This window comes from Amphiura filiformis, chromosome 13, assembly GCF_039555335.1.
Source record: "Amphiura filiformis chromosome 13, Afil_fr2py, whole genome shotgun sequence".
In the NCBI taxonomy this organism is placed as follows: Eukaryota; Metazoa; Echinodermata; class Ophiuroidea; order Amphilepidida; family Amphiuridae; genus Amphiura; species Amphiura filiformis.
The window spans coordinates 58,520,541-58,664,719 of NC_092640.1; the positions used below are offsets into that span (position 1 = coordinate 58,520,541).

The 144,179-nt window shown below is 36.8% G+C and overlaps 2 protein-coding genes and 1 long non-coding RNA gene across 3 annotated transcripts; 1 reads left to right on the top strand and 2 right to left on the bottom strand.

The window, feature by feature from the left end:
• Positions 1-7,888: 7,888 nt before the first annotated feature.
• LOC140168579 (ankyrin repeat and BTB/POZ domain-containing protein 2-like) lies at positions 7,889-78,137 on the top strand. The gene is given in 18 exon segments (XM_072191980.1): positions 7,889-8,027; positions 47,479-47,669; positions 50,591-50,637; positions 50,640-50,782; positions 52,293-52,345; positions 52,348-52,444; positions 54,255-54,420; positions 55,698-55,787; positions 59,790-59,907; positions 59,910-59,984; positions 64,446-64,575; positions 65,042-65,237; positions 67,247-67,489; positions 67,853-67,958; positions 68,431-68,618; positions 69,498-69,566; positions 70,189-70,302; positions 73,468-78,137. Coding segments are annotated over 17 exon segments (2,121 nt in total). The 5' UTR covers positions 7,889-8,027; positions 47,479-47,581; the 3' UTR covers positions 73,666-78,137.
• An 11,549-nt stretch (positions 78,138-89,686) lies between these two features.
• Positions 89,687-91,779, bottom strand: LOC140168580 (uncharacterized). The gene is made up of 2 exons (XR_011861238.1): positions 91,696-91,779; positions 89,687-90,221 (listed from the first exon to the last, which is right to left on the bottom strand). It is a non-coding gene; the product is annotated as an uncharacterized lncRNA (long non-coding RNA).
• Positions 91,780-95,579: 3,800 nt separating this feature from the next.
• LOC140168745 (RPA-interacting protein-like) lies at positions 95,580-116,582 on the bottom strand. The gene is made up of 6 exons (XM_072192154.1): positions 116,468-116,582; positions 101,635-101,826; positions 100,809-100,884; positions 97,486-97,597; positions 96,273-96,336; positions 95,580-95,732 (listed from the first exon to the last, which is right to left on the bottom strand). The coding sequence occupies exons 1-6, from the start codon at positions 116,567-116,569 to the stop codon at positions 95,580-95,582; spliced, it is 699 nt and encodes a 232-aa protein (XP_072048255.1). The 5' UTR covers positions 116,570-116,582.
• Positions 116,583-144,179: the final 27,597 nt, after the last annotated feature.

Genomic DNA, 144,179 nt, shown 5'->3' on the forward strand with positions numbered 1-144,179 from the left:
TACCCTGATCGGGACCCTGATTTTGTATTTTGGAAGAATTTAAAAAAAAAATTGCTGAAATGCATGTAAAATCAGCCATTTTAGGGGGCAAAATTGAAAATCAGAACTAATAAAATATGTTGGCAAAAATTCAATCATTGTAGCCTTCAGAAAAAACCTGACTAGCCGACACTGACCGTAAGTCTGTCCACCGCACCTGTAAAACAGGCTTTTTTGCATCCCCTTATCCTCACATTTTAAGGGAGTTTCCCTACATATTACACTCACTTGAAATGAAGCTTATTTTGTCATTTAGGTTCAGTAATTTACATAAATACCTGTACAAATTAATGATAAGCTCAATTTCCTTACCACTCTCAGCGATATCACAACATAATACCGGATTTATTGGGCTACCGAATTGACCAAAATGGGTTTCCTGTATGTTATAATTATGTCATTCTGGTATGTATGTTTGTCACCATAACATGGCTTTCTTTTTAAAATTTGATGATAAATTATCACACAATTTTAGATTTGTCTTTATATTTCATCTATTTATTTTAATTGCTTTGACTAGTTTTAAATCTCAAACAATGATTTTTTTCACATGCTGTACAAATAATTTGGTACGACAACTATAAAATTGGTGAAAATATGGAGCTCTCATAATTAAACGTAACCAAAAATATTTTCAGTAAAATTACTCTTAGAAATATATAGGCCTATGCGTTTGGAATTAGCCCTACTATAGGGCCTTTTTACCTTGAAAATTCATAAAAACCTGTATAACAGAACTGCTAACCCAGTGATCACTCCCCCAAACATTTTTTTGTGGGTGGGGGTGGTGGTGGGGAGCGATCACTGAGATTAGCAGTTCTATAGGATTGCCACAGTCAAAAGGCCCTATAGTAGGGAGCCACACATCCCTGTCAGAAAATAAACCCCTATGATACTATGCCACTGCAGAGGAGGCTCGGAGGAATAACTGTGGTGTGTCCAGGGGGCGCTTTGGAGGCTGAAGCCCTCCACACTTTGTCAAAAATAATGTAAAATCAGCCGGTTTTTTTTTGGCAATTTTAGCCATTAAGCTCCCGCATAACTCTGCAAGCCCCTCTGAGCCCCCCACAGGAACAGATCCTGGACACGCTAGTGAATAAAGGGGTACTGCAAGTATTATATTACCAACTGTATTGTCCGGGATCTAAAAGGCAGTTATAAGGATAATATCAACAATAATAGGAAATAGGGAATGCCCTGCACCAAGCCCAAATGCCATCATCAACTTCCTGGATTGGTCACGTTGGTTGTCATTATGATCATATCAACAGTTCATTGGTAAAACCTCAAAAGACAAAAGTCATGGTATGATGTAAACTTTAGATGCTGAATATCAACAAAAAAATATGTATGTTTACAAAGGCAAACAAATTTGTGTGTGCAATTGACCTTTCGGTAAATCCCATAACCCTTTGAGTACACCTAATAACTTCGTCATTTTAAATCACGCCGCTCTGCGCCGATCGCACATCGTTTATCGAACATTGTTACTGCGCATTGCAAGTCGGCGTGACGTCAAATGACGAGTTCTCAGGTGTACTCGCAAAGGGTTATGGGATTTACCGAATAGGTCAATTTGTTGTTGTTGAATACTATCTGTGAAGAAGTATGAGAGCTTTCACATCGTATTTGGCACAAATTCACAATTATATTACTGGTGTTAGAATCATTTGAAAAAACAAAAGGCCTTAAAAAAGGTAGATTTGTATTGCCCTTTTTGACCGATCCTAACATCAGAAAAAATAGGGTCACAGTTTTTTTATTTTTTTATTTTCATTATAAATTTATTTGAATTTTCATACCTTTTATAATACACAAAAATGTGAAAATGTTTTGCCTGATTGTAATTTGTACTGCACTGCACAACAACTCGCATTTCTTGAATTTGTATGTGGCCAAAAAAGTAAACAGACACTGAATTTGGACCTCTAAAGGGCAATACAATTTTTGTATAGGCATAAAGAAGTGAGTTATCATTTATGCGGGAGTCAAAAGGAATCTTGACCCTACCCTCCTCAAGACATCACCATTTGTTTTGGTAAAAATGCATCTAATCTTTAATAACCTTGCTGGACAAAACCATTGGGTGAATCTTGACCCAAATGATTTGTCAGATGCGGAGACTCTTCCAAACAAATAATCCCAAAATTGAATCTTTGAATAATCTTTGCCCTTATGTAGATTGTTATTTGATTTTACATAGAACCAGCACTCACAGATCAGGTGCATCTTGATCCAATAATGTTTTTATTGTGATGAATCTTGAACTAATATATTTGGACAGAAGGTGAATCTTTGCCTGAAAAGAATTTTTGAAGGGTGAATCAAGGTGAAGGGCTTGAGGAGGGTTCCAGACTCTCTTTGATGCCTGAATTAATAGTCTATCATACATTGAAAGAACATGTTATCATTCCTCTTGAATTGATGCTCGCATATACATCATCAAAATAAACACAACTGGCGAATAATTAATTAGCTATGGTAAGTTCTATCTGATGTCAGGTCAGACATTCCAAATAAGAACAAGCAATGTAAACATTGGATGTTTACAGAGTCAAGACAAATAAATGATGTACATATTGCTGTGTCACCTCTCACTTGGTGCAAATGTAAAGTATTTTGATTGAGAAAACTTATGTTTTTTTTCCACATTTGCAGACTGAGAATTACTTGACATTTCATGGCTCAGAAATGTGATTGATTTTCCGATCTTTGTATTTACTTCATGAACTTTCATGGTTTAAGTAGATAATAAAATAGACAATTTTTTGCAGTGAATAAAAATTTGTCTTTTTTTTTTCATGTGGCCACTCACCCACCACTGTGGTCTGAACTATTGAGAAAATAATTACAGTTGTCAAAAGAGTGAACGAAAATACAAGTAAATCTTCTTATAAAGTGCCTTTTTATAATTTATTAATATCAAGTTTTCTTTTGCTCATCATTTATTATTTTTTCCATAAAACCCTTTTCACAAATCACAATTTTCTTCATACTGCAATGTACATGAACTGTGTTTACATTCCTATCTTACTTCAAAAACACCCCTACACTAACAATGAGAATGACCCAAGCTATCACTGCTAATTCTAACCAATCACAAGCCACACAAGTACCTTGAGGTTCTGATTGAACAACTCTGATTGGCTTTATGCAAATGAGGAGGAAATCCCTGATAGGGTTTGTGTACATACACTACACATGCTTTCAGTAGAGAGGTGTGTTGGCTGAGTGCACATGTGTGGCTGTGAAGTTGTATACAGACTTTGGTAGTGGAAATAATTTGTGGATTTTAACTAAATTGGATTTGATCCGGACTTGATCACTGGAATACTTCATTTTCTATGTGGTGATTTTCAAGGTGGGTTAAAATAAGCTGATCAAAAACATTATTGTTATTTTGTATAGAAAATCTGCATATTTTAATAAGCTTATCCAAATGAGGAATGATCATGATGTACCATTTTATTTTTTATAATAAAACCATACCAATGTTGTCTACCAGACAGGTAGGTGAGACCAGTGGTATGCATACATATGAGTGTTTGTACATTGTCATACATTCTTGTGCATTGAGTATTGACTGAAGGTCTATGCATTATATTTAGGGACTGATGCCTCTTCAAATGAACAATAAATGGTGTTGTGACACATTATTTAGAAACCTCTTAGAAGAACGGTTATTTGAGTGTTTCAATGGGTGGAATTCCTGGTGTTTGATTCACTGATTTACCTATCCTTTGATTTATATATTTTAGTATTTGGATACAAATACTGGGTGGTAATTGGGCAAGCAAGGTTACATCTTCTGTTAAAACTGACATTTGTACTTGTAGATAAGTTTAAATTGCCTTTTAATAATCGCAATCAATAGCAAGAATCAATTGGCCATTTGGAAATTTGTGTAATTATATCAATTTAAGTAATTTCTTGTGTTTTAATACTTTCTTATGTAGGGGAGAGCGGGGAGTGTTCGCCCTATTTTTTTCTGACCAGCCTAGCGATGTCAATTTTAAGGTTAGGGATGACCTGATTAGCTCATGTGAAAGCCCTATGTCTTAGATATACACGCCCACAATCTCAAAACTATAGGCCTTACAATAGCAACAGGATAGAGCAAACAAAAAGTTTTGCAAAGTGGCGAACTTGCCCCATATTGGGGCAGGTTAGCCCATATGGTGGGGTAAGTTCACCCTAATCACAAAAAAAAAGATTTAAACATTGCATAACAATAACATATTCAATGCAGACATTTAGCAAGAGTATACAGGGCATTCATTCTCTTCTGGGAGTCACTAAATTTGTTGCAGAGGTCGGGTCATGGTAAAATGTAGGGGTCCAAAGTGAGCTTAAGCGTATCATGTTTACAACCGGGAGATTATGGATTAGGACATAAGCGGTGATATGAGTAATACTGATACCACATAACTTTAAAAAACATGCTTTTCTGTAGTTTTACCCTGTTTAATGGTATAATTTTCAATATTTTGCATAATACGCTGATGGGGTAGGTCCGCCCTCCAGTTTGGGGTAAGTCCGCCCGTGGAAGATATAGGGCGAACATGCCCCATCCTCAAAAAGCGAACATGCCCCTTGTACTATTTTGTATTTTCTTCAGGGTATGCAAAATACAAATCGAATAAGGAGTTTATAACTGCATTAAATCTTTGAGAAATCCCATATGTTCCCAACACAGATTTCCATTAAAACCATCTGTATTTATGTATCAATGATAATACAACATTATTAATGCAACAAAAAATTACGTTTTGGTGTAATTTTTTTGTTTTGGCTGCAGTTCGATGAACACGTCCCTATATGTCGCGTAGCTAATATGAGAAGTTTATTATGACCTATGTCACCTAATTTTGCCATCACCAAATCCCCGATAGCCGTAGTGCTGAGAAACAAGGGGTGGGCGAACCTGCCCCTAGGGCGAACACTCCCCGCTCTCCCCTACTTATCTATGTATTTGTTTATTTTAAATTACTTCCATGTAATGATGTATATACGTAATTAATGTATTCATAACTGTATCTAGAATTTACTAATTAGCAGGCTGATCTTACAACTCTAAATTTAGTCATAGTCCTTGTTAATAAGTTTCATTTCTGTATATTATTATGAACAGTTGTGGAATTTGCAATATTATAAAATTGATTTATTAAAATAACAACATTTTCAATTATATATAGGCTTACCATTGTACCAGCAGAAAAAATAAAATAAAACATCAAATTTCGTATACAACTTTCAAGCATTCAAGCTTGCGATCCCATCCAACCTCTTGAATTATAATAAATTTTTATGCTTATTTTCACCCTGTATTGTTATTTGTACCATGTCACAACCCCTTGAACCAAGGAGCTTTATTGAAAACATAGCCTATCATAGCATACATCACAGGGGCCCGTAATATGTTTATTACAGGAAGGTTTTCATGCCCTGCATAATGGGTCTAAAGATCTTCTCAAGCAGAAATTATTGAGATTTTATTTTGATAAAATTGGTCGTATTGATGGACTTCGCATGATGTACAGTTGGGGGTACAGTTGTGGTTTAATGTTGGTGGGAAGAGCTAGTCTTTTTCTTTGCATATCATTTATGGGACTGTTTTAGGTTAAATTAATATTCTTGGTGTTGCCCTGGTGCCCAAGTTGTAAATGTACTTTTTCGGTACAATTACCGAATATTGAATAGGGTGCAATTTGCTAGACTTGAGTCCAGTCCTCGTTTTCTGAGTTTAGAGTTAGGGATTAGGGTTGGGGTAGAGCAGTCTTGTAATAAGACTAGTAGAGTTGCACCCTATTCGGCAATCGCTCCACTTTATCTTATAGGCCTATATTTAAAAACCAATAAAATGCCAACATTGTGTTACTTAATTTCCATAAGAACACCAAATGTGTCGAAATCCTATATCACACATATGGATTTACCCTTTGAAAACTTCCTTTTTACCAAAACCTGAAACACAAGTGCATAGTATGCCAATGCAGGTGCTGCCCTATTTCTTAAAAGAAAAGGTGTTAACAAGCACTATGCTAAAAGTCAGGGGTTAGTGGTGACCTTTTCTGGTTGTTGGAGTTCCTCAATACTTTTTACAGGGCAGGCTCTTAAAATGTCGCACAAGGTGTTATATTCTGCACCAATTATAGTCGGTTTGTTTCTAGCTTTTAAATAATGGTGCTTTGCACTTTATTGGAATGCTCTTGGGGATTGATTTTATTGGATAAAGACAGTTGCCAAGTTTGGTGTTAAGTTCAAGGTTATTTGTTGTTTTGTTTTGGAAACAAAAAAAAACTCTCAATTTGTAGGCCATGTGACTGTTGCCACATTCATAACAGGATAGTACTTCAGGATTATCTATTAGTATTAGTTCTGACTTGCATCACGCATACAGTACGTGGTCTTTTTGTGCATATAGGCCTCTAGAACCTACAAACTAAACAAGCAAACGGCCAATTTTTGTCAGGGGGGTACATGTACATTTAGGCCCCCCCCCCCCGGTCACCCCCTGTCCATGGTAGTTATGCAATTGTGTGTGCGTTGCCAGTTTTGAACTCATGTAGCTATATTACCATACCCATGCTTTTTATAGACCCTAGAAAGGTAGATTAGATGCTTTTATAAAGGTAGGCCTACATAATGAATAACTAAAAGGTACTCATGAATTGTCACCCCGGGATTGTCACCTGTGTGATGATTGAACTCAAGGCTATCAATTAAAGTTGTTATAAACCTTGTAACTTAGATCATTAATGTTGTTTGGACAATAGGAAACCAAATTTGTCCCAAACATGAAATGAACTAATTAATTGGGTGACGAGTTTCTCTGTAATTGTTTATGCAGTAGGAAAGACACCAAAATTAATAGATGTAAAATTGCATAACACTTGCAACCTTGAAGAAGTAATAAACATGTTGTTTCAAATTATGAAAATGAATGACTTACTATCATTGTTAAAAAGTACTCATTATCTTATTTCCTTTGTTTATATCTTGTCTAGAATTAATTGGACGGAGGTTTGACGACTTAACTGAAGAAATCAATTTTAATGAGAACTGTATGGGAACAATGTCAAGCTTAACAATGGCTGAAGTAGTGGATGTCGATCTGAGTTTAGTTCCTGCTATAGAACAACTGAATACAACCGATACCTCAATTTCCATATCTATGGATAGTGGGGGCAGCACAAGCACTGACGCTCCAAGTATGATTAGTCACATATCGTCCAATTCGCGATCAACCTCCTCACTCTCTCGTGGTGGGAATAACATTTTTCAGAACGCCGTCACAGAATGGGATACAGTGAACCACCGAAGCAGTTTGGACACCATCAACACAAGTATTCCGGATGAGTTTGATCAAGCCGAGAGGCACTCACGATTGGTCGTCGTAGAACGTGTGCCATGGAGCGAAGTTCACGTCGCGAAGGTGCTTGAAAATAGCGAGAGAGTGAAACAGATTGTTAAAAACTTTCCACACGATGTGATACAGAGAGTGTCCTATCTGCTGCAGAGACCTCTGGTTCGCATCGCCAAAGAGGCCCAACGACTAAGCACCATGTACGGACAATGCACTAAGCATGAAATTCATGCAGCAATCAAGCTTATCCTAGCACAGCCCGTTGCAGAAACATGTCTCGCATCAGCCGTCCGTGCACTATCTCTCTTCCAAATGAGCAGCGAAAGATTCAAGCTCAGCAAACGTGTGCGCTCAGGACTCACATTTTCTGTTGGACAGTTTTACCGTTGGTTGGTGGACACCCATGTGTCACTAAGGATTCACGAGCATGCTGCGGTGTACCTTACGGCGTGCATGGAGACACTTTTAGAGGAGATAATTGTACGTGCTTGTTCAGGATACCATGGGAAAAGTGACGGAGAACTCTCTATGAGCATAGTGGAATATGGAATATCTAACGATGGGGACATATGGGGATTACTGCAACCGTTTGACTATCTGATTTGTGGCAGAACATCAACAGGTAAGTTGGTCATTACCCCACCCCCAAAACATGGGTACATCTTTCCCCAGACCCCCCCCCCACACACACAGTCACCCATTTCCCTTTCCCCCAGTAAAAGCAATATTTTCAGAGTCTAACGCAAATGAAAGGCGTAATGTTTTATAAGACAAAATGATTACTATTAATTAATTATTTAAATCTCATAAGATATTAACAGCATGATATTGGCTTCCTGGCCGGCTGACACAATTTTAACGCTTATTATTTACCATAGCAACATTTGTTACAAGAGATGTAATATGCCAATGTGTTGCCTAGCAACCATTAATATCTCATATCTGTACAGTTTTTATGACTGATTACTTGCCATTTTTGGCTCCTTTCAAGGGAAATTGATTTTATAAGAGTTCTATCAATAATAAATATTCAAATGATGAAGTCACCTGTAAAATTGAAAGAAAAATAATAAAAAAATTATTTGATGCAAAAGTGTTTTCAGTGTGTGATACATTGTACATTGTGAAAAAGATCATGTTTTTATAAAAGGTTCTCATCATTAGTTTTTACATAACATCTACACTTGGTCTGCATGTTCATGTAGGGCAATATTAATTGTCTGTGGTTTGAATAAGGAGAATCCACTGAATGATCTGAATCTGAACAATACCAACATTATACATAGAGATTCAGTGTTATAAAATTTTTTGTATTTTACACTAGCTCCGATTCAAACTCTTTAATTGCACTAAGTATGTCTCTAGGTGGCAGTATAACACATTAGTAAGCTACATGCAGATTGTAGATGGAACTTGGAGCTGTACCGGTACAGTATTTGTATCAAAATGAGTTGTGCATTTTTAAACTTCCCAGTTTCCCCCAGGAACCAAACTCTAAAAATATGCATCACCAAATTGAAATTACTAAAGTGGTGGTAAAAATAAGTTAAAACTGTAGGCCTTGATGCGTTGCCTAGATTCAAAGATATATCAAATGTTTCTTTGATCTTGCAAATTATTTCAGTGATCTTTACTTTGTCATTGCATTTGTCTCTCGTAATCACCTCAAGCTGATCGAAAGAAAAAAAAGTTTGGGACACAGGGCTATATTGTAACTAGACATGGGTCTCTAGAAATTAAATTTACCCAGATTTAAAAATCTAACAGGTTTTCCATTCAGGGTTCAAAATTATGGTGGATATTTCTAACAGATTTTCAATTAGGGCTTATAAAATAAATGTAGATGCAACAATGTCATAATCTGATTGGGTAATTTTCAACAAAATTGGCAAATTTAATATGTGAACTGGTACTAAAAATACAAGGCACATTGTTGTCTGCCCATAATAAGTACCCATGAACCTTGAGCCAAGCTAAAAACCACACTGAAAGCCACACTGATATGTGTTCAAGATGTTGGGTTTTAGGCTCATTGGAAAAGGATAAAAGGACCACTTGTTGGAGAAGGAGTTTGACATACTTATCACTCTCATAGTACAATACACAGTTCAGTATTGCTACCATTAGCTAGAGGATACACACAGGGGTAGTCCCCCCTAATAAAGAGAGAGAGAGCGAGAGAGAGAAAGCATTGAAACCTAGAGAACTAGGGACCCAAGTCCCAAAGGGGATGGAAAAGTGTCCGAAAACACCCCTGAGGATTCCCCAAAGAAGTGCACCGGTACCCCTGTTCTTGAGTTCTGAATACATGTAGGCCTATGTATCATATGATTTCTTTTTCCATTGTAGGCCTATTGCAGAGTTTCAAAATGACACCAATTCCAGGGCACCAGTTATAATTATAGTCGGTTTTTTTAGTACATTTAAGCCATTGTTTTGGGTAAACTGAACTTTGTCTATTCACAAGTGAGAAGAAGATTGAATTTTGGATTTGCATCTGGAAACCTTAGATGTTGCTAATTACCGTGACGAGAGTGACTGCAATTTGAATTTGAACTTGGCACCATCCATCACCTCACACATCCCGCAGGCTGTGCACATACAGCATACCATGATACCAACTATGGTTCAGGTATGAAAGAAAAGAATAAAATAAGATAAAAAGTAGGTGGTGATTTTTCCATTTGGCAAAGATATTATTGGGCTTGGTCCCCTCCTACGAAGTCCAAGTTCAATCTATGTTCAAATAGCTTGAAGGATGATGTATGGTAAATGGTCCACCCACATGGTAGTATTTAGACAAGCTGTCCATTTTATACTTTTTCATGTGCCTGGAGCGGTTATGGTGATGATGGGGATTGCGGAGTCGGTGGTGAGAGCAAAAGCTACGTGAGAAAATGTACGCATAGTAATAGAGTGTTGTCACGTCACTCAAACATGGTTACTGAGGACAAGTTACATTATAGACATGGTAGAAGGAATGTTAAAAGCACTTGTTTTAATTTGACAAAAGTTATGTATACCCCTGTCAAATGATTATGCTGATAATTGAAGTTTCTACCAAGGCTTCCTAGCCTTCCTACATGCACCAAATAGATTAGTCCACATGTAGTGCCTATGCCTAGCCATCATATCTTGAAGCTTACAAGTTGAACCACAAAATGAACTTTTTACATCAATTTCCCATAATCAGTAACCATGGTAACAGTGCCAACCACTTGCAGAATGACTATCCAGATAATCCCATCCCTAAACATACTTTGAGGAAGGGGGCAAGCTTTATGCATTACACTCTCAGTCCCAGTCGCTCTGGGCAAGTTTGGGACCACTAGCCAAGAACCAGTTTGAGGTCTTGTTTATGAAGTTTATATCCCCATCATCAATTTAGCCTACCCTTCACCAGCCTCCCTTCCCTGCTGTACCAACTAAATTCCTACTTTTCTTAAAGAACTATTTTACCCGAAAGCATGCAATCCAACTTCAATGTTCTTTGATGTGGTTGTTTGATGTAGTGTTTTGACCAATGGTTAAGGCTGTGGGCAGTTTTATAGATTGTCATGATCATTGGATGGTGGTCTGGACTCACAAAAAAAATCCCTCCAGGCTCTGGCAAACACTGGAAACCTCTTTGTAGCTTATAATTTCAAGTTGGCACACACAAAGGTTTTATTTTCTTGTCCATGCATTTGTATTTTATACTTCTGTATCCATTTGAACAAAAGATGTTTTCTGTTCTAGCCTCAAATTTTGCTTCTGGTCCTATGGCCTGACTTGCAGCAAACACTTGTTTTGAACTTATAGAAATTGGGCTAAGCTTTAGCAGGTACAAAATGTACACAGGATACAAAGGCTATCATAATGCTTGATACTAATTTTGAGGGGAGTCGGGTGCACCAAAGCAGATCTTTCAAAACTTCAGGGCAACCGTTATTTTTCAGGGTTGTAAATTTATAAGCAAAGGCTCTGCTCTCATATCTCTGATATGATTTAAGCACAGATATCTGAGATGCTCAAAAATATGGTGCTTACAGGTGCTCACTGGTTGCTTCATGATCATGGCAACTTGCTTCGCTCATACATGACTAGTCAAGGGGTGGCATGGTTTGCAAACAAGGCTAGAGGTAATCAGGGATGTGAGAGTAGTTGCAAGTGCAACACGGGCTACTTGTACATTCGTATCTCTGCTTTTGATAAGACATGCCTTTACGTACTTAAAAATTAAATGGTAAATTGTTATGCGTAACCTTATGAATAAGTTCTCGGTTACATGCACAAACTTCAATAGTTGACATAAATACAATCATGGCAACATGCACATCATATTACTATTCAGATTAGTTTTGTCAAAAATCATTAGTTACATCTGCAAAGTGACAGCTGATGGGCCATCAACATTTCAATATTTTTTTTAATCGCACATTGAGTCATTACAACATGGCAGTCTATGTAACATGTTTTGTGATAATGAAAGCAGGCAGTAGTTTCCTGCAACCAGATCTAGGGGTCAGTTCTTCCTCTTTGTGACATGAAATCATGTCCCGTGATACTGTCATGTTTGCTTCATAGGGTTATCATCATCATGACAATCATGTAGGCCCTAATCGCTAGTGATGAGCGTCGCCCTAATCGCTAGTGATGAGCGTCATTGTCATCATATATGAAATTGACACTATTTCAATGAAATTCTTGACATTATTTCAAGTGATAGATTATATTAGATTTAGAAATTGAATAGCATATTTACTTAAATGTGTTTGTGTGTTTGTTTGATTTACACTTTGTTTTACCAGAAAATGTGGTAAATAAGATCATGGGGCTTGCTTTTAGTTTCAAGTTAGTTTCAGTTCAGCATGTTCATGATGTAACTAAATTCTTGTGACTGGCTGAGGTTAATGAAATAAAAACAATATTACCAGTACATAAGAAAGGGAGAGCATGTAGGCATAACAAATAAACTTTAACATTTGGTGATTGAAAATTGTCAACATGGGACTGCCTTACAATTTACACAAGTACATGTACTTCCTTTTCAAATTACAGAAATTGGTCAGGGTATGTCCCAATTATCTGTAGGCCTACACTGAGGCACATACAATGTACAAATATGGGCATACATTTCAATCAATTAATTCAGGACCAGCACCCACAAACCCGGAATATGTTACTTCTGAGAGGAAAGTAGATTGTACATGCACATGCAGTCATGCAAATGTGCATTATACATAATAAGTTAGTAAGTCTCAGAGATCCGCAATCACACAATAGGTATGTGAAATTGGCTTTTCTGCATAAAGAAATGCATAGCATCTAGCTTCCTAACCAATTGTTTCTGAGACCAGGAAAGTTCTTTTGTGCATCTAAATGTGATCATTTTGGGCACTGAAATTGAGTTCTCGATCAGTTATAGGGTGTGGTTTGCCCATATGCACTTGACATAGCACAAAATTATGAAAAGGATGATTATTATAATCCATATCTGCCTCTTCTTAATCCTAATATCATTGCCATAAAATGACTCATTGCTTGATTTCTCAGAATTTTAGAGAACACTTGACAATTGTAATGTTACTTTCTTCTGAATAATGTGGTAAAAAAAATCAATTTTTGTGTCATTTTCTAGTCTTCACAAGTTCACAGTCATAATTATGAAAATCTCAAAATATAAAATTTTGATATAGGGGCCTATGTTCTTGGTTTTATAGCAGGAATAATTCACAAAAGAAAAAGGCCAACAAAATGTGCAACTCCTCAAAATATGTATTTCATCAAAGTTAAACTAAACTTCATATATTTCACGGTTTGCATCTGAACAGTTCATTTCAATTGTTGGCTTTATAATAATACTTATTTTAATATCTTCAAATAGTTGGCTCACAGAAGAGAACTTGAACAAGAACTTGAACTTATGATAGTTTCTTGTTTCAGTGTATCTTCTCCGTTATGACAATTTCTTTTTCACTCCATTTTCTTTGTTGCTTTCTTCCTTAAAAATCCAATCAATAAGTCAAATAAATAACAATTTAGATTGTTGTTTGAGTCATACCAGAGAGTCATACCTTGTTATTTTTCGATTTGTTGAACTTAAAAACTATTCAAGTGTTTTTTCTTTCATAAGTATTTGCCCCATCAATCACGCCTTGGATTTAACACTTAAGGAAAAGGAATTATAGAGGATTATTGTCTAATCTCATAACCTCCCAACCTTACGACTGGCTTATGGATTACAGATCTCAAGGATTCCCTATGCCATATTGGGACCTTATGATATGTTTTGTCTCCCGATGTTTATTTTAGCTATTGTGAACCAAACAAGTGTGAAGTTCAAGATGGTTATGACCCGTCGAACGCACCCTCAGAAGTGCGGTTGTAATTGTCCAGCTTTCATGGTTTGAAATGGATGTAATTTCTGTACCACAAAGCGATCAGGAGTTTGATCAATTCTACTCGAATGAGTTACTTGAATGAGTTCTAAACACAAAAAGAGAAACTGCAGGACTGACTGATGAACTTGAAAATTGGGTTTTGTTTAATTAAATAGCAGAAACTAAAACCCTATTGTTTCTTGAATATCAGACCAGTAACATGGACTTCACACTTCAAAGTATTTGAGTGACAAAAACTTTGTTGAGGACAACATGCGGAAGATGAGATCATGGCATGTTGCTAAAATTATGATTCCAATCTTGTATTGTCAAAGTTTGCAATATGCCGAGAAATACATTGTGTACCCCTGATGTTGTGTAATCAGTCAGTCATCATGGTCATTCATAAGTACTATACTGTAGGCCCAGGATGCGTTGGTTATGATTCCATCAAATTTGAATTGTCAAATTTTGAAAATTGCAAGAAATATCTGTCACAACCAGCTACGGCTACATACATACATGTGTTGACACTAGCCAGAACCATCATCTCCTTGAAACCATGATGCATCAGCCATGTATCAAGCCCAAAGTACCTATTATCATCGGAAACATTTGAGCACAAGGGAGAGATACAGGAGAGAGATCCTGCCTGCCCAGGGAAGGAAAGGATTAAGAAATAGAAGCATCATAACATTGGCAGGAACCATATTGTTATGATCCAGATATCAAGGTGAATCCAGAGTCAGCCCTTCTGTCAAGTGAATCCTTCCTCTGATATTGCAAAGAAGATTTTGCAGAACAAAAAGGGTGTGTCTTTATTGATATCATGCTATCACCCTTCACTTAAGGTTTCAAGGGTGATGACATTTTGAAGCAGACCTGTAACAAATTGGGAGTTGAATGATATCTGATAAGGTAATAGTAACATGGTCACCAGGTCTTGTGTAATAAGCACATGCACAAGGTTCAGAGGAAATCACTACCTCACCACAAAGCAGGGACTTTTTATGCAAAAAACAAGGCCCGTACGCAGGATTTTTTTGGGGGGTGCTTTTTTTGGACTTTTTTCCAGGGGGGGGGGCGATTTTGTGAAAAGTGGACTTTCTTCCAGAAATGTGGACCTTTTTTGACCCAAAAAGCATAAAAAACCTGATTTTTTTTCCTCCTACGCTCGCAAGTTCTGAAATTTTGGGACTTATTGTATACTTTTGCCAATTTGGGGAGGTGCAGTCGCACTCCCTGCACCCCCCACCCCCCCTGCGTACGGGCCTGGCAGAAATCAACAAAATACCCTGTCAGATTTCTGTTTGAAATCAAGGAAATGTCACTTTGATACTTGGAATTGATAGAGACTCAATTTTTGCCAATATTGTCACTTCTGAAGAGAAAAACATGTAGGATGAAGACGGTTAAATAAGATCTTTCATCATCGGGAGGAAGGGAGGAGGTTCTTAGTGCCATCTGCATTAAAATTGCATGCAATTGAATACAAAGATATTCAACCCTGACATGTCCAAACTCCAGTTTGTGACACATGCATACATTACATAAATCCTGCATCAGTCAGGAGGCAGTGAGTGCTTCTGATGGTATAAAGTCATAAGGAAATAATGTGACATATGCTACTTCACATAATGTTTATCCACCTTTTTTATGGAAAATCCTAATGAAGAAATTGGTCACTGTGATCCATGCGTACGGCTTAGACTATGTTTCCACAGCTTCCTGTCAGTTGAGTTAAAGGAACAGATGTATTGATGCGCGTGGATATACGCTCATGGAGATGTGCCAGACATTACAGCTGGTCTTCATCTTTTACATTTTCCCTTGTATTTCCACTGATTTTGAACTGGACTCAAAAGTTCAGTAACTTTCAGGACATTTAAATTTTCTTCTTTTTAATTTCTTGATTGGACTGTTAAAGTTAAAATAACTGTTGTTGTCTGGTTGCTATGGATCTTGCTAAAAGTGAAATAACAGCGATGGTCAATCTAAACACAGTCCATCACCTTTATTTTGCTTAGGACGCAATTTGCCTTGAAGTCTATTTTCACATTCAACTTCCAGGAAATAAATGAGTATTTTAGGTGATTTTTTGATCCCATGGGGGTAAAATGTGATGTAGGGAGTTCTTTACCCACATGACTAAGCAAAACTCATTTTTATTAAAAAAGCTCAAGATGTTCATTATGTCCTTTTTTATATTTAGAAATTTTAGAATCGCCATCTCATCGAAATTAATTTTTATGGCTCCGAGTATTAAAGCCATAATGTACGATCTTTTAAATCAAGTTTGGTGATTTTTTTTCAAACCTGATTTAGACCTGGCATACATTACAAGTTTCTAAGTTTGGAAGGGGACATGAAAACTTCTTCTGCTGCTGCTGCTTCTGCTCAACGCTACAATTATATATAACCAGGCGAGGAGGAAGTAGTGTGTGATGCGACGAGAAGAAAACTTAACTGTGTTCATAATGAAATAAGTAGCATCTGCATTTACATGTCTATAGCTTTCTCCTCAAAAACACCATGCACCCTAGCCAATGCACCCAGCTTCTCAAAAAAATTGTGAAACATATTTATTATTACTACCTATTAGTTTACCGTGATTTAATATTAATAGTCAAGGAATTGTAAAAGGAAGTCATCTCAATAAATAAAATCAACGGTAAGCTTGTCTTGCTCATGATTGCATCTGATCATTTATATACCTTCCTGATCTGATTAGACTTAAATCCACCTAAACTGATTCAAATATTGGTTTTACCAGCTTCAAGGCACCAGTCATATTCTTTACAACTTACAAATATTATTCAAATCCTAATAGAGGAGACAGTGTGATGATAATCACCATAGAAGATTGGTAATGCATGAAATCAGATTCCACTTATATGAAGAGATCAAAGATGTAATCTGACAGAATCATGATAGATACTTATGGCAATAATGTTTGTAGGATAGCGAGAGCAATCACTCTCTACAGCTCTCCTTAAATGTGATATAGGAGAGTGATTTTTAGCTCCTTTATAAATGCTCTAAACAGCTCTCCTTGAAGACTCCAGAAGAGCTATCTAATGCTCTCCTGCAAATTCCAAAAGACTGTTCCTGTAGTGTTTTGTTTGGCCAAAAATCTCTTTTGCTGCTGCTGAGCCCCCAGAACTGAGCTCAGGAGTCAAATATGGATGAATCAAAATAAACATCATAAATTGCTATAATATTTGCCATCATTCTGTACACAAAGATAAGAAAACCCATACAGGTTTCATCCTGCCACCAAAATCCAAAATAATCACAAGTTGATCCTTATTAATTACCCATTATAACAATCCAACCACAATCATATGTGCTCATTTGTTAATTGGCGCCCTGTGTTAATCATCCCCAATTAACACCCGTTCAGCAAGTAGTGAATCTCATCTCTGGCTCCAAACAAACTACCACATAGCAGACACATTAGAAGTTAACAACAAATTATGCAAAGACAGTCTCCTACCTGTAATCAGGGTTGCCAAACCTGCAGTGTGGTAGCCCAAATGGGTGAATTTGGAAAATCTTGTGACTTGATTATTTTCTGTCCCGTATGATGTCGAACCTTGATAGAAGGCCTATGATCATGATGATAGAACCTAATGCTCTTTGCGATGTTTGCCCCTCCTCCCACATTTGCTAGTAGTTTCCTCTCCCATAAAAAACGATGGTTTCGGGAAAAATTGGGTGACTTTTCGATGATATGACCTGCAAATTGGGCTGAAATTTTTTGGCAACCCTGCCTGAGTGCCTGTAATCATGTCTTGCCTTTGCTCAAAGTCTTTATTAGTAATGATTCATTTGGTCAATATAATAATGTGGCCAAATCAAAACAGATAATTATGTTGTTTGTAGATAAGAAATACAGTTTTATTTTGTGCTTTAGTAGGTAACAAGGTAATGTGAACGAGATGAAACAGACAAAATGACTCCTTGGTTGAAAATCACTCTCGTTATGAGTTTTTCAACAATAAGGTTTACAATAGATTTGTATGAAGATGTTTGGGAAGCATTGAAATGGTGTGAATGCTTTGTTGGGCAGGAAAATCACAGATTTTCTTGCAATATGGTAGTGTCCTGGCTTGACTAAGGCCTGTTGTAATAGGGTAGGGTCCCATCCCGTCCCTGTTATTTGTCAACATTGGTAACATTTTGGTGTAGGCAGTAGGCCTGTTATACTGTGTGGGGGTACACTATAGCTGCCCCCATCATCATATCACACCAAAAGTGAGTTGACCCTCATCGCCATTCTGCAATGAAATATGGAGTGGGAAAGTTCTTGCCCCTTGAATCGTTGCCCTTGGCATATAAGGCGCTTTTTATTTCATTCTTTCCAATGTGACTATATCAATCGCTAGTGTTCATTGTAGTGTGAGTCAAACTTTAAAACTGCAGCCTCTTAGAAAGTGTATTACACTTTTTTTCGTCACAATAATTTGCATTTTATGCAACACTTTCATCCTTCAGTGCTTCACTGCCAGCCCTGCTTTTCTGGCCTTAGGGCCTACTTTCCTCCGGCTATTTCGTATGCTGGGCCAGACGGTTCGCACTTTGAATAACTTTCTCTTTGTATTACAGTTTTTGTTTGTTTTATCGTACATAGAATTTAATTCATTATAGGTAAACAAACAAGGTTGGAATTATTTTTAGCTGATTTGTGTAAAAAAGTAGTATTTTTGACCACCTGTATGCATAATGTAGCTTTATAAAACCAAAACATATTGTGGTCAAGATAAAGGGCAGTAAGTCACTTGCTTCAAGATAGAAACCGGGATAACAGTCAATTCAGTGAGCCATGAAGGGTTAGGTTTTTTGACAGGTTCAAAATATGTTTGTATGCAAATCCCATGTATGCTGCAAGTGCTACAAGGCGTTTCCTGTTTTGAAAACGTTGGCTTATTATGAAATTATTTTGGCAAACTTAATTATTAAATGGTGTAGATTTGACTTGAATATGGAATTTGGTAATTTGGTGGTTAGTGAAAATGATTTTTTTTTAATTAACAGGGCACTACTGCACTATATGTAGTAATACTGGGCCTCAAAAAAGTTCATACACCATTTTAGGGTTTTTTTTTAAGCATCATCAGTCGGGGAAAATTTCTGTGGCAAACAGTACCATTATCAGCCTGCTTCTAGAATGACCACCGCAGCCAGTGTCAGCTCCCTGAGTGTTTGTACAGAAAAACTGGGGCAAGCCATAGACCCTATGGGCAAGCAGTAGTATTTTGTCTTGAGAATTTCAACCACTCACCAAAGTAGCCAGAGAGTGGAGTACCAAAGTTATACCAGAGATCATGTGAAGAACTCTTCTCTGTACACACACACAAAGTGACAAACACATATATGATGGCTAATGGCTCATATGATTGACAGAAGAAAGAACTTGACAAAAAGAGAACCTTAGTCAAATGCTAAGGTAAAAATACAAAGTTAACTTGACTGCTATGAAAAAATAGTTATAGAGAGAGAATGAGGAACTGGATGAATAATATAGATATTGGAAGTCATTGAAATATTTGAACACTTGAAACAAAGCTTGAAATAATGTGTGCATTTTGCAAATAGCTAGATCCTGGTCATGCAACTTTGAATAAGTGCTGTGTCCTGTATTGAATCACAACAAACACAAACTTTGGTGCTAAATAAAAGCTACATATTCGGACCAGTTCCAACATTTTTGAGCAGGAAGCAGCTGGTCAAGATATACCTTGAAGAGAATCAACACTTGAAGAGATTTCAATATTGTAACACAATAACCAGCACACAACAGGTATATAGGGCTTAATCATGTAATCCCAATCAAAGCTCTCCACATCATGTTATTCCATAAAATCAGATTATCCTTAAAACTGATTTACACAATGTCTTGAAACATGGAACAATAGGATTGGGAGATTGGGACAATGTAAGGCTATTGTACTAATAGAGAATTACAGGGCAATCCATATAAATGAGGACATTGCAATAAATGATTACATCAATGGGGCCACCTGGAGATAGGTACTTACAAAGTTTGTTTTATTTGAAGTGGTTTTATTATAAATATAATAAATATAAATGAGAAGATCATGATATCATTACTGGATTTTTTGAACAAAGAAATGTCACCTTGGGTACCAAAAAAAAGGAAAAAAAGAAAAGCAAGGTTGGTCATTAGACTTAAAAGGCAATTTTCAAATATAAATGATGAGAATTATGATGATTACTTGGTATGCATTTATTCAATTTACATACTGTTTAAGTCTTTATGTACAGTCTATTTTAGATAAATGAATAATTGAATCAGAATGGGTTACAACAATATTATTAATAATATTTTTATGGCTGTACACAGATAAAACGCCCTTGGAATGTGTTCCCGGATCTGTGACATATGTTGTACAGTTTTAAAAATCATTTAGTCAGAAATAATATGAAAATAGTGTTTTCAGGCAATTATTTCTAAAATGACTAAATATATTGATTAACTTCTACTATTAAACCATTTGTGCAACATATGCTACACACAATTATCTTTTGTAAATTTGATTATTTTCAATATAAATAGAGAACAAATTGGTCACTTTTTTCAAAAGTATATTATTGGTAAGTTCAACTTTAAATTTTAGCATAAAAAAACCAGCAAAATAAAATTATCAATTCTGTAACCCCTCCATATGACAAATAGATAGTCCTTTGACCAAATATGGAAGTGATAAAATAACAACTAGAAATACTGGAATGGTGTTGTTTACAACAGGAAAAGAATTGGACTTGGCGTGATTGATAGATAAGCTTACTTGCAGGATATGAACAATTCTTATATAGGAGTCAATCTTATTGTGGATGCTTGCATAATTATTTGTGTCAGGGATTTATTTTGTGAGTAAATTTGTCATGGTTGGCTAAAAGTGTTGAAAAGTCAAAATTGCTGACAAACTTGGTTAGGGTGCTATATTTTCATTTCTAATTTCATTTATACACATCAGAAAAGGCACAGATCAATGATCGATGAGCTTGTCTTCCCTCTCCTCCACCTTGAACAATGTGTTCTCAGCATAATTTTGTATGTACTGTAACATGTTTTAAGCTGGTACATGTAAATTGATACAGTTGCATTTCCTTCTCATTTGTGCAAATCCTTGTATTCGTCTCTAGGTTTAATAATATCACATTATTTCTTTTATAAATACTTTATTGATATACCCACAGAGGGCCGCAATTATGATGTCACACTGACAATCAGCATGCGCGCCTTGTACAATTCCTAGTACATATTTCTGAGGAAGCACCTACATTAGGGCCCCTACATGTAGGCTATACCAAAAATCTTCAGTAGGCCCAGGGATATGAGACAGCAGGCCTAACTTGCACCCAGAGGATGATTTAAGCACTTCCCAACATTCCACTATCAGCGTGTTTATACTGAGCGTACGGCTTTTTGACCCGCTATTTTCCGGGCACAAAATACCGATCATAATCCGGCCACCGTTACCCAGCTTGTTTCTACTGAGACCAGAAAGCCGTGTCTCGCATACGATGCACGGCATTTTTTTCCTGTAAACCGAAGTACGGAAAACAGATTTGACGGTTAATTATATCCTAAATTTAAATGTCTCACGGATGGCAGCTCATGGCATATGACCTACAATCACAATTTAGTATTTTCGTAAAATCCAAATTGCATTAATTTACCAGTGGATCTAGTAATTGGCTATTATGATAATTAATTTACAGCTCATATATAACCAACTCATTAATTATAAAGATATAACCAACTCATTAACTAGGGGGCCTATAAAGAAGTAGGCCTAGACTAAGTAAAGTCATATCCATTTTACTTCATCAAGTTCATGCGAGTCACACATGTGTCCAGTGTATATAATATCGGAAAGAAGGAACCTACTACATCATAGGCCTAAGCTAGACTATACAAGTAGAATATAAATCGCGTTATTTTTGCAACACGCATGACCTCGACCCGGCAACCGATGACACGGCTCGTTTCTACTGCGCAGATTACACGCTTTGACCGCATGATCCACCTCAAGAGGTGGATCACGAAAAAGGCGAGCACATGACCCGGCATGACACGGCAACCGATTACCCCAAGTCGTTTCTACTGGGCTCGTTACCCGGCACGGCACGGCACGGCACGGCATGGCCCGGAATTTTACCCTCAGTAGAAACACGCAGATAGTTACTTGCGGTTAGCATAGCTGTGTGAGCGAACATGACACCACTACTCGCCCACTGCATATAGACGTACTGCACTTACATGGTTTAATTTGAATTTGTACAGTTATATTTACATAAAAAAACGCTGTGAAGATGCTGGTCAATTTCACATTTTATGTTATCTACAGAAGGTGTGAATTATCCTTTAAACACACATCACTTTTGTTCTGAAATCGACCAAGTACAATTCTAAAACAACATCTTTTGCACAGAGTTCAATGGGATTTGAAAAGTAAAGTGGCAGTTGAAACTCTAGTGATAACACTTTTGCAGTGCATGATGGGGCTTCCTTAAATCATCCTCTGACTTGCACCTTAATGACCAGACCAACAGGTAATTTGGTTGTTAATTGTAGAAGTTGCTTGGTAGTTGAAGAACCTGGAATTGAACTTGCAGGAACCAAAGGGTCTATGCAGGAAGTCCTGTGCAACATTTAGCACATAATCAGATGAGGATCAGATGGTCACTTGAGGTCATAGACATGCCCCTCCCCATGTGTCCAGCCCCATAGACCCTCACAATTAAGGAACAGGTAGCTGCTAGGGCAGGGATGCCGGAGGGGTCACATTAATCAGTAATCACCTGTTTATCGCATGAACCCTGTGGTGTATCATGAATGGGTCATTAGCAAATTTAAAACAATCTGCGAGTTCAATATGCGTCATTTCCTTCTGACTTGTTTGTTGGCTACTGGGGTTGGCTGCACGCACACCTATAGGCCCTGTAGGCCTAGGTCTATATTGCGATCCCACCTGTATGAAATCAAAAGGAGTCATTCAAATTAAAATGAATTATATTTGATGGCGTATCCCATTTGTTGCCCATTTATCATGTTTAGAGGGCGTGCAAGATGCATTTATTTAGAGGTTGCCCAAAATAATCAATTACTAGACCTTATTCAGTTTCAGCCTTGAAACTCTATTTGAGGAACATGTATTTGATTGTACATGTCCAGATGGTGGTTGCTACACATAGCTTTCTTGAGAGGTTAGTCCAGTGATCCAAGAATGCCAATTATGAACTTGTAATTGAGCGTCTTGGTTTAGTGGTGAATATGGTCAAAAGTGCAATTTTCGCTCATTCATGTAATCCCTTTGCAGTGTTTTAACAGACCTGAAATAATTCAATTTTCATACCATATGGGTTGAATAGAACCTTTGCTTGGGTAACCCCCCAATGAAACCACAAACTCATTCCCTTTAAAATTCCTTGTCTGATGAACTTTTAACAACATTCCATCAGCAACAAAATTGCTCCCCCAAATTCAATATGGGAGTTGTGTCACCTTTGTGATCCATGTAGTTGTGAGGATGTTATTGGGAGGAAGGGCTAACAAGCTTTGGGACATGGGTTTATGAATTAGTCCCCTGTAACAGGTGGGAAAACAAGATCAAGCAATTGCATTGGAATGGGTGGCATATGAAGTGATTGGAACTGCACTGAAAAGTAGGATTATTGGCAATGCAGTCATTTATATTGAGGGCAAGGAGGGGGAGGTGTAAAAATGTGAACAAGTCAAAACCAAAAGATCATTACAATATTTTTTTATAAGAACTTGAAAAAGGATTTGTGCTAAAATTACAAACTTTATGAAGCCCAAATTTTAAGTAGTAATATTGCAGTATATTTTTGGAGTGCAAACTAAATACAATGCAGCTTCCCTTGAGTGATAGCTTCTGCCATAAATTTATCATTTTAAATGCTGAACTTGCACCATAAAAAGAAAAAAAAAGAAAACAAGAACTGTCTTTAAAAATGACATTGCCATAATATGAAGATCATAATATTTATCAGCTCAATAGGGTATGTTGGTCAATAGCCTCAATAGGCTTCAATACTATGCATGTATAAATTATGGCCATATATCATAGGCCCTGCACACTTGGAACGTTCACTATAAAAAAAAGGCAAAAAAGACACATCATCATCAATTGAATTGAATCCATAATAACCCAAGTTTGAACCAAATTAAATCTAATGTCATTATTTGACTTCAGTAGCAAAATTTGAATGATAATAATTGAATCGATAATGATTTGTTTATGTTTGTGTACTATATGTTTGGAGACAAATATACATTCTTTTGTGCTCTGCCTTTAAGGCATACACTTAAGGCAGCTCAGAGAACTCATTAACATGTAGTTATGAGACAAATAAAGCTGACACACAAGAGCCTGAGGAATGAAATGGGTTCTCTATAAAGGAGATCCCAAGGCTTTGATATAAGGGGCATCATTTCCACCCCATGTGCATGATTTTTCTCTGGAGGGAGAAAATACTGAAAACTTTGATGTTATTGGCTTTCACTCAAGAACTGCAAGACATGTGGATAATAGAATTATATGATTATTGCCTTCCTTGACAATTTTCCTGTGATATCAATGTATTACTATCAATATTATGAAATACACTGCACTGTTTTTAGTTAAATGATGAAAACTGGAAAACCCCACTGCCATCCTACCCGTCTTAAGTCTAATTGGCTCAAAAGACTGGCATGTTCATGTTTACAGTACCATATGATTATTGTTGTCTAGTTCATGAATGAATCCAAGGTTTAGTCAGTAAATAGCGTCAGATAAATGGAACTCTCTTCTGGTTGATTAAACTATGTGAATTGCTGAAATCATGCAGCAATGATTGCTTGGCTTGCTCATAATGAATTAGTAGTTGTCATTTGAATCAGCGAAACATGAATTGCAATTGACATGATGGTGATAAACGAACAAAAAATTATTCAATATCGGGCAAATTGGTTATATTTGAAATATTTGATGTATCATTTTGTTACTTTTTGCAGACATGTCTTGGCAAGTTACGGGTGAACATCATGTAAACCAAAGATACCAACATTGCTAGAAAATAAAATGAACATGTAGGCCTATATCAAATAAATGAAGAAACCAGCAACTATATATGGTAGGCCCTACAGTCAGAAGCTATGAATCAAATCAACTTCACAAGACAAATTATTGTGTGTGTGATAAACCCTCCATTATTGGCTTAACCAAAATTTTTGGGGAAAAATATAGGCCTATGTCTTCAATACGAAAGGCCAATGATATATGATGGTTGGCTTTTATCCCAGCTACATATCGTTAGATTGATAAAGTTTGCTTCGAAGACTGCCAAATATCAAAAATAAAAATAATTTTTAAAAATAATTTGGCATAAAATCTGTATTATATGGCGAATTAAAAAAATCAAAATTATTTGATATCTTCAGGCCACTCTTCATATTCAGAATGCAATTCGAAATATGTCTGATGTGGTCTCATGTCCCAAAAAAAAACTGCAAATGTTGTTAGGCCTATCCGTTTTCTTAAAACAGTTTGTTAAAATACCTGTGTTTGTTTAATTAATTTTGTGTGAAAATATCAAAAATAGTAACAGAATTATTACAAGTGCCTTGGTCATGCATCAGGAACATAATGTGACAAATAAGGAAGACATGTGGACGATATGGTGATTAATTATGAATACATTTTGATTCATGTCATTAAATTGGAATGTACAAATTCCAATTATAATGTTCAAGTACAAGGTACAGTGAATTCAGAGTCCGATTCAAGGCATGATCACACGGGAGCTTACAACCGTGTTACCGTAATTCGGAGGTAGTGCAAGGTCATGACTTAACACGGATACTTGTCCACACGGTCCTTCCTCGTGGTCTTTAACTCTAAGCACTCCGTGTTAGCTGCACGGCTCGGTCTTTACTTCGTGGTAAATATAGGAATTTCCTGGAAGTTTTAGGGCCGTTTGCTATACTGCAAGTACACTGTGGAAGCCGATGTCTCTTAGTTTCAGGGCAATTATGTCCTACACGTGTTTTTTAGCTGTTATTTTCTTCTCCACTCAATTTCTTTGTCTTTCAAGACACTAATATCAGCTCTTCCGTTTCTTCTTTTGACCAGTTTAATGTTTTGTTTTGTTAGGTTTTTGGTTTTTTGGTTTGTTTTTTGTTTACGTTTTTGTGGTGCTTCTTTCATCATGTTCATTCTCGGTGAGAAACAGAGATAAATTATTGTGAATTTATGCTAAAGAAATTTAAAATACTGCGAAATTGTAAGTGTTGTATCCATAAGGTCAAGCTTACCCCAGAATCTTGTTCATACGGGCACTAACACGGAGCGATCGCTTCGTGTTAGCGGCGCTACCACAGAGATTTCTCTGTGGTAAATCTTCCGTGTTAAGCTTCGAGGTAGTTAACACGATACTTGTTCAGACGGTCGCTAACACGAAGCTATGAATCAAATCAACTTCACAAGACAAATTATTGTGTGTGTGATAAACCCTCCATTATTGGCTTAACCAAAATTTTTGGGGAAAAATATAGGCCTATGTCTTCAATACGAAAGGCCAATGATATATGATGGTTGGCTTTTATCCCAGCTACATATCGTTAGATTGATAAAGTTTGCTTCGAAGACTGCCAAATATCAAAAATAAAAATAATTTTAAAATAATTTGGCATAAAATCTGTATTATATGGCGAATTAAAAAATCAAAATTATTTGATATCTTCAGGCCACTCTTCATATTCAGAATGCAATTCGAAATATGTCTGATGTGGTCTCATGTCCCACAAAAAAAAAAAACTGCAAATGTTGTTAGGCCTATCCGTTTTCTTAAAACAGTTTGTTAAAATACCTGTGTTTGTTTAATTAATTTTGTGTGAAAATATCAAAATAGTAACAGAATTATTACAAGTGCCTTGGTCATGCATCAGGAACATAATGTGACAAATAAGGAAGACATGTGGACGATATGGTGATTAATTATGAATACATTTTGATTCATGTCATTAAATTGGAATGTACAAATTCCAATTATAATGTTCAAGTACAAGGTACAGTGAATTCAGAGTCCGATTCAAGGCATGATCACACGGAGCTTACAACCGTGTTACCGTAATTCGGAGGTAGTGCAAGGTCATGACTTAACACGGACACTTGTCCACACGGTCCTTCCTCGTGGTCTTTAACTCTAAGCACTCCGTGTTAGCTGCACGGCTCGGTCTTTACTTCGTGGTAAATATAGGAATTTCCTGGAAGTTTTATTTTAGGGCCGTTTGCTATACTGCAAGTACACTGTGGAAGCCGATGTCTCTTAGTTTCAGGGCAATTATGTCCTACACGTGTTTTTTAGCTGTTATTTTCTTCTCCACTCAATTTCTTTGTCTTTCAAGACACTAATATCAGCTCTTCCGTTTCTTCTTTTGACCAGTTTAATGTTTTGTTTTGTTAGGTTTTTTGGTTTTTTTGGTTTGTTTTTTGTTTACGTTTTTGTGGTGCTTCTTTCATCATGTTCATTCTCGGTGAGAAACAGAGATAAATTATTGTGAATTTATGCTAAAGAAATTTAAAATACTGCGAAATTGTAAGTGTTGTATCCATAAGGTCAAGCTTACCCCAGAATCTTGTTCATACGGGCACTAACACGGAACGATCGCTTCGTGTTAGCGCGCTACCACAGAGATTTCTCTGTGGTAAATCTTCCGTGTTAAGCTTCGAGGTAGTTAACACGATACTTGTTCAGACGGTCGCTAACACGAAGCTACCTCAGAGGTAGCTTCGTGTTAGCTTAACACAAACTTACCCCTAAGCCCGTCTGAACACGGCTTCAGAGTAAAAAGCATGGTAAACAAAATGCTTACAATAAAAGGGCCAACTAACTTGGGACAGGAATTTTAAGGTCATTGGCAAGTCATTGAATGGCTGTATACCTGGATAGCTAAGTCAGCGTGGTGCTGGTAAAAGAGAAGGAAATCTTTTAATCCATTTGAAGAAATAAATGATTGACCCAGGTCTAAATGGTATCTGAAATAATGACAAGTCTACATCTGTGTTTGTTTAACCCAAGTTAGTCAAATGGTCATTTTCAAAGGCTCCTACAAAGTCCCTTTAAATTCTTATTTTGAGATAATAGGCTTGTTTTTGAGTCATATTTTGTTCAAATACCTATTGATGATGATGAATGGTGACAGAATTGAGGAATGTCTGCTAAGTAGGACCTAAGAAGTGATCTTTGGTGGTTATAAAATCAAATTTACAAAATCACATGTCATTTTCTTACCTTTTCACCCCATATTTAATAACTAGGTCTTTGAAAGTAAAATGATGTCTATGAACCGTGGGAAGTTTTGACAAGTTTACATAAAGCTTTTGCATGGATAGCACATTTGTTCTGTTTGGATGTACTTGTATTTATATATCCTAGGATTTTCGTGCCCGCATGATGTGAAATACATTGTTTGGCACTGTCCAAATTTTCATGATGATATTTTAAAGACTTGAACACATGTGCACAAAAACATGCATATTCAGGAAATGCATATCATTTTGGATGTGAATATTTTTTAAATGTTTTCAACTTTCAGCAGAATTAGACCGAGCAGAGTAGACCTACTCTATGCAACCTATGTTTTAGGGTGTGAAGGATACAAGTCTAGTATCAGTGGCGTGTCCAGGGGGGGGAGCTTTGGGTGGTGAAGCCCCCCGCACTTTGTTAAAAATCATGTAAAATCAGCCGTTTTTTGGCGATTTTAGCCATCAAGCCCCCCACATAAATCTGAAAGAGGGGCTGAGCCCCCCGCAGGAAAAGATCCTGGACACACCGGTGAGTATTTATCATATTAAGCTTTCTGATAATAACTGTACTGATCAAAAAGTTACTTACAATCAGTCCAAGTTTGGTAGCATGATCATTTGAAATGGGTTTGTGGAATGTAAATGTGTGTGTTGATTGATATTTTATGAGTTTCGATGATTTGTGTGTATTTGTTCCAGTATTTTCGAATTGTGTGTTTGTGGTGTGATTTTTTAAATAAAAGCCCAATGACAAAAAAAGTTTGTGAAGGGGCTGAAAGGTTTGATTGAATTCCCTTTAAACCAAGTGGGCCTCAAGTTTATCAAAGTTCTGCTAATAATTTACAGTGTTTGTGTTTGAAACAATGAAGCATACACAATGATATAGGGGTGAGTAATTATTGCTGGCCTGTTTCCTTCAGTTGATCATCTTATCTTGACATTGACTGACAGCCGGTCATCCCACTGGACATCCAACAAGAAGTGACCATACACCATTGGTTGTCTTGACCATTTAACATTTCCAGCCATTTTGGATCAGCAGGGACACATCATATTGTGTTGTCATTGTTGCCTGGAATTGGATTGTCACCACCAAGATAGGGATGTTGTCAAGAATCTGCTGTCACCATAGACCCCAGGGTCTATTTTACACAGTTACCATTTCCTGGGTACACTTCCACTTTTAAACCCAGGAAAAATAATGATCAGTGGTGATAATTACTTGAATGACACAATTAAAACATTATGGACAATAAAATAAATAAGAGATTCACAGTGGATTCAGGAAGCGCATGGTGAGAAGGGAAGTGGTGTGTATTACTATGGATCATCTGGTATAACCTAAGGGAGACCATGAAGAACATTTGCATGAAAATGTTATACATTATGTTCTATGCCATTTGCCTCATCAACAACAATTCCTTTTAAAATGGAAAGCATGGGCAACAGAAACTTGCTATGTATTGTGATTGAATTAAAAGAAGCCATACATGACTTTTCTCTGATGATTGGAAAATGATCAGATCAGATATGGCAAATGCATTATAAAGAAGCATAAACACCAATTATTTTTGGTCACTTATTCTTGTAATAAATATTAGCTCAATATTTTTGTTACTTTTAAAATGGTTTTTATTTTATAACAGTCATATTATACAAAGCAAAGAAACCACCAGCAGAAAATAAATATTAAAACGCATTTATTTAAACTAAAAAAAGCGGAAAGGGAAATCTGCAAAGTAATATTAATCCTAATTTTGAGGGATTGTAGATATTGCCGTATTTGAGCTTCAGTTTCCCCAAGATGACAAAGATTGGATTTGTACAGACTATTATTAGAAGTTAAATTGTGTTGTCATTTGCTTTTAAAATGTCTTTGTGGGGACACAATCAGAATGTGGCATTGTAGGCTTATTATAAAAAACTAGTACATTCAAAATTGTACGGTATTTTTTTTAAATAAATTCGGAATACATAAACTAATGGTAAGTGGGCAGTGACACTTTCAAGTACTACTTGGAACCAACAGAAATATACCACATGTCTGTGATTTTCAAGTAATATACGCACTTAGTGTATGCACTGGGCAATTCTGAGTTGGTACTCTTTGGGCCTAATCTCTATGGATTAGACTGAAAATTGATGAACAACCATCAACGAAACTGAATTAATTGCCACATTGAAGTTGTTTACTTGCAAACTTCAATTGGGAAATTACAGCAGGTTAGGCTTTTGTTGTTAATTTTTGTGATGAAAATGTTGTTATTCTATTTTTTGTTTGTGAGGAAAGATTCAATTTGTACAAATCTTAATTAAAATCAAAACTGAGCTAGCCCTTGGTTTCCGCTGCCCATTGAACCCTAACAATCTAAGAAGGGGGATTTAAGCTTTCCTTCCTGTATTATGTACAGGTTACCCCTTTAGGGACTGGTCGGTCAGGCAAGGTGATAAGTGGCTAGTCCCTGATGACATCAGTTAGGTGGATATAATTAATCTGTCTACTAATTAAGAACATGTAGTGATATCAACTGATAGAAATATTAATTTTTTAAGATTATTCTTAATTAAAGGAATTTTAAATTAAAATAAACCCTGCATTGCCGGGAAATTTTGTTGGTGTTCACTTGGCATTACTTAGGGACACTCCATTTGACTTCTGGGAGGGGGATGGAAGTTGAGGTTGGGGAAAGTTTTTTTACACTTTTTATTGGTACTGACAATATGAACCACTTTTCATGGGAAAACAGTTGATACTTGGCAGAAGAAACAAATGATAAATTTGACCAATTTTGACTTTGGCTGTTCAACCATAGATCCTGGAGAGTTTGGTTAGATTATCGAGGACTTTTACAACAACGCAGCAAGCATGCTGTTGTTTTATGAAATTACGATATATATAAATATGCATTAAATACATTCATAGAGTGTGAAAACTTTGGATGTGGTGTATACATAGCCCATTTGGCCTTCTGTGGTGGTCCTACAACACCAGGAATCATGCCTTACATAAAGACATCATTTTTATTTGAAAAAGATGTTTTTCTAGGAAAATTTTGAAATAACTTGAATAAGTGGAAAACATTTTGAAGAAAGATACCATGAAGGAACTAGAAGAGCTTAGAAGGTTGGTATATTATTGTGTATCGCCAACCCCACATCCCCATCATTACAATTGTACCCCACATTAAATTAAAAACATACACATCACATGTAATGTCACACAGGTGCTTTGACTCCTGGCGCCCTCATTGTGTCGCACAAATTCAACATGACAGAAACAGATGATTTAGCAGCAATTAATGAGGTGTTCAGGTGCGTCGTTATTTGATTTAGCCGTAAGACAAAAGATGACGGTGTACACAGTTAGTGTCGTATTACAGTAATGACCATTAACCCGCTGTTGTGATGCAATTTAGGATGCACGCTTTGGGTGATATATTTTGTGTCATGGAGAGATCTTTTAGTCCTTTGGTGTCTATGTTTTGAGGCATTTTTGTTTAGGATCGCAGTAGGGAAGGGACCAACTTGTCTTATGGCCATGGTTGTGGTGAAAAGAATCGCACAAGCATTAATATTTCTCAGGATTGAAACATATTTTGAAGCATATACATGCTTTCATGAAGTCTAGCTTAAAAATATTTGTAAATCTCAGTATATTAAAGTTAACCGCAATTGCAATATAATGATGCTAGGAAATTATGTAGTTAAGCCCCTGAAAATAGCCTCAAACCCATGACTTGTTCTCAGTGTCCTAGAACCATCTTCAAGTTCAAAAGAGATCTGCTAGAACTATGCAAAGAAGTATTGATGTCAGGCTGACAAATTAAAGAAACAAAATTGTCAATTTTTGGTAGTTTTTGTTTTTAAAGTAAATAAGAAGTTTATATCTCACACACTCCTGATGAGAGATCCCCTCAGCTGACAGTGGAATATATAGCAATTGTGTAAATAAGAGGCTTGTGTCATAGCGCTCTGATGAGTGAACAATTGCCTTCTTTGCGCTTGTCCAACCATATTTTCATGAATATAAAGCTTCAACATATGAATCTGATGATAGCTTACATAAGACGAAGATTATATTAACCCCTTCTGAAAATGTAGGGGTGATGGACTTGAAAATTGCACAAATTTTAACCCTTTGATGACCAAAAATTATTTCAAATCGCTATCAAATGGATTAGATCGCTATCAAATGGATTAGACAACAAAAATGAGGAGAAACATGTCTGGTATTGCTTCAGTGGCTCTTGAGAGCTAGATGACTGGTATTTTGGGTACAGTTTTCTTGAACTAACTGATTTTCTCGAAAGTTACAGAACATTAAGAATCAGGAAGCGAACTTGTTGAAAATAGGATCAAACATTAAAACCCTGACAGTTGGCATAATATGGCCAAGGGCACTTTTGACCGAAAGTAACACAATCTTGATATTTTTGCGTTTTGTTCTATAGTCGGAAATAGCAACTTCAGTCCCCAAAGGGTGTCTGATTTCTATGTGTTTTTGGTGTTGATAGCTTCCCTCGATCATTACCAGGTTTTTAAAAAGAGAAATTCAATAGATAGTTTTTGTGAGAGTTTGTGCAGATTAGAATTCAACTTGAATTTCATGAGGCAGGGTGTCATGTTGCATCGATGCCATATACACTGATATAGAAATGATGTGTGAAATTGAAGAAATCTTTTTGTAAGCTTCACAGATGGAGAAGAAATCATGGAATGAGGCCCATACACCAATGATAATAAATAACACAGATAACAGATTATCATGAATATAACCTGATGTGACTCGGACTATAAGTCAAATGGTGTTATTTGCAGTCCCATTTATATTGAATAATAATGTTCATTTAAAAAGCATAGCATAAAATAGCATAAATAAGTTTGTACTTTTTTCAGAGGTCATTTTGATGAACTATTGGGATAAACAAAATGGTGTCCGAACAGATGAGCATCTGAGATCCCAGTTTTCTGAGAGCAAAAAATGAAGATACTTAAGCCTAATTCAGACTCCACATTGTGGCCGTGATGACATCTGAGCTAAGTTTTTACGATCTCCGCAGTGAAAATATTCATCGCGCAGTGGAATTTACTTCATCGATGAGAGTTTGGTTAACTTTTTTGCTCTCTCTTGCAATATCTTATCTGTGTATGCTTGTGATTGGCTGATGGAAAATCACGGTTGGCGGAATGACCTAAAAGGCGATGCAGACTCCACATCGCCGCCGCAATATCGTGATATATCTTTTTTGCAGTACATCATTTACATTTCATCACATTGCATCTTCTCCCTCTGTGTGGTGTGTGGGCTGTGAATGTGATAGGTCAAGTCATGGAATACTATCTATTTCTGTATTACATCTCCAATATACCCTGGTCCAATACTGGCAACAATCCATCTTTGTAAATTGGATCAGGGAATTGGATGAAAACTCATCTTTTAAGTGGATAATAATGTCACGTATGTGAAACATGGAATATTTGTTACTTCCAAGAGCTACCCTTTTATGTGTTAGCTTTATGATTGAATAGAATTTCATTTACCCATATAATGTACCACCCTACACAAAACATCAGTTTTTTCCCATGAGAATTTCAACATACCCACGCTTCATTTTGTATCACTCCCACTCTTTGGGGTTCACTGATATAGTATTATAGGTGCACAACATAGGGGCCCAGTCCCTTTTGAATAGGACACACACAGAATCTATTGGATCTGTTGAGCTTGGCGTGGCTTTTGATTGAACAAATTCAATAGGAGTACAGTGTCTCACACCACCATGCATGCTTCAAGAAACATTTTGTATTCCAGTTGTCTCCCTTCCCCCTTCTCAAAGTTCAGTGACACAAAAAGTGGACGGCACGGCTCTTTTGAATAAAGCCGACACGGAGCTAGTTGATCAAACATGAAAAGGCATGCCACAACACCATCTCCTTGTATACATGGTAAACGGTAAGCTTTTGATGGCTTATACCCCACTACATCTAACCATTCTTTATCTTAGACAATAAAACAAATAGTGATTGTACTTGTTTTCAATTTCGCTCTTTAAGAAAACAAACATAAGTAGGAGACAATAGGCATGGAGGCAATGGCAGAGTTATTGTAGAAAGATGATCTTGGACCCGGGTCTTGGCAAGGCATGGATCAGTTTGTACTACCTCCCAAGCCCGAGGCTGATAGATGAAAAGTACACCTTCTTGGGATGTCTCAAGGACCGACGCAGACGCCTTCTTACTCGCCTTTTATGGAAACTAATTGTATGCTTTTGCACACCTCAACTGCTATGCTGTTTTATCATCCCTGGTATACCAGTGCATCTTGCATATTTACCTGCTGTCATACACACACAAAAGTCAGCGAGACTAATTTTCAGTAAATTTCTGAAATTTTTCTTGTCTATCTTGTGCAAAAGGAAAGGAAAAGGTAAATTTCATGATTTTTTTCAGGCATTTTCAGATAGTTTGACACTAGTAGCATCTCTGTGAATTGTGATACAGTTTTGACTTATGGTTTCTCATATATACTGTTTCACTCCTAATTATTCCCCAAGATCAAAGTTGCTTGAATTCTAGGATTGCAAATTCATGTCACAAGTCAAAATAATTTTCATTGGTCAAAACTTGAGTTCATTAAGGACATTATGCTGAATGTATGGTGACATTTTCACTTTACATGAATGACCATACAATTTGTGAAAGTTGACATTTCAAGTATGACATTCAAACCTATTTCAAATTTATCATGATATTTTGACTGCTTTTCAATGCACCTTTTATTGAGGTGGAATAGAGCACAACTTGCCTTCACAATAAATTAGAAAATAAAAATAGACCAAAAACCTGAAAACACACAAACAAACAAAGAAACAAACAAACCCACACATTCAGTGTAATAAAAATATAATTGATGTTACAATATAATTTTGTAACCCCATCAGCCCACTTGAGCCCAATTGAGTGTGGTATTATGAAAAATGGAATTAAAAGAGCCAAATAAATAAAGTTATAAAATGTCATTTAATGCAGGTGCGGGCTGCTGCGTTTCAATTTTATTTATGATCAAAAGTGTTTTGGTCATGCCTGAACCGTGCTTCACCTCCTCCCTGCCCACCAAATATGAAAAGTAAACACAAATACAAGCTCAACACCCACAAATGATTTCAATTTGTTGAAAAGAATGAAACAAAAATAGTCCAAAATTCTCCACGCTCCATTTCAAGTCTCCATGGAAACAGACATTTCTTTGGTGCTTTATTTACAAACTGACAACAATAGGTACTTAGTTTTGACATTGGCAAAACACACACAAAAAGACCACAATAATACAGAAGTTGAGTTAGATTATATAGAGGCGATTTGACAGGTTTTGATCGGTGTAGAAGGACTGGTTTTGTAGCAGAGGGTATAAACTTTTAATCAACTTCAGAACAGGTTGTTTATTTTCTTACAGAGCTCCTGATTGGTTAATGACATGATATAATCATCTGGCACCTCTGTGTTTCTTACAGAGCTCCTGATTGGTTAAATGATATGATATAATCATCTGGCACCTCTGTGTTTCTTACAGAGCTCCTGATTGGTTAAATGATATGATATAATCATCTGGCACCTCTGTGTTTCTTACAGAGCTCCTGATTGGTTAAATGACATAACAATTAAAATGAAGCTTTTAGATCTCTCATTTTAATCCCTTTTCAGCCCTATACTGACTAGCCATACCATTATTTTTTTTTAATTCTTAAGCCCGATTCATACTATAGATTACAGACCAGATTTTTTCACAGTAGCATTCGTCATGATATATTACTTATTACTTGGCGTACTTGAGTGTGTAATTGCCATTTTCACACCAAATGCTGCCCGTCAAAATAGCATCTGCAAATTTAAGTACTAGTATAAATTGGGCTTGAGACTTGGTTTGAGGTGTGAGCTGATTATCTTCATACATTGCATCTATATGTCATTAAACTTTGAGGTACATTTCAACATTTTGTGAAAAGCAAGTTGAAACCCGGGGTTGAAAGAGTTTGAATTTTTTCATGTATGTGTTCCTGGCTTGGAGATGAAGCTTTCTCTCAATGCAGAATCTGTGCTTACACACATGGTCCATTCACTGTTACCTTTGACCCGCATCGAAAGAGAACATTATAACTTTGACAGAATTTAAACAGAGGCTTACCTGGGGATATTAAATGTTATTTAAACAAGCTAATGCCATTACAATAATACAATAATGCCATTAATTTGAGATTGTATAAAAACCTTTCAAGTGTCCACACTAATAGAAGAGAGTGTGTAAACATGGAAATCAATGTTGAATGCTGGAGTCAGCAGGTCGTTCTTATTGTACTTATGTTCTTATTAATGTTATTATATGTAAGACCGAAGTCTGGCGGTAGCATTTTGCATTAAACTGACAATTGCTTATAGACAGATAATGGGACAAAGAGACACAAAGTTTGATACAAGGCATTCACCTGCCACACCGAAAGTGCTTTTATTGCCATTACTCACTTCCAATATATAATAATCTTAGCTCAAGAATGTATATATAACTAAGCATCAACAAATATCAGATTTAAATTCTTACTATCAAAAAAAGTTATTCAGCATTATACTTTTATAAACCAAACAAAGCTATTAAGCATTACTAACAAAGACTTGTTATCAATTCCAATTTAAATTTTTGTTAATGATTCAATCAAATGGTGGAAAAATGATCAAAATAATCAAACCATCCTACCCAGATCCTTACTCTTCCTTGCTGCCACTAATGTTTTTGTTTTATAATAATTACAACAAAATGTACCAATCTTACTACTACCTCATAACAATTATCTCATTAATCATCATTATCAATATCAGTATCTTCCTTTTATACTATACTCCACAATTTCAAATAAACTATTTGCTAAAATAAAAAGGTTATGCAAACAAATTTTTCATCACGGGTAGAAAAGGGGACCTCAATTCTACCAAAGAGTTCCCTCAGGATAAAAAGGAACTCTGCTTATAAACTAAATATACACCACGGGTAGAAAAGGGGACCTCAATTCTACCAAAGAGTTCCCTCAGGATATAAAAGAACTCTGCTTTCAAACCAAACATATACACCACCGGGTAGAAAAGGGGACCTCAATTCTACCAAAGAGCTCCCTCAGGATATAAAGGAACTCTGCTTATAAACTAAATATACACCACAGGTAGAAAAGGGGACCTCAATTCTACCAAAGAGTTCCCTCAGGATATAAAAGAGCTCTGCTTTCAAACCAAACATATACACCACCGGGTAGAAAAGGGGACCTCAATTCTACCAAAGAGCTCCCTCAGGATATAAAGGAACTCTGCTTATAAACTAAATATACACACCACAGGTAGAAAAGGGGACCTCAATTCTACCAAAGAGTTCCCTCAGGATATAAAGGAACTCTGCTTTCAAACCAAACATATACACCACCGGGTAGAAAAGGGGACCTCAATTCTACCAAAGAGTTCCCTCAGGATATAAAGGAACTCTGCTTTCAAACCAAACATATACACCACCGGGTAGAAAAGGGGACCTCAATTCTACCGAAAGAGCTCCCTCAGGATATAAAGGAACTCATGTTTTAAACTAAATATACACCACCGGGTAGAAAAGGGGACCTCAATTCTACCAAAGAGCTCCCTCAGGATATAAAGGAACTCAGCATTTTACTAACCCTTTTTTACTTCACTTGCAGCATAGACCCATTGAAATATATTCCCAAAAGGAAGATTATTTCATGATACAACTAAATATACAATTAACAAATAATTCCAAACAAATTACCATCAAATTAAAATCAACATAATATTATTTTGTTCACCTGACAACAAAATTTATATTTTCCCATTACTTCACCCCCTATTTGGGTGGGTGGGTGGGACAAAAAACCATCCTTCCGGTGTGACAGACAAAAACCAAATGATACCATGCAAATACTAAATAAAGAGAGCATAGCCAATGAAGATGCTGGAAAGCTGATAAAATGCTGTTTCTAAGCAACCAGCACCCATGAAGCATTATGAATGACAAGGAACTTTGCTAGGAAGATTTGGCTGCTCTTAAGGACCCTTAACCATGCATGCATGGCTAACCAAACCCTTAACCCATTATCTACTTAAGCAATTGGAAGTTTTTAAAAGATTCATAAATTCACTTTTTCAAACCTTATTGCTTATAGACAGATAATGGGACAAAGAGACACAAAGTTTGATACAAGGCATTCACCTGCCACACCGAAAGTGCTTTTATTGCCATTACTCACTTCCAATATATAATAATCTTAGCTCAAGAATGTATATATAACTAAGCATCAACAAATATCAGATTTAAATTCTTACTATCAAAAAAAGTTATTCAGCATTATACTTTTTATAAACCAAACAAAGCTATTAAGCATTACTAACAAAGACTTGTTATCAATTCCAATTTAAATTTTTGTTAATGATTCAATCAAATGGTGGAAAAATGATCAAAATAATCAAATCATCCACCCAAGCACATCGCTCTCGATGAGCTTGCTATAACCCCTCCCCTCCCTCCCTCCCTCCCTCCCCAGGTTAGTGAACATCATATTTAACTTGTATTCATGATGTGAGCATGGTTGCTAGGTGTTTTGTTTTTGTTTTTCACTCAACAAAGGATCCATGCTCTAGGCAAAATTATTTTATATAATATGCGGGCACAGTCTCAAGGGTCTGTGGTACAGGCCCTAAGTTGTGAATTGTTTAGACTTCACTCACTACTTGCACCAAACAAAACTGATAAACTGATCACTTGCACAGTAATAATTCACGCAATACTTTGGAGAAACCCCGGGAAAAAACAATCACGGTAGCAGCGGGCTACAAAAACTTGGAAAAAACAACAACTGCTGAACAATATTTTTGGAGAAAAATTGAGAATGTACGAATCTGATGACCCCATGCTTTCTACCCCATGTCAACCTGGTGATTGAATGCCGCACTGTATCAGAGCACAGTTGCAACTCTGGGTATCTGACAGCTTTTAAGCTGTCAGCAGCAATTGTTTAGGTTATTTTTTTTAAAAACAATTCCAACAAAACAAAGAGTATTCAAAATTTTTTTACTTTACTGTGTGTGCTCTGTAGTGCGACCGGACCTGGATTGATCACAACCACACAACGCCCGATCGCCATAGGACCTATTTGTTATGGTGTAACATGAAAAATTCAAATATGGTAATTCGCCAAGGTCGCTCAATGCCTATATTTTCATGTTGCTTTAGAGACTATGGATAATATGCATGCAGCAACCAACAACTCAGTGAATGTATAAAATACAGTATTCTTGAATTACTTTTCCCCCTCATTTTGAAAAATAATACTAGTAATACTAATTCATTTTGATTACCGCGAATACCGTCATTACAAAATGTAGATCAGTGAGCTTAAATATTTTGCACTCAGACCTTCGATAACTTACTGCATCAAATTAACTCTTACTAATTAATACTTTGAATTTAACACAGTTGTTTGTCATTCTTGCTTGAATGGAAATCCATTCCATTGATTTGAATAAATTCTGAAATCATTGGGACATATAATTACTTTACCAAGTGCTATTTACCCAAACACCCTAAGAAAATAGAATGACTCCCAACCCAATTTGACTGAGAATCATTGAACCAATCTGCATTGAACACTATGATTTTTGTTGCCTTTTAGTATATTGGTGATTGAGACTATTCTACTCTTTGTTCACTAAAAAGGCTAACAATTTAAAGCTGTTCTTAACTTTGAAAGAATCTCAAAATCTAAAATGCATTTTCCTTCCAATTGGATTCACATTTCTTACTGGAGAATCAAACAACTTCTCTGGATAACTATAAACACCTACAGGAATATTGAAACAGGCTATCAGCACTTTTAAATGAGAAAGATATTTTCGGGGATATATTAAATTGTTATCTTCTCCCAGACACAACGGCAATATGACAAGAACATTTTATTACTAGTAAATTAATGAAATAAAAGGTATGATTAAACAAACAGAACCATGGATCAGGTAATACAAACTTAACCAAATTTAAATTAAAAGCATGCAGAGATTAAAGAGTTACAATACATGTAGTCATAACAAGGTGGGTGACTGACAAAAATAAATAAACAATTTGAGAAGATAGTGATTCTTGTCAAGATCTAGTGCATGTAACAGGAATAACGCTAACATATAAACATCCAGTCATAAAGCAGTATGCAATTTTTAACCAATTTAAATATATGTCATATTGTTATATAATACTAATGACCATTTGTTACATTAACCTAATTTAAGTAACTATGATTTGTATGTGTATTACACAAAGTATATCTAGACTAATTGTAGCTGCACTTATATCCAGATAATTAAACAAAATTTAAAAAATACATTACAGTACATGCAATACCTTCATTTAAATCATATAGACATTTTGTTTGAATTCTGATACCTATTATATTTTCTTGATGATTAAATCCAAGTCACTTTACTGATGGTCCACTTCCGATTTATGCAATTTATTTCAGCAATTTTGTGTCATTGTCTGTAATAGTCTCCATCCCCATATTTTGTTTCATTTTCGATTCCTATAGAATTTCCTCCAATTTAAGGAACAGCTTGGACAAGTAGCTTTTGCGCTGTTAATATCAACATAAAGTTTATGATCCCAATGTCAATCACAGCATTCCCCCTCCACACCATTATTGTATGGACACCTTCAAAGAGTAGTTTTTGCTCTGTTAACATCAACATCCGAGTTTATATGATCGCAAATGTCAATCATGATGTTCCACCTCCACACACATATAAGCATGTTCCCATCACATTGGTACCAAAGTTCAGTTACATTTACACATGATGATAACACTTGATGTCTGTAATACTGTATGGCCATGTATCTAATTTGTTTGCTATTGATAATTCAATATATTCGCATGATCATTTTTTGCCCAATCATCATCCTCATGCATATTTGCAATTTGCAACCGGTATGTGCAATTTGTCTATTTAATGTTCTCACAGTCACACAGAAGTGGGCTGCAGGAGTCTCTCCCCACAGCTGATCAACTTTGTAGGGTAGTCTAGCTGATGCATATAAATGTTTGTCACTTCAGAACTGATGGTTTTAATTCAACACTCTCGATGTCCCCAAAAGTCAACATCAAAATCAATGTTAGTATACATCCCATCCAGCATTCCAGCTCATACCGGCTCTGAAACAAAACACAAAAAACAGACAGCAAAGAGCAACAACACCAGTGGGATATATCCACTAGACTATATAGGCCTAGTTGTTTTGTTGTTTTTTACTTCTACAATGACAAATGACCTGTTGAATGTAACTTGTCCAGGGTGATTGTTACCAGTTCCAACAAACAGATCAGGGCCTACAATTGTATTTATAAACATACCAGCCATGTTTTTCCATGCTCAATTCAAACAAGTTCAAAAACAACATACTTAATTGCTTATTAATTTTTTTTATTTATTCCAAGTTCCAAATAAAAGATATAACAGGGTCTACAATTGTATGCATTAACATATCAGCCATATTTTTTCCATAATCATACTTTTTACATTCATTCCAAGTTCGACTGATGATAGAACAGGGCCTACAATTGCGTTTATAAGCATATCACCCATATTTTTCCGAGTATAGAAGCAATTTACCCAACTCTCAAAATACTTCCCTATCGGATACTGGAGAATTATAATGCTCAAGATAACCGAGCACTTTTTCCATCTACACTCGACAATAAGAGATCTTAGGCTTACTCCTCTGAAAAACTAGACAATTTACTTCATTTATAATCAGTATTGAATCAAATTGAATCTACTCATAACTAAATTAGTTGAATTAAAAAGTACTTGCCCATTCAGAAACATCTTCCACTATGCAAAGTCCAGCTATCGATGATACGCTGTAGATCTGCATGTTGTGCTGTGTCTGCTTTTACTCTAAACAATTACTAAAGCAGAGCCAATAGTCATCACCATTGAAGCAATCTATAGTAGACCCACAACAGTACTACTTAGTTTGTAAAGTAAAACCCTGATCATATCATTGTGTGAAAATACACCAGAGAACACAAAACAAAAAACCATCCTTCCGGTGTGACAGACAAAAACCAAATGATACCATGCAAATACTAAATAAAGAGAGCATAGCCAATGAAGATGCTGGAAAGCTGATAAAAATGCTGTTTCTAAGCAACCAGCACCCATGAAGCATTATGAATGACAAGGAACTTTGCTAGGAAGATTTGGCTGCTCTTAAGGACCCTTAAAGATGCATGCATGGCTAACCAAACCCTTGACCCATTATCTACTTAAGCAATTGGAAGTTTTTAAAAGATTCATAAATTCACTTTTTCAAACCTTATTGGAGAAAGCAGCAGCAGTGGCATGTTGTGTATGAACTAAAGGCAGAAAGTTTTCAGATCAGTGCTTGCACTTAACTTTTACCAGCATTTACAGCTTACCCAAGGCATGCAGATATTTAGGAATGGGGGGGGGGGACTTGGCTTAAGTTCAGCAAATGACATGAAAATATCTCAATTATTGATAGGTATATAGTGGTATGGGAGGTAATCATCTGTAATTATGAAGGCAAACCAAAAGAAAGAAACAAACAAACAAAATAAAACCAAACAAAGCACTTTCTAAATTCACTTTGAAATGCATATATAAACTGAACATCGTTTTTGTTTTCTTTTTACTATTCAGAATACAATGTATCATTTTTAGCTGAGATTTTAAGAACTACAGCTGTACATACCCCGGTATTTCATGGATTGTTGAAGTTTAATTTAATAAATGTTGGACTGGCCTTGTCCTCAATAAATCTCTGATTACATCCAATTGAATTTGTATGCAATATGTGACACAATTTGATCCAATCAGGCTCACCAGCAAACTGATTAAATCGATTGACACACACCGCAATAAGATAGTGAAAGCAACAGAAAGCACAGGAAAAGATATACATTTATATCTAATACAGGAAAATATACCAGAAGATGTACCAAATTGTTATCTTTGGTAGCACAAGGGTAAACCAATTCAGGATGGCCAGAAAAAAAATGCATTTTTATATAATCACAAAATGCATCTGTTGACAGCTAGCTCGCTGTTATAAGAGTTGAGCAAAAAAATAGGTTATTAAATGTTTGTTTACAGACAAACTGGCAACTTGCATTTATTTATATCTGCAAATTGTTTCAGAAAAAAGCAAGAAAAAACCTTTTATTAAAATAACCAAAGCAATCAGAAGATCGTTTCTTTCAGAAATCTAGCAATGTTCAGCATTTTTCCAGGAAAGGAATGGTAGGTGGAGACAGAATATTATTAGGAATAGGTAACGAAAAATGATTTGCTAAATAAACGGACACTAAAAACACATTTTGCCATGTTGTGAATGTTTATAAATTTTGCTGTTATGTTGATTGTTGACATCACAAACAGCCAGGATAACATGTGTTCAAAAGCCATTCAAAATGTTGTCATACTTTTAAACTATTGATTGAATCATCTGATCATAGACCCTGAATTAATTGACACTGGGTGTATCTATAACATTCAATTTGAGGACATGGAAGACATTGCCAAATGATTAAAAACAGGTCTATTAAACAGTTGTTTAAACCTTTGATGTGAAGTTCAAGTTTCCAACAATTGTTTTTTGGGTGACAAACTGGAACAGAAGGTGACAAGTGGTGTAGTGGGATGAGACAGGATTTGTGTTGATCCATCCCGGATTACTGAACTGTTTATTGGGATATAGAAACAAGGTGACACAATAAAAGGACTCATGGCACCATAAGAAACAAGATGGATAGGGACTGGGTTTGGCGTAATGTCAATGGCCTCATTTTGAGACCAAACTGAGATCGAGATTTGTGGGTACCCATGGTAACCTCAAAATACACATAAAGATTTAGATATAATAATTAATGAGATATTTATAAAAAGCGCACGCATGTTCACAAAGGGGCCTCTAGGTGCCAAATGCATAATAAAAGAGTAATATAAAACGACAAAAATACAATATGTACATGAGATAATAGACTAAAATAGAAGCTATAATTTTTTCTGGCGCTTCATGCACATTTATGCAATAAACTTAATATTTGGTCGCCAAAAGGTGCTGGATTCACTATACTTAAAGAATTTTTTCCAGCCCACCCCCCTATGTCAAAAAGAAATCTATGCCACTGCAACTTAAAAGTAATATTGGGCACTATAGCAAAATTATTATGTCAATTTTGTAATTCACATCACAACAGGGCTGTTGTAGACCATGAAATGGCTTTAAATTGTCAACGTAGTGTCAGGAAGTATATTTCTATGCAATAGCTATAGCTGCCCTGATAGACATTTGACAGTTTCTGTATTCTATATTGTATACATGTGGCTCCTGGCAGCTATTACAGATAGGACAGATGCACTATACCCAAAAATTAGGTATGGACAAAACGATGTAAGGGTAAAAATCAAAATGGTTTGAAAATCTCAATTTTTATGCATGTATAAATAACAGAGACTGAAACATATGGGTCATATTTGAGAAAAATAATGTTCTATAAATAATCAAAATGCAACAAAAAGGGTCAGTGCACAAAGTCTTCATCATTGCTTAAGTTTTTAAGCAAGCACTTCCTATCTCCTACATCCGAGGGGTTGTAATTAAAATGGACAGAATTGAGAAAGTCAGCATAGACTCTGTGGCTGCTGTAGTGAACGACACCTCTCATCTCACATCGAGTCGGTACGGTTTGGAGAAGGGGGAACAGATGGTTTATGGCAGTGGTGGTGGAGGGGAAAAGAGATTGAAAGATTGGTTGGGGTGACGTTATTATTACCAGACTAAGATTAAGATATTGACACAAAGTTGACGTCAGGAATGTGCGACATGATCAATTTATAAGCATATCTACAGTTGATGTTGAGATAGCAATTTTTTTAATTATTTTAAATGTTTTCTGCATCGGGAAACTATTTGAAAAATCTATCAAGTCCAATTCAGCATGTTTTAGTAGAATTTTCAGGAACATTGGCCTGAAGGGTCCAAAAAGGGTTAAATTAAGGTTTAGGCATAGGTTAGGCACTGGGTTAGGGCACCCATCTTGTTCAAAGGGCTATGATTCTTTAAATGCGGAAGTTGTAAACACATTGAGATTTTTAAGACAAAGAGTCCTGGTTCATCCATGAGCATGTTTGAGATTCTATAGTCAGCTAGTGACAAAAATGTGAAATAAAGAAATGCAACTGGATTTTGTTGCACAAATGAATCATTTACCTTGATCTTATTTTGCACTTTAACGCTACTAAGTATTATGCAATGATAGCTGTGCTACAGCTTGTTAAAATTTTTTCAAGGTTTAAGTTTCAAAATTGTGGAAAATTTGATGTAGAAAATTTAGTATTTGTTGAAGTGAAAGTTGTTCCTGCAGACCGCATGTTTCCGCTTATACCTTTTTCCAATTCCTGCCACCAGCCTTACCTCCCAAAGTCACTCAAATGAAATAATTAAATATGAAGCAAAAGGAAAAGTTTAAGTTGACTTGCGTGTTAAATATGCCACCTTACCAGGGTGAGATACGAGTAAAGACTAAAGCAAATGACATTGCAAGTTGCAAAATCTGTCAGCTTTAGAGACATTTAGAGGTTGAGACATTTCATGTAGCTTGTTCAAATAGAATTAGGGTACTTTGATTGAGAAACGGACATGAACGGGCAATACATTCCAGGGTAGACCGTCTGTAGCTCATTATGTTTGACATGGTTGAGACAGAAGATTATTTGCCTTTCCAAATATGCAAACTTTGAGCAAATTTCAATGGACAGAAAAACTACAAATACGAACAAACATCCAATTCAGACATCGATTCATTTTGCACGTTTTGACCTCGATAAGCCAACATTGGTCACTTGTACATTGGATATAACAGCAGGGACACATTGGAACTATTTTGGGATTGGAAAAGCCAATTTTTGGATAAAAGTCAAGGGCTGAATTGATTGTTTAACAGGTTGACATGAACTTGATGGATGCAACAATAATTGCTTATGATCGGTGATTAACGAAGGGATTAATTGTGGGGTCAGAGCTAATTACAGAGTGGGGGTATTGGCTAGATAGATTATAATGATAGATGCTTATTTATATGACCACAGATATGATAGAGAGGAAGTTGAAGCTTAATAATGTGCTAACAACTTCCCATCATTGATATTATCTGCAGATACTCAGATGTCATTGAATTGACTTTATCCAAACTAATTCTTAAATTAAATAGATTTGTTTGTGGTTATTATTTTGATCATGTTTTGATAAGATAGGCGTTGTAAGTTGTATAAATAGACGAAAAGATTGTTTATGCAACATGTGAATATGTTTAATAATTGCTTATCATGTGATGTGAGTAGACAGACACATGGGATTATGTTGGATTGTACAGAACATGGCAAAGGTCAACAATTTCACATGACTTCAATTTTGGCATTATAGAAGCATAAATGTTCAGACCTGAATTGTTACTGGAGTTTAAAAAATTTAACGATACGTGATAAAATACATAAAATATTTTCGCTAACTCGACTGATTATCTGACCATTTACCCCGACCATTACCACAACCAGCAACACATGAATTTACCACGACCCTAATGCACCTAGGGATAACTTCTAAGCTGTCATGGTCGTAGATTTAAAAAGAAAGCACACAACTACTGAACCAATCTCAATTTTTCTTGGGAGGATAACGGCACCAAAAACAATGTTTATTCTACAGAATTATCCAGAATAATCAAACATTTAAAAAAAAACCATTCTGTTCTGCAAAGTGCAATATGTTTGCATTTGAAATTTTCACAGGTAGATCAAAGCACAGAAGTACACAATTTTAACAGCTACTGTAAAAGTGGATTTCACACAATTAAAATTGTTTGCACATTGTGAATTATATGCCTAATTATAAATATTTATATTATATTTTCTCGTAGGGACGAACTAGCAAATGCCATAGTACTATAAACTGTCTCTTTGTATTGTATGGACATTGTGAGGGCAGCATTGTTATAATGGGAAGCCATTGCTGCACTAAGTCGCCCCTGGTTCACCAACTTTTTTGCCAAAGTGGCCCCTGGTTCAAGCTCTCTTATTTTCACCCTTGTTAAATGCTGCATATTCCGCACTCAGAGGACTCACAGAAGGGACATCACAAGTTGCATGATATCCTTTTGAAACAACAAAATGCAATAACATGTTAAACAATCTTCGGTTTCAAATGCTTGAATAGTCATCTAAAAATTGTTTCCATTTCATTTCTCTTTCTTTTTAGGAGCAGTATCTTTACCGTCATCACCCACACCGTCATCATGTAGCAGAGGCAATGAGCACAACAGGATGAAGAACGCAAGAGGCAACTCAAACCATATCAAAAAATGAAAACCAACGGTACATTAAACGATATCACAAAAACAATGGAACAGAGTATGCTGGCAACTTGTGTGGGTAGTCTTGCCGAATTAGGTAGGTTACATCAATTGAATGTTTGTTTGTTCATTTGTTTAGTCACTTATTTGCATTGTTTGTTTATGTGTGTATGTATATGTTGTATGTCTGTTTAGGGTCTGGTACAAAATGGGGTAGATCCTTCATGTAAATTTGCATAAGCTAATCCTAACCATAAGCCTATTGCTAATCATAATCCTAATCCTAACCCTAATCCCATAGGAAAATTGCAAAAAATGGCTTGTGCCCCCCCAATCAGACCCGGTGCTCCCCCAATTATGGTCGGTGCCCCCCCCCAATCGGATGACCCACACTACGCCACTGTCTTGGGTTATCCAGCAAATCAAGCAAATCAAATCAAAAGCCCTTAATGATAGCACTAAAACAAAAACCTGAAAATTAAAACTGTAAATGGTATAAATGTGTATCCATATATTTATCAGGTAAGCTTGTATGTCTTTTTGTGTTCATGTGTTCATGTTTGTCTTGTTGTTTGTCTGTTTGTTTGTATGTATATAAGAGGTTTCTACACATGAGGAATCTCCTCCGCCATCTCCTCATAAAAAGAAGATGAAGACCAATGGCACACTATTCAACATGACAAAACTGTCGCAACAACGCTTGGTAGCAACTAATACTCGTAATCACAAAGAATTAGGTAGGTCATTGACTGGATGTTCAGAAGATGCGTCAACTTTGATAAATTAATGAAAATGAATTTGGATCTGAATCTGATGCACTAAATGGTGCTGCGATGCCGAATCTTCAAAGTTCGTAATATTGATTTAGATTTTCATTTTGTCTTGATGTTATTTGTTTTGTTTGTTTGTTTGTTTGCTCTGTTTATTTGTCTCTTCTCCTTTACACAGCTAGAACATTGAACCCCATAAATCAAAGCAAATTAATGACTTTGTTCTTTTGCAGGGTTCATAGCCATCACCAATTAATCAATATATTGATAGAAATCAATTGATACGATGAAAATGTAATCATTTGGTATTCTTGCATAAGTGATTGATTCTGTGTTTGGTGTTTGTGATACCGACATGACAATACACTATTGTCCTGTTTACATGATTTTGTGGGGGCTAACAAGTCGTCTAATTATTACATGTCAAAAGCGTGCTTCAGTGAATAGTCATATCAAGAAATATATGTGCTTTCTGGGGCATAGCTAAAGGGGGCCCGCCCAGGGGTTATTTGAACTATTCTCAAAAAACTTGTTGGCGTTATAATATAGGTCATATGGTGCAATTTGCAATATTGTGACCCTATCTTCATCCAAACTTGGATACAAATTTGCAAGCTTGATATATCCTTTCTTAAAATAAGCTTTACTGGCAATGAAAGGTTGTTTGTTTCACATCACATAATTGGCTAACTTTCCAGCCCATTTGTAGTCAGTGGACATAAAATATGTTACTAAAATTTCAAGAACCAGACTGCTGCAGGACATACCCAGCATAAATGCGCATGTATCGTGTGTATATGCGTATATCACATCCATTATTCTGAATTCATCGTATATCATCCCCTATTATTGGTAGTCTATCAGTCGCAAGTATTTTATGGTGCCTGTGGCATAAAATCCTTTTATCGTAACTTGATGATTGTTTTTGGGACTAGCCAATAAAACAACTGCATTGCTAGTTGGTGTGCAGTCATCTGTATAATGGACATATTTGTAGTATTGGTGATAGATTTACTAAAGTTACACAAGATTTTTAGAAAAAGTAAATGCAACAGTGATGTAGCTTTAGCCATTTGATTGACCTGAGCCTCATTGAGGGGGCACTTTGTTTTCAGGATTTTCACTTTGAAGGGCATGTGCCCCTATAGCTTCCCTATGACTTTACGCCACTGGTCATCCCATCCCACCCAGACCTGTTGGAAGGTAAAACATAGTGGTGAGGTGGCTGCTGGGGGTTTGACCCCCATCGGAGTTTGAAGTAGCAGAGCCCCTCACGAGGGTCAGGGGGCAAATCCCATTGAAGCTGTTGCATTTTTGTGATTCTATAAGCTTTAGGAGCCATTCTATGCATCATTATTTGTGTTTTCTGACTTGCTACACCATGCAGTTCCAACAGCACTGTCTCGTCCCAGTAGATGATGCCATGTTTATATCCTGTATCTATAAATTCCACAGGGTTGTATCCCTATTTGGAACAGAATAATAATTGGTACAGAAGCATTTTAGCATGTCTTTGTCACATACCAGAAAGTGCAGTTCACACTGGAGATGATATCAATTTAATGACCATCATAAAGCTTACAAATGAGGGTATCAAAGGACAGTTGTGTGGAAGAGACAGATGGAGACAAGGGGATGATGAGCTATGGGAGATGAAACCATTATCAGTGGAATATTAGGCTTATTAAGTGGATCACATGGGTGACTTTACATTGTATATTGCACAGATAACATCTATTTCAAGAATGGTATGCACCATTAAACCTGTTGATAGTCTATCGTTGTACCCATTTGAATTCATTTGTCATACAGTTGCAGCACTAGGAATATTTTTATCGGGGAAGTGAATTTCAGAGGGGCAAAATCAACAATTTTGTGCAAAATTGCTGCAAAAAGTGGACCTTTTCGTAATTTTGGGCTTTACAGGAGGGAGGTGGGAAAAGTGGGGGAAAGAGTTCTGCCTCTGTGGCACCGCCACTGTTGTCATAAATTTTACTAAGACTAATGAAGGTAAACAAAAAACAGCACCTAAGAAGAATAGGTTTGATCACCTCAATGGTTTCAAAAAATTAACTTAACCCCCTGTATCCATATGAAATTGGTTGTGATGTTTTAAACGGTTTTAAACGTTTTTTTTGGATTCGTACAAATAGTGGTTATGTCAGATCCCGGTGTGAGATAGGATGATTTGTAAAGTTTCAAATGTGCTTAACTTATACTTACAATTTGTACATTTCTTCCATTTTAGGTGATTTGGTATGCCGAGCTATGCACTATCAACAAAGCAGACAACAACCCCTAGCAACATGAACCATAAGCCCTGTGTAACATGGAGTCCAAGTGCCCTTCACTCATTATTCTACTATATGAAGTGCCCTCAGCTTCAGTACAGTGATAACCCTAATGTAGACCCACCAGCTATGGAACTCAATCCAGAGAGGTAAGACTGATGGGGAGGGAGGGTGGGAGGGGAAAGGGGGATTTTGATTCAGATTGGTAATATCAGAGAAGATGTAATAAAGAGGAGGGTCAACGGAATTATATCCTTGAGATAATCCCGTAGGTAATCCTGTCGCATCTATTCATAGTCCTTTATTCTCAAGTAGTTAGACATCCACTTGAAATATCCTATGATGTTATGTGTGTGACCGCCCATGGTTGACCAATTTTCACTTCAGAATTGAAAATATTTCCCATGTTTCTATAAAGAATTTGTTAAAAAGTATGAAACGTGTGTGTTAAGGACCTGCTGCTTGGATGGGATACCACATGTGGGTAATACAAGAAAGAAATCGAGTGCTGTAAAATTTCCCCCCAAATCCACCGTTTTTTGTAAATATATAAATTTCTAAAGAAGAAATTTTTAGGATTTTTTAGAGAGGTGATGATTGTTGATCATTTCTATTTTATTATTTTATATATTTTCCTGTCATTTCCTGCCAACCTAATAAAGATATTCTGATAATTGATAACATTCTTTATCTTAAATAATAGAGTCTGAAAGTGGCAACAAGTAGCAAAAATTATAATTTGCCATGGAACTTCAGTCATATTTTATCTGAAATATGACTAGATGACAGGGTCTGCATGCATGCTGTGTATAGCATGATGACATGCACACACTGACCTATCCCTAAAAGCAGTTAGCTGCAACTTGTGTATCACACCCATCCTGGGTTCAAACCCTATTGTGGTATTCTATTGTTAAGCAGCTAAATAGGGTGATTCATCATTTACTTTGAGTGTAACGGTCTCACACATATTTTGTTTGAGGATAGCTTGATCAACCTCCTCTTTATTACATCTTCTCTGGTAATATATACAGTTGTATGAAAAAGTGCAATCCCCCATCTGTCACTTGTCAGTATGGGTATAGGGGTATCAATTGCTAAGGGCTTTCAGATAGAGAGGTGCAGGCCATAGTGATCTGCACAATACAACATGAACATGATGATTGATGAACAAAGGTTTACATATCAGTCATAGAAATGATAAGATTGATTTGAAAATCAGTGTACAAAAATTGGATGAGAACAAAGAAGTATCGGAAGTTGAGGGAGGTATTTATTATGGGAGGGCTAGGAAGAGGAAGGTGATATTTAGTTGGGTAGGGGGAGGGGGGGGGGGGGAGAAAACCCAAAGATAAAAGCACAGTACAGGATTTGAAGTTGTGCTCATTTAGTTGCATCCATCTCATAGAAAGTTGGCTATCGTTAATAACGAGCCCAGAACATACATCGTTGTTGGAGCATATCTGATTGGATGAAGTCTTCAGCAGGTGTGGTGAAGATGATGATGTTATTATAATCCAGATGAAAATCACTAAAACATCTTATCTAATAATATCTCTTTCTCTGAAAACATACACGCCTACGATTACCATAAAGTTTTATCATCCTTGACAAGAATTCAACATCTGTGTGACAAATGTTTTCATCTCATTTTTGCAGACCGTTTGTTGTGTTACCGCCTCTGATGGAGTGGATTCGAGTAGCGACAGCACACTCGAGTATCGCTTCAGTAATGTTGTAGACAGCGATGACGTCAAACAAGCAGCTAGGCTCCTCCTACCTGGTGTAGATTGTCCAATCAGATCATTAGGGTAAGATTTAAAAGTAAATGAATCATGTTTTAAAATGTACTTTGTGAGCCTACAGGTTATTGTTTAATTTCAAAACATGTTGAAAATAAATTTGTCTACCAAAATTTCAGTTTATTCAAAGTAGACAAAATTTGGTTAAGTATGATGAGTCAGTGTCAGCCTTGACCCATGTCTTCAAATACTCTCATTTATAATTTTAGCTCAATTCATTTAGCGATATATGTACAATATAATTAGCTGATTACCTTTGTGTAGGAGGAATTGCTATTTAGCAATTGCTACATTTAACCTGTGACCAGTGACCAGCAATTATCATCAATTAACAAGTTTACATTTGTCAGGTGGTTTTACAAGTATAAACACAATCGTTGGTTGGTTCTTCAATTATTAATTAGTTAATTAATATTAATTAAAATAAATTGTGTCAACCATGTACAGCTTTGGCAATTACAGTATTTCATCGAAGCTATTTGTTTAAATAAATAATCTAATTGCAACAATTTTTGTTTCAATGTGGTGAAAGTCAAACTGATTTTATCAGCAAGTCTCAGTCACAAAAGCTATTCAGCAGTAATTGGCACCACCAATTATTATTTCAATCTCTTCTCAAGCATTAAGGTTTTATTAGCACTAGAGCATAAATACAGTCAATGGTTGCCTGTACTTAAAATAATTAAATAAACAACCATTGACAACTTAACTAATTACAATATCTCAACAAAGCTATAAATAAAGTCTTAATTGCTACAATTTACATTTAGACGTGGTGAAAGTCAAATGATATTATCCAGAGGACCCTATTCAGCAATAATTGGCATGGTCAATTTTATTGATATTTTTCATGCAAAACCACTCTTGATAAAGTCAAGTGTTTTAATTTTGATTTTCAAATAACTTTACCTGTAGTGCTCATTACTGATATGCAGTAATAATTGGCATGGTCAATTATATTGATATTTGTCATGCAAAAACCACTCTTAATAAAGTCAAGTACTTTATTGCAGAATTTTGATGAGGTGAATATCCAATTATTTAACTAACCTGCACTAGTGTTCAATACTGAAATTCCACATTTATTGGGCCAATCAATGATTATATTGATCTTTTTTCACACAAAAGCAACTTTACAGCAAGATTTGCCCAAAAGGAGGCTCAATTATTCAAAAATTCTGATTTTTACGCATTTGTAATGTACATTGATGAACTCAAATTTATGCAAAAAAAAAAAAATAGTAGGCTTCAGGGTGCTGTATTTGTGACAGCATCTGAGATTTGAATAACTCACAGGCATTCCCGGATTTAATCAGTCAAACTGATTCGCTGATGATAGACACATGAAGATCTAGACGCTGTAATGAAATAGTTCCATATATTCCTCTAAACGAGGGTTTTTTGTGACCAAGCAATGATTTTATTGATCTCCTTTTACACATAAGCATATAACGAGGGTGTTTGTGATGAAAGAGACGAAAGGCACTTGAGGTAGACACCCTCCACAAAACATTACAATAGGTTGCTCTTATAATATGTTCATATTACAGATGGCTATATCATATAGCAGTCTGTAATATAGGCCTACCGCCTAGTTGCTCAAACTCCAAATAATGTTTTTGTGAAGGGTGTCTACCTTTGGTCACAGGCATATACTGAGTGTATGCTTGCAAATGGAATTAATTGTACGCCATATTGATAGTAAAAACTGTAATTCTATTTTGTGAAGAAAAAAAACAATCAAAATTTGTTTGAAATCTTACACTTTTACTTCAAGTCAAGTGTTTTATCACATATTGTTAATTTTTGTACAATTTAGGTCAGATGATTCAATCTCATCATCCAGACATCTCGATGCCCAGCAATCGGCGCTTAACTTCCAGCAGGACCTTGGCTTCCGTATGTTAGCTTGTGGGAGAACAGACTTAGTGGTGCAAGCCATCCAGATGTTTGGTGAGAAAGGAGTCAACACAATTAATGAACAGGTATGGGGTACAGAAGAGACACTGGTCTTTGTGGTCCAATTTCTCAAAGCTTGGCTAGTGCTCAGGCTTCCTAAGCCATGAGGCTAGCCCTACCAAATGGATCCATTTTATTGGTTATCTTTCTAGGTGATGTACGATGTGAAATTTTAAGCGCTGGTATATAGGACTAATTTGTGTTAAGCCTGATGGCTTAGGAGGCCTGACCACTAGCCATGCTTTGAGAAACTGGCCCAACTTGAAGTTGTGGGGAGGGCGAGTCCTTCAAGTTCAACTCCTTCACATGATCTAAAAATTCCTTCAACCTCCTTCACAAAGACCCCTTCATTAAAGAACAAGTAATTTGTCCTCAATAACTTGTTACTATGGAATGTTCAGCTCTCACAGATTAACATTTTGGACCCATACACAAAATATGACAAATACTCGAGGAAGGAAGACCAATGTGTTATTGTGTCACATGAGTAGGTTCTTGAATTTGAATAACAGATTTATAATAATTATTACTCATTGCAAAAGTGCAATTGCTTTTAGTCAAGAATTCTGTAAAAAAACAAACACTCCTATCCTTGAATTATTATCCTATTAGGAATAGAGTAATACGATTACGTACAACGTTTGTTGGTTTTTGAAGCAAAACTGTGGATAATCTTTTGAAAACTTTCTCTTTAATTTATTAGTGGCAATAATAACATGATATATGTATCTAAGCTGTTTGCCTGGAATCTTTGCTACACAAAGTAACAGAAGATTGCTGTGATTGCCATAGCTGGTGGTGCCTAACAAATTGTATTTTTTGATAGATTTAGGGAATTAGCATTAGTTCTATTATGTTATTGTGAAGGATATATCTCCATGTATTACATGATGTCAGTGATAATCTGCTTTTGAAATCCAAATTGGTGTTAGATAAGAATATATTTTGTGAAGGACTTCATGTCCTGTGTAATGAAGTGTGAGCTAAAGAGAAGGGTAAGTTTCTAAAGGATATGATATATTTGAGTCACATATCATAACTGCTTGGTTTAATGTGGCACTGTAAAAGACAAATTTATCATATTTATTGGAAATTTGACAGAAGGATATTCATGACAAATGTGTCAGTTTTGATAGCGATTTTAGATCAAAATTTATGTTTTTCATTCTTTGTTAATATACTGATCGACTTTTATATGTGAATTGAAATATGAAAATTGTAAAAGTAAATATGATTTCACAGATATTCTGTGACTTTGAAAATTGATGTTTTGTTTGTTTGTTTGTTTGTTTGTATATAATAGGGTTTAACTCCACTGATGTTTGCCTGTGCAAGAGGAGATGAAGCTATGGTTCAGATACTCCTTGACAACAATGCTGAATTAGATATCTCTGTAAGTATGCTTGCAAGGCGTAGGCTAAGATTTATATAAGGTGAACGGGAATACACCCTGAACTAGCAAAAATAGTTCATTACATCATGTAAACGCGAGAACGTCTTACGTGTGTTACAAACATTTTGGGTAATACACAAATGGGGCAGATACCTTAACGGTTTGTAACACATGCAGTACAGGCAAGCAATAGCTATATAATGCTTTCTCAAGACAGTAAAGTCCGCATGTGATACACGTGCGACCAAAGGCAGTGTACCTATAGCACAATGCAGCACGAAGTAACTATGCCCTACAAATACACCACTGATTGCGCGTGTATCACATTCAAATACTACTGTTTCGGAAGCCAAATGGATTTTACCATTTGTATTCTTACAAAGAAGCAATTTATATTAATCAGTGAAATACAAGTCATAAGTTCCATTTATCTCTGAATTGAGGATTCGCTAAGCAACTTTTAGAAGGGGAAAATATAGAAAAACTGCTGTTAATCAGGATTTCATTGCATATGCTTGTGCCCAGGGGATCACATGGCCATTTCCTAGCTAAGTAATGATACTTAAGTAAAAGAATGATGATTGGACTTCCTACAACACCAAAGGGAGTTTGAGATTAGGATTATGGGATTGCAACACACCCAGCAGTTGGTGGTCCCAATGATTGAGAAGTTTATATTGAAATGCAATTGTATTGATAATCTGATAGAAACCATTTCAATATGCACGATATAATGAGAAATAAGAAGTAAAAGCAGGCCCACCTGCAGATTTAAGCTGATTCAACAAAATCTGTAATTCATATTTGCATTATCGGAAACAAACAGATTGAGTGTACTGTTTTAAATCCATTGCTTCAGAGTAGAGGCTACACCATAGCAATTGAGCCTTCATATGTTCATCTCAAAACAAGGTACCACTTGCAAAGGGCGTATTGCTTACGCTGTTCACATGCATGCTTGGCCATTCATACACATGCTTTAGATACTTTATGATTTGCAAAAACATTCTGTCACAAAACCCCACAAAAATGCACTTTTGCACATGCGGTTAGACAGAAGAAAGCAAGATGGTGGATCCATGCAAAGGGCCAATACCATGATACAATGTGGCTCTGTAAAGAGTTAACACCATGATGGATGCATGGAGCTTCCAAATATTCACATGCAATATGGCAGGGGTTGTCGGTTATATTTGCGTTAGCCACAGAGGCCAAAACTTATTACAAAGATCTGTGTTTGCGGGCCTAATACACCTTTTTTTTGAGAGTATAGTTACTGTACATATCTGAGTTGTTTAAGGGCTGGATCTGGTCAGCAGGCCACCTATTGCAAACCCCTGCATTATGGGGTCATTTGCATTTTTCAAGCTCAATGGAGTTATAAGGTTATGTACATATTTCCCTCCGAAACCAAAATCACAGAAAATACTAACCCATACAGCATTAAGGCGTTTGGATATAATCAGATTATGATTTCAAATTTGTTGTTGTGACAATATTCAACTTGTAAATGTAGCTACAGAAAAATTAATATACACCCTAAAGCATTAAGGTTGTTTTTCATCCCGTTTTTTAATTCAAAATCTCCATAACAATCACTTAGTATATTTGGTTACTTATTGTAGCCATGTAAGAACACATCATGTCATACTTATTCTGATCTTGGCCCAAAGCACAGGAAACTCATTTACATAAGTATCTTATATTGGAGGAAAATATAATGAGAAAAGGAACAAATTTCTTAACTTTTTTGGATTTCTTAGAGTGGCATCATGCATGCCTCAGGAAAGTGTGAATAATAAGATTAAACTTTGGCCAATATTGGCCATAAGCTTCAACATAAAAAGTCAAAGTTTTGAGATATTTTCTCAAAATATCAAGAGCTATCTCAAGAGTTTCTGAACCAATACTAGGCTTGATTGTACTCATTGTAATGCATTTATCATGCTGATTCCAAATATGGTTATGAAAATTATGAAATTTTTGAATTACAAACAAATTGAAACTTGTGATCTGCAAGCGACACCCGCATGGAGAGAGTTAAGTAGACTTATAACATTGTGAATTAATACATGCAGTAGGGCAGTATTTATGCTGTATTGTCCAACCAGCACCAGTATCAATATATTTGAATTATGTACATTCAAAATAGGCAAATGAAAAGAAAGCAAATGAAATATACTGCCTATAAGATTTCATAAATTGGATCATTTCTGACGTAAGGAACATACGTACTGAATGCGTCTTACTTTTGGTCACTTAATGAAAACCAGAAGTCCAGCAAAGCAGGCAGTATTAAAAAACGCAGGAAATCATTAAAAATCGGCCTAAGCTGTTAAAGCCAATTTACTGTTGACTGTAATTTCAGCCTGAAATGAACTGATTTTATTTTATCAAATCACTAAAGTTTACTTGACTTTGCGTGCTTATGTTTTTCCCTATTGGATTATGAAACCAGTTTTATAGTGAGGTGTGCTCAAAATCAAATTTCCTGCAAATTGTGTTTCTAACATTATGATGTTTTTTTCGGGGAACTTGCCTCAGTTTCATGATTTGGATGTGCACGATTAAACTTCACATTAGTTTATATCGTTTTGAAGTATGTGTCAAAACCACTGTAACTTTTTCTATAATGAACTTCTTGGCTTCTTACGGAAAATAATTGTAAACATATGCTAAGTACAAATAAATACAGAATTATATACATACATGGAGTTAATAAGCAACTTTCTCATCAAATGAATACATACACTGTTTTTCCTTTGCGTAAAACCCCAGGTATGACAAAGCGGTCCCTATAGATTGGCAACATGCTAAAAATGGACTTATCTAAACCAACCCCAGGCGATGACACATGCATGCCGTGCAAAATCAAAACCTGCGCTGCTAAAACTCTAATAACATTATTACAATGTATTTAAAGCTTAGCCTTTGTTTCCTTTTGTGGAAGTTTTGGCCAAACTTTGAATGTAATACTGAACCCTCTGGGAACACAATAAGTAAAGTATGTGTTAAGTAGCCTGACCTAGAGGCATGAAAGTAGCAAAGATAAGAATGCGAAAAAGTACATCTGTGTCGCCTGTAATTTAATTATGAATACGGTATGATTATGTACGGATGTAGAAAGTTTACATAAAGCTCTCGTTATTACATGATACGCAATAGCTACAATTTACATTATTAGTTCAACATATTCACTAAAGAGACAGTTGAGTTTGAATGCCAGGATAGGCCTACATGAGTACATGAACATGGCAGCTTGTTAGGATAATGAATTAATGTCTGAAAGTACATTAACCATGTGCTAAGAGTACAGTGTGTTACGAAGTGAAAAGTCATGGTATTCCCCGATTTAATTTGTAATAGTAGATCAAACATTTATTTCTTTAACCCCATGAGAACTACCTGCTGATTTGCCAAAAAGAAGTTTTCATTGTCGATTGGACCAATCAGCAACATTGTTAGAATAATTTTACCACACATAAAAATGCGGGTGAATTATTTGCGAAGCTCCATTCTGATTGGTGATTAAAGTAAAGATATAATGTAATTGACCAATCAGAGGCAATGTTAGATCGGCAGGTAGTGCTCAGGGGGTTAAGTAGTTGGCTACTTAAAAACAGACAGGCAATAATCAATATACATGGATCGTTTACAGGCTTAATTGTTTACGTGTCGGTTAAGTGGATTTTTGGATTGTGTTAATGACAGTGTAACGATGAAGGCCGTCAGACTATTGTGTTGGACAAAGAATGTGTCATACATGACATGCATGGCTCTCAAAGGAAGAAAAAATAGATACATAATAATGCATGAAATCTCAATAATGAACTCTTCTTTGAAACTGTAGAACAACAACAACACAGGTTGTCTGTCCATTTCAGGATGAGAGGCGTAGTCAATATGTCGCCAATAAATCAACCCGCATCTGATAGTAGCGCTTGTTAATAAATATTTTCATAATATTTTTATAATATTTCAATGTTTTGGTTCACTCAACAGGTTCCCAGCAATCATCAGAAGCATCCGTGCGTTCACCCGGCCATCAGGCACTGGACAGCTCTGTCGTTTGCTGTCATTCACGGACACGTATCAGTCGTAGGCTTGTTGCTGGAGGCGGGATTAACGTTGAAGGATCGGTTGGGACCAGTGGTGATAACTACACACAAACTCCACTACAATTGGCGTCTGCTGCAGGTAATGGACATGGGTGGTTTGGGTGGGGAAGTGCGAGGTGGGTGTGTGCAATTGCATGCACGCAAACACAAACTTGCATTTGCTGCCTATACTACTACTACTACTAGAAGACAGAATTTTTTGAACTGGGCGAAGTGTGGGTTGGTTACATGCAAGATATCACAGACAGGTGGGTTTGATGGTAACTACACACAAAATCATCAGTAATATGTATATGCTGCAGGTAATTGGGGGGGGGGGCAAGTTGTTGGTAGGTGCATACAAGATATTCCAAGACATACATGGGTGGGTTGGTGATAACTACACAAAAATAATGTATACATGTTACTGGTAATTGAGGGGGTTGTTTTGGGAGGAGCAAGTTGTGGGTGAGTGCATACAAGACATCCCAAGACACAGGTGGTTTTCTACTCCTCTACAACATACCTCTTGCTGGTGTACTTAACAAAGGGTATTTTCGGAAGGCGGTGAGAGTTGTCAGGTGGGCTATCCTGTGCATACAAGTTATCCCAAGATGTGTGGGTTTGTTGATACTTCTCTACAACTTTCCTGTTGCTGGTACTGTACTTGACAAATGAGGTTTTTCTGGAAGGGGGTGAATTGTGAGGCGATTGCATGTCAGATATTCTGAGATGTGGGTGGGTTTTGCTTGTTAATAGAACTAGTGAGTGACAGTATCTGCATGAAGATCAGATGGATGACATGATGGATGGCATGCGTGGTTGCATGCCAGATGTTTGGGTTCAAGCCAACTGAAAACAATACAACAGGATACAACCCTGGGCAACCTCAATGTGGAAGTTTAAATGTACGTTGACTCCACATTTTGCTCTTGATGATATGTTCCTGTAGGCTCTTTCCAGATTCTAGAAGAACAAACTCCAAGCCAATACTAAGTATTTTTGTACTCATTCAAAGGGGCTTTTATTTCATGGTTGAATCCAGTTTGGTCATGAAACTCTGAAGTGAGGCCAGTGCAGGACTTTTTCACATTGTGGACTCTTAGGGGACATCATCTTGCTTGTATATAAAAGTCAGAGAAGTACTTGTTGTCACTATCAACCCATGTTGCATTAGATAGCAAATTGGTATAGAAAATGGAAGAAATGCATTGTGGGAAGTGTAAGATATCATATTATTATCACAGCCCATGTATTTATGTTTATAGTAAATGCCACAGATAGAGATATTGAATCTTAGAAGTTGGAAGTGATTCGCACCATACAAATTTATTCCCCATCGCATATTTTGATGATTTTGTCATGTGTCAACTTCAGGTACATCCTGACAAAAATGATTTCATTTAAATCTACAATATTGGATATTGCCAACATTTGACATGCTCATCACCAGAGATAAGAGTTCATAAACCTGTGAGTCTCCATGAACTTGTGCATCAACATAGTGTGCTTTTGGTATCAAAACTCATTCCCCAAAACAAGAAAAGGTCAATATCAGAACTGTATAGGGACTAGGGGTGATTCAACTTTGTAATAGAATATGAGGCTATGTTTTGGAGTGGATGCATCAAAGTCCCTCGTGCGATTCCCAAGTGCAGGTTATCTCTGACACATTCCTGACTTAATAATGAGTTTCCGATTTTAGGGGAAATATTTCATCAAAATAATATACCCAATACAGCAGTGATGCGTGCCGTTTGCTTGGAATTGACGTAGATTTTTATCACTCTTATTGTAACTTGACATGAAGGTTGTATCGTTCTTTGAAAAAATCTTATGCCAAAATGTTATGCTAAAATTGTTTTTAGGGGTACATGATTAATTCTTTTGGCAAGAATTCTGTGCACATACATTATGATTTAATGTATAGCCAAGTGAATGTCAGACAAAGTTATGTATATCATATGACACCAGTTGTAAGACATGCAATATGACAGGGGTAATATCCTAAAAGTGACATGAATGTTTGCAGAAGTTTATTTTAAACAAGAATTTGGCTCACAAAGAAGTCAACATGAAAAAGATGCAATTTTCAAGTGGGGTAAATTATGTACCCCGGTATGATATCCTGACATACAACTGCAGCTATATATATAATGTTACCTGCATACACACACAGGGGTGCACACCACACCCCCCCCATCTCACACATACACACACACACCCCTCACACAACACACAACTACATGTAAAGACCTACAAACAAGGAACCTTTTCCTATCAAACTGAGAATCTTGCATCCACAAAGTCATCAGACCTTTTATTATCGGACTAAGACATGACCCGTCATCAATCAGCAAGCAAGTCATAGTCTTGTACATGCATTTTTATGTTGTTTGCAACACACATGTAGATATAGAGGCAACCATATACATTTTTCGGCTGTTTGCAGTCAATTACACATTTAAGCTAAATGGGGACGGTCCCCGGTTGCTGTAATGTCCACTCCACGGTTGAAATATCAAGTTACACAAAAACATCCGCGTTTGACAGCAAAAAACACATATACACATGCATTACATTTTGTTCTTCCACATCTTTCTGTGAGCTATATTAAAATTAGAAAAGTTTTTCAAGAAAAATATGAAAAACACCATAATTTGCATCCTTTGGACTGAAATTTCATGCCGAAGGTCCTATAAGTATTTCAAAAGGAAGTCATATAAGCATTGATGAATTAATATGACCTCTAACAAAAAGGAAATTTTAAATTGGGCACTTTGATGTTTATATTTTATTTTCAGGTCAAAAGCATTGGACACTTTACTTCATTGTATAGAATACTTCTCAATCTGTCAAAGTCTGACCTTTTCTGTTTATACTAGGGTTTTGTGCAAGCAAACTTTACAAGGAAAAAATGATACACCCATTATTGTAACAAGAAAGGATTATGATTTTTTTGTATAATACTATACAAGTCTGAGTTATGTAAACTATCAAGGGTGGGAAAATTGCAAAATGATTGGTCAGATACTGTAGTTTGATTATTTTCTTTGTGGGTCAGCGTAATTACCCTATATTGAAGATAAATATATAGATACTGGCACTGTATCTTTGGTCAAATTGAAGAAGGATGATCGGTCACTTTGGCTCCATCATAATTGGAAAGCCCTCGGTTTTTCTCACTGACCCTGCAATTAGGGCTGAAAGTTGTTTGGATTTTGTAAACCAAAATCTGTCTAAAGTAGATGTACTCATCATTAATCGCATTTATCATCTATACATTGACCCTATAGAACATTCATGTTGGCGCTCATCTCAAAATGGACAGTGGGGCAGCGTCATAGGGGCATGATGGCTAATGCCTTCCCAATCAAAATGACAATTTTGAAAAATCTCACTGAAAATTTCCAAAAAAATTCTGCATGGTGTCCCTTCAATCAGGCTTTAATAGTGCCCCTCCATTGAATGGCTTGTGCTACGCCCCTAAAAATGGATTGAAATATCAGCATGAAACACCATGGCAAATTTAACTATTTGGTGGCACTAGCATATGAAATCTGACCAGCCTCCTTTGACAGTTACATCAAAGATTATTATGTTCATACGTATATAATTTACACAAATTCTTGTTGAAAGCGGACTATACAAGCTTGACATTTAATATACGCACCTCTGGACATAAACCATTTTAAAGGATTAGGCTTGGGATTTGTTGTTTTGTTTTGGTTTTTTGCCACATCATAGGCAAATAAATTGGCAGATATGCATAGAATTTTTCATAATGTAACAATATAAATTCACAATGAACATCAATTGGGTGTTGGAACTTCTTGATTTCAAAAATGAAAGGAAAAAAAGTTTTAAATTGACTGTGACCCATCTCCATGGAAAATGGATATTATTTTGACAACTAATATTAAATGAAGTGAATCATGAAATGAGGTTGACAGCTTTGTCATCTACCGATTAGAATAGGCCTTTGAAGAAAGACAATTAACTTACACTGTACATGGAGTTGACAACACAATAAACAGGAATTGGATCGGAAACATAACAAGTTCAACCAAAGGGGAAGTGTGAGGAATATAATCAGATTGAACAATGACTCGTCCAAATCAGTGACTTTTCATAAAAAATGGCACCTTTTCATTACATATTTCTTTGTCATTAGGAGATATTAAATAACACCTTTTCTGATTATGTTAAAGTGATTGGTGATGATTGTGAACTGATTCATCTGTCAAGGCAAGTGCATGCCCAGGGGCAGTGGCTTTGGGGCGACTCAGGGTTTACACCAATGTCATGAAATATTTGCCTATTTTGGGCAGATTTCATCCACTCAGGTGCTCCCTCTCAGTTAAAGGTTTCTGGGCATGCTCCTGATCAGAATCCTACTCAAGCCATCACCCCAAGATGTTTGTATTAAGTGTAAGAAATGTATAAAATGCTACAGGAACTAAAATGACAAGGAGAAAACAGTGCTCTAAATTGAGCGATTTTGTAAAGAATAGAAGGAAAGTACAGCATTTAGTTACCGATTTCTTGCATATCATTTCAGGTCACTATGAGTTGGTAGCCCTGCTGTTAGCCAAAGGTGCAGATCCCTACTTAACCACTGTACAGAAGAATGGCTTCTCAAGTAAAGGACATGGCAACTCATTCGCTTTGGCTGCATCACATGGACACAGGTAAGAAATAAAGACTGTAAGGGGGGGGGGGTCTCAAGAGGCCCATGGACCAAATCCAGCCCAACAACTGCTACTTGGTCCTTGACCCATTCTAAAATGTGAGGAAAAGGCAAGAAACTGGTGAATTTGGCCCTCAAGCATAGATATGCTTGAAATATGTTTGGCCATTAATGGCCCTCGAACAAATAACGTTGAGTACTCTTGTTCTAACAAAACTGAACGAAGAATATTGTTACTAACTAGTTTCACAGTTTTGTTTTCCTGTTGGAGAAACTGGGTAGAGATACAACAACAGAATATATATTGACAATTCCTAACTGCAGAGGATGTAGTAGTATTGTCCGATCTAAAAGATCATAGGTATGACCTCAAAATTGTTAAAACTACATGTATTGAGGAAAAATATAGGTTTTTCTTTAAGAATTTGAATATGTGATACAATCCGATATACCTCATTCAATTACAGAAATGTTCTGAGGAAGCTCCTAGAGCAGCCAAGATGTGTGAAGCAGTCAGATATTCTTTCTTTGGAAGAGATCCTGGCAGAGGGCGCCGATGACACACAATCCACCACCGACACTATGTCAATCAAGAGCAATAGTAGCGGCAAGAGTAACAGCAGCAGAAAGAGTACAAAGAATAAGATGGCACAAGCTTTAGAGGTAGGAATTTGTGTTTTTACTTGGTCTGGGATCTTGATGCACCAAACAGAGGATTTTTGTTCATAAAAATGTAGAATAATTCATTAAGAAATTCCCTTTTGCCCCAAACCTCGTTATTTATTACTGCTCCAAAATCACTTTGGTGAAATTTTCTTTATGATAAGGACCTTTTAGTTATTGTTGTCTGCATTGTATAGCTTGATTGAATTTAAATTTGGTTTAATTTGAAAAGTTGCAAATTTATACTATTTACTGTGTGTAAAATTTCATAGCCTAATATGTTCCACTCATTTGAAGTGAGTGGTGGTCAGTGTGTATGTGTTTTATTGATAAATAATAACCAGCACTAAACATAGGCACCCAGGCTATATAGTACTTGAAAACATAAGAATATCATTAATTGTATACCACACTGAGTGAAGCTGAATTAAGAAAAAGATAGCACATTAATGGGACATTTCATTTGCACACCAAGGAACTGAAGCACCCTGGCCCTGTCAAAGTACTTGCTAGCAATTCTACTTTTGAAGCTCTCATTTCCGTTATTAAATGAATTACCCATATTTTTGACCTAAAAATGACAGAATTTTAAAGTGAAGTTGAATTTCAAACTCTTTCATTGTACCACAAAAAAGCATGTAAGTTTCTGTGTTTAAAATAGTTTGAACTGAAATAGTAACACAATTGCAGTAACAACAACTACTATTTTGATACAGCCCCAAACAAAATACAAGAAATTGGATAAATTCTACGATTTAAAACCTACTTTTTAGCATTCATGAACTTCTTGCATCCTTCTGTCGATTTGTGGCAGGTAAATTTCCACATGCTATTTTTCTTTCATTTTAGTCTTACCTATTCACTCAAAAGGATTATTAGTTAATTGCAAAAAGGTGACTTTTATTCAAAATGTTCTCGTCTTTCAGCAGTGCATGTAAATGTGGATGATTCAGGGGCCATTTTGAAAGACATGGATATTTATTGCAGCTGGCTTTGGTTTCATAGTTCTGTGGCTGTCAAGGTCAATTATATCATATCTATATGAAAAATGACTATACAGGTTTGGGTCCTAATTTATCTGGTTCACCTCAATTCTGACAGTCAGGAAATGCTACTGAGGACTCTTACCTTTACCAAAGTAATGGGTAATGTTCTTTACTACTGAAATAAACGAAAAATGTTATACAGTCCAACCTGTCTTATTCGGACCTCTTTTATATGGATCTCTCTGTTATCCAGACATGTGATCTTCATCAAAAAACACGTTTTCATGTTTTGAGAACTTGATTTTGTGCACTGAAGCATTTAGAAGAACATAGCTATGTGGCATGCATAACTCAAATACCATATTTCAGTGTTATTAATCCCATTTTGAGTAACCTTTTGCTATTTCGCACGTCAGATATTCAATGCAGAATTTCATATAATTCACTTATCCTGATTTTTCACTTATCCAGCCAATGCTTGGTCCCATCATGGCCCGATAAGAGAGGTTGGACTGTATGTGGTTTTGAACTGGGCCTGAAAAAGTTGGCCACCCATCAATTTCAGTACAACCAAATTTTACTCCCAGCTACCCAAAACACTGATGTCACAAGGCCAGTAGATTTTTGACACCAATGCTTTAATGGTTCATGCAACATTGACATGGAAGAGATATGGGCTATGAGGGGCTGAACCCCACCCTACACCACTCCACCCCAAAGGACATGAACTTTGAGTAATGAATGATGTGTTCTGCCAAACAAATAATGGTGTGAATTCCAGATAGCATTGAATTTGGTCCGGATGAAGGGGAGAAGAAAGGGAATGGAACCAGCTGTAGAAGGAACTAAAGGGTAAATGATGCAAGTGTGTGTGGGAGTGGGAAGCAATCAACCAAAATTTGGGCAAGTGATAGAGACTCAGGATTTTCCAAAATCAAATTAGGATGTAGATGTAGAAACTTGATTTCTTGTAATTCATATCAAACATTGATCTATTTTATATTGATTTTTGTAATTTTGCAGGAGGCAATGTACCACAGCTGTGAACACAACTACATGGACATCTCCATGGAGCTCCGTAGCCTAGGTGTCTGCTGGACCCTCCATTGCTGGACAATGACACTGAACACCGCCACACAGTTACATAGGAAGCCTGTTGTACAGTGTCTGCTCAGAGACTTCGGTTCTATCAAGATTGATGAGTACGATGAAGAGTTTGTTGATGAAGGGATGCCACTGATGTTTGATGTGTTTAGGCGCAGCAAGGTCAGTGTATATCAAGTTGGTGTTTGTGTTAGTGGTTGAAACACTCACATTAGCCCTTTAGATAGATCCCTTTTATTGTGGCCTTCGAAACCAATATCACTTGAGAACTGCAAGTTTTTGACCGTTAAAAAATATGTCATACTGCCCTCTGAATACAGAATAAAACAATTAATACAGACAATTTTTATTTGAATTCTATTTGACAATATGATAGCAACGATATGCTTTTGCTAATGTTTTGTACTGCATTGCGAAACAGGGCAGTGGCGGTAATCCTTTGTGGTACATTTAATGGTTTTTACAGACAATTTAAAACTGATCAATATTTCAGTTTATTAATTGATATTTTGTATATTATTTCAGAATGAGTTAGAAGCCCAGCAGCTAGCCAACATTTTCTCTTCCTTATATGGAGAAGAACCAATACCACCAATCAAAGTAGACAGTGCACCACCAGCAGCAAGGATAGGTGAGTTCATAACCAGTGGCAATGCTGGGGGATGCTCTTCCCCCACCCTACCATTCATGGGCTTTACCACCCCCTCCCACATGCAAAGTAACAAATCAGAAGGGGGTTTCACTTTGGGAACAAAAAATTCCATATTTTAAACAAATTTTGGATCTCATCCTGTGCCCCTTTTGCAGCTTTAGACCTGAATTCAGGTTTTCTGTTATCAAAATGTCTGTATTATTTTTCATTTTCAGTCCATATTGTTTTTGTTCAATTTCTCATACTTTTTTCATCTTTTCATTTTTTTTCCATGACGGTCCTTACCCATTCATTCTTTTCTACAATAAGTCATTTGAATTCAATTATTACAGCTGATGATTTACCCCACTTGAGACTGCAACATACCCTTTGACATTATATGCTCTCCCAAAACCATAATGTTTTCAACAATGTTTTCAACATAGTTTTTTATGTAACTTGTTATCCACAGATCCTCAATATGTGAATAACCCTGAGATGTCGGACGTCACCTTTGTAGTAGAGGGCCGGCCATTCTATGCACATAAGATAGTATTAGTGACAGCATCCAAGAGATTCAAGGCTATGCTATCCGACAGATTCACAGAAGGCAAATTACCATGTGTGGATATCAATGACTTCAGATATCACATATTTAAGGTGAGTTTCTAAAAAAAACAGTATCTGGAGGGAACCAAACCTGCCTGGTTATCAAATTAATCAGTGACAATGTTATCTCTGGATTTGACAGGTGCTAATTGATGTTTTTTATGTTATTGCATCAATTTGCACCTGTCAAATTCATAGATAACTTTGTCACTAATTAATTTGATAACCAGGCAGGTTTGGTTCACCCAGAAGAACTGCTCTGGTGGGGCTTCCTCTTTAAGATGACAAAAAAGACCTTGTTCTATGGGCCTGACCGATCCCGATTTTGCATTTTGGGGATTTTGTTTATGCTGTATATGTGTAAAATCTGCTATTTTTTAGCCAAACAAATTGATTGATTTTGCATGACAGAAAAAGGTAGGCCAGTGACTTTACAAAAAGTTACACATTTTTTTACAGATTTGAGTAATTTGTAAGTTTTTTAGGGTCATTTGCAAATTTAAAAGATAAAACCCTGCCTGACCGACCTACTCTACAGGGTTTTTTGGGGGGGTTCTTATATTTTGAGAATACAATCAAACGAGGCAAAAGCATTCAAATGCGGTGACCAACTCATAAATTGATAAGGAAGGAAACTTAATAGCAACAAATTAAGATAACAGACCGCTATATATCCTGTCTTTCATTTCATATGCACCACAATCAAATGAGATTAGATTTGACATTGGAATTTAGGGGAATAAAATTGTATTGCCCTTTAATGATTGACCCAAAAGTTGGAAGCAAAAAGTTCTTTCCTGTTTGTAATTCACAAGAAATGTCTGATATATTCCAAAAACAAGCCTGACAAAATGTATAAAATCAATCTTTACTATCATATTTTACAGGGAACTTTTTTAATATCATCTGTGTTAATGATTTGTTTTCTAGCTCATCATGCAATTCCTCTACTACGGCAGTACAGATGTTTTGAAGGTTGAATCAACAGATGTATTGGAGGTAAGTAGCTGAAATGTGATTATTATTTGGTAGCTAGTAATGACAGGGGGGTACTACCAATGAGGTAGAACCAAAGAGTACCAACTCGGCCATGTTTGCATGTCACTCATGGAGGGCAAGTAGTAAATCTCTGGATAATTTCGTTATTCGCCTGGCAAACTTGACCGGTTCAAAGTGCGTTGTTGTGTGCGAAGTGATGAGTGTGCAAACCTGTAATGCTCAAGCTTAAAGATGCACATTATCATTCGATTCCAGGCATTTGCCGAAAAATGCTGGAGTTGCAATATTTGCTCTCCATGAGTGACAAAACAAAGGTGGATTTTCCATACACAGAGCAAATGGAGTCTGTACTCTAGGGTAGGACTGTAATCTCTAAGGGTACAACACAACAGTTCAGAGGGGGAAGCGGGAAATTTTAATTGCAGCTGCCATCCCGCCGGCTGACCTATCCCCAAATGAACGTTACTGAAACAAATATGTGTGCATGCCAAAATTGGGAATTTTGCAATATTTTACTCGAAAATAGTCAAAGTGAGGTTAGGTCTAAAATAATGCATATTGCAATCTTTTTCGTCTCTTTTATTCAACATCGTTGACATTTTTGTGACTATTTTCATTTCAGCTCCTGGCAGCCTCTAATTTCTTCATGTTGGACGGTCTTCAGTGCTATTGCGAGATGATGTGTACAAAACTAATGAATATAGACTCAGTGGCCAGTATATACAGACATGCAAGGGTAAGTCTCTTGTGTATTTGTTTGTTTGGTTTGTTTGTTTGTTTAGCTTGGTTTCTGTGTCATCAAACTGAAAACCATTTTCTCAGCTACTGTCAGAAAAAATTATCCAAAGAACAGGTGAACTGAGCGTGACTTAAAATAAGATATCAGAAATGCGGAAAGTTTTCATCTTATGTTTTGCAATATTGGCAATTTGATTGATAGCAGACCCTAATCCAGGGTTCCTTGATAAGATGAATGGCATTGACATACTTTGGCTATAAGAAAGAAAAAAACCGGACAAAATGGTTTAAGTAGATGTTTCCGAAGACAGTTGTCAAAGAGACACATGGCAGGAAGCCAGTGATGAATCCCAATTGACTTGCTGTGATTAGATGAGTGTCTTCATCTAACTAAGGCCCAAGTTCAATAGCTGCTTTATGTTGCATTTCCTTTGCAATAATATGAGAGTATAGCTTGATGGTAACTTTTAAACTGTTCATGATAAGGTGACTTGATAGATTCAAGTTAACATGTCAAGATCCACTACCCTGAGGGTTGATTTTGGGAGGGATTGCCTCAATAATTTTTTGATCCATGAACATTTTGTGAATCGTATGCCCCTAAGGTTATACAAAAAAGTTAGATTTTGGGATTTGTACAGCCCTTTATGTACAATTCTTTCCTATTTTGAGCAATTTTGTCAACACATATATTGTTTTCATGTTGCCTGAGCAATAATTTGACTCAAATTTTAAGAAATGTCACTATTTTCACACATGGATAAACAAAATATGGGATTGCAAAAGGAGTTATTGATGAACCCAGAGACCACAATTGCTACTCATTTCAAAGACACTATCATCCGTACCCCCACCCCCAGAGTAAAATGGCAGCACACCTATCAAAATATAATTCAAGGCAGCTAAACTAAAGGCAGCTATTATAGATGCTCCTTCCTTACATCAGTTTGTCAATAGGTGCATAGTTAAGAATATGGGCTTAAATCAGATCTAGTGGGTCTTTCAACATGCATATCATATCACAAATGGTTAATAAGTATTTATGTATGTAATGCTGTGTGCGTGCACAAGTTAATAGAAAGTGCAGGGTATGAATCAAGGTCATATGTGACATGGTCTCATGAAATCAGATAAAACAAACTTTTTGTTATGTTTAAATTGAAATAAAGGCAAAAATAGGAGACAAAACAAAATAGAAAAGATAATGAGAATGAACACACAATCAAGTTGCAAAGTTCATCTCGCTCTTGTTTTATGATGTATGATAAAGGGTTGTGGCCAGCCCACCCCCATGTTTACAGAAAGGTGTACTTTTCAGAGGAACATATCAAATGTACCAAGGAAGGACAAAATTATGAAGAAATTTCACCAAATGGATCACATTTCTTGTTGAACTGTTCAAATTAGCCCATTTTTTCGGGGGGGGGGAGGGATTGTCTACTTTTTGCATATAAGCAAGTTAGAAAAAGTCCACATTTTGGAAATTCCACACCCCGCAAAAAATCCTGCAAATGCCCCTGGTGTTCACGAAATGATAGGGATGTATATGCAGCAACACACCATTCATCTTTCAGCTACAATGAGTTAAGAGTAGGATGGTATGTATGAAATATGAAGGGATCAAACTTTTTTGTAAAGGAATATACAGAACGGTCTTCATTTTGGGATCATAGGCCTGCCATACAAAATTTTCCTCTCATATTATGGTTATAGTATTAAATAATTGAGGTCATAGTGGCCCTACTGTGTGGTATTTTGAGCCAGTGGTTCCTCCTGATCACTTGGAACACCCTTGGAATAAAAGTACTACCCTGAGTGTGATTCATACATTAATCCAATCATTGAAGTGTATTGATGTACACCATAACTGTTACAGGAACTATGACCGTTATCATGTGCCTGCTAAATTTGGCCTGTTTCTCATTGACGAGGATGAAATGCAATTATCTGATTTAGATTTGCCTGTCATCCTTTCCTTGCAAAATGTTCAGCTAGGTGACAGGAACATCAGGTTATCTGTCCTAGAGCCAGCTGAATAAGGAGCATGTCGGAGGGGAAATCTGATTTTGAGATAAAGACAAAAAAATCAGTGCATATATACTTCTGTTTCCTACTATACAAAACAACATCTGTTGTAACCCTTAGGGAGGTTCTCAAATCTTGATTGGGTTCAAGGTGGGGGGGGGGGGGAAGTGACCCAAATGGAACTGGAAATTGTGAATTTGACCATAGGGATCAAAAGTTGATTAAAGAGAACACAATTCCTACCCTTGGACTTTAAAGAAAGTGCTGCAAAGTACCGCTTGCTCGACCGCATGCTCACCAACTGGATTTCGTGTGTTTTTGCTTAGCTATATAGTAACATTATTTTATCCACATGAGGTAAAAATTAAAGAAAAAAATCCTGACTTAAGAATGTAAGAAGAAACTCATTGTTTGATACTTTCTGGACATCCATGATAATTTGTAGGAATACAGAAATTTTACCTTTGTGGTAGGATGGAAAGTTGTGATCTAAGACCTTATTCTGCAGACCCCTTGTAACTGATTTTACAAAAACTCTAAATAGATGAAATCAAGAGATAAAATTAGGATTTAAACACCCTTCACTTGATATCATCACATATTCTGACAGCAATTACGTGTCTTCCTCATACAATAAAAGATGCCAAGTCATAGGAATGTGACAGGAAAGAGAGATTTGACCATTTTGATGACACTCTCTACTTGATAAAACACAACTTTTTAAACAAATTGATACAGGTGGTGTGGTGTTTGCTGTGTCAGGTTTGCTGTGTTTGTGAAATCTGTTAATATAAAGTGATATGTTTCATGTATTACCTAATATGGAATAAGACAATACTTTATACTAGTTTTGTCAACTACATGTAACTCACTTTTTCCATCAAAATCCTAAACCAAGGGTGTAGCAAAAAGTTAATTGAAAGTCAAAAAGTTGCAGAAAACTTACAAACATGTTATATTTTATATTGACCCTTCTAATATCAGTAGAATTGACCATGTCAGCAATAGTTAATTAACAGGTTGACTCACATCAGATGTGTTTTTGTACATTTCCTCGTCTGTTTTCCTTGTTTGAAAGGGTAATTCTATATATCTTCATGTCTTATTGATATACTTTTATTTCTTTCATCTGTTACAGTTGTACAACTCAGAAGTGCTAATAGAATACTGTCATGCCTACTTCCTCAAGAATCTGCCCGAACTCGTCGAGAAGAGCGACGCTTTCAAGAAACTGGTGTTCCAACAAAAAGTGCAATCTTTTGACGTGCTCAACTCGCTCCAAGAGGCCATTGGTGATAAACTGTATGCACGCTTCCAGAAGCAGACAACGGTTTGAAAAAGCAGACAACGGTATGAAGATGTGGAATGTCTGCTTGTTTGTTGGGACAATGATGGCCACTTTAATTTGAGGTCAGATGAAGTCCTGGATGAACTCTGTAGTACCTTAAAAACTTCCAGCAGAAGTATCCAGGTGAAGAAAGAACTTCCAGACCTTGACTCATACAACGAAAGTGATCGTGAGAATGATTACGAGTTGCATTTGGCTCCCAAGATGTATTGCTGAGGAGTCAAAGTTAGTTTTGATTGAAAAAGTGTGCTATGGACTCAATCAATACGACATAATGATGCACATAATTGTTTTGTAATAATGTACAAATTGTATAGTAAATTGGTTTGTCAAAATCAAAAGGAGTTGGCCTATTCCAATTGATGTCTATCCACACTCTATGATAGACATGACTTTAATGTCCCACACAGGGGGTGTAGATTTCAAATGGAGTCATCCATTCAGGTAACCCATTTTGAAATTCAGACTCCCTTTGTGGGAGAATAAGGTCATGTCTTTCATAGGGGGTGTATGGATTTCAACTGGAATAGCCTCTTGTAAATTGAGAAAAGGAAAATGTTACCAAAATACTTTGTATGATGAGACATTTAATGTAAACTGTGTGCTTTCCTATGAGATTATTATATTGATAGTTGGACTGAAGTTATGCAAGCTTAATTTGCTATCATCTATGTTTCCATGTGGCATAACTAGGTGGGGGTGTTCCACAGGGTGCAGAATTTGGCCCAGTGTGTGCATGAATATATGTCTAATATATGATTGTTGTAAAAGATTTTTGAAATTACATGAGGTTGTTGTCGAGTTCCTTCGGGAGAATCATTTACTATAAACAAATCTTTTGCACTAGTACCATTAATCTTGAGACAGGAATTTTAGTTTCAAAAATCCTAACCTGAGCCTCTTATATAACTATATTGCTTGGCTTACTGTACACAGTCTGTATCTTTGTAAACTAGTGTCAAATCTAGCAGTCTAAATTGTATATCTTGTATATGATGTTAACCGACAATGTTGCTGAAGCAGTGTGATGTCTGCTCTTTAAACTAAAATTACTTGGTTAAAAGGGGACGCTAAACATTGTTCTTAAGCTTTAAACAAATACAAACAACTCAGCAATAAAATAACTATTTTCTGCAAATGAAGCTTTATCTGAATAGCCAAATTACACTAGTGCATTTAGAAGACCACATTTCATGTTTGGCAGTATTACACCAGATGCAAAAATGCATATTTTTAATAGGATTATCACAGCTCTGATGTCCCCAAGTGAAAACTCAGTATCTGCTTTGTAAATTCATAGAAGATGCTGTCTTTTACCTTGGGAGTATGACTGATGTGAAATATTCAACGACGTAGAACCAGAGAGTACCAACTCCGCCACGTTGGGTGTTGGTCATGGAGGGATAATAGTGTATCTCTGATTATTTCACCATGCACACTTTGGATGCTTGTTTGGATTGTGCCAATACTTTAGTGAGACATTTATAATCCTGAAGAGTAAAGATTGATGCAAATTGTCGTTCCATTTCGGGCAAGAACTGATATATGACAGTGGTACACTAAGTAATTGCAACCTACTTTGTACAATATATGTAGCTATTAGTTAATTAATGACAAATCACAATTATTCTTAATTGTGATTCTAACCCCATGGTCAATGCTGGCCAAATTATCTGCCTCTAACTTAGAACCATTTTGATTGGTTACAACGAGGGCTATATCATGTATTTAGCTAATCAGAGATGTGGTAAGAATAGTGAGACCACTGAAATGGATTAAGCTTGCTAAAAGTTTATGATTGGTTACTTCAATGATTATATCATGTTATTAACCAATCAGAAGTAATGTAGGAAACTCAGTCAGAAGTAATGTAGGAAACTAATAGGGTTAAGCTCATTTGTGAAAAGACCACCAAAAAACAATTGGACAATTCTAAATAGGTTTATTGTCAATAAGTTGCTTAAAAAAAAGGACTTAATTTTTGTAACATTAAGTTGTTGTAGATATTTTCCAAGTTAAACAAAAACATTGGCTATTAAAAAATAAATCAGTAAAAATGTTTGTAAATTTGTAAAAATTATGTAAATAAGGTTGTTTGCATTTTGGCAGACTGTTTTATAAATCATTAATCAACAATGGTGCAATTTTAATAGTTAATGGCATTTTTTTCGAATTGTTATAAAAAAAAATTGCCAGAAATCCCTACCAAGGGTAAAAATATCTGACAATTTGTCATTATCGTTTTATATCACTGCTCAAAATGAACAATATGGAATCACAGTTTCATTGTGGTCTCATTAAATATGCAGCTGTGCTGGCCTTAATATAAACAAACTTCACAAGATTTAGATAGCTGAGGCGGAGTACTAATTTTGATAAAACTAGATATTCACAGTAATTTGGGACCTGCATCTATGAATGCATTAGTGGCAGCACTGGAAAGGATGGCTTCACTTCCCCCCACCCCTGGAAAAAGTTCTTGGTGCAAAATGTGGGTGCTGCCATTGGATGGCCTATGCTGCTCTTTCCAAGTATAAAGGAAGCACCAGCATTGGTAAGATACTTTGTTGTATTTTGAGAGCAGTAGAAAAAGGGCAGTGTCTAATGTTTTTAATGATATTTACCTTTGTGGTAACATTTTAAAAATTGATACAAATTTGAGCTATCATAATATTGAAGTTGATCAATAAAGGTATTGGACATTATCAATATAAATAAACAACAAAAATACTCAGAATATTATAAAATATTCCACACTTTGTATCTTGCCAAGTATTTATAATAATAACAATTGATAGTTTAATATATTTTAACAGCTCGTATAATTTTGTATTTTATAAGAAATGGTGAATGTTAATTTTTTTTTAATAATCATGTGATATTGTTTTAGTAATTATATGATATTGTTTTATTGTATTGTACTTCTAAGTTTTGTGGACTGATCTTCAAAAAACAAAATTAGGAGAAACAAACTCAAACATTCATTACTATGAAAAATATCACTTTATTTGTTTCTTATTTTTTGTTCTTCCATTTTTCAGGTTACTGATGTTAATTATTTATGTACAGTAGTATGTATGAAGCATTGAACAAAATGTACATCATTTATTTTGTAACAGGACCGTAGCAAGTCAATTTTGACACAAACCCCATTTTTGGTGCCCCAATTCTTGATGGCAACACCCAATATTGTCAACCTTACTGCGGCCCTGTTTTGTCATATGTATGTATTGAAGTAACATGTTATGTTGTATCTTACAGATACCTTGTAGGTAGATACCAAATTTGACCTCCAACCTTTGACCTTTAGTGACTCGTCAGAATTGCAAGACATTAAATGACAGTGCTGTATATGTGTATTCATAAATTCATCTAGATCGAAAACTCAAAGCAAATGGTGCTTTTGTAGTTTAGAAAATAGAAATTTTAGCATGTCTTGAAAACTTCCATCTGGACCTGTTTTAAGCTGATGTGTATTCAGATTTGTGGATGCATTTTTACCTGAAAATATTCATTAAGGTTTTACTGTGTGGTATCATAAATAATTTAAATCATACTTGAGCAACAGACATTAATGTTGATTTTTCCATGGCCAAATGGAGGGAAGACTGAAGATGGACAATTTCATAGGGGTGTTTAACCCGGAGATCTTTAAATTCTAGCTCATACACTTTTTTAAAAAGTGTGAAAAGGTTTGCATCCAAAAATCCTGACTATATATTGAGTCTTACCTATAGCAAAATGATAGAATGCTTGAAAGCAACCCAAAAGTTTGATGACCCCCTATTAACGAAAGTTATTTTGTTAGGAGGCTGATCCTTACCCTCCCACAATCTAACGTAAGTCTAATCTCTATTTCCTGGTAAGCGATCAACTTTGATAGATATTTTATTTAGTTTTTTTAGAAATGTAATCAGACTTTTTGACCCCTCCCCCAATGAAAGGACTTCAGTCCGTAGGACGTCATTAAACTTATGGTTTGTTCCCTTAGGTAGGTAAATTTAGCCAAATATCAGATTTGTTAAATGTGTAGTAAAGTAAAAAACATTGACCAAAAACAGAACATAATTTAGAAAGCATAGGCTGATCCCCTTCAATGCACCACACCATAACTCCAGCACACATTTATGGGACAGAGTGTTCACTGTTATACATTATGAAGACTAAAAAAGGGTTGTGTCAGATATCATGAAAATAACAGATGAGAAAACAGTACCTTGTTGTGATAGATTGGATACTCAGAGAGCCTGCCAAGCAGTTATTTAAAAACAAAAATCTATCTATTGAAAATAAGATGTATATTGTGAGCACTTTATATTGAATTATGTTTGGAATTGAGTTCCGAATCTGGAATTTTGTCAATTAAACATGATAAAGAACATCAATTTATGCTTAATTATTTCTAGATGGTCATTAGTGTATGAACAAGTATTACAAACATAAGAAAAACTTGAGACATAGGACATTGATTGGTGCAAACTGACACAGCTCCTTTAAACAATTAGATAGTATCATGATTTTTAAAAATGATACTGTGAAAGGAAAATCAGAATCAGAAAATAAATGTGTGCTGTTCAGATTTTATTATCGTAGTCTGCAGAAGTTTGCATGAAATTCTGACTAAATATTTAGTGATTGTTGTTCCAAATTGCTAAATATCAAAAAAATGCTTGTTAGATTAAGCCCCCCCCCCCACACCATCCATCATGCACTTGCACTTGACAGTGTGGTTTAGTTACCATAGTATTTAGTTTCTATGGCAAATTAAATGCCGTGGTAACTTTAATCATATTACTAGTAATTCTAGATTTATAGTTGTTCCCACCATATTGTTTTCTCCTTATTGGAGCTAATTCAGTTGAAACCACCTAATATGTTGAGGAGGTAATAAAAGAAAGCCCATCTGCAATAGCTGCCAGGTGTCATATCTGTAAATGTCTATGATACTGAATGCAAAAATTGACAAATATTTTATAGGGCAGCTATTGCATATGCTTTCCTTACCTTCTGATATAGTTGTGTATCATTTATATTTGTTCTTTCATTGTAAATCATGTATACTTGTTTCCATATTACATGTCATTATGTTGTATGTTATGTTAATTATTATTACAGATTATATTATCACAGAAAAAAGAAAATAAAACTGTTGAATTATTAAATAATATATTTGTGTTAAAATTGTGCTTTTAATTATGAGAGAATGAGTAATAAGGCATGGATAGTGCACTAGTTAGAGAATAAAGGTATTGTTTTTAGCCCCTGGAATGCATCTATCGTCTCATATTTTCGCCGAGTTGTTTTACGCCAAAAATAATGATGTCGCCCGTGTTATATAAGACAATAGATGCACGACAGCGGCTAAAAACAATACCTTTATTCTCATTCTTAAACACTTCAATTCAAATAAAAATATCATACAAATTTTAATCAAATTAAATCTACATTTTGCAAGGAATTACCTAGGGCTTAAAATCGATCAGTCTCGTTGTTGCTGTGCCCCTCCGATTGGTCCAAATAGCGAGTACGCATATCGCGTTGACGCACACGTGCTGACCCGTGTGATATCGTGTCATATCACACGGGTAAAGCTGGGTAAGAACCAATAAGATTGCAGGAACGTTCTCAAGTGTTTAAGAATGCTTCCTCTTTGATCCATCATGTGTGCACCTGAATAAATAATAGCCTACCATTATCATGAGGCCCAACTGCACAAAGGATCATAAGTACCACAGCTAAAATATATTGATATTAATCCGCAATGTTATAAGGCCCGCCGATTAAGAGCTGATCAAACTATAGCGGCCTATAAAAACGGCTGCCAAACATAATGCATAAATATGTCTAAGCTATCCTACGCACCAAGATTCAAGTGGGACGTTACGGGGACGTTAATTTGTCGGAAAACTAATAGAATTTTAGACAACTGTTCCTTTTTGGTGTTGATGAAGTACCTATCTACTGCTGATATTGGTGTCGATGAAGTAACTATCTGCTGTAGATATTGGTGTTGATGAAGTAACTATCTGCTACTGATAATGATGTTGATGAAGTAACTATTTGATGCTGATATTGGTGTTGATGAAGTACCGATCTACTGCTGATATTGGTGTTGATGAAGTAACTATCTGATATTGGTGTTGATGAAGTAACTATCTGATATTGGTGTTGATGAAGTAACTATCTACTGCTGATATTGGTGTTGATGAAGTAACTATTTGATGCTGATATTGGTATTGATGAAGTACCTATCTACTGCTGATATTGGTGTTGATGAAGTAACTATCTGCTGCTGATATTGGTGTTGATGAAGTAACTATTTGATGCTGATATTGGTATTGATGAAGTACCTATCTACTGCTGATATTGGTGTTGATGAAGTACCTATCTACTGCTGATATTGGTGTTGATGAAGTAACTATCTGCTGCTGATATTGGTGTTAATGAAGTAACTATTTGATGCTGATATTGGTATTGATGAAGTACCTATCTACTGCTGATATTGGTGTTGATGAAGTAACTATTTGATGCTGATATTGGTGTTGATGAATTACCTATCTACTGCTGATATTGGTGTTGATGAAGTAACTATTTGATGCTGATTGGTGTTGATGAAGTACCTATCTACTGCTGGTATTGGTGTTGATGAAGTAACTATTTGCTGCTGATATTGGTGTTGATGAAGTAACTATTTGATGCTGATATTGGTGTTGATGAAGTAGCTATCTGCTGCTGATATTGGTGTTGATGAAGTAACTATCTGCTGTAGATATTGGTGTTGATGAAGTAACTATTTGATGCTGATATTGGTATTGATGAAGTACCTATCTACTGCTGATATTGGTGTTGATGAAGTAACTATCTGCTGCTGATATTGGTGTTGATGAAGTAACTATTTGATGCTGATATTGGTATTGATGAAGTACCTATCTACTGCTGATATTGGTGTTGATGAAGTAACTATCTGCTGCTGATATTGGTGTTGATGAAGTAACTATTTGATGCTGATATTGGTGTTGATGAATTACCTATCTACTGCTGATATTGGTGTTGATGAAGTAACAATTTGATGCTGATTGGTGTTGATGAAGTACCTATCTACTGCTGGTATTGGTGTTGATGAAGTAACTATCTGCTGCTGATATTGGTGTTGATGAAGTAACTATTTGATGCTGATATTGGTGTTGATGAAGTAGCTATCTGCTGCTGATATTGGTGTTGATGAAGTAACTATCTGCTGTAGATATTGGTGTTGATGAAGTAACTATTTGATGCTGATATTGGTATTGATGAAGTACCTATCTACTGCTGATATTGGTGTTGATGAAGTAACTATCTGCTGCTGATATTGGTGTTGATGAAGTACCTATCTACTGCTGATATTGGTGTTGATGAAGTAGCTATCTGCTGCTGATATTGGTGTTGATGAAGTAACTATCTGCTGTAGATATTGGTGTTGATGAAGTAACTATCTGCTGTAGATATTGGTGTTGATGAGGTAACCATCTCCTTGAAAGACAGAAACAAATGAAGTAGGAAATAAATAAATTAATACCAAGAAAGAAGGAAAGAAAGAAAAAACAGAAAGAAACTAGAAAATAAACAAAGGAACTTCAAGATGAAAGACAGACTAATAAGGAAAGCTAGAAAAAGGAAAGAATCACCAAACCCCGCTGGGACTCGAACCTGTACATAATTCTTTGCTGTATGTACCCCTTGTGTATAAACTTTCACAGTCAGGAAAACTATTGATGAGGCCACGTAAGGCATGTTAAGATAAATTGGGAATTCAAACCTATTTATTGCACGTGATAAAGTGACAATCACGCCTTTAACTCATTGGTAACAGGACAGAGAACCGAACGGGAAATATGAAAGCAACTATTTTCTATTTATATTGGTGTTGATGATATTAAAACATACAAAAAGTCAGTCTGGAATTGAAGCAAGAGGGAATGCACATATGCCAAGTAAAAATGCTATTAAAAGAAAAGTATATAGCGGCTACTAAATATAATGCATAAGCTAAACTACGCACCAAGATTCTAGTTTATCATGGGGATGTTAATTTGCTGAAAAACTAATAGAATTTTAGACAACTTCCTTTTTCATAATTGGGCTAAAATATATGACTTAATATTGAATATGACGTATAATTATTATATAAAATCATTACATTGCATACTGAGATCATACTGAGATACTGAGAGCGATGAGCAAGTTTGCAGAACACGTATCGCGAGAACACGTACCTATCATCAATGTTTTTAGCCTTTCACATACGACAATGACGTATGTTTAGGCGTACAATGAAAGTATTGCTACATGCCAAAAAACACGGCCGTGAAAATTTTCTAAAATTTTCAGTCAACCTCGATCAACCAACGTATGCCAATGCTCTCTCATACGTCAATGACATTAAATGGCGTATGTTTGGCGTATAATCGTATATAGGATGCACCATGCTAAATAATCGCCCCCATTGAAATACACGTAAAAATATCTGTTTTCTTCGCTCACTTTGAGGCCGTTGGGCCAATATTTGAAATATTGCAGAACAATGAAAAATTAACATAAATTATGTTTCAATGTACTATGTATGGGTGGTTCTTCACCTCGTTTTCTCAGCGAGCTCTAAAATAGCGCCCTCAAATTATATTTCAATGTATGCAAGTTTTATATTATAAAAACATTAAATGTACAACTTTTGTTTGTAGACCCCCTACGAATTTTATTTAAATTGATTTACTGGAGGGTTCAATAGGTTCTGTGCTGAAAGTAACATTGATGAGTACATATCTACTGCTGATATTGGTGTTGATGAAGTACCTATCTACTGCTAATATTGGTGTTGAGGAAGTAACTATCTACTGCTGATATTGGTATTGATGAAGTAACTATCTACTGCTGATATTGGTGTTGATGAAGTACCTATCTACTGCTAATATTGGTGTTGAGGAAGTAACTATCTACTGCTGATATTGGTGTTGATGAAGTAACTATTTGATGCTGATATTGGTATTGATGAAGTACCTATCTACTGCTGATATTGGTGTTGATGAAGTACTTATCTAATGCTGATATTGGTGTTGATGAAGTACCTATCTACTGCTGATATTGGTGTTGATGAGGTAACTATCTGCTGCTGATATCGGTGTTGATGAGGTAACTATCTGCTGCTGATATTGGTGTTGATGAAGTACCTATCTACTACTGATATTGGTGTTGATGAAGTAACTATCTACTGCTGATATTGGTGTTGATGAAGTACTTATCTAATGCTGATATTGGTGTTGATGAAGTACCTATCTACTACTGATATTGGTGTTGATGAAGTAACTATCTACTGCTGATATTAGTGTTGATGAGGTAACTATCTGCTGCTGATATTGGTGTTGATGAAGTACCTATCTACTGCTGATATTGGTGTTGATGAGGTAACTATCTGCTGCTGATATTGGTGTTGATGAAGTACCTATCTACTGCTGATATTGGTGTTGATGAAGTAACTACCTGCTGCTGATATTGGTGTTGATGAAGTAACTATCTACTGCTGATATTGGTGTTGATGAAGTACCTATCTACTGCTAATATTGGTGTTGATGAAGTACCTATCTAATGCTGATATTGGTGTTGATGAAGTACCTATCTACTACTGACATTGGTGTTGATGAAGTAACTATCTACTGCTGATATTAGTGTTGATGAGGTAACTATCTGCTGCTGATATTGGTGTTGATGAAGTAACTATCTACTGCTGATATTGGTGTTGATGAAGTAACTATCTACCGGTACTGCTGATATTGGTGTTGATGAAGTAACTATCTACTGCTAATATTGGCATTGAGGAAGTAACTATCTACTGCTGATATTGGTGTTGATGAAGTAACTATCTACTGCTAATATTGGCATTGAGGAAGTAACTATCTGCTGCTGATATTGGTGTTGATGAAGTAACTATCTACTGCTAATATTGGCAGTAAGGAAGTAACTATCTGCTGCTGATATTGGTGTTGATGAAGTAACTATCTGTGCTGATATTGGTGTTGATGAAGTAACTATCTGTGCTGATATTGGTGTTGATGAAGTAACTATCTACTGCTAATATTGGCATTGAGGAAGTAACTATCTACTGCTGATATTGGTGTTGATGAAGTAACTATATACTGCTGATATTGGTATTGATGAAGTAACTATCTATTGCTAATATTGGCACAGAGGAAGTAACTATCTACTGCTGATATTGGTGTTGATGAAGTAGCTATCTACTGCTGATATTGGTATTGATGAAGTAACTATCTACTGCTAATATTGGCATTGAGGAAGTAACTATCTACTGCTGATATTGGTGTTGATGAAGTAACTATCTACTGCTGATATTGGTGTTGATGAAGAACCTATCTACTGCTGATATTGGTGTTGATGAAGTAACTATCTACTGCTAATATTGGCATTGAGGAAGTAACTATATACTGCTGATATTGGTGTTGATGAAGTAACTATCTACTGCTGATATTGGTGTTGATGAAGAACCTATCTACTGCTGATATTGGTGTTGATGAAGTACCTGTCTACTGCTGATATTGGTATTGATGAAGTAATTATATGTGCTGATATTGGTGAAGTAACTATATATCTAATGCTGATATTGGTGTTGATGAAGTACGTATCTACTGCTGATATTGGTGTTGATGAAGTACCTATCTACTGCTGATATTGGTGTTGATGAGGTAACTATCTGCTGCAGTGATGAAGTAACTATCTGCTGTAGATATTGGTGTTGATGAAGTAACTATCTGCTGCTGATATTGGTGTTGATGAAGTAACTATCTGCTGCTGATATCGATGTTGATGAAGTACCTATCTACTCAGTGGCGTAGCCAGTGGGGGGGGGGGCATGGCCGTCGGTTCATGTAAGGCCGTCGGTACACGGAAGGCGTTGGTGAAAAAGAAATTGGGTTAACAATAGACTATTTTTGACCCAGGGTGGCAGAAAAAAGGGGAGAATTATAAAAAAAATTATGAAAAATTGTGAATGAAATCGAAATTTTGTGTTTTTATGTTGGTACCGCCTATAATCCTTTTTCTTTTAAGTAACTATCTGCTGTAAATATTGGTGTTGATGAAGTACCTATATACTGCTGATATTGATGTTGATGAAGCAACTATCTGCTGCTGATATTGGTGTTGATGAAGTACCTTCTACTGCTGATATTGGTGTTGATGAAGTACCTATCTACTGCTGATATTGGTGTTAATGAAGTAACTAATTATTAGTAGAAGACCAGCCTGTAGAGTCCGTGACTAAATCATAGAACAAAAGTTTGAGAGTCATTTTGGGATCTGACGAAAAATGTTCAAAGGTCAACAACCTTTTTGAATTCTGACCATAGTTAACAACGTCCGATTTTGGTGTCTAATTATATGTTTTCTTGCATGAGAAATACAATTACACAACTTAAAAAACTTAAGGAACCGATGACCTACTAATTACAATATGGATGCTTTTGGCAGCCATGTTTCAAAAGAGGGTCATCGGTTCCTTGTATAGTTTCTTAATTTGCTTAGTTGTATTTATCATGCTAGAAAACATATAATTAGACACCAAAATCAGACGTTATAACTATGGTCAGAATTCAAAAAGGTTGTTGACCTTTGAACATTTTTTGTCATAGCGCCCTCTTGAAAGGTCTGACACATAACAAGAGGTGAGCCCAAGCTAAATTTATTCAGAATCGATCAAAGATCCCAAAACTTTTGTTCTATGATTTAGTCACGGACTCTACAGGCTGGTCTTCTACTATATCTGCTGTAGATATTGGTGATTACAAATAATTAAATTCAAGGCCACTGAATAATATTGTTTTTTTTTAGATAATTCTGGCTTCTAATGAGCTAGTCTGCTCTGCAGCCAGTTTGGTTACGCTCCCTAACCCTCCACACAAACATGTGGAGGGAGCGTAACCAAACTGGCTGCAGAGGAGACAACTCACAAGCCTTCAAACTGTATAGATGATTAGTTGTTGGCGGCTATAATAAATTAATGGAAAGAAAATTTCACATATTTTGTAAGATAGGGCAATTCTGGGCAATTAAGGCAATTCTGGGCAAATATATTATTAGTGGATTTCTTTCTCCATGATATAATACTATTTTGACTGCCCTGATTAGCGCTTTGGTGTAAAATAAATTTTATGAGGTTTTGTTTTATTAGAATGGTATATTTTCAGCAAATAATGTATATTTTCAGTTTTGCTTCTCTTTATCAGTTTTTAGCTAATCATCTCATTATCATCCACTTATTTCTGACAAGTAACTGATGATATACTATAATTTCCAGGTTATGTAATACTTATTTTGATGCCTTGATTTTGAATTAGCTAAATAAACCGGCAACTTGATATAGATGAAAGCATAGTTACTTCTTTTTTGGACGGAATATGTTACAATGTGTATTACGTAATGGCATTCAATAGACTTGTAGTGGTGCAAATTAATTATATCGATGGCTATAATACCTTGGTTATTAATTTGCTGTGTTGTTGGTGCATCAACTAATTAGTTCCCAGTCTTGTTTCCCCTGAATATTTAATATTTTATTTACAATTCTGTTCCTGTAGATGAATCTAATTTCACCCATTCCTACACCTCAATGGCAGACATAGCTGGGTGACCCATCCCAGCTGATAACCCCTGTTAACGAAGACAAAAGAATGTTTACAAAGGAATACAATATAATATTGATACAATATAATATAATATTCTGACCATCACTTAGCCCATTGGATTTTTCTATATCGAGGGTCTACTTGGAGCTAAAGACCAATCCACGAGCCAAGAGATGGTCAGAATTCATTCCACCATTACTGGGTTCCATACGCACCAAACAGGTATTGTGACTGCCTAATTGGGTGGGTAAAAGCCGCATAAATATCTGTTATATTGTATTGCGTTGTAAACTGTCATCATTGGTTTGTCTAGATGTGTAACATGGGTGATGTAATGCGGTTTAAAATCCCTGCCATGGCTGCATTATTTCACATTTCAGGTGGGATGGGACCCAGCTATGGCTGCTATTGAGGTGTAGGAATGCATGAAATTGGACAATTGAGATTATATATATTTATATCTGTTTCATCAAAGAACTCTGGTTTCCGTAAACTATAGCTGAAAATGGGACGTTAGCATAATTATGTAAACACTGGTACTCTTATGTCACATCAAAGGAAGATAATGTCTGTGCACTGCTTTATATAAATAGATTTATTTTCAATATACACACTCTTTACACAATATTAACAACACTTAAATTTCAAATACAAATATTAATATTATTAAACAGCATTTATAAAGTGCCTTAACTAAAGGACAAAGTGCTGAATATGGTTCCCGGGATATGGTTGAATATTCAGGGGAACAAATGAAACATCAAATACAATATATAACTGAGAGACATCAAATTATAGCTATGGCATAGATGAATACAATAATCTGGAACGTTCATTTAATTAAATCAGTTCTTATCACTGCCAAATATACTGTATACCAATGGTATCCAAACACTTAAAACAAAAGCCATTTCTTAAAGACACTAAAACTAAATTGCAAAATAAATTAATCAATAGATTGAAAATTTTGTTCTGTGTACTTTGATACCTCCTTCGTCATGATGCGACTTTATTCCACTAAGCAATTGGCATTTGAATGACAGAAGGCCGAGTTTCAAAAGTGACAAATTTAGATATTTCCTCCTTCGAGGTGATTTCTGCTGCGTTTGTTACGGCCTCGACACAGCATGATAGGTGAACGCTCACTCTGCTATTTTCTTATGTATTTTATTGTTTTTTCAATTTTCAATTTGCCTCCTTTGGTTTCCATGGGCCAGATTGTGTCACATAATCCTGTGACATGATCTGGTCCATGGGGCCTAAGGCGGCAAATTTGAAATTGAGATAAAGGCAAAAATATGGAGTAAAAAACAATTAAATACATAAGAAAATACACATCACAAAGTTTCAGAACTTAAGAACCAAGTATGCTAGACCTTTGGTGTTTTCAGTATCTGATAGCCTATTGTTTGTATAAGGTAATAATTATAGTTACTCAATTTTCAAAAAATACCTCCTTTGGCCCCCATGGAGCAGATCGTGTCACATATACACTTTTGTTTAACTTACAATAAGGCCTAAAAAAATCTGCATTGCCCTTTTATGACTGACCCAAAAATCTGAGAAAATAGGGTCATACTTACACAGCCGTGACGTTAGTCACGGCTGTGTCTTTTTTCTTACAGGTTCTTTCTTTCTTCTTCTTCTTTCTTCTGTCAACCATTACATTTGCTCTAGCACTCACATGCTTACATCGATTTTGACCTAACTTGGTCACAATGATCATTGACCGTGCCCCTACATGTCACATGAAACTTGTGGGGTCAAAGGTCATGCAGGGGTCACAGGGGTCAAAAACGTGATTTCAACTAAAATGCATCTTCTCCCACAACTTACGTTGGACAGTGACCCCACGTGCACACATGCATTGTTATTACCCAGTGTCTATGTGGTGTACACAGATTTGGGGTCAAAGGTCATTAAGGGGTCACTTCCGGTATAAAACGAAAAACTTTCAAAATTTTTTATTAGCTAAGTAAACCATAGCACAGTAACGGTATGTTCACATATGATCTGTAGTCACCCAATGTATATGTGCTATTTTTTTTACTTAGGGTCAAAGCTCATTAAGGGTAACTTCCGTATAAAAGAAATACCTTTAAAATGCATCTTCTTCCACAAATTATGTGGGACAGAGACGCCACTTGCACACGTGTATTGTTATTACCCAGTGTCTATGGGGTGTACACAGATTTGGGGTCAAAGGTCATGAAGGGGTCACTTCCGGTAAAAAAGCGAAATATCCTAAAAAAAAATTTATAAGCTAAGCAAAACATGGGACAGTAACGGTATGTTCACACGTGATCTGCAGTCACCCAATGTATATGTGGTATTTTTTTATTTGGGGTCAAATCTCATTAAGAGGTCACTTCCGGTATAAAACGAAATACCTTTAAAATGCATCTTCTTCCACAGATTCTGTAGGACAGTGGCGCTAATTGCACACATGCATTGTCATTACCCAGTGTCTATGGGGTGTACACAGATTTAGGGTCAAAGGTCATTAAGGGGTCACTTCCGGTATAAAACGAAAAACCTTCAAAATTTTGTATTTGCTAAGATAAACATAGGACAGTAACGGTATTTTCACACATGAATTGTGGTTACTCAATTTATATGTGGTATTTTTTTTATTTGGGGTCAAATGTCATTAAGGGGTCACTTCCGGTCTGAGACGAAAAACCTTCAAAATGCCCCTTCTGCCACAAATAACATGGCAAAGTGATGCCACGTGCACACATACATTGACATTAGCCAATGTCTATGGGGTTTTCATATATTTTGGGGTCAAAGGTCATTAAGGGGTAACAACACGGCTGTGTTCGTGGTCTTAGACCACAGCTAATTTGTTTTATTTTTCACATTTGAATTTTCATATAATTGGTAAAACATTTGTAGAATGCACAACTCCGATATATATTTTTTTTAACAAGCCTCAGACACCTTGTAAATCATTGTTTACCTTATATCTTATGGTAAACTTGCATTTTTAACATTGTATGTAGCAAAATAAAATAAACAAAAACAAAAACAATTACCGACTTTAGTGCTTTTATGGCAATATAAACTTCTTTTTAGGCCTGATGGTCAAAAGTCAACTAACGGAGCAGACACAACTGTATGCCCATTCATCAAATTCAAATATGACACGACCTATTTAATGATTTTTTTAATTTTCCAATTTAGACAATCAGACACCTTTTTAGTGCAAGCACACATTCTTGTGGTCACTCTATAATGTAGCCCACAGGGCCTTTTATACATGCTATACCCAGAAAAATGCCAAAACCCAGTGACCACTTTACCCAAAAAAAGGGCCCTTTTTTCACTGTGTTTTATCGGTTCTTGTGGTATAACATTTTGTTAGAATTGCCACAGTCAAAAGGCTCTATAGAAGTATTATTCCCATTTAAAATATCCATGATCATGAAATGCTGCTCCTATCGAATAAACCAATCTTCCGGTTTAAATTGAAATGGCAGCCATATTGGTGGAACAAAGTATTCCTGAATGACAATCGACCCTTTCGGTAAATCCCATAAGCCTTTGCGAGTACACCTGAGAACTCATCATTTGACGTCACGTCGATCTGCACCGATACACACCTCGTTTATCGAACAGCTTTACTGCGCATTGCAGGTCGGCGTGACATCAAATGACGACATCTCAGGCGTACTCACAAAGGCTTATGGGATTTACCAAAAAGGTCAATTGAATCACCAATTCAAATCATGTCTGATGTATTGTTTTCTGGAATCCAGTGTGGATAGTGTTTTGATAATCTAGTATTCAATGGGGTCTATTGCAGGTTACCTGGTTTCATCAAAGTTCACTGTCACATTGCTGTCATGCAACTATATAGAGAAAGTCACAATCCTGTCAACAAAGAAAAAGAAAGTACAAATAATGAGTTTACTGTGATCTTTAACACCATATAAAAGTTCAAAGTAGGATTGTACAACTTTATTTTATTTGGCATTTTACCGTTTCTTTAGTACCAAATAGGTATGAATATGATGGCTACAGATTAGTGGCAGCACCACAGGGGGCATGGTGCAAATCCCCCAGTCAGTACTCTTGTCCACCCAGTTGACCCTCAGTAAAAATGAACAATTTCCAAAATTTCCACTTTTGCACTATACTCACCCATTTAACTCACAACTCACCCATTTGACTTGCCTTGCATATTTACACGGTAATGTTCTGTAAGTCACATGCATACTGATAAGTGCATCAATGATCCATTTATTTTAATAAAAAGCTAGAGTGAACAATAGCCTCAATATAACTCACCTTGCATGACATGATGAGGTTCTGCAACTCATATGCATCATTAACCCTAACCCTACCCGTGGTTTTTATGCTATCGGAAGGGAAAGAAGGAACGAAAAAGGAGAGAAGATGAAGAAGAAAGTCACTTGGCACCCCGGGATTGAACCTCGGACCCCTCGCATGCCACGCAGAAGATCCCCAGCATGTAGCTACACAGGTGACGTTGGCCCGCCAACGATTCCCTGGGTATATATGACTTGGTCTGATTGCGTCATCAAGTCCCGTGGAATCCATGCACGCAGAGTGGTTTTAATAGTGAGCTTTAGTGAGTCCTAGTTGGGTTAGGGTTAAGAAGGCATATAGGGAAAACATGCATATAGCTTAACCCTAAACCCTTCCCGTGGTTTTTGTGCTATCGGAAGGGAAAGAAGGAACGAAAAGGAGGGAAGATGAGGAAGAAAGTCACTTGGCACCCCCGGGATTTGAACCTCGGACCCCTCGCATGCCACGCAGAAGATCCCCAGCATGTAGCTACACAGGTGACGTTGGCCCGCCAACGATTCCCTGGGTATATATGACTTGGTCTGATTGCGTCATCAAGTCCCGTGGAATCCATGCACGCAGAGTGGTTTTAATAGTGAGCTTTAGTGAGTCCTAGTTGGGTTAGGGTTAACACTCCAGTGACTATGACATTGTCTGTTATGTTGGACTCACCTTGCATGACATGATGAGGTTCTGCAACGCATATGCATCATTAACACTGGATACTGGTTGACTATGACAATGCCTGTTTTGTTGGACTCACCTTACATGACATGATGAGGTTCTGCAACTCATATGCATCATTAACACTGAATACTGGTTGACTATGACAATGTCTGTTATGTTGGACTCACCTTGCATGACATGATGAGGTTCTGCAACTCATATGCATCATTATCACTGAATACTGGTTGACTATGACAATGTCTGTTTTGTTGGACTCACCTTGCATGACATGATGAGGTTCTGCAACTCATATGCATCATTAACACTGAATACTGGTTGACTATGACAATGTCTGTTATGTTGGACTTACCTTGCATGACATAATGAGGTTCTGCAACTCATATGCATCATTATCACTGAATACTGGTTGACTATGACAATGTCTGTTTTGTTGGACTCACCTTGCATGACATGATGAGGTTCTGCAACTCATATGCATCATTAACACTGAATACTGGTTGACTATGACAATGTATGTTATGTTGGACTCACCTTGCATGACATGATGAGGTTCTGCAACTCATATGCATCATTATCACTGAATACTGGTTGACTATGACAATGTCTGTTTTGTTGGACTCACCTTGCATGACATGAGGTTCTGCAACTCATATGCATCAATAACACTGAATACTGGTTGACTATGACAATGTCTGTTATGTTGGACTCACCTTGCATGACATAATGAGGTTCTGCAACTCATATGCATCATTAACACTGAATACTGGTTGACTATGACAATGTCTGTTATGTTGGACTCACCTTACATGACATGATGAGGTTCTGTAGCTCATAGGCATCATTAACACTGAATACTGGTTGACTATGACAATGTCTGTTATGTTGGACTCACCTTGCATGACATAATGAGGTTCTGCAACTCATATGCATCATTAACACTGAATACTGGTTGACTATGACAATGTCTGTTATGTTGGACTCACCTTACATGACATGATGAGGTTGTGCAACTCATAGGCATCATTAACACTGAATACTGGTTGACTATGATAATGTCTGTTTTGTTGGACTCACCTTACATGACATAATGAGGTTCTGCAACTCATATGCATCATTAACACTGAATACTGGTTGACTATGACAATGTCTGTTATGTTGGACTCACCTTACATGACATGATGAGGTTCTGCAACTCATATGCATCATTAACACTGAATACTGGTTGACTATGACAATGTCTGTTATGTTGGACTCACCTTACATGACATGATGAGGTTCTGCAACTCATATGCATCATTAACACTGAATACTGGTTGACTATGACAATGTCTGTTTTGTTGGACTCACCTTACATGACATGATGAGGTTCTGCAACTCATATGCATCATTAACACTGAATACTGGTTGACTATGACAATGTCTGTTATGTTGGACTCACCTTGCATGACATAATGAGGTTCTGCAACTCATATGCATCATTAACACTGAATACTGGTTGACTATGACAATGTATGTTATGTTGGACTCACCTTGCATGACATGAGGTTCTGCAACTCATATGCATCATTATCACTGAATACTGGTTGACTATGACAATGTCTGTTATGTTGGACTCACCTTGCATGACATGATGAGGTTCTGCAACTCATATGCATCATTAACACTGAATACTGGTTGACTATGACAATGTCTGTTTTGTTGGACTCACCTTACATGACATGATGAGGTTCTGCAACTCATATGCATCATTAACACTGAATACTGGTTGACTATGACAATGTCTGTTATGTTGGACTCACCTTGCATGACATAATGAGGTTCTGCAACTCATATGCATCATTAACACTGAATACTGGTTGACTATGACAATGTATGTTATGTTGGACTCACCTTGCATGACATGAGGTTCTGCAACTCATATGCATCATTATCACTGAATACTGGTTGACTATGACAATGTCTGTTATGTTGGACTCACCTTGCATGACATGATGAGGTTCTGCAACTCATATGCATCATTAACACTGAATACGGGTTGACTATGACAATGTATGTTATGTTGGACTCACCTTACATGACATGATGAGGTTCTGCAACTCATATGCATCATTAACACTGAATACGGGTTGACTATGACAATGTATGTTATGTTGGACTCACCTTACATGACATGATGAGGTTCTGCAACTCATATGCATCATTAACACTGAATACTGGTTGACTATGACAATGTCTGTTTTGTTGAACTCACCTTGCATGACATGATGAGGTTCTGCAACTCATATGCATCATTAACACTGAATACTGGTTGACTATGACAATGTCTGTTATGTTGGACTCACCTTGCATGACATAATGAGGTTCTGCAACTCATATGCATCATTAACACTGAATACGGGTTGACTATGACAATGTCTGTTATGTTGGACTCACCTTGCATGACATGATGAGGTTCTGCAACTCATATGCATCAATAACACTGAATACTGGTTGACTATGACAATGTCTGTTATGTTGGACTCACCTTGCATGACATGATGAGGTTCTGTAGCTCATATGCATCATTAACACTGAATACTGGTTGACTATGACAATGTCTGTTATGTTGGACTCACCTTACATGACATGATGAGGTTCTGTAGCTCATATGCATCATTAACACCGAATACTGGTTGACTATGACAATGTCTGTTATGTTGGACTCACCTTGCATGACATAATGAGGTTCTGCAACTCATATGCATCATTAACACTGAATACTGGTTGACTATGACAATGTCTATTATGTTGGACTCACCTTACATGACATGATGAGGTTCTGTAGCTCATATGCATCATTAACACTGAATACTGGTTGACTATGACAATGTCTGTTATGTTGGACTCACCTTGCATGACATAATGAGGTTCTGCAACTCATATGCATCATTAACACTGAATACTGGTTGACTATGACAATGTCTGTTTTGTTGGACTCACCTTACATGACATGATGAGGTTCTGCAACTCATATGCATCATTAACACTGAATACTGGTTGACTATGACAATGTCTGTTATGTTGGACTCACCTTGCATGACATGATGAGGTTCTGCAACTCATATGCATCATTATCACTGAATACTGGTTGACTATGACAATGTCTGTTATGTTGGACTCACCTTGCATGACATGATGAGGTTCTGCAACTCATATGCATCATTAACACTGAATACTGGGTTGACTATGACAATGTCTGTTATGTTGGACTCACCTTACATGACATGATGAGGTTCTGCAACTCATATGCATCATTAACACTGAATACTGGTTGACTATGACAATGTCTGTTATGTTGGACTCACCTTGCATGACATGATGAGGTTCTGCAACTCATATGCATCATTAACACTGGATACTGGTTGACTATGACAATGTCTGTTATGTTGGACTCACCTTGCATGACATAATGAGGTTCTGCAACTCATATGCATCATTAACACTGAATACTGGTTGACTATGACAATGTCTGTTATGTTGGACTACCCTTGCATGACATGATGAGGTTGTGCAACTCATATGCATCATTAACACTGAATACTGGTTGACTATGACAATGTCTGTTATGTTGGACTCACCTTGCATGACATGATGAGGTTCTGTAGCTCATAGGCATCATTAACACTGAATACGGGTTGACTATGACAATGTCTGTTATGTTGGACTCACCTTGCATGACATAATGAGGTTCTGCAACTCATATGCATCATTAACACTGAATACTGGTTGACTATGACAATGTCTGTTATGTTGGACTCACCTTACATGACATGATGAGGTTCTGCAACTCATATGCATCATTAACACTGAATACTGGTTGACTATGACAATGTCTGTTATGTTGGACTCACCTTGCATGACATGATGAGGTTCTGCAACTCATATGCATCATTAACACTGAATACTGGTTGACTATGACAATGTCTGTTATGTTGGACTCACCTTGCATGACATAATGAGGTTCTCCTCATATGCATCATTAACACTGAATACTGGTTGACTATGACAATGTCTGTTATGTTGGACTCACCTTACATGACATGATGAGGTTCTGTAGCTCATAGGCATCATTAACACTGAATACGGGTTGACTATGACAATGTCTGTTATGTTGGACTCACCTTGCATGACATGAGGTTCTGCAACTCATAGGCATCATTAACACTGAATACTGGTTGACTATGACAATGTCTGTTATGTTGGACTCACCTTGCATGACATGATGAGGTTCTGCAACTCATATGCATCATTAACACTGAATACTGGTTGACTATGACAATGTCTGTTATGTTGTATCACTCCATTTGATAGCACCTCTCTTATGTAACCAAGTGTTATGCTATCTTGCTGTCAAGTAAATGTGTAAATGCAATAGAAATAAGATTTTGAAAAACAACAAAACAAGTATGGGCATAATATCAAGGGCTCAGTGGAACAATGCCTCATCGCCAGTTTTGGCGAAATTGAGATTTTGGAGAGTAAGGCCATCTTAATTTAATAGTTTGTCTCCTGATGCTAATGCGTTTTTCTTTTAAGAGTTTTTAAAACTTTTTAATCTCTGGGACAAGCTAGTTGACAACAATAGACCTCCTTTTCATCTCTCAAGGAGGTTTCACTCTGGTCAAGATGAAGTACTTTACAGCAGAAAAACCCTGAATAATGTGCAAAAAGCGGTAATTTTACTAATGCGCGCAACCGGTTTGAGACAAAGTATTAAATTAAGATGGCCTAATAAATTAATGGGTTTTCCAATGGCAACAAAGACAAGTTCATTTCCAACTCCAATAAATACACTCATACCCATCCTGAACACCCCCCCCCCCCCATTAATCGGTTGATTCTTGATTCTCACCATTAATTGTTTCAAATAACAACAAAATAACATACCTCTGTGTTCAGTCTGATTCCACAGGCACAAAAAATGACACCTTTGTTTAGCATAAGTGGATTCCTGTCAAATAAATAGAAACAAAAATCTTTGATAAACTACTGAGATATTTAAACAGTTCTCAAAACAAATATTTGACTTACTGATATTTCATCCCACAAAAATCTTGTATCTTGTATTCTTCTTTTACTGCAACCATAGAAGTATTCTTAGGCTCATCTTGGAACCAATTGTAACCCTCCTTTACATAACTGCCAGCATGGGGAAGTCATAAATCTGAACATTGAGCCTGGTCTGTTTAAGAGATATCACAGCAGGCGGTGATTTGTTGGGAGCAATTTTCTAAAAACCTGTATTATAATGAGCATTTTCAAGACCCAGAAGAGGCTACTTGGTGTCAACAATTACATGTTATCCTTTTTGATTGCAAAATGGGTGTATGCTGAAATTGTCATTTTAATATGAATGATATTTCTTTGTCCTCCCAAATATCATCCAGAAATCTGATCCATCCCATGTGGGAAGGCAGGGACAGGTCCCATTAAATATGGATCTGTGGGAGAGTGTGTCTTAATGGTAAGAGTACTCACCTCTGGTGCAAGAGATCTTGGGTTCAATTCCCGTTGTGGCAACTTAATGGAGTATTGGCTTGGAAAAATTTAATTAGCACATCTATTGAATAAATTCAGGCTTCCGCTTCCACTATTCCCACGGTTGATTTTAGATTTGGATAAATGAATCATTCGACTCCGTCCTTTCAAGGAATGGGCTATTCCAGTTTAAATCCATTCACCCCATGTGGAAGACTTGACCTTAATTTGCCACATCTGAAGGGAGTGTGAATTGCAAATGGGGTTATATTACCTGAATGGGTGATTCAATTTGAAATCTGCACCCCCTGTGTGAGAGATCAAGGTTGTGTCTTCAATGGGGATTTCATCTGGAATAGCCCAATGTTAAGCCACCTGTCACCTGTATAATTCACAGTCAGTTTGGAAAAGAGTTGGTGAAAACCCCTAATATTTTCATGACTAAACAATTGTTTATGCCTGAGGGGCGTCCAGTTAAAAAACATGACTTTCCTTCATTTTCCCTACCATGCGATCACACATCCGGGCCACTGGGCATTAACATTGTTTATGCCCGGCTCTCCACCAATCACACATACTGTTACATAGCGAGTATGTATGAACAGTAGTTAGGCACACTTACTTTCTGCAAATTGGACATATAACATCATCAGTAGTTAGGTTATCTACAGCAGCACACAGTGAGGCTTCTTCTAAATTGATGCTGGCTTCATATTCTGCTAAAATGGCTTGTTCTGTCATCACAAAAGAGAAACTAAACTTAGCTATTGATGTTGCACAAAGCGACTTGCGGGGATCTGTTACGGACCAAACAAATCTGTAAAATTTCCTGGAGTCCCTTAAAAATGGTTGATAATCAGAAAAATACCCTCAGACCATTTTCTTTACAGAATTGTAGACAAAATACGACGAAATTTATTTATAACATTTTGGCACAAGGCCAGGCAGATCCAATATTGATTACACAATAAATTGAAGGATTGCCCTTACATTAAAATCAGAAACATTACTAAAAAATACATATAATCAATACAGAATAAAATAAAACAAAACATAAATTATGTGAACTGGTTAGAGGAGGTGGGACTGGATGGCCAATTTGAAGGCCTGGAGGGAAGAAGCATTGACAATAGCTTCAGGAGATAATTCCAGATGGAGGAGGCAAGCGGATAAAATGATCTCTGGGACAATGAAAGCGGCGGAAAGGAACTTGAACAGCGGGAATTGAGGTTTCGTAGACCAGGTCTGGGATGAGGCTGGAAAGGGTTGGGAGAAGAACAAAGATTGGCAAAGATTTTAAATAAGTGACACAGAGAAGCAACATCACGACGCTTACTAAGAAGAGGCAGGTCGGAATCCAATAGAAGGTCCTCATGGGAGAGGTTCCAAGACTGAAGAATGACACGACAGGCGAATCTTTGGGTAGACTCAAGACGGGTGGTAAGGGATATGTTAAGAGGATGCCAAGTAGTACAACCATACTCCAGAATGGGGCGAACCAAGGCCAAGTACCAAGAGCGACGGATGCTGAAGGCGCTGATTGGAAAGATCTATGAATGAAGCCGGTGATTTTGCGAGCTTTTCTGCATATGTTATCAATGTGAAGATTCCAGGAAAGCTTGTCAGACAGCCAGACACCAAGAAATTTCGCAGATGACACACGTTCAATAGGCAGGCTGTTAAGAGTGAGATTGAGATCCGGAAAAGGGTCCTTCTTAGTGGATATGACCATGACTTTTGTTTTGGAGGAATTGACAGAAAGGTGATTAAAGGAGAACCAAGAATGGATGGAATCAATGTCGGATTGGAAATCAACCAAGTCATCAGGAGCAGAGATAGGCTTGAAGAGAGTAGTATCGTCTGCATAAAGAACAAGAGAACTGTTTAAAGAAAAGGAAGAAAGACACAAGTCATTAACATAGACAAGAAACAACAGAGGCCCCAGGACAGAGCCCTGGGGAACTCCAGAAAGCACAGGAACAGATTGTGAGTCCACACCACGGATAGCAACCAACTGGGACCTGTTGGACAGGTAAGACCTGAACCAAGAGAGGAGTGGACGGAAATACCAACAGCTCTGAGTTTATGGAGCAGAGGGCTGTGGGGGACGCGGTCAAAGGCTTTGGGTAGGTCAAAAAGAGCCATGGCGATGCTTTTGCGATCCTCAAGGTGATTGTACCATTCATAAAGAGCAGTTGAGAGTGCATCCGTGGTGGAAGACTTGGGTAAGAAACCAAACTGTCTGTTTGTGAGAATATTATTGTTGATGAGATGCTGCAAAACTTGACTATGAATAACCTTTTCCAGAAGCTTACTGCAAATTGGTTGCAAAGAGATAGGTCTGTAGTTAGAGGCAGCGTGAGGATCCCCAGACTTGAAAACAGGGATCACTCGAGACAGCTTCCATGCATCAGGAATCTGGCCAGTTATGAGACTCAAGTTGAAAATATCAGAAAGAATAGGCGAGACAGTAACCACAGTGTGTTTCAACATGAGGCTTGTGATTCCATCAATCCCAGCGGCTGAGTTGTTGTTAAGCTTGGAGATTAAGGGGTGGATGTCATCGCTGGAACAACTGCAAGAGAGATAAAGGAAGAAATGTCATAATGGAGAGATGGAATGTCAGAAATATTGGAGTCATTGAAGCATTAGGAAAAGAAATTACAAAAATATTGGCAATCTCAGCGAAGTGGTACCAGAAGTGCCGTTATGGTGAACACTATCAGGAATTGGAGATTTACCTGACCTGGACTTGCAATAACTCCAAAAACGTTTGCTAGGAGAATCATTGTCAAGGAGATTGTCAAAGAAAGATTGTTTAGCATACTTAAGTTCATTACTTAATTTGTTTCTGATAGTTTTGTATTTGGCATAGAGTGCATCATTTTTTTTTTTTTTTTTATTTTTTGAAAAGAATATGTTTCTTGCGACACATTTTCATGAAGTCCCCATTTAACCAAGGTGGATTTTTGATTTGCATGAGACAGTCTTTTGAGGGACACATTCCGTGATAACGTCAATGAAAAAAGAATGGAAATGATTCCATGCACTATCAACATCCTCCCCTTTGGTGAGTTGGTAAGTGGACAATATGTACTGACGCGAGTATAGTCCCACCCCGAAAAGAGACCTCATACCCTATTTGATTCGCAAAGAATAACTAAAGCTCGAGCATTTACATGACTTACCGTACTGACGCGTGTATAGTCTCACCTTCGAGTAAACTCCCACCCCCAAATTTCAAAAATTAAAAATTAAAATTTTTTTTTAAATTCTAGTATAGTCCCACCCCCCAATTTTGAAAAATGTTCACCGAAAAACGGGGTGGGACTATACTCGCGTCAGTACAGTAATAGTCAAATCCGGGGTGGGGGTGGTTACTCAGTACAAATGACCATAAGGGGACATGCCGCAAACATGGGTAGCATATTCAGCCTTTTGGTATATCAATGACCCCCTTTTCTAGGCCAATTTTGGTATATGGATGGCCCTTTTTCCAAAATGTTCTAATTTTATCGAAATTTCTCAAAAAATTGTAGGCAGTTGGAAGAACTGAGACAATTAAATTTAAATTTTTATTTTTGGTATATTGACGGGTTCAAATTTCTTACAGAAGTGGTATATCAATGAGTCAACTTCTCAGCAGCACATCCCTACCCAAACCAAACTTGAGTACTCCTAGGACTCGCAGGCCTGGAAAATGTTTATTTCACAGCAAGAGAGATCAATTTCTCTCCAACTTAGCAATTTCCCACCATTTCTTATGTATTTCCTTAACAAGAGAAGCAAAATTTCCCTCCAAGTTACCAAATTTACCAGCAAGTAAAAAAGGAGATTGCCAAATTGCCATTTTTTCCAGGCCTGCCTGGGAGCCAACTTGTTCTACGCGATTTGTCGCGATATAATTATTTTCTTTCTGAAGAATAGTGGCTATAGTGCGCTTACCTTCTTTGATCAATTCCGTTTGTATGTCATCCATTATGGACAGGACCTCATCAATATCTTCAATATCATCAAGTAACTGCAGTCAAAAGACAAGTGTAATACTCCAAAGATTACGCACTCAAAATTGCACAATTCATAACGCTGTGACAACTCTACTAGTCTCATTACAAGACTGCCTTACCCCAACTCTAGACCCTAACCCTAAACTCCATAAACGAGGACTGGACTCAAGTCTAGCAAATTGCACCCTATTCGGTAATTGTACCTAAAGTGACACAGGTACTTGACCAAATCTAAGCATCAAACATTTATGGCATATAATTTAAACATTTATGGCAGCTAATTTAATCATTTATGGCAGCTAATCTTCACCCTAACCTAAGCTCTAATCCTAACCCTATTCCTAAGCTTAACCCTGCCTCTAACCTTAACTCTGACCTTAACCCTAGCCTATCCCAATACCTAACACTAACCCTAACCTAAAATGCTCTAACCCTCACTTTAACCCTTTTCAGACTTATGAGTTGTTGCTGGAAAGCTTAAATTCCTGGCCAGTTTTTTTGTTTTTGTTTTTTTAATCCATCAAATCCACATTTTAAGCAACAACTATTTGCTTTTGGTAATAACTGCTGATTTTTATGCATTATTATAAATAAACAAAGGCATGATTTCACAACATACATGTTTTAATTAAAAAACATAAAATTAGATTTCTCAAAAAGAGAATATGAAAATTAGAAAATGGCTCCACCATTCTCAAATGGGGAATCTAAAATTGAAACATATTTCTTTCAAATCACAAATCTTTTACATTGCATCTGCTTACATCAGGCAAATTTTCATTTTGTTTCCTGTATTGATCTCTTTCCCTCTTAAATGATCTCCATTCCTCCGCCATGACATGTCTAACCAAGACAGAACTGGGGCTACATTCACTTCCTGTGTCAGAACTTGCACCTTCACCTCCGAATCTGTCCAGAAGACTCTCCCTGCTCTTTCTCAGTCTGTCAAAACATCTCTGTATTTAAAGGAAAAGAAATCATTCGATAAAGGAATTGATAAAAATTGTACAACATCATGACCAGGGGCCAGTGAATGTTACCCCTGAAAATGTTTCAGCCAAATTTGAGACTGAATGGGAGTGATTTGGTCAGTTTTGTATCAGTCCACAATGGAGTGCAAATTTTGCATTTGTAAATTGTAAACCTGTAATTTCAGATAGAGAATTTCAAGCCAGTGGTTCTGGTTCTGGTTGTTTACTTCTTAACGCTTCCTACGAAACCAGGCAAGAAGGTGAATGTGCGCAGAACGTCCAGATGTTTAGTTGTTTTGAGCTGTGCTTTGGTAGTGTCTTAATACTTCTCTCAGTGCAAAACATTTTCATGTGATTCAGAGTTCAGAATACTGTTACTATTACTTAGGGAATGATCACATGTAGGGACATGGGGTCGACCCTATATCGAAACCACTTCCCCATGTACGACGTAGTGTGAACACAAAGTAAGTGGATTCGACCCTACATTAACAATGTGGATTAAAACTACCTGGTTGAGGTAGTTTCCACCCTACCAGGTGGGTTAAAATTCGTAATGTGAATGCGATAATGTGTAGTCGATCCAGATCAACTCCACATATACCGGAATTGGCCGTGGAAGAGTTGGTGTACGTCAATTGAACGAAACAAACTGTATTCACCGGGAATTGACTTCATGACATTTACATGCTAAAATATATTTTGACAGCATGCTCAACATAAGCTAACATAAATTACTTGTTTTACGATCATACAGGCCGTGTTATGGCCGGCAATCCCGATTAAATGGCCTATGATTCTGTATTCGGCGTTGGTCGATAGCCGCCACAATGTCACCACACTCGCTTCTCTGAAATGACGAATTTACGAAATTTGGTATCTATGCTACACGGTAATGACGCTTTACGTCCGGGTCATTCTAACATCCGAATATGTGGATTCGCTCCACTTATGTCATAACCCACTTTCCATGTAGATTAGCCCGGTAGTGTGAATGAGAAATCAATGTGGATTCAATGTGGATATGAAGGTATGAACCCGCATTGTGTAACGTGAACACAGCCTTAAAATTAAATTAATTTCACAAAAAATTTAAATCCAAGTATTGCCAATTATTGACAATTTTATTCAAATTCATGGCAAAAAAAGTAAATTTTTAAACTGTTTTATATCTAGTGATCTCAGACAAAAAAATGAAATGGGCTTTGTGGATGCACGCGTATTCACCTTCCGCATATTTTGGAAATCTCGGACTGTGCATCAACTGTGCATAAACAGCGAGATTTTTTTGAGAGATGACAACCATTTGACAACTGAACGACCCTCCTCCATTGTCAATGATAATGTGTGTGACAAACCGTGCCTGAAAGGGATTCCCCCATGATTTTACATTCCTGTTTGAACTCTTTCAGTGTCTTAGGCCAAGTAAAATAAATAACATGTATATCGTCCCCACCCTCATCGATATTTGGAGATTTTCAAATATTTTTGTTATTTTTCTTCTTTGCTCCCTACTTTGTTTTTAAACTTGTTGTAATGAAAAGACAAAGAAGATCTTGGTTATCATGTATAAACTCATTGCAAACACTTTCTTCAAGCTAGGGGTAGGGCTTTAGGAAATAACAAAAATATCAGGAGCCTCCCTGTTTTTATGATGTGTTGACAAACACTTTGCAATTGCAAAATACACAGAAATGAATAGTAAAAAAATAACATAATAACAAATAATAAGTGCCTGCCTCACCAATTTTTGAAAAAGTCCGGATGATATGCTATTTCTGAAGCCTTAAAGTACAAATGGTCAGAAAACATCAAGGCAAAAAATATGAAAATTAAATGTACCGTATACAAGTGTTTCTTTACAAAATGCAATGTTCACCCTTGTCCCTTAGCCATTAATTTGAAATACATACAATCAATGGTGAATCCTCAATGTTTATCTCTTCTTCTTCTTCCTCTAAAGTGCAAACATCGCATGTGCCACGATATTGTATCCCAAGCAACAAATTCAGTGCATACACAGTCCGAGATTTCCAAAATTGCAAAGGGCTTATCTCAAGCTAGCTGCACTGACGTGTTGCCTGGACGGTATTTATGAAATGTCAAAAAGTCAGTACGGGCGCACAAACTTTTTACCAGACTTTCTTACATTAGAGGATATCTTGCAATAAACGGACATTATTAAATATTCATAATTATTATTACCCACCGTACCCTATAGTCCGGTCATTGAAGGAAGTCCCGTTATAACATGAAAACTACCATGAGAGGACATAATCGAAGTATGCATTCGGCAGTGTATAATGGCCGATGTTATTTCACTCCACGCAAGGCCGCAAGCGCAGATAGCTCATTTTTAGATGACGTCACCTCCATTAATGGTCGGAAAAAGCTTCCGACTTTGGATTTAAGAATGAAATTTAGCAGCGGAGTTTCCAGAGTTTTCCGAATCATGCAAATATGCAACCCTTTTCACATCAGAATATTAATAAGCATCATGGCGCCCACTGAAAGAAAACCTGGTGGAAATTGATTCAGTTTTCAGCAAGTTATGCTACTTTTTTGAACAGCTTATTGAATAATAATTCCACGAATGTGAGCACGATATTTTGAAAATGTATGCAGTGGAATGTGGTTAAAAAAGACTTTGGAGTCAGGAAATTAACTGCAGTAAAATTTGACTCACTCAGTTGTTGGAAATTCTTTGTTGGAACAAATAAAATACATTTTGTTTAAATTTAAGTCAAATAAAAAATTGTTTATATTACGTTGCTAAAAACGTATTAAATTGTTCAAATTGCCAAGATGGATATTTCAATGGAAAACAAGAAATAGCAAAATATCAGTAAAATGGATCCCGATTCCCCGGGCATGGATCCCATTTTACCGTAACCCGCCGCCAACATCAACTTAGGGGTTCTTTTCACGTTGAACACGATGGCGCTATTCACAACATGCGAGATTCAATCGCTTAGCCCGAGGAGAATGATAAAAACATATTGTCTTGTTTATATGACAGGATTTAATACCCGATATTGCAGGACAGCAAAGTCCGGTTGTTAAAGGTGAACCTCATTGAAAATAAAGTTATATATCAATGGAAAGCTTATGATGCCAGGAAGCAGAAAAGAATATTTTTTATTTGCCTAACGCACCAGGATAGACATAATCTCCATGCAAAGATTGGATATTGGCACCCCCTAAATTACAAAAGCGAAATCGTTCAAATTGGGCGCTTTTCGATGATAGCGTCAACACGGGACACACAGTTACTTCCGGGTTTGATGGTAAACACAATGTCCATGCATTACTCCCGGGCATTACTGTGGCATGCATCGGGCCAATGCACGAACTCAGTCATTGCCAACTTACTTTACATGAAAAATATCTTCAATAAAATAAGAATAACATGAAGGAAACATCATGATCAAATCAAGAATGAAGTTCCTGAATAAAGTGTGTGGATTAAAAATGGGAAAAGTGCTGGCGGGGTGATTTGGGATAGGCCAAGCCATCCACGATATGCAGGGAATATTACAGTAAAGCACGAAGAGCGAAGATTAGCCAAGAACCGGAATGAAAACAGATTGCAAAAATAACTGCTAGTGCTCCCAGTTCAGATCGTCACACCAAGTTGAGATGAACTTATCACAATGAGAAAATGAAGGAATAGAATAAAGTACATGTACGGGATTTTTTAATTATTTCTTAACTTTACAACCGGTCATGTATGATAGGCGAACTCGTTGATACATGTACATACGGGGCGGGGTGAACTCACTCAGTCGCCGAGTGTTCCGTATCCGTGACTGTACGTACCTACTGCACTTGCAGACAAAATGACCGATTTGATATTCACATTCTGATATTTCCAACTTATTGCTACTTCATCAGCAAAATTTATTCCTGTAGATGTTCCAAATATAAAGGAACGATTGATCAAATCTGCTGAAACACGGCGCAACTTGAACTTGTGCTACCGGAGAGACGAAGCGAGTCGCTGTGTTTGCCCACCTTGATCGGCGCGGCTGCCTGTAATTTCTTCAGCATAAAAGCAGCAATTTACGCATCGTGTTCGGTAATCCATAAAACATGAATGTTTCACTTTTTCAGTACACTGATGGTAGTATCATTAAAAGAATCGTGACACAAGTGACAATATTTTAATTTTATTCCGATTTCAGAATTCCATCAAATAACAGTCTACTAAGCCGAAATTGTATTTATTTTATAATAAAGTATCTGTTTTTTTCAATCGTGATTGTGTGGAAAGAATGTACCGGAGAATGTATTACCGCAATGCGCTATAATATGAAAACCTTTATGGGCTGGATTTGATGAAATCGGCGGTTTTTTTAATTAATTTTTTGATTACTACAAGACGATATTTTTAAAAATCAGATATTTTTAAATGAATCAAGAATAGGGAATGTCACAAACAAGTTATTTAATTTGTTATTCGATCATGTTTATTCAGTCCATGACATGAACGGTATACTGGTAGCAGCAATCATTTGCGCATGGAATTGATCCCAGCGCGAAATTCAAACTCAATTACCCAGTTATACCCAGCCAGTTATGACTGATTTTGTCAAAAATTTACGGAACATTTTCGTGTTGACAATAATTCTATTATATAGAAGGAATCAGCAACTTGAAGATTCTTCTCATTTCAAGCTTTATTGTGAAATTCAGACTTGCCGGGCAGCTTGCAAAGTACAGGAAGCAAGTCTTGTTTACATGTTTCCGAGTAGGATGACGTGACTGCGAACCCTGAGCTTACGTCACGAGCATTCTCAAGGTCAAAGACGATTGATTTGGGTGCTTTTTGGCGCCTTAAAAAGACCAAAAATTCATTCATTTTTTAATTTTTCAGCTTTATTGGCCATCAAAAAATCGGAAAAAATTATTTTTAATATCCTGATATCATAAGCTTTCCATTGATATATAACTTTATTTTCAATGAGGTTCACCTTTAAAGGAATTGCTATTGTTGCGGACAAGTAAATGTCTCGTAAAAACTGTGTGCCCGTACTGAAAGTCAAGAGGAAAGAATTTTAAGAAGAAATGAAGAATAAGAAAAAGACAGCATTATGTACACTTTATTGTAGGCCTACAGATACGCATGTGTAGTTAAAAAGTTCCGTGGACCAGCTTGATAATGCTGAGCATCGATATTACCGTAAAGATTATATTGTTACAAATTGTTAAAGCCATTGAGCTCAGACACGAACCAATCCTGTCTAACAGTGGGTTTTCTTATTTCTAAAGATTAGTTGCACATTCATGAGATGCTAATTTTTTTGTGTTAATTTCTGTTCAAGAGTCTGTTGTAACGATAACGCATCTATTCAATTCTCTCTCACTTCATCACTGGACATCACATGGTATATAGAAATGATAGCCATCGAGATCACGTCACTGAAGTCATGAAAAGATTTATGTGTTTGTATTGTTCTCAGAAAAGACACAAGTTTTCTACCTATTTGCCTATTGCACGGTTCCGCCATATGCGAGGAGAGACTTGAACTGGCAATAGACATGAAAGGAAGTATTGCGTAACTCTAAGCAATGTTACATGACTGGTTCAATTCCCATTCATGTATGCTGCCAGATCGAGGCTCTCCTTGCATATGGTGGAACCGTGCAATGGGTGAATGGTGCTCATCTAGCTGATTGAGGGTTCATACCACTAAATCCGCATGTGAAGCGGTTTCCGGTAAAAGTTTATCACGCCTATAGTCCCAACTTTGCATACAAATTGTGCAAAATCGGTGCAATATTAAACAATTTTACTAATGTTGAAAATCGTGTTTTACTAGAACTTGTGAATGTGATCTCTACTAATTTTAATAGAAAACGCAAAATTTTGAGTGATGTTTACGATTATGAGCACATGAACACACGAGGTCAAAACGCGGTTAGCAGTCGGACGTAAACATGGGAAAGTCGGGCCTCTTTATATAGCGCTAATTTTCTCAAAAAGTAGACGGAAAATGTTGTGTCATTTTCAGATATGTTATGCAGAATTTTGTTCTGATTAAGATGATATCAAATATATATTTCAAAACTAGAGGTAACTCGACTTATACTTCTACTTCTACTCGGTAATTGGCAGAGTCCATAAGTCTGGATGTGATCCAATGGATGCGGATGCGTATGTGCGGTGCCAGACGTGATGGTGCGTATACTATTTACAGGGTGCAAGTAAAAACATGGGCCACCAATTACGGGCCAGATGTAACAGCTCCCTTGAAAGCCTCAAAGGTAGGTGAGGCGATCACATCCGCTGGGAGGGCATTCCACCAGATGACTGTCCTAGGAAAGTAGGAGTTCTTGTAGAGAAGGATGCAAGCTGGAATAATCTGGTATATTCCTGGGTGGTAGGATCTTGTGCTGCTAGGTGGCATCGGGGTCAGGAAGTGCTGTGCGTTGATGGCAATCTGCTGGTTTTGAATCCTGTACATCAGAAGTAGGCTGGAGATTTGTCTTCTTCTCTCAAGGGAGTCCCATTTCAGGTTGCTGATCATTGATGTTACACTGTCCCTTTGCTGGTAGTTGCTCAGTACAAATCTCACTGCACGGCGCTGGATGTTTTCAATTGAGGTGGTTTCTTTCTTGATGTAAGGATTCCAAACATTGCAGCAATACTCCAAGTGAGGTCATACTAAGGAGACGTAAGCTTGCTGTTTTAGCTTCTGGGAGCTGCCTCTTAGGTTCCGCTGGATGAGACCTAGTATCCTGTTGGCCCGAGTAGTAATGCAGTTGATGTGCGACTTCCAGGACAGGTTGGTGGACAGAGTTACACCTAAATACAGGTACTCCGTGACTGCAGATAGTGTACTTCCTCCTAGATGGTAATCAGCGCTGATGATGTTGCGACGGAGGGTAAATCTTAGGGTATGACACTTATCGGTGTTGAACTTCATTAGCCCACGTGTAGACCATTGGTGGAGCAGGGTTAAGTCCTCTTGAAGGGCAGCAGCGTCATCTGTATTTGAGAGTGTTCTATACACCAGACAATCGTCTGCGAAAAGACGTAGCTTAGATGTAATCCCTTCTGGTAGACTGGTAGGTCATTGATGAAAGAAATGAAGAGCAGTGGGCCCAGGACGGTGCCTTGTGGGACTCCAGAGGTCACAGGGACCCATTCAGATGACTTTCCATCCACTACAACTCGCTGGGACCGGCATGTAAGAAAATTTTCCATCCACAGAAGTAAGGAGCCTCGAACACCGTAGTGGGGGAGCTTCAGCAGCAGTCGTTGGTGAGGGACCGGTCAAATGCTTTAGAAAAGTCGAGTACTACAGCGTCGACCTGCTCACAGTTGTTCAAGGAGCTTGCAAGGTCCTGAGTGGTGATAATTAGCTGGGACTCACATGATCGGCCGGATCTGAAGCCATGTTGGGCATCTGATAGAATGTTGTTGTGGTCATGATCCATTACATGGCTGAAAACTATGCTCTAGAAGCTTGCTGCAGATTGAGGTTATGGATACCGGGCGATAGTCGGATGGTGTGGTTCGATCTCCCTTCTTGTAAATTGGAGAAATGTTGGCTAGTCTCCAGTCAGATGGGGTGACACCTGTATCCAAGGACTGTTGGAATATGGCGGCCAATATAGGAGAGATTTCCACCGCAAGGTCTTTCAGTATACGGGCAGGTAGAGCAGTCAATGAATTTTGAAAAAAGCAGGTGTGCTACAAATCGCACTCCTGGAAATAGTCAGGCGAGCTACATGTGTGCTGTTAATTGCACTCGGTAAGGATTTTAGGTGTGCTATCATTTGCACTCGGTAAGAAGTTTAGGTGGGCTATTTGAATTATTGCACTTGATATTCAGATAAGAAGCATTTTATGCAAATTTCCCAGCACTGCCCCACGCACCCACTGCATGACATCACATGACGAATCGTGTGGGTAGGATCGGTGAAGTTTTGGTAAATTTTGGTAAGAAACACCTCGTGCATATTGTCTGTCTCCGTTGAAAAACTGGATCCTCCGCAGTAAAATCCACCATGACCACTTGAAATAAGCTTCCAGCAAAGTCAGAAAAAATATACCATGTCCAACAAAAAATTATAACTAGGCGGCAAAAAAAAAAAAAAAGCAGGAGAAAGCGGTGATGTGGGCAGCGGATGGATGATCTGAATCTCCCATATCTGGCAGGTTGCTGAGGTCTTCATCAGTAAACACCGACCGAAACTGCTCGTTAAAGACCTTGGCCTTCCCCTCACTGTCAAATATGATCTTAGATCCGGTTTTCAGTGATGAGATGCTAGTAGAATCTTGCTTCTTTGATTTTATGAAGCGCCAGAAAGCTTTGTTGGACTTGTCGGCAGGGTCCTGAAATAGTCTATTCTGATAAGACCAATAATTGTGCCGTTGTTTCTTCTGGGTGGCCTTTTGGAAGTCCTTGTAATCCTTCCAGTCCTCAGGCTTGTTGGTCTTTATCGCCTTGTTGTATTTTCTTTGTTTCTTTTTACTCATCCTTCTGATCTCAGCGGTAATCCAAGGAATTTTATGGCTAGGACTGCTCAACTTGGACGGAATGTGTTTATCCATGAGCGTCATGATTTCAGAGGTAAACATGTCCCAGTTGGCCTGAGCGGAGCGACACGGTGGATTCCGTCGAGGAATAAGTGTTGAAAGTCCTCCATGTCTGATTTCATACTGGGTACATCCGCTTTGCGAAAAGGAACACTTTCCTTTGCACCTTTTTGTTAACGTTACATGTGTAGGCTTGGAGTTGATGGAGAATAAAACGGCCTCGTGATCACTTATGCCATCAATAACCTTGCACTGGTCAACAAAGCTGGGGTGGGTGGTGAGGACAAGATCAAGGATGTTTTTAGTGGCGTCTTGGATTCGTGTTGGTTTCGTAACCATTTGGTCTAAGAAAAACTCATTACACACATCCAGCAGGAGAGCGCACTTTGTAGGCTCTATAGCATATGGTTTTACTATGCGGTCACACCAATCTACATCAGCTAAGCTGAAGTCATCTGCTATCAACACAATTGCATTTTTGAACTTGACCTGTACTTCCCGCAGAGAGGTGGCTAGCCGCTCTAAGTTGGAGGATGGTGATTTTGGCGGCCTGTAAAAGGACCCAATTATGAGAGGCTTACGACCTTGTATATGGATTTCAACCCACGCCAGTTCAGCATCTGTAGTATCAAAAACAATGATGCATTCAGATGTGACAAGGTCATCTTTAACCCCGAGGGGCACTCACATTTCCCAGCTATACGGGTATGTGCATGGCGACGACCCCCTTTTTCAGAGCCGCTAGCCGTTCCTTAGACCCTCTGAATTCATTGATTGCCCGCTCTGAAGCCCCAAAATTTTTCTAGCCGTTCCATAGACCCTCAGATTTCCGCTCTCATTGGCATCTTGACAGGCGTGTTTTCTGTCCTACTATTTCAAGCCCAAAAGCTACTTTTGCGAGCCCAAAAAGGGAATTTTCCATAAATTTCTTCCCCCATTGAAACACATTGTATTAGGAATAAGGTGAACTTTGGGCGGGATTTTGGGCTCCTTTAGTAGTGGCACCACTGGTTTGTTTATAAACAGCACTGCACTGCCCAGTGCCTGCCGCGATGCCGATGCCTTTAGCTGATGAACATTTTGCTAGAAATAAATGATTTTGAGATCTCTTTTGGGAATAAAATTGCCAAATATGAGGAAAAGTACCTCAAATAATTGTGTGCACATCCTTGCAGCTGGCCATAACAGTGAATTAAAAGGTAATTAACAATCTACTGGTCTAGTGGAATGGTGTCAAATTCTGCACACTTCACTCAATCATCTCATGTAGTTCAATGTAGTCAAAATGTTTTTCTTTTCGGCACTGAAAAAAATATTCTTGTGGGTTTGTTTTTATGGTGGGCTTTTATGATTATCCGTAGGCTAATATAGCATAGATTGTAGGTCTGCAGGGTCTAATAATTTTGATTCGAATGCTGTTTTGCTTTGCTGAGATTTTCATCGTAATAGGCCAAAACAGACCTAGGCCTATTTTGATTCAAAGTGAAATCGATTCCTTCAAATCTGTGGCAAAAACGCAACAAAATTGAACCCTGGTTTGGCCTGCATGGTTTAGTTGCCGAGATTTTTCAGATTTTGGCGGCTGATCAGTTCCCAAGACCCCCCTTTTGGCCGGTCAAACAGTTCCCAAGATCCCCCTTTTTGACCGGCCGATCAGTTCCCTAGACCCCCCCTTTTTGACCTGCCGATCAGTTCCTTAGTGCCATCGGAAAAAGCCGAGGTGGATTTATGAATGAAAACAAGCTTTTATGAAGATCCGGAAAGTGCCGATTGATGATTTTCGGAAAATTAAAGATGGCGGGCTGTCACTGCAGTTTTCAGAATGGGAATACATGCTACCGAACGGAAGTTATAGCTGTTTGAACTAGATGGACCGCGGTTCTCGGATGTTGCGGTTTTCGACGCACAGCGTCGACCATGATGCCTCCACCAAAGGGAAGGGAGTGATGTAGAATTCACAAGTTGATACAAAGCTTCAAGCCTAAAAGAGGAGACTGAATTTGACCTTAGATGACACCTGGATGACCCCAAAACAACCTTTCAATGACTCCTGGGTGACCCCGAAATGACCGCCCAAAAATTTGGCTCTAAATGACTGTAAAAACCAAGTTTCATGCCCATATAATAATTATACTAATTTGACCTCAGATGACCCCTGATGACCCCAAAATGACCTTCCAAAAAAATTTGGCTCTAAATGTTAACTGTACCCACCAAGTTTCATGCCCATACGATAGTTTTTACTAATTTGACCTCAGATGACCCCTGGTGACCCCAAAATGACCTTCCAAAAATTGGTTCTAAATGTTGACTGTACCCACCAAGTTTCATGCCCATACGACAGTTTTTACTAATTTGACCTCAGATGACCCCTGGATGACCTCAGATGACCCCAAAATGACCTTCCAAAAATTTAGCTCTGAATATTGACTGTACCCACCAAATTTCATGCACATGCGGCAGTTTTTACTAATTTGACCTCAGATGACCCCTGGATGACCCCAAAATGACCTTCAAAAAATTAGGCTCTGAATGTTGACTGTACCCTCCAAGTTTCATGCCCATACGACAGGTTTTACTAATTTGACCTCAGATGACCCCTGGGTGACCCTGGATGACCCCAAAATGACGTTCAAAAAATTTGGCTCTAAATGTTGACTGTACCTACCAAGTTTCATGGCCATATGACTATTTTTGCTAATTTGACCTCAGATGACCCCTGCATGACCTCAGGAGACCTTGACCCACTAACCAATATAAACTTGTTCTGTCTGGGGTGAAGATGCACCCACCCACCAAGTTTGAGGAACGTCGACCCCAGTCTCCGAGAAGCGAGGTAAATAAGGAAAATGGGCCCTCTGACCTCAAATGACCTTTTACCTCAGTATATGACCTTGAACCTCACCCAAAAAAAAGTAGCCAGAGTTTTTGACCATGACCCACCTATCCTGAAAATCTGAAGTCAATCCGCCCATCCATGCCCGAGATATCGCATCCGGACGGAAGGACGGAAAGACGGAAGCACGGAAGCACGGAAGGACGGACATTGCAAAAACAGTATGCCTCGCGGTGGAGGCATAAGGCATAAAAATGACTTTTTACCAGCATGAAATCACACAAAATTTGTGAGTGTCATATAGAAGCTTAAATTTCATCCTTTCGTAACTTGATTTAAAAATTTGTTATGGTAAAGAAGGAATTAGTTTAGCGTAAATGGAAGTTTGTTTCATGCAGTCATGCTCTTGTTTACATTGCTCGGTCGTGCATTTCCTTGTTCGCAAGCAATATTCATGATGGTTTTTCTCTTGAAATTCTACCAAAAAGTGACCAATCTCACGCACGTGATTGGCTGGTTTTGAGCATGTGATAGTCATTAGTTATTTAGTAGTAGTGCTTTTGCTCATTTGCATAGATGAAATTCGGTTGGCAAGTTTGATTGTGCCCCCCCCCCCCTACATACATCGAATGTATGGAGCCGGTATGGTCGCATGTCATAAGTTGGGTACAATTTCCATTACATGGTCAAAAATGACAAAAAAATTATTTTTTGATATGTTGTATATATTGACAACCTCTAATAATTAACACAAATTTTAACCTTAACACATACTTAATTTTTGATATAATTCTTAATTACTAATTAATTAATACACAGGTGTCTATGTAAATCTCAATTTTCAAATGCATTTTTCTCAAATCGGACCTCAATTATAAAAATGACTCTAAAATTTTTATTTTATACAAGAATGTCATCAGATTTGGAGGATATGTTCTCAATACATCAATGCTTCAAATGAACTATTTGAAATAATTGTACGTATGTTAATTACATTGTGAAGGTCAATGACCTTTTTACGAGTAAATAGCAAGACAGTTATTCTATTATTGAGGAAATGAATATCAAGAAGAGAAACGTACATTATCATTTTGCTAAAATACTGAAATTCAACTAGGATTTCATTAAAAATGAAAAAAAAAATGGAACATTTATACCCTTTAAGGTGGTACTACTACACCCCTTGATAAATTTGTGTCTATTTTTGCATTTTTCTCAAAAAATAACAACACACTGGTAACAAAAGTTATGTATATTATAGGGGCAAGGAATCCAGTTACTGCACTGGAATTTCAGTGGCATCAACTCAATACAAGCAGTACGTTATTTATGATAAGAAAAGAGGTACCGGTAGAATGTACCTCATTTCTTAACATATTTAGATGAATCACTTGTCTTGAATCACTGAAATTTCAGTGAGGTAATTGGATTCCTGGCCCCTATAATATACATAACTTTTTTTTACCAGTGTGTAGTTATTTTTTGAGGAAAATGCAAAATTAGTCGTAAAATATATCATGGGGTGTAGTGCCACCTATAAGTAGTCGATAATTGTTTTAGTTGTATAAATTCAACATTCAAAGCTGTCAATACATCATTCCCTCACTAGATTTGAAAAAGTAACCAGTAGTTTTGACATGCTGACATGTGAATTTTCACATAGGCCCTATGCACACACTCCGCGCATCCGCCTGCTCCACATCCGCCTGCTCCTCCACCCCTGGCATTTTCATTTCAACTGATGTGATTTTTTACTGAATGATGTATAATTATATGCTTCAGTAGACTGAAAGAGTATAAAATTAGGCTTAAAATGAGGTATCAACCACTGCTGTAGGATATGGGGTTACGGAAAGCCAATCAATTGTGTATCGCAATTTTCAGAAAAGTGTAATCCCTCCACCCTTTTTGCATACCCAACTTATGACATGCGACCGTATATAAACCATCTCCATACAAACAAGGTAATATAAAAGTTCTCCAGAGAGTCAGTACAAAATGTAAAGCGTAAATACAGTCAGATTGTCATCACTTTTTCTACATCTTACCGCATTCATTCCCACACAAATGTTGATTTAAGAGGGTCACACGAGTGTTGGAAAGCCACCTGCACTATGGATGTAAAATTTTACGGAGTCTAAATGAGTTAAAAAGCGATGAAAATCTCACCATCTCTCAACAAACACCTTCAGTAAATTGTTTATTTATGTCAGCATGTTGACTTCCCATCATGCATCATATTGACCTTGGGCTATTCATCACTTCGTGGCGCTTCGTGGCTATTTTGTCACGAACTACAATATCATTACATGCAGTAGCGCTATGTCTCATTTATATTCAGTTGCAATATTTTAAACACGACAGGTTGTTTCTATATGAAATAATATAATTTTGTCTACAATACATGTTTATTTTTATTCCTTTTAGTGACTGCACTTATATGATAATGTAGATCTAGTTCTCTTAGTCGTATTGATATTATGGGTTCTTACGCTAATTTGTGGGTTAGCCTCTTTCGCGTCGTTTTTAAATTAGTTTATATTGGCTACCCGGACTTGGCTAGTGGGATTTCTGAACTGTTAATAACGACTGCGACTCAAGAATAAAAGTTCACAGGTCATTGTAGTTCCGGCGTAAAAATCATGTGCGAATAATGTAAACATGGCTTCTTGAGCTTGTTAATCTGTGTTTGTCGGGAATTCTTTTCATTTTTTCTCCCGTTTACTTAACGCATACTTACTACCAAATGATTAAGACTGCTCCCTAATATGTTGTGACAACATTAAAGCAAAACGAATGAGTGTAAGTATTGTCTGAGGTTAGATATTAGTGAGGTAAGCATATCAAAACAACCAATTCAAAACTCGTATTCATGTATTTTTAATGTACATGCGTGTGTGAGTAAGGATTGTGAAAAGCCGTAACTCACACATACGATGGGTGTACCCCCCCCAGGCTTTAACCATGAATGATGAAAATTCCACCTTTTCTAGAATGGTCCCTGTCCTTCCTATATGTAGAAAATCCAGGTGGTGTTATTTCAGCCTAAAACGTGACCCCTATTTTGCACGTAAAGTCTATGGAAGGCTATTTTGTGTTATGTACCCTTGAGCTTGAAGCAAAGGTGCCGAATTCGTATGGCTGAGTTTCCGTACTTTGTCTTTGTAAGGTTTGCACTTAGCCTTGTCAGTTAACTTCGTGGCATTAAAAATCACCAAAAACACGCGAATCTAATTCGTTACCTTTCTGTATGTTTCTCTCCACGGTGGAGTGGATGTTTTGTACTGTTGACGACGTTTTGCGGCACGGTTTACCGGAGACGAACTTTTCGTGGGCGTCGCCATTTTGTATTATTGTTTACCCAGTTGCATGATGGGAATGGTAAACTCCCGCGAAAAAAGTTTTAGACTCTTCCATTATTGATGTAGGTAAGATATTACTCTTTACTCCAGAAAAATAAAGCAATAATTTTTTGGACTAAATAAGTATCCTGTTTTGTCTAGATGCTAACGACAGTGGCATAGCCAAAGAGAAGTTGATAGCCGACGAGAAATCTTGCCGCTAGAAACACGCTAAAAAAGTTTTGCTATTTCTCCCGGCCCTGCCAGGAAAAAAAAATCAAGAACGGGGAAAAAATAAAACTATGCAATGCATTAGGCCTACAATGAGCCTTGGGATCTCCCATATTGAACCCACAGGCCTGCCCTATTTCTGTGAGTGAGTGTGGGATTATTTTTCTCTCTGATTTGAGCACCGCTGACTCAGGCACACGCCGACTCGCTTAAAGACACAACTTTTATTTGGATATCAGGAAAAGTATAGTGCAACAGTCTGGGTAGTACCATGCCATTTCTCTAACATGAACAGCCCCATCTTTTTTTAAAAAACTAAATCCCCTCATTTTATGATCTGCTTTTTTGTCAAATTTCAAATCCCACTATACCAACCAACGTAAATAGCTCTAAATAGCACCCTCTATCTTGTCTATTTCGAAACTAATTGCACAGAATCTGACATGCATAGTGAGTGGTATTTGTTTGTTTGTTTGTTTACCCAGGTTTCCAAATATGTTTTTGTTTTGATAACAGATTTGTTGCTTTTCATAACTATGGCAGTGTAATAATATCCTTGGGATTATTTGTTTGTTTGTTTACATATTCCAATTTATCCACCCACAATTTCCAGGGATTGGGAGTCAACGAAGTATTGGTGTCAACTTTCAACTTTTGTACGTGACTGTAATAATCTAACAAATACAAAATGGGTTTAAAAGGTTGTGTTGATCCAAAAAAATATACATATAGGGCCTATATCAAACATTCAAAACGCCGGGTAATATAAAGGTCATCAAAACGTTTTCAAAACGTTCCATATGAAAAACACCAACATTTTAAAAATGTAGTCAAAATGCAAATGTTGTTGTATTTAGGGCTTGAATAATAAGGATTTCAGATCCAGGAGCAATTTTGGATGTTTTTGTGTAAATATTGCCCCCGGTCTATACAAATACACACAGTTCTGTAATAAATAATTAAACCAAACTTTATCAGTCGTTTATTTTTAAAACTTGCTTGTCACACGTGACTCTAATGTTAAGAGGCGTACACAATGATTAATATACATTTTAATATATTTTAATTATTCAAGGCAACGTAAATATGTAAAGAAAATGTAAATATGAACAACACACACCCAATGTTGACAATGCCAGAGAGACACAGAGAGTAAGTCCGATTTAGGCCTACTTCAAGTCGGAACTGGTAAATGCGCATTATTTTTAAGCCTATACTACGGAAGCGTCTAAATGCCCCGAGTAGGCAATATAATCGTGTTTTAATGTTTGTGGTTCTTTGTAGTATTGGTGTCAACTTTCAACTTTTGTACGTGACTGTAATAATCTAACAAATACAAAATGGGTTTAAAAGGTTGTGTTGATCCAAAAAATATACATATAGGGCCTATATCAAACATTCAAAACGCCGGGTAATATAAAGGTCATCAAAACGTTTTCAAAACGTTCCATATGAAAAAACACCAACATTTTAAAAATGTAGTCAAAATGCAAATGTTGTTGTATTTAGGGCTTGAATAATAAGGATTTCAGATCCAGGAGCAATTTTGGATGTTTTTGTGTAAATATTGCCCCTGGTCTATACAAATACACACAGTTCTGTGCAGAACCAGTGCCATTTTGCATTTTAGCAGGGGTAAATTTGCACTTTGCTCCTGCTTATTTTAAGCCCTGGTTGTATTATATATTTTGGTAAACATTTTTGCTAAATATTTTGCCAATATTTATAGCATTATGTTTTGAAGCAAGTTTTCAAAAATGTGCTAGAATATTATTAAAATGTTTCATACCTTTCTATAATATTGCACCCTTTATATATCCCGACATTAATAAAAACGTTTTCAGTAAAAGGTTTTGTCTTTGCTGGTAAGGTCAATTTAATAATTTCATAAACCATTGCACATAACACCAGCTATCCATTATTATTCATGTTCTTATGCAGTGGCGTAGCGTCAAAGTGGCATGGAGGGGGGGGGGGCACGTGCCCCTTCGATCTCAAAATTTAGAAAATCCCATAGGAAAAAATGGCTTGTGCCCCCCCCCCCCCATCAGAACCGGTGCCCCCCAATCATGGTCGGTTCCTCCAGCCCCCACCCGGTATGTGATGACCCACGCTACGCCACTGTTCTTATGTTGTGTGAATCAGGGATGTTTTCCCAAATCGATTGCCTAAGGGACCGATCGGTATTTATGGCAGGGGAGGGTAATGGGCGTATTGGAAAAAATATCGACAAAAAAAATCGCGTTCCCCCCTCGCATCAGCACAAAATTTTCGGATTCCCCCCTTGTTTTACCAAATTTCTCCATTTAAAACTTAACATTCCCCCTCCTGGTTCAACAAAAATTTCGCGTTCCCCCTCAAGACCCAAAAAAAAATTCGAATTCCCCCCTCAAAAAGCCCATTCCCCCCTGTCGTAAATAATGATCGCTCCCTAACTCAAATTTGTCATTCACGTAGGTTGCCAAAAATGCAAAAATCTGAATTTGATGAAATTAAAAGTAAGTTGTCTCTTTGTGAATTCTGTTTCACCCCCAACTGCAACAATATTATTGGGGATGGGTCAATTGAAATCTGGGGAGGGGGGAAGTGTAATCTGAGGAGGCAGAAAGATCTGAATCCATTGTGGGGTTTTCAATGATTTTTGGTTCTGACTATAGGCCTACCCCAGGGGTCGAGGAAGCTCAAGTGGGGGGATGCCCACCAATATTAGGGACGCACCATTAGATATTATCGGGGGCTAGGGAGTTTTTTGAAGAAAAAAAATTGCCTCCAAAGGCAGCGAAAAACAATTCTGACTGACCAAAACTCCCTAGCCCCCCGATAATATCTAATGGTGCGTCCCTTACTGCTTTTGTTCTATCAAAATGTAAAAGTAAAATTTGACGGAAATTATAGGCTTTAAACACCTGATGGATGCCCATAACAAAATTTGATTCACAATGTGGTCATCTTTTTTAAAAGATACTTTTTTAAAAGGTGCTTGAATCACCAGGTAATAAAGTGCTATAATGCTATGTAATGCCATGCAATCCCATCCGGGGGGGGGGGGGGCACTTCAATATGAAATGGATATAGGTGTAGGGCTGGCACTTTCGCACTAAGGGCATTCGGTGAGAGCAAAATGTAAAAATATGGGGTCATTGGGTGAGAGCATGATTTTTGGCATTCGGTGAGAGCAAAATGTGAAAAATATGGGGTCATTGGGTGAGAACATGACCTTTTTTAAATGGAATCTTTGGGTGAGAGCCGAAAAAGCGCCACAGAAACCTCGAAAATTGAGTATTTAGTTCTAAATGGCTTCAAATTTCCTTGTTTTTCAAAATAAGTAACAAAATCCATGATAAATGAAAGTTGCTGTTCAAATTGGACTTGCAAGGGTCTTTGGGTGACAGATCAAATGGAAAATAGGGGGTCTTTGGGTGACAGAGCATGGACAGAGCATGTGTTCGTAAAAAATATGGGGTATTTGGGTGACAGCGATGCTGAAAACGGGGTCTTAACAGCCCTACATACGCGTCACCTCCAAAGTTGGAGTGCCCCCCCGGGCATGCCATGGTAATATCACACATCAGATCTGAAAATCCAAAGTTTTGAAATCTATACCACTGCAATTTTCTTGTTGTTGCCGTTTGTTGCCGTTTTTTTTTTTACTTGTTGATGTTTTCTTTGTTTGTCAATACAAGGTTCATTGCCGCCTCAGTATGCAGGATTCAGTGCTTTTCACCAAAACAGAACGTGACAGGATAGCTTGCCCTTTGTTCAATTTTAATCAAGAATAAAACCAATCCAATCACGTTCATCTGAAAAAGAATGCCATTTTCTACTTTTCAGGTGGGAGTGGTTTTTTTTTGTATGCTTATTGAATTTTTGAAATAAGTTCAAGTTGTTGATTTGAAAAGATAACATTTCACCAAGGCCATCAGCACACCTAATGATGTATATATTGGCATGGTCATTGACACTATGAGATATGAGCAACATAATACACTATTGTACTTCATCATTGACCGTAAACATGGTAAAAAGAAATGACTTCACACACACCCCATACCCCCACAAATTATTGCACAACCAGTGATAGGGCTAAACAAAAATACTTATGTCTCAAAGCCCATGGCAGTTTCAAAAACAAATGCAGAATGAGGGTTTTTTTTTTTTTGAAGATTTCTCTCTTTTCAAACTAAATTTTAAATTAAGATGTCATTTTTGATTGTTCAAAAGTACACAGCATAAAATTGTGGCTGATTTACACAATTGAAGTACAAATATCAATTGTTGTTTTATACCTAAACAATGCGAGTATCGAATCATGTAACCTTTCTCCCATTTTTGTTTTAGAATTTCATGATTTTATGGAAAAAACTATATAAAAAAGAGAAGAAAATAAAATATGAATTTGTCGTTTCTTCTGACATGGACGCGCTAAGAAAAGCGAACGGGCACGGTGGCTTTGAGATATAACTATTTTTAATGTGCCCAGGATCTCACAAGAGGTGTTTTGTGTGAGGAACCACACAACTTCTTTAATCATATACCTACCACCAGCGGCTGCACCAGGATTTTTTTTCTGGGTGACAATAGAAGGGGGTGAAATCTGGAATTAAAAATCAGCCAATTTGAAAAATAGTTGGCTTTTTGGTGGTGATTTTTGTTATCATGGGATACAAGTGGGGGGAAGCTAAAGTTTGTGAGGAAAATGCCCCCTTGGTGCCATTACTGTATACCATAAAGCCATCACATGCACAAAATAGCTTAAAACTTTGTATATTTCTGCAGTCTCTTCTTGGCTATGTGTACAATAACATGTTATTTGTGAGACAAATGAAGATGCTGAAATGTAGACCTAATTAATATAACAAAATGTAACAAACTTAAATTTGTGTACATTTTCCAAAATTACATTTTTTTTTCAAGTATTTTATTTCAAAAATGCTAAACAACAAGAACATGTTAAAACAAAACAGAACATTATGATGTGCAAAATTATTACACCATGAGGATTTCCCCACTCCAGTTTTGCATTTTTATTTTTCACATAGCATTGTGGTAAAGTTGACATGAGTTATTCTCAAAATTGGACTCCAATAACCTCTGCTTTTATTTCTAATCATTTTGTTGTCAGCAAATATGAAAATATCACAAGCTTCTGCAGACAACTTAACTTATCTTATAACTAACATAATTTATAATGCGCCTTTTCCTGTGGCTACAAAGCCCAACAAGCATATTAAAAAGAACAGCAAAGATGATCAAATATACAGAAAACAAAGGCAACAATATTATGGAAAAAGATGTCTTGAGCATAGTTTTGAATGATTCATCAAGAGTTGCAGCATTTCTGATATGAACCGGTAAGGGGTTCACAACAGTGTTGGAATGCACATTAAATAATTTAACAAAAGTATCCTTTTCCCTCACAAATTTGACAATAATTGAGTGACATTTTGTGTGGGTGTAAAATTTTATGCAAGGGGTTTGTCCATTATAATTATATGGTTTATGATTCTGTTATCTTGATTATGTCCTTGAACACTTCAACTTGACTCTGCTGAACTATGACTAATATTATGCAGTCTTTATTATCAAAATTATATCAACTGTTTTATTATTAACAAAGCTTTACTTAAGCTTTGAAAATTTGCACGGGATCATGCACATAAAAGCTCACGTTTCATGAAAAAGCACCTTTCAGAGACAGAAAATCTTTGAAAACAAGTAGATTAGTATGGTGTTGTGCGTAAAATGTGCTCGTCAAGTTACCAGATCAAAAAAGAAAACTTTGTGATTTGTAAATTGATCTCAAATGACCCCTAAATGACATTTGACCTCATATCCATTGACATCATATATCATTACATTGTCCAAGTCCTTTTGAAATCCATCAAGGTTTCTTTACCCCCCCCCCCCAAATGACCTTTGATTCCAGATTCTATACACCCTACATTGTCCCAGATGATATACCATTGATGAAATCAGTCATCAGCACTCATTGATGAAGTCATGAAGTTATCTCATTGATGAAGTTATCATCTTAGGTTGATTGCCCCTATTGATGAAGTTATCTTAGGTAGATAACTCGTTAATGAAGTCATCTTAGGTAGATAGCACCCATTAATGAAGTCATCTTAGGTAGATAGCACCCATTGATGAAGTCATCTTAGGTTGATTGCCCCTATTGATGAAGTCATCTTAGGTAGATAACTTGTTAATGAAGTCATCTTAGGTAGATAGCACCCATTAATGAAGTCATCTTAGGTAGATAGCACCCATTAATGAAGTCATCTTAGGTAGATAGCACCCATTGATGAAGTCATCTTAGGTTGATTGCCCCTATTGATGAAGTCATCTTTAGGTACATAGCACCCATTGATGAAGTTATCTTAGGTATATAGCACAATATTGATAAATCTATGCAAGCACCATAAAAAACCTGTGTAAACAGTGAAGCATTTTGAACAAATGATAAAAATCACCTCAAATGACCCATGGGTAACCTTTGACCTTTACCTCTGTTGTAATTTCACATGCCAATGTACCCAAGTCACACAATATGTAGAATTAACGTTTTTGTTACACAACAATTTTATCACACATATTCTCTGTACGGAGCTCATTTCATAGTCCCCTCTCCCTTATTTATTCCTCTTCAATGGAGACAATAAGGGGGTAAATAACCCGGTTTGAGATAAGTAATTACATCTCTATTTCTTACTAGAGGGCCTATACCTTCCTGAGATCTGCCCCTGCAGGGGTACACAGTACAAAAGAAAAGAGTACATGTAGCATGGGACTCTACTGATTTAACCTAATTTAAATGGTGATATTTTGTCAAAAATGAACTTGTGAACTTGGTGCCAAATATTTTGGTCCATTTTTATTATTATCCCCTGGCTCTAGCAATAAAGGGAATATTGCGATTAAAACTTGCCAGGGGATTTGTATATTTTATGATGTATTTTTTGTTTTGTTGCCAATCATCGTGATCATGCAATAATGTAGTGTCACCAGAGTCAAGTTGCTATTTTTTGGCAAAGGAAACTTCAATTTGGACAGAAATCACAATCTAGACAATTAGTCCCTTTTCAAAATTACTGCATATCTGCACATACTCCACTCAAACAACAAATCAAATATAAGGACCCACACATGGCTCAGCTCAGAGTGTATGAATAGAATCCACCCAAGATGGATACCAGGTGGCACTTTTAGGTAGATAGCACCCATTTAATGAAGTCATTACCCTAGCTCACCCTTGGGTACCTATGGATTGAAGTCTCAGGTAGTGAAATGTTTACCAAGTGGTACCGAGTGTACATTCTGACGAGTGTAGGTCGGCTTCGGCTGGCTTGCATGAAACAATATTGTAAATAATGCTTTAATAAATCACCAAGTCTATTTTAAATGTACCAAGTGGTACTATAGATGACTTCTTCAATGGGTTTTATCTACCTAAGATGACTTCATCAATGGGTGCTATCTACCTAAGATGACTTCATCAATGGGTGCTATCTACCTAAGATGACTTCATCAATGGGTGCTATCTACCTAAGATGACTTCATCAATGGGTGATATCTACCTACGACGACTTCATCAATGGGTGCTATCTACCTAAGATGACTTCATCAATGGGTGCTATCTACCTAAGATGACTTCATCAATGGGTGCTATCTACCTAAGATGACTGCATCAATCTATACCTAAGATGACTTCATCAATGGGTGCTATCTACCTAAGATGACTTCATCAATGGGTGCTATCTCCCTAAGATGACTTCATCAATGGGTGCTATCTACCTAAGATGACTTCATCAATGGGTGCTATCTACCTAAGATGACTTCATCAATGGGTGCTATCTACCTAAGATGACTTCATCAATGGGTGCTATCTACCTAAGATGACTTCATTAATGGGTGCTATCTTATACCTAAGATAACTTCATCAATGTGTACTGTATACATTTTGTACAGTGTATTTTGACATAAATTGAAATTGAAAACTGAAACTGAATTTTTAACTGAATATTTCACTTTGATTTTACCAGCATTGTACATAATTTCAACTGCTATTTTAAGACATTCTGTGCGTGACCATGGTTTGTGTGAAATTGTTGATTGTTTATTTGTTTGTTTATTAAATCATGCAAATCTGCCTTTTTTGTCCTTTTAATTACTTTTGCACTGGAATGAAACAAATTAAAATATCATTTAAAGAAATTCATAAAGAGTTTTATGTGAATTCCATTCCACCACTTCCATTCTATAAGTTGATAATCACTGTTTGGTCATCCTTGAAATTAATGGTCAACAAAAAGAAGAATACTCTGCGGCACTTCAAAATCAGATTGTTAAAATTGTTGACTTCTTTTTCAATAAACCCAATTACCCATATATCTTTTGAGTCTCATCTACATATAGATGACTGATATTTATTTTCTCCTCTCAATGATATCTTTTATTGACCCATCAGATATTGTAATTTTTCCAAAATCAGATTGTGAACGTCCTACTTTTTAGTCCGACATTTACAATAAAAGGTGAAGGTAAAGGTATATAGAAATTAAAGTTTCCAAATACCGGTACCTTTACCGTATTCTATCTAAATAGCACCCCAAAAAAGTATCCTTACACTTGGACAAATAATCACAATTTCAAAACTGAACCATATTGGAATAAATTTGTATTTTTAATAGATGCGCTATCGAATCTTGTACATTATGACACCACATCATGCAAATCATGCAAATCTGCCTTTTAATTACTTTTGCACTGAAATGAAACAAATAAAAATATCATTGTAAGAAAATCCTTCACCTTCATTTCTGAGGTTTAGGAAAGTTGCAAATCAATTCAGCTATATAAACTGGACACAGAGTTTCTTGTGAATTGTAATTACCACTTCCATTTTCCCAAGATTGGTCATCCTTGAAACTAACACCGTATAATTAACAAACAGATGTACTCTGCTGCACTTCAAAATCAGATTGTTAAAATTGTTGACTTCTTTTCTTTTTTCAATGAACCCAATTACCCATATATCTTTTGAATCTCACCTACATAATATAGATGACTAACATTTATTTTCTCCTTTCAAGAATATCTTTTTATTGACCCTTCCGTCCCATTCAATGATCTCAGCGCAAGTGTAAAAAAAATTGAAATTGTTTGTAAATAGCTTAAAGGTGAAGGATAAGTCATCCAAATTGTCATTTTGAAATGAAAAATTCGGCAAAAATCAAAGAAAACAGCAGTATTGATGAAGTTGAAGGCCCATTCAAATACATGTAGCTAATTTATATACTGTCAGTATATAATTTACAGATTCGATGTAAATGCCTTATATTTTCTTAAATACACGACTTCCGGCTGAATCACTAGCAGGCTATGTCAGCACATCTATGACAATGGTAAACCCAGCAAACACAAAAACGTTTTAAAAACGTTAAAAAAGTTATATTTCGGCTTTTGGTTTAGGTATAAACGTTTTAGTAACATTAAAATGTCGGGTTATATAAAGGTCATGAAAACGTTTTAAAACGTTTTGTATGAAAACACACTACAACAATATTTTTAAAATGTTTTTAAAGTGTTCTTGTAAACTATTTTTGCAAACATTTTTGCCAAATATTTTGTCAACACTTAAAAAACATTATGTTAAAATATTTGCACCCAGCACACACAGAAATGTTCTTAGAATGTGTTTTTTTTTTTTCCAAAACGTTTTAATAACATTTAAATGTCGGGTTATATAAAGGTCATGAAAACATTTTTAAAACGTTATTGCAAATATTTCGGGCAAACCTTTTTCGCAAAATATTTTTTCAACCCCAAAATAACATTCTGTTTAGAATGTTTTGTATCAAGTTTTCAAAAATGTTTTTGAAATGTTATTAAAACGTTTTTATACCCTCTATATCCCGACATTTAAACGTTTTATGTAAAACATTTTGTGTTTGCTGAGCAGTAGATTATCAAAGAATGTTTTTTAATCTTATGAAAACGTTTAATACCCTTTATATAACCCGACATTTAAACGTTTTCTGACAACCTTTTGCGAATGATGTTGAAAACGTTTTGTGTTTGCTGGGAAGGTACCAAATATGAATTTTGATGATTTTTACGATCGTCCGGATGAGCAAAATCACTGAACATGTTGAATGGGCCATTAATTTGTCATTAATCATAATCAGATTGTGAATGTCCGACTTAATAATACCTTTACCGTGTTCTATATAAGTAGCAGTAGCACCCTGTGTAAAGTCATTTCAAGGGGTTGCTTATTGTGTTATGTCCTATATTCTAAGTTTGACGAACAAAATAATATCAATACTTAGTTCACAACCATTGAAACTCAATGGCACAATGGGTTTCCTGTAACAGGTTATTCCAGTTCAAAATCCCCCCCCCCCCCTTTGAAAGACATGACATTAAAGCCATATTATAACATTTTCATACAAAATAGATTAGTATTTTTTTGGCATAAAATGTTAGCTTTTACTGTCAGATATGTCCCCTTTTAATTTTGAGCCAAACAACTAAGGCAAAGCAAAGACAATTGGAATTTAGGCCTACTACCAGCGCCGATGTCGCCAATATGTATCACTCCTTTGTTGTGTAGATCACCGATCATGCAACTGCAGAGAGTTTGCAACAAAGTAGGTTGCCCGTACCTCTTTAAAGATTATTAAATAAATCCCCCCCCCCCCCCTAAATTACTATTTTGGCCCCCTGGGCCCTTGACCTTTGACCTCTTATACTGGGGCCAAAATGAAACTTTTCAGAGTAGGGCCCTGGGTGTGCCACATACCTGGCTTGATATATTTTTTTTAGATTTAGGGCTGCTAGCTTTGACACTCGTGTGGATGGAGTAGAAAGATAAGAATCATAAATGCAGGCATAAATAAAATGGTCTCTTGCACGCACCGGTACATAATCTGTAACCTTTTCATTACTATTCTACCCACCGCACCTTTGAATGTTGCAGAAAACAATTAACGCAAAAAATAGCAGGGGACCTTGTCAGCAACTGCTGACTTGCTGTGCTAACAGCTTAATCCGCCACTGCTTGACACTTTATTTTTTGGACTGTTACAAGATGCTTCATCAATGGATGCTGTCTACCTAAGATGACTGATTTCCATCATCAGACCAGGGAAACCAGTACATTTGTATTGATGGAATTTCCTGAATAGAATAAATGAATAAATAACGAATAAATAAAAAGATATGTGCTATACCTAAGATTATTTCAACAATGAGTGTTACCTACCGAAGATGACTTCTGCAGTATGTGGTATCTACCCATTAGATGATTTTAATGAGTGCTATCTACCTGAGATGACTTTGTCAATGGGTGCTATCTACCTAAGATGACTTTGTCAGTGGGTGCTATCTATATACCTAAGATGACTTCGTCAGTGGGTGCTATCTACCTAATATGACTTCATCAATGGGTGCTATCTACCTAAGATGACTTCGTCAATGGGTGCTATCTAACTAAGATGACTTCAAACTTTATGACTTTATGTTGAACTTTGCTCTGTTGACCTACAAACGCAACGAATTTGGCTGAGGTGCAAGTTGGGAAATGTGCAAACATTACAAATATGCCAAAAATTAGGTTTGAAACAAATTAACCAATTTCATATTATAAGATTAGAGTCAAGCGGTAGCATGACCAGCAAGTTTTTAAAAAAACGACTGATAAAGAAGAATAAACAGATGCACCGCGGACTATATTTACACGAAACAAAACGCTATTGTTCTGTGATATTTTCGCTGGGTACAAAATATATCTAAAACCATGCTAAAACTTATTTACTGTCCAAAGTGTAATATTTTAATAACTCATTAATTCAAAAGTTACACCAATCTTACAGTCAATCCGATTGTTTGATAATAAACAAACATTCTTGTATTATTTCACGCGGTATTTCATAGCCAAAATTAGTGTAAAATCATAGCAAATCATACTGATATCCAGAATCTTTCGTCACTGCTACAGCCATACATGGCTGTCACTGTCGCACTACTTTTTGAGATTCACTTTCAAAATATACCCTAGCAATTTCCTGGATACCCTACATACAAATTCTGGATCCCATTCGCCAAAAAATCAAGTTTTTACACAATTCTTTTATTCTTTCCGGACCACAGCATACATTCATATTAATAGATACTCCACTTTCACACGTCGTCATATCGGGACGTCCCCGTGGCGAAGTGGTTAAGGCCATGGACTTCTAATCCACTTGTGAAGTTTTGCCCAAGTTCGAAACTTCCCACCACCTTTTTTAAATGTTTTATTAACCAATTTATTGTCATAAATCAAGAATAACACCATTTCGAACATCCATGCTATTGTGATATTATATTTTTTTCATCAAACAAACATGTTTGATTTTTTATTCACATTTAGGCCTAGGCCTAGGGCCTACTTTCACCATCCAGATGCTTTCACCATGCCTGACTATCATGATATCTTCGTCATTTAAAACACATTTATCAGTGGCTCTGTTCACAGCTCAGACTGAAATTATATTTGGAATAAATATTATAAATTGTCACAAATTAAAATCACAAACAGCGAAAGATCGCCAACAACTGCCGCTGAATATTGTTATCCAACTAGATTTCCCCACAGGGCTATAAAGAACCACAAACCGCGAAATTTGGATATATACTAGATTGCCCTGCAGGCTATAAAGAATCACACACCACGAAATATGGATATCCAACAAGCTTAAACTATAAATTAGCTCCCGATAGAGGGCAGGGCTTGATAAGGGAAATTAAAATCACAAACCGCGAAAGATCGCCGACAACCGCCGCTTAATAGGGATATCCAACTATATTGCCCTGCAGGGCTACAAAGAACCACAAACCGCGCAATCGATTATAAAGAACCACAAACCGCGAAATATGGATATCCAACAAATTAAGACCACAAACCGCGAAAGATCAACAACAACTGCCGCTCAATATTGATATCCAACTAGATTGCCCGCAGGGCTATAAAGAACCACAAACCGCGGAATTTCGATATGCAACTATTGCCCCACAGGGCTTCAAAGAACCACAAGCCACGAAATATGGATATCCAACAAGCCAGATTATAAAGAACCACAAACCGCGAAATATGGATATTCAACAAATTAAGACCACAAACCGCGAAAGATCAACAACAACTGCAGCTCAATATTGATATCCAACTAGATTGCCCCGCAGGGCTATAAAGAACCACAATCAGCGAAATTTGGATATGCAACTAGATTGCCCCACATGGCTACAAAGAACCAGAAACCACGAAATATGGATATCCAACAAGTTTAAACTATAAATTAGCTCCCGATAGAGGGCAGGGCTTGATGAAAACCACAAACCACGAAAGATCGCCGACAACCGCCGCTTAATATATCGCTTAGGAATATCGAACTAGGTTGCCCCGCAGGGCTACAAAGAACCACAAACATTAAAACACGATTATATTGCCTACTCGGGGCATTTAGACGCTTCCGTAGTATAGGCTTAAATATAATGCGCATTTACCAGTTCCGACTTGAAGTAGGCCTAAATCGGACTTACTCTTTGTGTCTCTGGCATTGTCAACATTGGGTGTGTGTTGTTCATATTTACATTTTCTTTACATATTTACGTTGCCTTGAATAATTAAAATATATTAAAATGTATATTGATCATTGTGTACGCCTCTTAACATTACAGTCACGTGTGACAAGCAAGTTTTAAAATAAACGACTGATAAAGTTTTGTTTAATTATTTATTGTCATGAATCCAGAATTGCAACTTCAAACATCTATTTTTCATTTTATTTGTTTTATGGAGCACATCCTAACCTGATGACTTTCCAAGCTTGGAGCTGCTTGGCTACATTCATAAAAAGATAAGAAATCTACCAAAAAACGTTGACAACGTAAAGAAATCAGCAAGTTTAAAAAACCCACCTCGGCTCACTTTTTGAAACTTGGTCCCATTTTAAACACCAACAGCAAATCAGTGTTTTTATTTTATTTCAACAGAACACAGCGTTTCCAACAAGATTACAAGCCTACGTGTTATTTGTTTAATTCAATCATTAATCATGATTATTATAAAACAAAACACAATAGGATATTGGCTTACCGTGCAAGAACAAGATACCTTTCAGGTCGTTCCATAAAGCTTACAAATTAATATCGCATCCGCACATTAAAGATACATAACACTTCTGGACTGGAAATGTTTTAAATTTATATAAATATGATAAAGTTTAAATCAGTACCTTTTACAAATGGGACCAAGTTTCAAAAAGTGAGCCGAGGTGGGTTTTTTAAACTTGCTGATTTCTTTACGTTGTCAACGTTTTTTTGGTAGATTGTACATATCATGGCTTTAATGCTTCAACAACTGTCTATCTCTTTTTCAGATTGGGATCGGAAGTCTATATTATTGGGCAGTATTGTGACAACTATATAATTCTACAAGGCCCTACCTACTAAAAGAATTTCAGGCCTAAAATGCTTCAGCAACTGCCTATCTCTTTTCCAGACGTCTTAATTATTGGGCAGTAATAATTTGCTGTCACAACTATAGGGTCATACGGTCAAGCTTAAGCCTAGGCCTACTAGAAGAATGTCAGGCCTTAATTCTTCAGCAACTGCCTATCTCTTTTCCAGATTGAGATCGGACAACTATCTAATTCTGCAAGGCCCTGCCTACTAGAAGAATTTCAGAAGCATTTTAATACCTCGACTACCAAAAGCCAATCTGGAAAAGAGATAGGCAGCTGCTAAAGCATTTTAATACATCGACTACCAAAAGCCAGTGACTAAAATACTTCAAAATACTCATGCCATGCCACTGTTGCAAAAGTTGTTTTGAGTTTCATTTCAATATTTTCAGCTCTTACTTGGCAAAATCAACACATTTTTGGCGAAATGACCGCAAATATACATTTTGGTAATTTAGTTTTTGTTTTTACTGGGTGAGGGCAACTGGGGAGCAAGAGTGCATTTTGCATACAGCAGTGTACCTCAGCTCTGGGTTTGGCAGCAATGGGAATATGGTAGGTGATTTATTACCATACACATAGGCCCAAATGTCTAAAGATGGCAAAAATTGCATACCATGACCATTTTGGGAAGTTGCACAAAAATGGCTATTAACTTGAATGTTAAAAATGGTCTTGCAGGAGTTAAGATGTGTCAGAGGGAGCATAACCAACCAGTGTTAGCACTCAAATAATATTAGACAAATAAAGCTGACACACAAGAGGAATGTTACTTGTTTTATGAAGAAGATTCCAAGGCTTTATATAAGGGAGTGTCATTTCTACCCCATGTGCATGATTTTTTTTTTTTTTTTTTTTTTTGGTAGGGAAAATAATTATAAATTTTATATTATTGGCCTTAAATCAAAAATTGCAAGACCGATGGAAATCTGAATGCGATCATTGGCTTTCTTGACACATTTCCTATAAGATTATTGCATGTATTCAATAAGAAGTATACTGCAGTTTTTGAGTAAAATGGCAAAAACGGGCAATGGGCCTTGCTATCCCACTGGCTTTATGATGCTAAAATTGTGTGTCACTAAAAAACCATTTTGCCTCTCACCACCATTGGTCCCCAGTAAGCTTATATTTTAACAATGTTAGAACTGTACCATCGGTATTTAGTTGTAGATTCTTGCAATTGCACAATACGCCCACGGCAGCCTTTACATCCCAGGCTTCATTATACTTGTCCTATTAGTATTGACCGATTCATTCTGACTATTTAATACAATGAGAGGTCATTATAATCCTAGCTTTACACGATTCAGATTCAATACAACAATCAGTAATCTGTAGTACAACACCAAATATCAGTAATGGTTCAATGCCCGCTGATAATAATCACACAAAAAGAAAGAAAAGAAATACACTAAAAAGATTTGTATGATCATCTTTTAAATATCACAGAAACTATACTCAGAGAGATAGAAGAAACTGGTTTTTCAATAAACACCAAAACTAATGGTTACCAAATGCAAAACAGGATCTTCTTGGAATGGCCAGAAATTATAGTTTGTAATCTTTTATCACATTAATCTAACAAAATTGTGAACCTCATGTTGCATTTTGATGTGGCAGTCTTGTCCACTGAAAATGAATGGGTACCAATCCTTTTGATACAGCCTGTACAATATTTTTGTTGGGTTTACACCACTCTTGTAACACCACCTTTCATATTGAACTCTAGTGTTATCATAAGGAAACAATATAATTCCAACATAATGTACCACAGTACAAATATTGAAATGACATCCGAAAGGTGTAACCGAGGGTGTAACGCCTAACACCAACTTCAGATTGGAACTCTCTACCAAAGATGACCTCATCAATGGGTGCTATCTACCTAAGATGACTTCATCAATGGGTGCTATCTACCTAAGATGACTTCATTAATGGGTGCTAACTTCATAAGATGACTTCAACAAGGGATGCTATCCATCTAAGATGACTTATGGGTGCTATCTACCTAAGATGACTTCATCAATGGATGCTATCCACCTACGATGCCTTGAACAATGGGTGCTATCTACCTAAAGATGACTTGAACAATGGGTGCTATCTACCTAAGATGACTTCAACAATGGATGCTATCTACCTAAGATGACTTCATCAATGGGTGCTATCTACCTAAGATGACTTCAACAATGTGTGATTGACATATTTAAGTTGACTTTAACAATGGAAGCTATCTACCGAAGATAACTTCATCAATGGATGCTATCTACCTAAGATGACTTCATCAATGGATGCTATCTACCTAAGATGACTTCATCAATGGGTGCTATCTACCTAAAGATGACTTGAACAATGGGTGCTATCTACCTAAGATGACTTCAACAATGGATGCTATCTACCTAAGATGACTTCATCAATGGGTGCTATCTACCTAAAGATGACTTGAACAATGGGTGCTATCTACCTAAGATGACTTCAACAATGTGTGATTGACAGATCTAAGTTGACTTTAATAACGGAAGCTATCTACCGAAGACGACGTCATCAATGGGTGCTATCTACCTAAGATGACTTCCATAATGAGTGCTATCTACCTAAGATGACTTCATTAATTGGTGCTATCTCCCTAAGATGACTTCAATAATGAGTGCTATCTACCTAAGATGACTTTATTAATTGGTGCTGTCTACCTAAGATGACTTCAACAATGGATGCTATCTACCTAAGATGACTTCAACAATATATGACTTCAATAATGAGTGCTATCTACCTAAGATGACTTGAACAATGGGTGCTATGTACCTAAGATGACTTCAACAATGTGTGATTGACAGATCTAAGTTGACTTTAACGATGGATGTTATCTACCTAAGATGACTTCAACAATGGGTGCTATCTATCTAAGATGACTTCAACAATGGGTGCTATCTACCTAAGATTACTCCAACAAGGAGTGTTATCTACCTACAATGTAACAATGTAACATAATGTACCACAGTAAAAATATTGAAATGACATCCGAAAGGGGTAACCGAGGGTGTAACGCCTAACACCAACTTCAGATTGGAACTCTCTACCAAAGATGACTTCATCAGTGGGTGCTACCTACCTAAGATGACTTCCATAATGGGTGCTATCTACCTAAGATGACTTCATTAATTGGTGCTATCTACCCCTCGGATACAACCATATGTATAGATAATAAAGAAATGTTTGTTTTTGCTTCTAGTTTGGACACCTGTACACTTTTGTTTTAAGCAATGATAGATAACAACAATAGTGTTAACTTCTATGCATGGGCATTTTGAAGTTTTTTCCAAGTCCTAAGGGGGCACACATACCCCCTCGGACACAATCCTATACATGGATCATAAAAAAATGTTAGGTAGGTTAAATCCACAGCCACGATTAGCCATTTGGTTCAAACCTTTAAAGCTCTTTTAAACTAATAATTAGTCGAGGGACATAACTAAGGCTACTCACAATAGCCGGGTAATCGATCTTGGTTGTGCGTGATTAAGCTTGTATACCCCATTGAGGTCAATGGTCATCGACTTTTATACTGCCTACAGTGAGTGCAGCTGTACTACACGCTGCACGCTGTAGTCCATAACAGGACCAACGCAATATAAAATGGTCAAATTTTGAGTTCAAAGCGCACGGCCAATTTTCAAAGCGCATTCTAGCGACTATCATATCTGTTCAACACGTATTTCCAAGTTTATGAGACCAAATCTGGTTTCTTGAGAAAAAAATCATGACGGGAGATATTCATCATTTTCTAACCCGGTATCAGAAGATTTTCGTCTGATATCAAAATCGTGCATAGCAATTCACGTGTATCGATCCCGTGTATTCATTTTAGTGTCCTTCTGCACCAAATAATTATTAGCCAGGCGGTGTCGGTGTGCAGTGTACCTCAGCTCTGGGTTTGGCAGCAATGGGAATATGGTAGGTGATTTATTACCATACACATAGGCCCAAATGTCTAAAGATGGCAAAAATTCCATACCATGACCATTTTGGGAAGTTGCACAAAAATGGCTATTAACTTGAATGTTAAAAATGGTCTTGCAGGAGTTAAGATGTGTCAGAGGGGAGCATAACCTACCAGTGTTAGCACTCAAATAATATTAGACAAATAAAGCTGACACACAAGAGGAATGTTACTTGTTTTATGAAGAAGATTCCAAGGCTTTATATAAGGGAGTGTCATTTCTACCCCATGTGCATGATTTTTTTTTGGTAGGGGAAAATAATTATAAATTTTATATTATTGGCCTTAAATCAAAAATTGCAAGACCGATGGAAATCTAAATGCGATCATTGGCTTTCTTGACACATTTCCTATAAGATTATTGCATGTATTCAATAAGAAGTATACTGCAGTTTTTGAGTAAAATGGCAAAAAACGGGCAATGGGCCTTGCTATCCCACTCGCTTTATGATGCTAAAATTGTGTGTCTTGTCCACAGAGAGTGGCTGCATGCAGGAGAGAGGAGTGCCACTAAAAACCATTTTGCCTCTCACCACCAGTGGTCCCCAGTAAGCTTATATTTTAACAATGTTAGAACTGTACCATCGGTATTTAGTTGTAGATTCACATCCCAGGCTTCATTATACTTGTCCTATTAGTATTGACCGATTCATTCTGACTATTTAATACAATGAGAGGTCATTATAATCCTAGCTTTACACGATTCAGATTCAATACAACAATCAGTAATCTGTAGTACAACACCAAATATCAGTAATGGTTCAATGCCCGCTGATAATAATCACAAAAAAAGAAAGAAAAGAAATACACTAAAAAGATTTGTATGATCATCTTTTAAATATCACAGAAACTATACTCAGAGAGATAGAAGAAACTGGTTTTTCAATAAACACCAAAACTAATGGTTACCAAATGCAAAACAGGATCTTCTTGGAATGGCCAGAAATTATAGTTTGTAATCTTTTATCACATTAATCTAACAAAATTAGTGAACCTCATGTTGCATTTTGATGTGGCAGTCTTGGGTACCAATCCTTTTGATACAGCCTGTACAATATTTTTGTTGGGTTTACACCACTCTTGTAACACCACCTTTCATATTGAACTCTAGTGTTATCATAAGGAAACAATATAATTCCAACATAATGTACCACAGTACAAATATTGAAATGACATCCGAAAGGTGTAACCGAGGGTAACGCCTAACACCAACTTCAGATTGGAACTCTCTACCAAAGATGACTTCATCAATGGGTGCTATCTACCTAAGATGACTTCATCAATGGGTGCTATCTACCTAAGATGACTTCATTAATGGGTGCTAACTTCATAAGATGACTTCAACAAGGGATGCTATCCATCTAAGATGACTTATGGGTGCTATCTACCTAAGATGACTTCATCAATGGATGCTATCCACCTACGATGCCTTGAACAATGGGTGCTATCTACCTAAAGATGACTTGAACAATGGGTGCTATCTACCTAAGATGACTTCAACAATGGATGCTATCTACCTAAGATGACTTCATCAATGGGTGCTATCTACCTAAGATGACTTCAACAATGTGTGATTGACATATTTAAGTTGACTTTAACAATGGAAGCTATCTACCAAAGATGACTTCATCAATGGATGCTATCTACCTAAGATGACTTCATCAATGGATGCTATCTACCTAAGATGACTTCATCAATGGGTGCTATCTACCTAAAGATGACTTGAACAATGGGTGCTATCTACCTAAGATGACTTCAACAATGTGTGATTGACAGATCTAAGTTGACTTTAATAACGGAAGCTATCTACCGAAGACGACGTCATCAATGGGTGCTATCTACCTAAGATGACTTCCATAATGAGTGCTATCTACCTAAGATGACTTCATTAATTGGTGCTATCTCCCTAAGATGACTTCAATAATGAGTGCTATCTACCTAAGATGACTTTATTAATTGGTGCTGTCTACCTAAGATGACTTCAACAATGGATGCTATCTACCTAAGATGACTTCAACAATATATGACTTCAATAATGAGTGCTATCTACCTAAGATGACTTGAACAATGGGTGCTATGTACCTAAGATGACTTCAACAATGTGTGATTGACAGATCTAAGTTGACTTTAACGATGGATGTTATCTACCTAAGATGACTTCAACAATGGGTGCTATCTATCTAAGATGACTTCAACAATGGGTGCTATCTACCTAAGATTACTCCAACAATGAGTGTTATCTACCTACAATGTAACAATGTAACATAATGTACCACAGTAAAAATATTGAAATGACATCCGAAAGGGGTAACCGAGGGTGTAACGCCTAACACCAACTTCAGATTGGAACTCTCTACCAAAGATGACTTCATCAGTGGGTGCTATCTACCTAAGATGACTTCCATAATGGGTGCTATCTACCTAAGATGACTTCATTAATTGGTGCTATCTACCTAAGATGACTTCAACAATGGATGCTATCTCCCTAAGATGACTTCATCAATGGGTGCTATCTACCTAAGATGACTTCAATAATGAGTGCTATCTACCTAAGATGACTTTATTAATTGGTGCTGTCTACCTAAGATGACTTCAACAATGGACGCCATCTACCTAAGATGACTTCAACAATGTACCGTAAACGTTCGCCTAATGGCGCTACGGAGTTCATGGAAATGAGAGAGCGCCATCCCTGTAAAACCCGACTATTATCACTGATCATTAAGGGTACGTGTAGTTAAAGGGTAAACCTATCGACACATACAATTATGAACAAGATCGAACAAACTTGTTCATGATAATGCGGTAATCATTCACCTTATACGTTGTGGCCCAGTGAGCAGAGCATTAGACTATAGTGCGAGGATAAAGAGAACTTTGTTGGTTCGAATCTCATGCAGTAATTTCTGACAGATTATGATGTCTGTCAATGTTTTTTTTTTATTTTGAAATTTATTCTGTATTTTCTTGATTTTATCTTTAACATTGTTTATATAATTTTATTATTTTATCTTGTATGTGTCTTTTTTCATAATTCTTTGTTTTTATCATTTCATTTTAGAGTAACTCATGCTCAATCCATTCAATCAAATGTTAAAATGAACCTATTTGATTGTATAGGCATTTGTTATGTGTGTGAGACGAACTGTCGCGTGCGACAAGTCTTTCAATTTCCGCGAGTGTCCTTAATTGCCTATGCATCAGTGGTCATAAGAGGTATATCATTTTATTCGAAAGGGGGGGGGTCCCAAATATACGGGGTTCATAAAGTCTTGGAAAGAATAATAGGAGGGGGTCATAAAATGTTTTATGACCAAAATGTAGGGAGTCACACGATGGCCACAGAAAGTGTATTATTTTATTCAAAAAGACTGATTTCAATACAATGTTGGGGTTTGGGATCATAAAATTTTTGTTGCCGAAATAGGGGGCGCGCAATTTCATTGACGCAGACTTTTTGTAAATTTGGGATCCCCCTTCCGAAAAAAATGATAGCCCTCTAAGAGGATTCAAAAGATAACCTCTGCCCAATAATCCCTAGCTATATTTGCTTGAAACTGTTCCACGGAGGATGTATCATAATAGGCTCAGTCTTCAAATGATATAAATAAAATTTGAATGAGTGAACGGACAAAATCATACAACGACCAACTGAATAGAGGCTGTGCATATGACGTATCATCCCGTAAATATGGCGGACTACTCAAAAGCATTCAACAAAAGCATGATTGCATCTACCGCGACAGTTCGTCTCACACACATAACAAAATGAACTACGATCAAATAGGTTGATGACAACATTTGATTGAATGGACTGCACTGTGCCATGAGTTACGGGGAAGAAACCGGTTCAAATCCTTTATAGCTATCATTGAATACTGGCTAGGATTCCACAACACAATGAGAACATGTTATAAGGCGCTTTGGAAGGCAAACAATACCCCCAATGGCTTTCCATATTATGTGCACTCAACAACTATTCAGTATCGAAGCCCGGTATCGAAGTTACGTAATGTTACTATGTCAACGGGATCACGCGCTTAAGTAATGAACCACGATCGAAACAATCAGTACACAAAAAAGGCATACCAAAATAGCGTGATCGTAATGATCGCCATACAAACAGTGCTTGGTTCCCATACCCGGGCCCATACCATCACGGAGTTACGTAACTACTTCTTGGTCTGATAGTTATACATGTATGATCAATGGTCTGATCTACTTGGGTTCGATCCTTTTAAGAAAAGAACAAATAGCTGATCATTTATAATGCATAAATGAATAAAGTAATGTAGTTACACAATTTGAAATATTGAGGCCGTTCTATTTTTAAAAGGTCATTTAACTGTTAAATGTAGTGGAATATATCACGCATTGATAGTGCCTATTAATCTCAAACAAATAAGAAAATTAAAATTAAAAAAATCACAATATTCGTTCGTAAAATGGGGACAAAATCCAAAAACATTTCTTGACCCTTCTTCACATAAAAGTGGGGGCATGAATCAAGATTCGAACAAGCACCATTCACCATTCAAGGCGGACCCTCTACTGACTGAGCTAACGGGTCAGACAATGGAAGGGTGTAATTTTGAACTGAAGAATATTAAAAAATATGAAGAAATTACAATGTTATAAAAAGATTTACCAAAATGAGTTACGTATAACGTATGAATCGATTTACAAATTAAGTCCAATGGCAGTTTGAGAAAGAATACCTGAAGAAACCCCAAAACATTTGCTGCTCTAGCAACTAACCTAGTGACCTAAAGTATTGGGTCATGTCACGATATTTTTTCTGAGGCATTATGTCCAGGTTGCTCAATTTAACATACACGTATCCTTAATGCTGTTGAGATTTTACAAGGATGGCGCTCTCACATTTCTAAGAATCCAAAAGCGCCATTAGGCGAACGTTTACGGTATGACTTCAATAATGAGTGCTATCTACCTAAGATGACTTCAACAATGGGTGCTATCTACCTAAGATGACTTCAACAATGTGTGATTGACAGATCTAAGTTGACTTTAACAATGGATGTTATCTACCTAAGATGACTTCAACAATGGGTGCTATCTACCTAAGATGACTTCAACAATGGGTGCTATCTACCTAAGATTACTCCAACAATGAGTGTTATCTACCTAAGATGGCTGCATCAATGGGTGCTATCTGCCTAACATGATTTCATCAATTGGTGCTATCTACCTAAGATGAATTCATTAATTGGTGCTATCTACCTAAGATTACTTCAACAATGGGAGCTATCTACCTAAGATGACTTCATCAATGGGTGCTATCTACCTAAGATGACTTCATCAATGGGTGTTATCTACCTAAGATGACTTTATCAATAGGTGGTATCTACATAGGATGACTTCATTAAATGGTGCTGTCTACCTAAGATGACTTCATCAATGGGTGCTATCTACTTAAGATGACTTCATCAATGGGTGCTATCTACCTAAGATGACTTCATCAATGGGTGCTATCTACCTAAGATGACTTTAACAATGTATGCTATTTACCTAGATGACTTCAACAAAGGAAGCTATCTACTTAAGATGACTTCAACAATGGACCCTACCTTTCTAAGATGACTTCAACATTTTTTATTGTTCCTTTAAGCTCGTGACCTTCTTTGACCTAGTCTTTCACCCATGTTTGTGCTATGCTGTGGTTGTAGCAACTTTAATGCTTCAGCAACTGCCTCTCTCATTTCCAGATTGGGAATTATTGGGCAGTAATAATTTGCCATCACAGCTATAATAGGGTCATACCGTCAACCCCCAGCCTACTAGAAGAATTACAGACCTTAATGCTTCGGCAACGGACTATCTCTTTTCCAGACTGGGATCAGAAGTCTAATTATTGAGCAGTATTTATTTGCTGTCAGAACTATAGGGTCAAGACACAGTCTACTTGAAGAATTACAGGGTGTTCCAAGAAAAAATCTTAAAAGCCACAATTGATCAATAAGACAAAATAGCTTGTTTTTGTAATGCCTTTTTTTAATCAAATTGGTGAAATATTTCTTGTATGAAGGCATTTTATTAGCCTATCATAGCATTGTTTCAATTGGGCCTTTATTATAATATCTTCCAAATGTGCCCCCTCGGATACAACCATATGTATAGATAATAAAGAAATGTTTGTTTTTGCTTCTAGTTTGGGCACCTGTACACTTTTGTTTTAAGCAATGATAGATAACAACAATAGTGTTAACTTCTATGCATGGGCATTTTGAAGTTTTTCCCAAGTCCTGAGGGGGCACACATACCACATACCCCCTCGGACACAACCCTATACATGGATCATAAAAAAATGTTTGTTTTCACTTCTGATTTGGACAGCTGTACACTTCTTGTTTTAATCAATGATAACAACAATAGTGTCAAAATGGTCAACAAAATGGCTTCAATTGGGCCTTTATTTTGATTTTTTTTCAAGTACTAAGTTAAAGTGGTGACAAAAACTTCAAGTGTACCCCCCTTTCCCAAATTCCTGGATCCGCCACTGTAAAATGAACAGTTGACTTATACACCTGTAAGCCTGGGATGATCCGGGAGTAGTGCTCCCTCCCCACTCCCAGTGTCCCTCTCATAATATCATTGTATGCAACTCTATCTTTTTTTTTTGGCCACATAAAATTGAGCTTGGGACACATCTAGACATTTATCAACCACATCAATAACAGACTCTAGTCCGCTAACATTTCACCAATAGTATGTACCTAATACCTCAACTTAAGCCAGTGACCAAAATACTTAAAGCCATAATGTGTAATTTGCTTCACAGCGACGCCCTCAAATTTTCTTGGATTTCTATTTTTGCTGAACCATGAAATGGTATCAGCCTATAAGTGTGTATGTTACTAGGTTACTAACTAACCATTTGGTCTGAAATGGACATATCTCTAAATGCCACGAAGGTATGACCCCATGAGTGGTGTCATATGAAAGAGGAAAACATAAGGAATATAATAAAAATATTTCCAAACGTCAGAGGTCATCCAGGGGTCACAGGGGTCAAAAAAGGTCATTTAAACCAAAAATGCTCCGATTGAGCTTAAATTTAAATGCAATGATCCTTATGACATCCTAAACATGTTGCAAATAGTGTAAAATTCATTTAAGGTCATTAAGGGGTCATAAAGGGGTCAAAGGTCAAGTTGTTCAAAATGCTCCAAGTGAGCTGAAATTTAAACGCAATGATCCTTATGACATTCTAAACATGTTGCAAATATTGTAAAATTCATTTAAGGTCATTAAGGGGTCAAAGGTCAAGTTTTTCAAAATGCTCCAATTGAGCTGAAATTTATATGCAATGATCCTTATGACATGCTAAACATTTTAAAAACATTTTAAGAATCATTTAAGGTCATTGAGGGGTCATAAAGGGTCAAAGGTCAAGTTTTACAAAATGCTCCGATTGAGCTGAAATTTAAACGCAATGGTCCGTATGCACAAAAGAGTTAGACTGGGTCTAAAGTTAGACCGGGTCTAAGTGAAATTTAGTCCCAGGAGAAAGGACATTTTTCCTTTACATTTTACAAGTTATTTTGTTTTATTTTTGAACAGTGCATTTAAATCTTTAGAATTTGCTACCTACTCTAGGAAGGAAACAATAGTAAAGGACCATTCCTGGTGGAACTAAATTTCACTTAGACCAGGTCTAACTTTAGACCGGGTCTAACTCTTTTGTGCATACGGGCCAATGATTCTTATGACATTCTAAACATGTTGCAAATATTTTAAAATTCATTTAAGGTCATTAAGGGGCAATAAAGGGGTCAAAGGTCAAGTTTTCAAAATGCTTCAATTGTAGGTATAGGCCTACCACAATATACTGCCGAAGCCACATGGTTCAGCTATGGTGCGGTTATCGCTCTAGTTTGCATAATTCTAATGCCCAGTGATGTACTAAAATAACATGTAAGAGACTAAGCCTGAAGTGCTTTAATAACAGTAAAATTTAACTTTTTATATTAAAACCGGGTCGACCCGGTTTTATTCAGAGTTCATCGATCTCCTGTGGTCTTATGTGATCAGTGAAAACAAACATTTAAATAGGAATCTATCCTCTTTGCAAATCACACATTATTGCTTTAAAGGAGTATTTTGTGATCCTAGCATCCTCTTTTTATGTGATTTTTCAATAGATAGGCCTATTCATGAAAAAATGTATTCCCAAAATTTCAGTTGATTCCGGTTTTGAGTTTGCGACTTATGCATATTACACTGCTTCATAATATGCCACTGTGTTGAATTATGTTCTGGTACACCAGAACATAATTCAAATTTGATGATATTGTTGGAAAACGAATTATCTGCAAGAAATGTTTTGCCGATTTTTCCCTATAAAATTTTTTTTTGTAGGTAGGTAGGGATTTAAAAAAATTTGTTTAGTATATCCAAGAACATTCTCTGTGATAAAAAGTTATCAATGCAACTTTTAAAGCTGTAAATTGCATTTGACAAAGGCCTTGGATTTTTTGTTCTTCTTTTTTAAAATAAAATTTTTATTTCCTTTTTTTTTTTTCAAATTTATTTATTTATTTTTTTGCACAAATAAAAGAAAAAAGTCTAGGGTCAGGCCTAAATTTAGGGTAGGTCGGGTTACACCAATCAAACAGTTTCCCTAAGTAAGGGAGAAAGACTAATATAGCAGTGGCGTATATTTCTTTTTGACATTGGGGGGATGAGGTTGGAAAAAATTCTCAAAGTATACTGAATCCAGCACCTTTTAGCTCCTGAATACGTTTATGGAACAAATGCGCGCGAAGTGCGCGAAAAAATTTGCCATTTTGAAGCGAAACTGTTGAAATATGATACACAAGTGAAATAAATTCGCGCAAAGTATCTCAGAAAGAACTCAAGC

What these genes read in the sequence shown, in the direction of transcription:
- LOC140168745 (XM_072192154.1), bottom strand. Translation starts at nt 116,569, where the DNA reads ATGGCGACGCCCACGAAAAGTTCGTCTCCGGTAAACCGTGCCGCAAAA. An exon ending in GGAGAGAAACATACAGAAAG is followed by an intron (nt 101,827 to 116,467) that starts GTAACGAATTAG and finishes CTTTAAATACAG; the next exon opens with AGATGTTTTGACAGACTGAG. An exon ending in AACGGAATTGATCAAAGAAG is followed by an intron (nt 97,598 to 100,808) that starts GTAAGCGCACTA and finishes TTGTGATGACAG; the next exon opens with AACAAGCCATTTTAGCAGAA.